Raw genomic sequence first — 144,179 nt, 5'->3', positions numbered from 1 at the left:
CATTGATTTTTTTTCATAGGTTCTATTAAAAACTGACGTCTGACAGTGTAATACTTGTCATGATTATCTCATACAATTTTAGTGACTGTAAAAAGTGTTTGTGATACATTTGCTAGTCAAAATAACCCCTGTCACAAATATTCTACCATATGGTAGAAGATAAAAGTGTTACTGTTTTTTTTTTTTTATTATTATTATTATTATTATTTGTTATGAGTTTATGACGAACCCATTATTACAGGATAACAGAAATCGTTTCATGCTCCAAACCAATATCAAATGTAGATAAAATACAACACGAAAATGTGTTTGTTTTCCAACTAATATCATGACATTTTTAAAATATGAGTTGAAATGGTATTTAGATAACGTTATTTAGGTATTAAAAATAATTTATACATTTATTTAGAAATAGTTTTTTATACATTTCGTTTTTAAAGAATAGTTATATTACTTATATTAAGTATTAAAATTAATCTTGATAAAGCTATTTATTGACATTTATCATTCATAAATTGAAAAAAGTAATAAATTATTCTTGATGTACAAATTATTAAAATAAAATAATTTTTATTTTCTTAATAGTACAATTTTTAAGTAGTTTAGTTTATTTCTTAGTTACTATACTGTTGTCTATTAAAAATCATATTTATATAAACTATTTTATTGTGGTATTGCTGGTGGTAACCACTTGCAGTGCATCTCTTTCCCTTAATAATTTTTTCTAATACCTAGACTACAATATTTTTATGTGAATACTTGTTTAATGCGTTTTAATTTGTACATGGGTTGTTAATGTTATGTAATACCACTTATACCTATAGTGAAAATGTTAGTTATTCGTATTGTTTTTATACGACTAACGGCTGCTAACATATTCTATTATCGTAGAAACACTTGCGCGTAGTTATGATAAAAATTACAATTGACTGACAATATTTACTTAGTTATGTGTCCATGCAAAATCAACGTGTTTACTTTAGTAGCTCGACATGCCGTAACGGTACATAAATGTTTCAGTGTTAAGTTCTCAATTAGTAAAACCTATTTTTTACAGTTTTAATTAAATTGAAAATTTAACAACAACAAAATAAATTATAAGTGGTTATATTTTAATCTAGATAAATTATATTGAGATAATGTAATCTTAAGCCGGGTTATACGATTGTCTATGAGTATTTAACGGACGCATAACATATATTTTTATAAATCTTTAAATGTTCCATATATTTACTGGTATTCGGCTATTAAGTAGTCGGTGATACTAAGTCTCTTAAATAACAAATAGTTTTAAAATATGGTAGTTTAATAAAGAAATTGATATTTTTAATGTCCTCGTATAATATAATTGAATATTTTCAGATAAGTTAAATAATCACTATATTAACTATATACATTACATTATATTATATTTCTTTATTGCGGTTGTGAAATTAAAACGTACCGTGTAATACTATAATAATATATTGTTATATGTTAGGAGATTGTTATTTCTAACGGCAATACCGCGAGTCTTAAATAATTATGTTTTCTTTGTCACATTATAATATAGTACGTTATTTCAAAATGTTGTGTTTGTATACGTTGTGCCGGTAACTGAGTCGCTCGTTTCGAATTCGAGTCTGTTCCGTGTGTAAAGGGCCCCGGGGTTCTCGTAACTATCCTATGGAAAGGAGGTGCGCCCGAGGGGAGCAGCCGATACGGCGGTGGAAGGAAGGGAACTGGGTTTCTGTGATGAGCGAAAAGGGGTGGAAGTGTGGGGGACGCGAATGGGTTGTAATGTGTAGAGAGACGGAGAGAGAGAGAGAGAGAGAGATTTCGCACGCGAATAATAAAATGGTCCAGACGGCGTGCGGGTCCTCCGCTCCGTTATAATGTATATATTATATATATATATATACATGTTACCCACCGACCAGTCTGTGCAGCCCCGCAGACAGGTCTACGGGGCGTACGGCCGATTGTATGTGCGCGGCATGAGAGGGAAAAAAACTTAACCGAAACCCACCCACTCCCATCCCTCGTCGCCATCGTGGTCCATACTACCCTTCACCAATACCACTCCTCTCTCTCCTGTCGCGCGTAACTGCATTCACCCTATTGAATTTCTGTACAGAGGTAAACGAACAAAACGAGAGCTGCGTGCATACAGCATATGTATATATTGTATATATATTGTGTGTTTATGTACCTACTATAAGGTCTCCCCGCTCGGTGGCAGACTGGTGAGCGGGGTATCGATGAAGGGAGCGGTAGTCGTACATATATATAGTATATCGGGCGCGGAAATTCCGAAAAGCGCGTCTGAGCCGTTGATGTCTTTTATGCGCGCCACTTATTATTATCGTCAGGTAAACGTGTGCGCCTATATATAATACACTGTGCAATTATTATTATGCCCTACCTAGATGCATTATATGTCCAGACGGGACACTGATTGAATCGCAGTGTTGTCGTTTTATTATACTTGGTGTAGGTATTATTGTTATTCCGATTTCTGGTGATATCGTTGCTTATAATAATTGTACCTACAATAAGATACGGATAGTATGTTATAGTACTTAGATAATTTTAGGCACGGCGGTCAAATCCAACCCAACGAATTCCTCGATCGAAGAAGGCGTGGTGGCAGCTAATATATAAGCATTTTAAAATACCTCAAAAATATTTGAAAATTGTGAAATGTATTGCATTTTAAAACGTAAAATATTTATTTCTTGAAAAATTTTAGAAAATTTAAAGTTTTTATTTGATACGTTATAGTAATACCTGCACTATGTTTCCAATTTATAAACTTACACGAAAATATTTAATATTAACAGAAAAAAAACTGAATGCATCTGTCCAAAACCAATACTTTTCTTTATTTTAAATGTCCACGTGAGTTAAGCCTTATCCCCCTCCCCATCACAACTAGTACTACGGAAAAATGTTTACACTCTTTTATCACCTATATGAAATATCGGCATATTCGTTGTAGCTTTGACGTGGTATCAGATTTTTCAATTCAATTATCATTTTCAGTTATTATACGCTCTCATTCATACGAATAACTTAACTTGAATTAGCACTATTGCTATTAAATAGTATTGCATTATTTCTATTACATTCCAATTCATTTGGTAATGGAACCAAATTCATAGATCGATTAGATCGCTTAGATAACTTAGAGCAGAGATATTTAAAATATTACACAAATGATAATTGACCTTTTTTTGTTTCATTTTTTTTGCGATCCTTTTATTTTATTTTTTGTGCACCGAATTTGTGTTTATAACTCAATATACTCATAATTTTATAACTTTTTTCAAATATGCACTTGCAAAATACAAAATTGCAAACACATATGATCTGTAAAATGAAAAATTTGTCTATGTTGATAAAGACCAAGTTACCTATCATATTTATAATTCACACGATTATATTTTGTTGTATCTATTACGCGTGGCGATCTCGTAACTTAGTGTCTATGTGAACATATTGTAACAACTATACGTGAAATATGAATATTTGATCAAATATTATATTTCTTAAGTAATACATTTTGTTATTTGTATTAAGCAGTCTGTTGTTATCGACGAAATATCGTTTAAATAATCTATGACGCTCATAACCTTAATATGAATAGCACAATTAGCACTATATATTATAGAAACGAATTACACATCTGTACCATGTACAATCTTATCTTACACCATATATTTTAACGTACTCGTGCATCGAAAATTACATTTTCAAGATAATTCTTAAAATAAACTGTCAAATAAACGTGTATTGTTTGAATTACTGGGGGGCGGTGGCTGTTTGCGTGTTAACGACTGTTAAGTAAATTAATTTAATTAAAAACTGTTCTATTCGCTCAAAAAAGACAAAAATAAGTTTTGTTTTCAATATTATTTGATTATTATAATAATATTATTTCATTTTAGTATAGCAGAATTCGCTAATGATTATAAAATACATTTTGTGTGAACGGGCTCCCAGCCCCTCCCTCTTGCCAGGCCTGGTTTTAAGATGCTTTGGAATAATAGTTAACTGTAAATAATATACTGTAAAAAAAGGACGAACAACATGAATATGTTCGCAAACCACAAATGTGAACCAAAAAAAAATTAAATTCATAATAATGAATTTTGATTTTATAAATAAGACGAGATCCCCTAGTAGACCCACTCCTGCTATATAAGATATGCATGTCAACGCATCAACTATCTACTAATATTGTTTATTCTATACTGTGATAACTAATATTATGTAAAAAAAAATATTATGTAGGTGCTTTTATGTTTATACATGTTGATATTATAAACAAACAATATAGTATACCGTAACTAGATATTTAGATATGTTTTCTCACATAAACTATAAAATAATGTCCTGGGTGTTGGTCCTGCTCGACCAGCCCTGCCCCTAGCATCCTCAAACAATGCGTTTTCAAATAATTTCGACGCACATTTACCGCATTTATGTTTAGTTTTATACAGACAGGCAAAACACATTTCATTCTTTTCGTAAAGGTGTTCCGTTATACATGAAATGCGATAACTCCTCATCATTAAAAGCTTTTACGTTTCTTTAAACTACCCGTATATACCTGTGTTATTTTAGGTGCGTCAAACTACCGACACCGATTCGAGCAGAGTTTAATTTATTATACATTTTTTAGACAAATTTCATTAAAGTAGGTCATTAAAAAAAAAAACTTTTATTAATAGGATTGGTGACACATAACAAACTATAACCATTATTTATTAAAATAATCAATTACAAGTAAACTTTTCACCTACTTTAATGAACTAGTCGCATGTTTAATTTTATGAATTGAATTAATGTTTAGATACATATTTTTTATGCTTAGTCATTATCCTAATTATGTTTTAAAATTGTGTAAGATAAATAAAAAAAAAAAAAAAAAAATGGTTGTTTGAGATATGATTTACCTACCAGATAAACGCTATTGCCATAATTTGGTATTAGATTCATATGTTTGAACAGTCCAGTGCATTGAACTTTATTTTCATTGTGATATGGAACAATGAAAAATATGCTATTCCAAAAATAATTGTATGATTTTCGAGCTCAATAGACTCGGAGCAAAATAATGGCGTAATCGAGTGAAGATTGGATTGTAATCGTAATAATTGAACAAAACCTTTATTATCCGATAACTTCACTACATTTTTAATGTGTATATAAATAGATATGTCATATATATAATCAACCTTCTTACACATATATTACACTATTCTATCCGTAACGTTTTCTTTAGGTATTAATTGTTTAAAGTTGCAAAGTAGTGAAATGAGTATGAATAACGAATAATTGTAGTCTGGATGTAATAGGACACAAAGAAAATAATTTCTGTCAGTAAATAAATGTTAAAACATCAAAAAATATGTTATATATTCGGATATTCCATATTTATCATTCGTTGATGTTTATATATATATATATAATATAAAATGATTTGATTCGAATATTATGAATTATGATGTTACAGAATTATATTTTGTGTAATAATTCCATCATCCTATTGTTCCTACCTTTGTTCATATTTTATAATAATAAGAAAACAATAAAAACAAAACAAAATAAAGTTAAGAATATAATACAATAAATTATTTTAAAAATATGTTTTTATATTGTGTTCTTAGTATTACCGTAGGTAATTATGAATTATCATGTTTTTGTATAAAATGCCGCCAGACCAATTTTGTTTTCTGGTGCATAATAGACACGCATTTGGTACACTTGTTTATGATGATCATCATTGTTTTTAGCTGTATTGCCTGTATTCGTAGTTTAACCGGTAACAACATGTAAAATATTTGTCAATGTACCCGATAAAATAAATAATAACATTTAGTTGTACAACATTTAAATATTTTTTTATTTCAATTTTTAGATAAAATATAAATCCATCATAAATACTATTTGATTAATCGTATGTATGATATAACGTTAAAGTTTTAGGAATTATTAAGCAAATATAGTTACATTTACAACTATAGGTAGGTTCTACTGTAAATCCATTGCCTACATAATTTAAAATGGCAATTGTCGTTAATTTTAGTATGGCATTAATATTATTATAATTATTTACTATTATTTAATTGCTTAATGGAGGGAACTGTCGGTTTTTTTTTTTTTTTTGGTAGAAATACACGAAGAAAATCTAAGTACCAATAGGTGGGCATTTAAAGCTCAAAATATCTAATGAATATATTAATAATATTAGTGTATTAATAATAATTATTTAATTCAATTTGTTTAACCACTATAATGTAGTAATGGGCTAAACTAATTAATATTTGATTTGATGACAGGTTTAGGGAATATTATCTCTATTGATTATTGTGTACTTATTTAATTTTTTGCCAACTTATTACAATATAATTTGTATAAATGTAATTAACTAATTTTTTTTTATTGTAGACACAACACATAAATATTGAAGTATACTATGAAGCGTTATGCAAGGATAGTGTTGAATTTGTCTCAAAACAGTTATTACCTGTATATAATAAGCTAAACAAGTTCATCAATGTGACATTTATTCCTTTTGCTCAAGGAAATGTAAGTTAAAAAAATAAAAACTGGTTCGCTTGATTAGATATTAATTTATTTTTTTCTTTATTGTGTCAGTATTAATTTAAATGTTGCTAAAATAATATAATATTTTTGTTATTATTTCAAGATCACACTAAACACCACTGACAACACTTACAATCTCACATGTAGACGTGATGGAGAGTGTGCTGCTGATAAAGTACATGCTTGTGGTATTAATAAAATCAAAGATAGCGAAAAGTTAATCAAATTTGTGAATTGTTCTTTGACTGAAGGATTCAATAGTCCAAATAAAACTGTACCAATCGAAGTGGTATGCATTTGTATAATAAAAGAATTGGTTTCTAATTCATATTTTCATAATTTAATCAATCTTTTTTATAAGTACTTTAAAACTTAATTGCACTTACTCAGAACATATTTTGTAATACATTGATTTTTTTTTTTTATGTAGTTAATACTACGTGCTAATCAATTATTTCTTATATATTTTTTATAATATCTGATACTTATGTATATCAAAATCGTTCAGTAACGTGTACTTGTTCCTTTTTTTTTTGTACGGTATTAAATACACCATCGTTTACAAGTAATGTTGTTCAATCTTCTCATCAAAATACTTATATATTGAAACAAATGAAACCAATTTGTATAACTGTATTATTACTTATTAGATATTAACTTGACTATTTAAATTATTTTATAGTGTGGCAAAAATAGTAGCATTGATAATAGCATCGTTACTGAAATCACTGAATGCGCCAATAGTAAAGACGCATGGTCTACATGGCTCCAAAATTATAAGAATATGTCTACTAGTGCTAATGTGACAAGTGTACCTAAAATTTTAATCAACAAGGTAAATTTAATTTAAACAATTATTACAATTTCTCCTATTTTTTTCTAATGTGGTTTATTTAATATTAAAGGTTCCTACTGAAGACATAACATCAAATAATTTAATGAAAGTTGTATGTAAACAAATTAATGAAAAAGATTTACCTGCCGATTGCAATACTTTTGTTAGTGGATCAGATAAACTTGCTGTTGGAGTATTACCAATATTAATTGGTGCTTTTTATATCATAAAAATGATCTAAGTCTTAATATATAAGGATTATAATATTTTAAGTTTATATTTTTAACTAACTATTCATCTTATAATCTGTTAGTTTTATAAGTATCTTTTTTATTACCTATTATTACTCATTTATTACATATAGCTTTGCCACACACTTATTTAATTGTAATTAAAAATGTTAGTGTGTATCCATTTGTCTCTTAGACTTACATAGTAGTAATTGATAGAAATATTAGAAATACACCATGATTTGCAACGGACATTTAATTATATAAAAACAACTTTAAACAAAAATATTGTATTTTTTTTTTTTTTTTTAATCTGATTTTCAAATGAAATGTTTTTGAGTGGTAGACGTATTATGTAATAACCCTAATATTTGTAAAGATTTCTAAAAGGATCTAAAATTATTATTAGTTAAATTATTATTCATTTATTATATTTTGAATCATTTTTGTGAAATATTTATTTTTTATGATGTACACACAAATCAATGAATACCAAGTAAATGCCATATTAATTAAAAACTAATATTCCTCATTATCGACCTATTTAAAAAATTTAATGTAAATGAGATAAACTAATAATTTTTAAATTGGTTAGTGATTATAAATTAACAATTTAACTGGGAAATATCTGTTGTAATTATGTTAATTTGAGTATATATGCTATAAATTATAATCTATATTAGGTTTCAAACATTCATAATGATATGATAACGTTTAAATTCATACTATTTGTATGATTATTTTATTAGAACTATATTAGTTTAAATATAATTGCTAATTTATATTTCGACATCAATTAAAAATAATGTAAATCAAATTACAAAAGATATAAGCTACCGTGATTGTCATAATACTCAAGGATAATATCTATAACACTTAAAAAACTATTAACTGTCAATTAGGTTGTATTTATATGTATTAAGGGCGTTTGAATCAAATTAATTAATTATTAGAGACATAAATCTACTAATTATTTTTAAATACTTATCATTTTATTATATTTATATTACCAACTAGAAAACTATTAAATTAAAAACTTCCTTCTGAAATTGAAAAAAAAAAGAATTATTCATTAGAGTTTAGATTGAATTTAAACTATAAATAATAATTAAATAAATATTTTACAGAATTTAAAATTTCTTAAAGTTCTTTCACTATTTGTGTTCCAAAATGTGTATTTTCTTTTGTTATAATCTTCTCCAAAAATTATACATCATGGCTACATGCATATAAAAATAATTACTCAATAATGATGCGCTTTACATAAGTATTTAAGCATATATATATATATATATTGTTTTCTTATGCAATACATCTATAAAATTAAAATCTTAAATAAAATGTTTATAGGAATAAAATTATTGAAATATATAGAACTATTTTTATCGATTAAATAAGCTGATAAAATTACTATACATATAATCATATAGGTACTATAATATGGTCCTAAGCATAACACATTTGTACAGTTGTCTTATCCGATATTAATTACATACAAAATCAGGTTTTATTCAGGGCTTATTCTAAAGTGCACTTGATAATCAATTTTAGCGTGTTTGATTTTTTTATAATTTATTGCTATATTTTTAAGATAATACAACAAATATTAGTTCCTCTAGGTATTAATGTGTTTTTATATTTGAACAAATTAAATTAATAGAAATCATAGGCAAGAGCATTTATTGATGAATATTTTTTTAGTACTACATTAAACCTGTATGGCTAACCTTGATTGTAATTTGTAAATATGTAATGCAAATATTAGAAATGAATTTGTCGTTTTGGGTAATGATTTAAATTTAGTAGATCTTAATATGTAGGTAGTAGATATATATGATTAAACATAATAGATTAGAAGAAACACAACAAGTGCCATTACCTAAATTATATTGCAACATTTATCTGCAGCCCTGCAGGGTCCAATAAGTTAAAAAATATTACTATTTAACTTGCTCGTGTTAGTCATAGCGCTGACTTTGAACAATTAATAAATAAAAGTTGTTATCTGTAAAATTTTAATAAATCAATAAACCGTCAAAGTTTATAAGTAGAAACAGAAAATTAATATTTTTTTATTCATTTTAACATGCCTGGCGCCTGCTCTTCAAAATTGAGATTCAAAACTAACAATATAGATATAGAAATTATGAAATAATGAAAAAATATAAATAAATGATAAATTATGAATTTCGCATCAATGACTCATGTGCTGAAGCCAAAGAACAAGAATGGTTTAATGGGATTTTTATGACAGTTTCATAAAGAAAATCTAATGACCAATAAAGATCAAACTAAAAACAATTTAAAAAAAGAACGTTCTAACATTTTGTTGTGTTATATTAATTAAGTACAAAAAAAGTAAAGTAGACATTAATTGAAATAATATATTTTAAACGCAAAACGTTTATTATTTTATTTTTAGGTTAAATTTTAAATTATTCCATCCAAAGCTAAAAATGTTATCATTTTTTACTATAATATCTGATATATTATACTTCGATTTATAGTTATATTTTGATAGGCTTATTTAAACAAAGTGCGTAGTTGATTAAAATTTTTAGAACAAGCCCTGGTTTTATCTACTATAAATTATAATAGATGTAAACTTTTATTAATTTTATTGATACCCTCAAACAATTTAAATTTTTAAGCGGATCGATGAGTTCATTGATTTTTCTATTTCGATATATACATATACGTAGTAGAAAAAATTGTTTCGATCTCTAACTGTTAGGATGATTTTTTATGACAAATTGGATCTATTTGATACTTTTGGGAAGTTAATATTGAAAATTCCACGTATAAATATAATATATATATATAATATTAAGTGTAGGACATATTATTATTATTATTATTATTTTTTTTTTTATTAACATTTACACACATACATAATAGTTTATATTAAAATCTAGCACAGCAGTGTTGGAGTTATACATATAGTAGGAGCAGCACTTTCAGAAATAGGTGAACATAATATGGTGGGGATAACGCATCCACCCTATATTATTCTCTGCGACAGAAATTTTTGAAATTATTTAAACTATTAAACTAATTTATTTAAAATGAACTATTAAAAATATTGGCAATTATAATTTTAACTGTATAGATTGTTGATACGTTTAATCAATAACTATTGATAATATAAATATATATTATAGTATATCCATAAATAAGTTAGATAATCAAAGTAAAATGTACGACTCTTCTTAATTTTTATTTTCGATTATTTACCCTATTATGCTTATCTATATGTAGTACGGTTACTAAACCGTCGGTTAGTGTGTTTTGTTTATGTCGGCAATATCAGCTTTTAAATTTCAATTTTCAGAGTTCATTCATTGCCACTTGTGAATAAAGTGAATAAATATAAATATTATGTACTATTTGTTTTTTTGGAACTACATCTTATTTTTTTTTTTTTTTGTTTCGTTACGCGTTTTTTTTTGGTGTACTATAGGTTATAGGAAGCGAAGTTGTTCAATATATGTATAAGTAATATTATTACCACAATATTAAATTATACAAGTAACCTATGTAAAAAAAAAAATTAAAACAATCTAAATAATAAAAAAACTACAACAAATGAATCCGTTACTCATTAGTCCGTGACTGACTAATTTAATTACACGGCGGGCAAATCAATCAAAGTGTATAATAACGGGCAGAGTATCATCATCATCGTCATAACCTCAGAATAACGGACCGACTGACTTTTTTTTTATTTATTTCACTTTAATCACTCAGCGTCATAAACAAATTTAAATTACCAAATAATCTTATATGGTTTCCTTCTTAATTTCTTATTCACTTCCTGAATCCTGAGTGTTACCTAACGTTTGTAATCTTTTAAAATCAATATCTTCAACACACGGCCTGCCTGCTTGTAGTAATAGATGAGACCTGTAAACCAATTTTAAGCGCACAGTGTGTATTTATATAAATTACCTTTACCTAATATACAATTTTTTTTTATTACAAATGCAATTTGATAAATTTTTTAATAAAATAAATAGCGGTAGCCCGCTGTCTAAAAAGGTTGAAGACCCTGTTCTTGACTTTTACATGATATATTAAATTAATATATTATGTAAAAGTCAAGATATTAATTATATAGATATTAATATTATTAATATATATATATATATATATACATATATATAGAGTCCACTTTTACACACCTGTATTATAATAGTCTTCTTTTTGCTATTTCAATCAAATTATTAAAACAAAAATAAAAAATAATCGTTTTCACTGTTAATGGTTATAACTTTATTTTAAATTGTCCTAAATGGCTTATTAGTAGGTATATTTAAGGAAACTTCGTAACTACCAAGTTACTTATAGTTTTTCTTTCTTTTTATATAGGTAACCAGTTTTAATACTTTTTTAATAGTTTATATAATATAGAGGTATATAATAATTGTATATATGTGTGTATACTGTATAACTATAATATATTAATATGTCTGTATTGTGTATGTCACGGCTATTATATATTTTTATAGAATACAATTACTAAATTACATACGTAATTGTTTTATACTTTTATAGATAATTTATAATAATTTTTTTGTCATATAAAATTTAACTTTTTCTTTATTATTCCGTTTTAATTTTCAACAATTATAATTATGTTGGTAAGAAATTTGGATGCATTTTTTTACTTATAAAATGTATATTATATACTACGTATACCTATTACCTACATATAACTACTTTTAAACTGAAATTTACACAATAATAAATATGTAAGTATATAAAATAAATATTTGAGTAAAAGAACCACTATGAATACCTATACTTGTGAACCAAAAAATTGTTTTATATTATTCAACACCCAAGACTTTATATTTTATTAATTGAATTCTATATTAAAAATAGGTGTATTTGATTCATGAAATTACAATTATCGTTATAAAGAAAACATTTTATTTATAAAATTATAAATGTATACATCGGGTTTTTAATGTTTTTATTGTATACATTTTTTTCAAAGTGTATCTATTTATTTGACACTATTAAAATAATTTGTTGACATATTGTAGTGTACTTGATAATCATAAGACCGTTAATGGAGAGAAAATATTTTTTTTTCAAATTTTTAGGATTCAATTAGGTGTAAATTTGGGTCCATAATACTCAACCGTAATACATTTTAGCGGATTGTTAGATTAAAAAAAAAAAAAATTATAAGCAGATTCGTTTAAACGATTGATTTCTACTATGAGTGCCTAAATCAAATTCAAGCGTTTTAAATGGCAAAGAAAAAATAGCAAAATCATGGAACGGATTGTGGTTAATCTTGCATTAAATACAGCCGTTCAAAACATAAAAAATAAATAGTTGCAGCTGATATCTACCTTTAAAAATAATTTAGATACAATCAAAGTATGTCACAGACCAGTGACCGCTTTAAAAAATACTCAAATTAATCGTAACCCTTTGGTTTTTTGTTTCAAATGTTACAAATTATTATTATTATTAGCTAATTGTGTATTTTATAGTGTGTAGTCAATTAACGCTTCCAATAATCAGGTTTCACCTATAGTGAAATATTCTTTTATGCACTCATTCAAAAGGAATTTCCAAAAATAAAACGCAGTTGTTATTTGTTCATATCATAAATATTACTAGATAATTTGATAAGTTAAAATTTATAAATTAGTTAAAATTGGAGTTATGAACAATCAGTAAATATGTGGTATTACACTACCTATTACCATGTAATTAAAAATTAAAGTCATATTTAACAATTAATATTATTAACATTATAAATTAAAATAATTGATATTAGGTTTTTAACCTTATTTGTGAAAAGATATAACACTAATACACTCTATATTATGTACCTATAAAAAAAAATGTATTATATAAATATACTATAATATATTAATAAATTGTTTTTGATATAAAAATAGTTGAAGATTTAGAGTCGAAAAAAGCTTACTAAGTGTATTCTGAAGGGTGCATATAAAATATCTATGGGTTAATTAGTTAATTAACACACTCTTCGTAAAAGTAATAAGTTCTTGTTAATTAAGTTTAAAGTTGGTTTTTTTGTATTTTTCAATTAAAACAGTGTATTTTGTACAAATTAATAGTTTCTTATATATTATAGGTATTTATCACTTATTTTTTATATCAAAATTTGTAAATGTGTCATATTCATATTAATAATAATAATAATAATAATAGTCATAACATAGACTAATTATTATAAGTATTTAAATAAATGTATATTTCATATACTAAGTCAATAGTTATCACACATCATATAGCTTATAAGTAGGGTGCGGATTTGTATGTATTTACATATTTGTCGCAAATGATAATATTCGAATGATTCCTTTATAGAAATATGTTATAGGACTATCTAATTATTTTAAGCTATGGTTCATATTACATATTTTTACATATTTGATCTTAATTACATATTTTTACATAATTTACTTATATTACATATTTTTGTTAAATATTCAGTACTATTTACAAAATTAGTACTGTATCGCCCATTTATATTATGTGTTTTTGTCTTCTCCAGTCCGTGTATGTGTGCTAATAATAATCGTGAGTTTTTACTCTCCATAGTCTACACCACGCGATAATAAAACTAAACTAACTTTGCGATACGCAAACTTTTTTTGAATTTAGCCTTATTGATTTAGGGTCTTTTAAATTTGATCCTATAACTTATGTTGACGTAAAAAATATATTGTATCCTAATTGACGTCGATTTACTTTTAACAACCTAAAAAAGTATATGATTGTCAATTGTTTTGTTGACTATTAAGAATGCCATAACTCCAATGAATAATTACTTAATTTGAATATATTCATAATTAATGTTAATAAAATAATAATCTAATGTAATGTTATATAATTTATAATTACGTACCTATACACCTATTTCATAATTTTTTTTCTAGAATAAAAACATTTTTTTTTTTTTACATATTTTGTATTTTTAATTGCATTTTTCGATAAAAATAAATACATATATATGTAAATATTTTTAAATTTATAATACATATAAATCCGCACCATACTTATTAGTCATGTATAATTAATAAAAATGGTAATAGTTGCGTCTGTGCATAATTGAATAATATTATAAATAATAAAAAAAGACGAGCCATAATATAAAGATCAAAAATCTAAAATTTAAAATCAATTAAATCAAATAACTTATTCTGTATTTTTTTTCTGATAAAATACAAAACGCAAAAATTGCGTTTCGTGTTACGTCCGCTCAAAGGCCCAAAACAGATCTTTAATTTGAACTTAGTTGTATAACTTGTATAACTTGTATAATATCGTAATTATTAATTAATATCCTAATTTTATATGCAAATTAAAAATTAAAAGTAATGATTGTAGAGTGTAATTTATTCTTCCAATACAAATTGATTTTTTTTTTTTTTAGTGCTAATGTGTATACTGAATATTCAAAAAAGATGTGAATACCTGATGGCTGATTTGATATGTCACACGTAAATGTAATAATAATTAAATATAAATAATTTATTAGTCTAGGTTTAAGTTTAGTTTTTGTAATTGACTAAACACTTCTAAAAAATAATCTATATTTGCACAGCAATTTTTTTAAATAATTAAAAATATACGAATGGTATTAAAATAATATTGTAATAAATTACATTTTTGTTGTACCTACACATTTTATATGAGTACTAATAAATAATAATAATAATATTTAATAAACAAATATATTATAATAATACGTTTTATTATATAATAATTACGATTTTTTCTCATTTAGTTGAGTAAAGTTAATCATTTTGGGTAGACAATTTCAAACAATTTCAATAAAGTTCAGTCTAATAAATTATAAGTATTTAATAATATATTAAAATGTACAATACCTAACAAGTAATAGTTCTCAGTTTGTATGTATATCATAAGGATGACTTAATTTAAATTATGACATTTTTCAATTGGACATAAAAATTAAAAAAATCTAGGGAACATTCTTTGCTGTATCATAGTATTAGTGCCGAATACTGCAGGGTAATTCTTTTATCAAACACTCATTATTTTCAAATCTATTAAAATTTTGCTAATAATTTTTTTTTACATAATTTCCTGTCAAAATAAAAAAAAAAAAAATTATGTATTACTATTTTTATTGTTATAATTTTTTTGAATGACAGTATACACTTTTAATTTTATACATTGAAATAAAATATTTTTCGGAGTACTTCGATACATCAAAATCGAAATTCAGACGAGTAGTTTTTGTTACAGAATATGAAATTAAAAATATATGATGTCATTCAAAAAAGTAAAAAATTAAAACGATATAAAAAACCATTTTTTTAATGTTGTTTTATTTTGACAGAAAATTATGTAAAAAATATTTAAAAACGATAATATATTTCGCAATATAATAAAAAAGTTACCTAGTAACCTCACAAGTCGCAATATTATAAGTAGATCACAGAAATAGTTTGATGGATATGTTAAGTTTGGATTTAATTATGGATCATTATTAACGATCTAAAACGATCTTGAGTGGAAACTAATTTTCCATTTGTTTAAACTAATTTTATAAATCGCGTGTATATTATACATACCTATTTTAGTTATTGTTATATTATTATATACATTTTCGTAATTTAAAATTTAAACTTTAAATTTTTATAAAAATAAAAATTATGACTATGTAATTTTGATATTTTATAATAATTGCTGTAAGAGCAATAAGTTCATAATTTACAAACCTATTGTAATAAATATATAGTTTTTTTCATTCACAAACATTTTATCATACTTACATCGACAAAAAAATTAAAAAAAGTAATTTCTACGGTTATTCATGTTTGAATTATAACAAAAAAACAAAATTAATTTCGTCGAAAATAGTTTTTTCCCCTTTTTTTGTACTGAAAATTTTATTTTTGTGACAAAACATTTAAACTAATTTAGTTTGATTATCAGAACCGCCCTTATGAAAAAATATATAGTGGTTCTGTAAAACACAAATATAGTTCGTAGTATAATAGAGATAATACTTTATTCAAAATAGTGCATAAAACGATAAATGCATTTTTGTTTTTAATATTTTCGTTAATTTTGAGTTTTTCTGAGTCCAGTATATACTTAATATACTTACTATGTTCCACACCCATCCCAAAATCACTTTTTTTACATTTCGAAAAATCGAATACAAATATACACCCCTCATGCTTTTTAATCATTGTTTGAATATATTATTTAGCTTGTTAGCGGTTCTATGTAAACAAACAACAATACATTAGTTTAAAAAACTCCAGTTGGTTATTTTTTTTATCTCGTGTTTAGTGAAAATGCAGCGTTAGCATGATGTTCGACCGTCAATAATCGGACCCGTGAAGAATTCCAAACGAGGCCAATGTCCAATATTCTAATGTATGAGTAAAAAAAATCCATTGTTCCTATTATTGAACTAGTTGAATGTTAAAAAATAGTAATAATAATAATAGTTATATAGTATGTATATTATAATTTATAAGAAAAACAAAATCGATCCTACAATATAATATATAATATTAAGTTTATATTATGTTGGCTATACGTATATATTAAACGACCGCCGTCATCGAAATTGAATCAGAATTATAGGTACGTTCAATTTCATGTAGTACTTAAACTTAATAATATAAACTGTAAACTGTATAAACTCTCGTTTTTCGGTGTAAAAGAGATTAAAAAAAAACATTTTTTTATTTGATATTTAACTGCAATACCTCAAGTAAATAACATACCTAAAATGAACATGATATGAAACTCAAATTAACTAATTTAAGTAGTATATATGATTTAAATTTATAATTTATTTACAGGATTTCAATTTAAAAGATGGTGAGAGAGAGCAACATTTTCTCTTGGTCAAAAGGATTAAAAATAAAATACAAGATTCTTTATAACTCATATGTTTTGTTTATAGCAATTTATAATTATTAAAAATACATAAAGGTATGACTTTTTTCATAAATGTTTAAATGAACAAATTTAAAAAAAAATTTGGTTATTCAAATCAAAAACAACGATTTTAGTTATAAATACTCAACAATTATTAATCATTAAGACTTGATCATAATTAAAACCTTTTGGTATTACATATATTATTATTTTATAGTTTTCTATGGACAATGATGATATTATAAAACACTGAGTACACCGATAAATACACTTTATATACCTATGTTAATAAATAATAATTGCATATTTTAATTCATTTTAATGAAAAAATAAGGTTTGAACAATATTATGATTTAACACATCGATGAGAAGAAATTAAGATTTTTTGATGAATACTAATTATAATATTTTAAAAAATACATACAATATATTGATAGAATAAATTTTATTATGAATCTATTTTAAATATAAATTTAGTTTGACATTGAAACCTTTATAAACTCGATGATAATGCGCTGATATTAATTACATGTTGGCTAATGGTCGACGTAATAACATATTCTAACACTTCACGCTGTTCACATACCTACAATAAAGACAATAATATTATATAACCGCATGGCCGCGTGTGGGTTATGTTGACTCTAGAAAACAAATTCTTATAGTACGATGATCCACTCGGACAATAACGCATTTATTGCGTGTATAGAATAACTTGCAATATGTACGTAGAAATAAAATGAAAAATCATCAATTTGATAGATAATTATTAATTATACAGCGATTATACTGTCAAAAAATAAACATGAAAATAAAAATGTTCAACGTTCATTTAAAAAAATTAAAATCTTTATAAAATTATGCATATATAACATTTTTCTGTAACAATTTTAAATTAGGTACCTACGTAAAAAGGTATATTTTCAAAAACGTTGATGTACACTGGAACGTCATGACTCGTAATTTATAATTTTTGAGATATTGAGACATTGTGTATTTACTGTTAAAAAATCGTCCTAATTGAAATATCGATAATAAGCGAACCGTCAATACTCACTCATGTCGTCTTATAGGTTAGGTGAGGTTTATTATATTCACATAAAATAATACATCATTATTATCGAGTTATTTTCATTTCCCATTTCGTTATAATTTTCCTTTGACATAGTATAGACAATCAGTCTATGTACTCATACCTATCATGTTATTGTATAATAATAGTAGAGTAGGACGGTACACAATGTGTCTGTGGTACGATTTATTTCTATTTTTTTTTATACACAATCACAGTGTACCTATTACATACACTATATAACATTCAACAACGCATCAGAAATTGTCCAGTAAAATGCTCCGTGTCTGTAAATGTAGACCGGTTTGCTGATTGTCCGGTATCATATTAATATAATGATGCGTAGACTGTGTAGAACGACGTGGTCGAATTGCGTTGTATATATGATCGTCTGCAATAAGCACACTTCGAGCCCGTGTGTATTTGGTTTCGTCGAAGTTTGTCTAGCAAACTCCGCTGCAAAAACCGTCGTCTGCATACGACTCCAGTCGAGGCTTAAGGGCAATGTCACGTTACCGTTGAGGCGGTCTATACATTTTATTGGGCATCCTGTTGCTACAGGACACAAGGATTTTAAGGACGTCAGACGATGCTCCTTTAAAAACAATAATTTAAAATGTTTAAGTGCTTGTGGTGCATAATATATTCTTGTATACAGATACAGTATTGTAAAAATTGGTAAAATTAATATTAATCATTTACACAATTCAAGGTGTGTGTTCTTTAAACGGTTATTTTTTTTGTCGTGTTATTATCTAAGAAATATTATGTATTTACAGTTTTATGACATTGGGTTAGGTCAGGGGTTCTTAACCTTTATTGCATTATAGACCTCTTAAGAATAAAAAGTACATCCGTTCCGAAAAAAAAAAATTTAATTTAATATTCTAATGTTAATTTTAAAAGTATTACTATAATAACGAGTATAAGTCGTAATAGCTACTTACATACTTTCTTATGAAATAAAATATGCACAAACATCAATACAATTATTTAACAAAATCTATTTCAGAGACCACCAAGCAACAATATACAAGGATACGGGACCTCCTAGGGGTTCATGCGGACCATCAGTTAAGAGCCCCCGAGTTAGATTGATGTGCTTTAGTGTTTCAATTCAGTTAACGAAAAACTACAATCAAGTAAATATAACTCTCTAACTAACTAAGACAACATTTTGAGAAGTATACGTATGTTTATTATAGAAACTGAGCTCTGTTATTATCAAGTGAAAAGAAATATGATGAAATGCGAGAAAAATAACGAAAAATTATACACGTTGAAAACAGACAAAATGAAGTTAAACTAAATATCAGATATTTAGAATTCAGAACCATCATTTTCGAGTAAATGGTTATACTTCGGTTATAGATAGGTTAGAATCTGAGCCCTGAGGTCAGGCATTAAAAGAGGAAACATATCATAAAAAGTTAACTAAATAATAATTTATTTTTTTATAAATATTGCTAAAAGATTTTTTAGTTGAAAATTTAAAAATATTAAACATTTATAGGCATAATTTTTTTATAAGCATTTGAAGTTTAAATGTTCACAAAATTCGACAAAATCATAAAAATTTACAAATTACTTTGTAGTGAAAAATGTTGAATTTGTATAGCAAGTTGAACAATTAATAAAAGGTTCTCCACACTGAAACCAAAAAATCGAATAAATATATTACAACAATTATTTAGTCTATAGACATTTAACGTTCAAATTTGGACGAAATTATATACTAAAACGATGATTTCATTTTGTTATAATTTAAAACATTATACGAAGAGGCTTGAAACTTTTACGTATATTACGTAAATAAACAATTTACTATTAAATTTTAAATATATATTTTATACATTATAGTAAAACTGAACATTTTTTATTGTTACTTTTTTTTTATTATTATTATGTGATGAACGAACTGTATTAATGGTTGTATCATTTGTACCGATTTTTGTAGCACTCATTCATGATTAACGATGGTGTTATACCAGGAGTAAAAGTTGAAAAATTAATATAAAGAAATCAACAGATGTACATTGTATTAACTATGTAGAATGAAGATGCATTTGCGAAATATGATTATTTAAAAATACCAATCAGCCGAAATAAACATCTGAACATGTTTATGGGTATGTAAGATACAGCTATATTTTAGTGCCAAGAGAATCGATGTTGATATAATTATTATAATTGAACAAACACAATACATATAAAAAAAATACATAATTTTAAAATCAATACCAATACATTCATAATTCATTGCTCCGCTCAGAATCTATAACTATGTATTTATAGCAATGATTATAATACTATCTATTTTATAATCAATGCTTATAGTTTATCGGTTGCCAGATTAAATACGCTTTAATAATTATAGGTAGGTACCGTAGGTATTGGATATAATAAGTGTACATTGTACAATGTGTATGTAATATTATGTTCGCGTGACATAATAATTATAAAAACTAAAAATAGGGATATGATCCTGTCCATATAAATAATAATACATATATATATATATATATATATATATATATATTTATTTTTTATGATATCGTATTATTAAATTGTATAAAAAAATATATTACTAAAAAGTATTTATATAGTATATTTATACTTAGATTTACAAAATAGTATATACTTAATTCTCATATAGTTACATAATATAATATATTATATAGAGTACAATGAAGACAATAGATCAATGTTGAATTGATAAATCATACTTCGACTCGTATGCATTTCCTGAAACAATTTGGTATCAATTCAATATTTAAATATTTGTAATATTTAGTTGATATTTTGAATGCCGCAAGGTTGTTTACGTGAAAAGGATTTTATCTGTATTATTCATGATGAGAAATTATTTGTATAAGTCCATTCATTTTGTTAGCTAAGGGCCTAAAAAAAATTGTAGTAAAACATATCACCTTGAAATGTTCTATCATATACACCTGCCGGCTTCCAATAGGTTTTTTTAATCATTGACAATAAGGGTATAGCTTTATAGGCTATAAGGAGTAATAGGAACATCGGTTAATTAATTATTGAAAATATCAACAAAACCGTATCAAGGTTTAGGTTATGGTGACTCTTTAGTGCAGAAAACCTTGATAGTGTTATCAACGACATAGGTATATTCACTATTAGTATTATTTTATGTAAGGTACCTACCTATATTTTTTATAATATTTTGATATACTTATATAAGTTAAAAAATAATTCTTTGCACAAGTAAGTATCGTTGGCGAAGGTGGGAAAGGGGCAATTGACTACCCAGATAAGTATGTTCGAGTGGGAAAATTGTTATTCTCCCGCACTAAATTTAACACTTAGTACTTACCTACACTTTTAAATCCGATAATTTTTGATTTTTGGACGCATTATTAAGAATACTATGTGCTAACAATATTATTATTATCGATTTTTTGCGTATTATAATTATATTATATAATTTAATAATATCGAATTATTGACAAATTAAACCTGTTTAATTCAATTCTGAATTTCTGATGAACGAAATAGAGTGGCAACGAGTTCGAATACCCGCCACTAGTCACTACGCAACAATGTGTTGGCAAACTGCTTTAAAGAAAATTTAAAATTTAAATAGTAGTAACTAATCAACCACTTGTTTGAATTTAGATTTTAACGTATCGAAGTACTCTGGAAAATATTCTGCGTCGAACTATAGAATTAAATGTATTTTTTTTAATTCAAAAAGGTATATAAAAACTTAAACAATTATTATTGTAAAATGTATATTACAATATTTTTTCAAAAATTAATTTTGCAATTAAATGTACATATAAATAACATTTTCAAAAAACTTATAACTTTTTGAGATAATAAGCGAAGACACTTAAGTGGATTACCTTGTATTTTATACATTTATATACATAATATATTATTTTTAATTAATTCAAAATAACTTCTATAATTGTTGTAAATTTTAAAAACTTGTCGAATATTTATGTACCTATAGTATTACTATAATAGCAATATTGTAGATACTATATAATTTTACGTATCGAGTATTAATTGCAATACCTACGCAAGCAAATTTAATACTGAATTAGTATGGGTACTATAGTAGTATAGTACTATTCATACTACTATTATACCCACATGAAAATTTTAGTGTAACAAAATAATAAATATTTATAATTTGTATTAAAAATAATGAATTATTCAATATTTGCAATCACGTTACATTTTTGGGTACATTTTTTTAATTCGACACGATAATAAATCTTATAACTGTGACACTGTGTATCTATTATTATATAAATTCATATTTATTATATAATTTATTGATAAATAATGATACGAAATAATTTACATTCTATTTTCAGAAGTATAATATACTAAACAGGTACTATATAATAAAATGTACACTTTTTAGTTTTGTATACAGGATACGTATGTCTAATATTGACAATATTATTGTTCATATAATATTATATATTATAATTTATTTTTAAATTCTTACCAGTATAACGGTTTACAATTATGTGTTTAAACTTGTTTTTTTTTTTATAGTTTTAGTATAATTAACATTTAGAATTTGAATATTATTTAAATTTATATTTTACCAGGCAATACGTTTAAGTTTTCAGATATTTCAACTTCATAAAAACACAAGATAGATATAATAATATAAAAATTTAAGAGTTTTTGACTCATAATAGGTAGATAACAATAAGAGTATAAACGAACAAAAATATCTATTTTACATATCGTGCGAATTGGTATTAGCTCATATATTTGTCATTTACACTTACTCATGTCGATTGCTAATCCCAAACTGTATATGAATAGTATATAATAGTCATAACTCATGATATCATAAAACGCTATGTAGTATGTTGTAGTAGTTGTACTAAAATAATTATTCTTATGGTTTAATCAGTTAAAATATAAAATCTACAATCGTTGAAATAGATTGTACTCGTAAATTGAAAATAATAAATATGATTGCAAAAGAATAACTTACATTATTCGTGTTTTGAATATTGGGAGAACAGGATAATTTTTATTGTATTGAATGCAAAAGAAACAGAGACATAAAAAATATTGTTTAATTATGTATTGTGTGAGTTTACTACCTAGTACCTACTACTATTGTTTACTATAGTTATTGTAAGTTATATTATACATACTTGCATCAGACACTACAACTGCAGTACTGCACTACAGTATAGGCGACCAATCTATAAAAACATTAGTTTTAGAGTAAACTACCAAATTCGTAAAAGTATTATTATTATTACACTGGTCATCACTTATAAATAGAGCCCGGAAGTTCATGCACTAAAAACTATCAAAATATACATGCAAATATGCGCTTAAAATCATTAAAATATGCGTTAACATGCATTTAATTTTTTTTTTACGTTAAGTTTATTTCGTTTTTGCCTTTTTGGTAAAAATAATAATTTAAAAAAAAATAATGGGGAAAAATATGCTCATGCAGTTTTAATATGATATAATATGTTTTAATTACTTCAAGAATTAAAATTTACAACTAGGGTTTTTAATAGGTTTTCAAATACAAACGAACGGCGATTATCAACCCGAATAAGCAATGGCCTTTAATTTTAATCAAGTTTTTATTTTATATTGGCAACGTTTTTATAAAAACATATTTTTCAAAAAATATATTTTGAAATATACTCAAAGTCTGATATTTTCATGAAATATTTATAAAAAAAATAAACAACACAAGTAAAATGTAATAAAATGCAGTAAAATGCAAGTTTATTTTAAAATATACATATATTTTTAAAAAAAAACTTCAAAATATGCACACTAAACACAACAATTTCATTTTTGAATTCGTTAGATTATGATTCAAATTTTTAGCTCATCCTGGATGAGTCATCGAGTAGCTTTTTGATACACTCAGTAAAAATATGCAAATGCATGAACTTCCGGGCCTTACTTATAACACGCATCGCTTAAATACTCAAATCTAATACTGTCAGTCTGGCACTTAAGGGGCCTAAAGGAAATTGTATAGAAAAAAATGTATTTAAAATAGGTACACAACAAATTATGAGATTATAATTTTCAAGTTGACTACTTATTAAGTTATTATTTATTTTACTATAAAATAAATGTATGAATAATATAAATAATACCTAATATTTATTATAGAGCGCAATATTTTATAAACTAATATACAAAATTTTACAATTGATTTTCTTTACAAAAGTAATTTTTTCAGTTAAGGGGATTGGAAGCGGTGATTTTTTTGTCTTTGTCTTACACACTACGTGGAACATAGGAAAAATAGCTATACGCGCCCGACAAAAATTTAGGTACTTCTAGTTGTTCGATTTAATCAGTCAAAGCATCGGTCGAAGCATTTTTTTCAATATATTTAATAATAAAAATTGACAAATTTATAAAATTTAAAATGTAAACTTGTTTACCAATTAAAACATCTTTACATATTTTAAATCGAACAACTAAAAGTACCTTCATTTTTATCAGGTGTATAGCTATGTTCCACGTGTGTTAGACAAAGACAGAAAGTCACCGCTTCCAATCTAATAAAGAAATATAATTTGTAACCGTTTATTTTTAAAATCTTGAGATTTTTTGTACTGCGTATTTAAAGAATATATTTTTGAGTGGGAAGGCTGAAGATACAAACTTTTGTTTTTCAAGTGAAAACCTCTTTTTCTATTATAAAATATTATTTAATAGTTTAATACATAATTATTCTTAACATTTCAACCTCTCATCAAAATCAATAGTCGAGCAATATTATTCTTTGAGTTATTTAATATTGTGTTAGTAAGTAATGGATGATATTAGGTTTGGTTGATATGCGGGCTATGGTGATTTGAAAATTTTGGTTATTAATATAATATATAATATCATTATTGTCTATATCGACATTTATAATTTATAAAAATGGTACAAGTATAATAATTAATTAACACTAGATCAAATTCTATTTTAGAGTCTTGTAAAACCATTTTCTAGAACTTTTATCCTTATTAGTTATTATTAATTGTTTAATAACTGAAAAACCATTCGTTCGGATTTTGAATTAGTTACATTAAATTTTTTTTAAATTATCCACTTAATAATTTAGATACAGTAAAAAAGGGGTTATTATTTGAAAAATAGAAATTTGTATCACCACACCAGGAAACTTCCTATGCAATCAAAAAAATCTCAAAAATTTAAAAATATTCTGATCGTTAAGTATATTTTCAAGAATCAAAATTGGAAGAAATTGTTTATAAAATGAAAAAATAGGGGTACTTTAATTATAGAATTAAATTGTAAGTATCAAATACTAATATGTGTAGTTTGTGAATGGCTCTAATATTTCTATAAGTAAATAAAATTAATATTAAACAAATAATAATAAAAATGATATATTCTTTCTTTCTATACTTTAAATAATATTATTATAATATTATATAAACTATTGTGAAATTAACCGAAATCTAAGTTTAGATCGTATAGTAATAAAATTGAAACTTTTAAGTTATCACTTATTTTTACAGTACCTATTTAGAATATTTATTGTCTACAGTGTTATAACCAATTTTTTTTAAAATATACAAGTATAATGTCTTTTAAATTATTAGTTAGACAATATAAATTAAAAACTTTAATACATTAAATATGTTATGTGGTATTATAATATGTGAGAATTTATTATTTTTTCAAAATTATTTTGCGATTTTTACATTTTGTGAATCGTTATACTTGTCTTGGTTTTGTTATAATTTATCATTTATTAATCAGTTATATGTGTGTCAACTGTTTAGTGAGATAGTGAAGTGTATAATATAATAACTCGGGAAATGTAATAATATAATAGTTTCTGTATAATATTACATAAACTACCCATCCTACCGGCTACAAATAACCGATTTAGTGTTATTGTTATTAATATTATTATTCATTATCGTAAATCGGAAAAGTAATCTCGCGGATTTTTACCTGCAGTTCCGATGTGTAGGTAGCGCTCTGCCGTCTTCGTAATCGCCGCCACTACCGTCAATCATCCGTCGCGTATCCCTCCCTACCCTTTATTCGACCGTCTTCCACTCGCCGGCCGCCAACGGTTTGCCAAAACAATAATAAACATCAGTTCACAACGTGCGTTCGACCGTTTCGTTTGATTTTTCTGGCGTCTTTTGTAATTTCGTTATCGTCTTCACGTTTAGACACTTATAACGGTTTTTTTTTTTCAAAATTTATACTCGTACCGCTGGCCATCGATACGGTATTGATATCGCCGACGGTTTGTTTGTCTTAACTCATAGACCAGCCACTGGATGCTTTCAAATTATTCATATACGTGAACGCTGCACGTGTCCGGAGACCGGAACCCTCACAGCCCACACGGTACGTACGACGTAATAATAATTTTAATAAGTATATAATATCACTAGTTTCGGATTATCCTTTGACTTCTAGATTTATAGGCTGGTTATTCGTATTTTTTTTTAGAATTTAGATTAATTATAAAAAATGTGGGGAACTGACGATCTCAAACAAAAATGTATTTAGGGTAGCGACTGAGCGAGGGATAATACCATGACTCCAGGTGGTAAATTTTTCAGAGATTTAGGGTCAATAACCTACAACTATTTAAATCATTCGACAATCGAGAGACTTGATAATTTTTTATAATAAAATAATTTAATGTAAAAATCAAGTTTATGTTATTTTTAAAACAAGATAGGGAAGCCCACTCTACAAGCGTGCTCAATTTCAGGTTTCTCAATGCATTTAAAACAAAACAATTATAATTCCATGTACAATTCGTTCAAAAATAGAAACTAAAAAAAATACCTATTTATTGTTATGGACTTTGCTTGATACATTCTGATAATAATTTAATATCGTTATAGCTTATTATAATGAATGACATCAAATTCAACTAAGTGGTGCTACTGGTGTAGCTTCTAGAAAATTAGCAATAGAAAACTGTTTAAGGAATAGACAAATATGCGAATAAATCCGAATTTTAACAAGTATAATTTTTTGTTTGTAAGTTCTTGAAAACTTTTTGTATCCAAATGGGTAATTATGGGGTAATTACCGGTAATTGAGTTTTTTACAAGAGGGAAGGTTGATAAGAGAGACATCATAACTTAAGCGTCATCATTTCAAAAACGTATCCGATTTTAAGAATACTTGTTAAAAAATTAAAATCTGGTTTTATAATTTTATTTATCAGATTATCAAATCAGTCGGTAGATATATGTAGTCAAATCAAATCGTGTCTAAATTCTTACGTTGTGCGTATTAGACAAAAACTGAATATCGCTTCTCGGATCCCTTTAAATGTTAATTATTATAAAATTGGTTTCACACTGGATGAATTATCTGTAAAAGTTAATTTTGAATAGGAAATTTTTAAATCAATTTAAACTATAAGGGCCACCCATGTGTTAACCAATTAACCGTATACGCACCCACTTCCAGACGAAACATTTCGGTGGTGTTAAGATTTACTTTTGTTACATAATAAGTTATACCTACTAGAAACGCTTTATTTTCGTATCAGTCATTTTTCAATTCAGTACTTTAATAATTTTTTAAAAAAAAACATTTTTTTTTTCACATCATGAGTACAATATTATTGTTTATGTTCGTATTTTGTATCAAGATTAAATTTCATTTGAAATGATGACAACGTATAAATGTTTTAATATTTCACCTTCTGTTTTATATTTTATACTCGGAAAGTTAGAATCATTATAACTAAGTGGAATGTGGATAACTAGTAAATGTATAAAAAATATTGCAGAAACTGGTATTATACTTATTTATATTAATTAGGTACAATAATAATTACAACATAATTTAGGTTTTTATTTTCTATGACCAATTACTTATTAAATTAATTGAAGTTTAATATGAACTTAATTTTGAGAATTGCAATTAAGTATAATTGTTTAATTTTTAATGTTATATGTTATTAATTTATTATGTTAATGTACCTTAAATAACACACAAAATCGTCCGGTAGTTGTGGCTATAAATATATAATTTATTAAATTTATGTTTATGAAAATGGTTCAATTTAAATTTTATCTTTCTTTTTACTTGTTGATTTTCTTTCAATGACTTATACAATTCATGATAAAATATTAATTATTATTAATGATTTTGAAATTTAACACGATTTCTAGAATCATTTGACATTTTGACATTTCTATAATATATTATATTTTATTTTAGGTACAAAAATATTAGATATTGTTCTTCAAACTAAAAAAAACTATAATTTATTTTGGATTCATTAGGTAGCTGCCATTAGTTATTTTGTGAATGTGAAATATTATCAAGCCACAGTTATACTAAAGCAATGTATTAAATTATTAAGTTATAACTAGTAGATACTATACTGTGTCTAAATATTATCAAATATATACATTTAAATATTTCATAAACACCAAGTATTAAATTATGATATCCTATTAACGATGCATAAAAACTACTTAATAATCATCAAGTAATCGATTTCCAACCACTTTTTAAATAAAACTATTATAGCTTTAATTTTGTAGTATTGTTTTCTTTCTTTCACGAAAACTAGAATACTTTAAACGCTTCTTATTTACTATTTAGGCATAATTTTCATTCATCTAATCTATTCTGTATTTTAATCATAACTCATTTTCAAATGAGACTATTAGTTATTAATTTAAATTTTAAATTTAATAATAATAATTTATAAAATTTGGTAATTTTTACAATTACCATTATATTATAAATACAATTAGACAGTTTTTTTGTGAACTAAAGTTGACAGTTCGAAATAAAATATTGAAATATTATTGCATTCAAAGCAGTTTTCGTTATATTAAAGGATTTATTTTTCAAAGAATAGACGTGTAGATTATTCATGAATGCGTAAGTGTCAAAACGTTGAAATATTTTTGAATGGTTTCATCGAGTGCACAAAATTTATACATTTCTAATATTTTCTACGATAAGCACACGGTTGTTGGTGCATACGTATTGAAAAAAAAATATCTTTTTTAGTATTTTACCGTATTTTATTATCATTTAAATAGTTTTTGTATATTGTACACAATGTTATGTAGTTAAATCGTCTCAGGAGGTAGGTGTTAACTAAACAAGTACATCAACACACGTTGCAAAATAATATACCCTACATATATCCCTATTTAGTTCTAAACCCGCGTATGCTGGGTACGTTGTCATCATATTGTATTACTGTCTCGGCGTCACAGTACCACCACTATATATATATATATACACACTTAATAATATAATATTATTGTACACGCTACACGCACAACGGTGTGAATTTCGTTTAATTTTGTTTTGCTCTCTTATCGATAAAATAAACGTCTCGTTTGTTTCTCAACATTATAATATAGCCGCCCGCGCCATTGTGCTTTAAAAAACATGACGCGGGTATTATTACACACACACACACACAAACACACACACACACGATGTAGTACGCCACCATCGCTATAGATTAATATAATGCGAGAACGAGAGTCGAAGGGACGTTTGGATTTCGTGTATTATAATTCGGGCGGTGGTGTGCTGGTGTAACGCGGGGAACTCTTTTGTGTGTCCGCGACCGTTGTGTGCCCTCTCACTGCGTATAGACGCACGCGATTTCCGACCATCTGCCCCTCTCACTTTCCAACCACCAGGTATTTAATAATAGTAATAATAATACATATTATATTGTGTGTGTGTTCATTGCAAACGGACCAAATGGACAAGAGGCCTATTTTTTTTTTCATTTTACCGCTGCAGATGTTTTTTGGCGCGCTCGAAATCATTCTCGTCAACCGTTTGGCAAAAGTGGTAGCAAATTTCATGTGTACCACACCCCCACTCGAGGCACTACTCTATAACCTTACAGACACCCGTGTATATACTCGTCAATATTTCTGATCTAAAGAATTGTCTGCAAAAGGTCAACGACTTTTATATTTTATTTATACACAGGTACCTATAATATATAATATTATCTATATTTGTTTAAATAATTGTCAACTAAAATATCGTAGCTTATAATTTAACGAATTAATAATCGTATATGCGTACTTACAATAATTGTTAGTTATGTATATATATGTTATCCATTATAAATTTAAAACTTAATAATCTTTAATGTCACGTGTATTATACGTTATAACTACCTATTACTTTATATATTCATGATGCTTACCTATACTGTATATAATATCATGTGAACATACATTATATAAATAATATTTAACTATATTTTTATATATAGCACAATTTAGTTACATTTGATAAAAATGTATTAAAAAAATAAATAATAATCTCAGAAATTATACTTATTATTTTATATATTGAATATTATAATTATGATTTAGTTCATATAATAAATACTGTTTAAAAATTATTTTTAAATAGTTATATAAATCGATAAATACACAATTCTACCTATATCGTAAAATTAAGAAACATTTTTTCTCTGATTTTTTTATCAATCATAAAATAAATTCATTGAACCATTGCACCTAACTATAGATATTGTCCTATATTTTTTTTCAACTCATAATGCATCTCGATTGCCAGTCATTGGGAATTGCTAAAACTGATTTTTAAATAGAAAATATTTAATAGAACCATATTGAATTATTTTTTTTCTGAAGTTTTTTTTAGTTATTTGTATGTTGTTCACTTCCCGTACCTACTGAACGCATTGAGTATCTACCTAAAATTAAATTTAGTTTTTTATGCGTTTGGCATACTTATAGGTATTTAATGTTCCGTAGTATATATACATATATCGAGTAAAATAAATAACATATTTTAATATTATATATTATGTATGATAAATACCTATTAATACGTTCTCAAGACAAAACTATAAATATCGTCATTCGTCATATTATTGATGAATATCCTGTAATAATGTTCAACCGTTTGTTTTGTGTCATACTTTTATTACCTAAATTAATTCCGCTTCTATGGTTACACAATGACAAATACATCATATTATCTTTAAAATAACAATTTTTTATAAGGATTTTTTAACGTGGTCCACATATTCTCAAGGTCTGCACGGTACTCACCACATTTTCAATACAATAGGTGGTCTACATTATTATTATAAAAAATATAGGTACCTATTATTTAAAGAATGAAAAAATGAGATAACATAAAACATTATATTATTGAAAATAGCGTTTGACGTTTGTTTAAGTTTCCGATAAGCACACATCATATCATTAGATTTTCATCTATGAGACTATCGATAAAGTAATTATATTATATGGCAAGGTCCGGTCTACCCACTAAAAAATATATCAAGACAAAGTCCAATATTAAAAAAAAAAACATTGTTGTAGGTTACATATCGGTCATACCAATGTTGGTGTAACACGCGGTTTCCTATAATGATTAAAAAAAAAAAGGGCCAACAATGTGATGCCTTTCATATGGAGTTTACCTAATTATAAACCATACGGCATATTCTTACCGAATGTCGTTCTAAAGAAAACTTAAAAATAAAATCGTGAGTAGCAGTAGCTCATGATTTCTAATTATCATTATCTAAAATAAAACATGTTTTCGGGATGATAGGATGTTGAATTTAATGTTATAGGTCAAACTGTTTAGTTAATATATTTATTATTAATGTGATCGTTGTGAATACTAAAAAAATGGAATATGTATATGAATATCAGTTTTTACACTTTGTAACTGTTTGTAAATTTGTAATGATTCTACGCACAGTGTTTTTTATTAATGTCTCTATAATTAACAACTGCAATAGAGATCCGTGTAGAAATCTATAAATGTTAAAACAATAGCACGTACACGAGAGTCAACCAAATATTATATCGTTATCGAATAATTTTTCGGACAATTAACAATCAACTTCATTAATCCTTTAATAATGAAAGGATTATAATTTGTCTGTTTTGGAAATATCAGTACAAATATCTCGACAAATAAGTATTTAATATCGAACGTTTAAATAGATAAGTAAAATATACAATGATGTCATGTATATATTCGTTTCTTTGTTTTTTGTTTTTGGTATCGCTGATATCCCGTTGAATCGAAATAAAATACATCTGCGGTGATTTGGTTTGTATTTCAACAGTTAAAAGTGTAGCAATGGTTTACGGTAATAATATATCTGTTCATACTTCATGGGAAGTGTATTCAAATGTTACGAAAGAATCACAGTACCATGATAAAAAAAAATTTGTACCTGCCTAATTATTTACTCATTTTTACTTAACGGTCCACTAGTATACGCGTGTCAAATGACAGGGAAAGACTATAAGCGCCTGGATGCGTTTAAAATAGTAGATACCTATTTAGGCAACTGTGCAAAATCAACTGAAATCCATGCACCTACTTATTTTTTTTAGCAATAAAATAATAATTCAGCATTTTAACGTTTAAAATTATTCTGCAATCTGTTGCGTTTTTACTTTATGAGAACATTGTATTGCAGACTTCTACGTTTCGTTTATTTTAGATCATTAGTATAATATTCTATTGCGTGGTTACTACTTAATCATGATTAAATTAATTATTCTAATGAAGAATCGTGTTAAATTAGTTTTAATGATATAATATAATTTTAACGTTTTGACAATACATATTCAAATAAATATACAAAAAAAAAAGGAATGTATACATAAAAACCAATTTAATTCGATGTTTGAAAGAGTTATTTATCGTTAATCGTCATACTTAGTGTAAGTGCGATTTTCTTTTGTCCTTTGTAATCATTTTTAAAAATAAGATTAAAATAATATATCTCGGTTATTGGAAGATGTTCGTTAGGATAGGTTTCACTGTATATACTGGTATTAATGATAATTATAATCATCATTACTCAAATAGTGTACAGTCGAGTTATATTAAATGTATTTAATAGATTTTAACTGATGTGTTGACAATGTAATTTTAATATACTATCTATTTGTTAAACATATATTTAGTTATTAATTTAAACGGTTTAACGTTTTTATAGTCTATATTTCTATAAATGCAAAAAATTGTTATAGTATTTTAAAGTTTGGTTGTTTATAAATTTATATATTTTATTTAGATAGGTGTCCAGTATAATTAGTGTATTAAAATAGCTTTGGAATTGTTTGCTTTACTTAACTGGGGCAACGCTATTTATTTCGACTACTTTTATACAAAGAACAGCGTTAAAAACTTCAACAACATCGTCTATTGTGTAATCAAAATAAAATCATGTAAATAAAATAATAAAATTTTTAAGTGAGCTTAAAAAAATGGTTTTGATGAACGGTGATAATTTAGAAGAATGCTTATATACTTACATAACAGTGGGTACCTTTTAATAAAAAAAACTATGTTTATTGATATAGATATAATTCAAATAAACATTTTCTTTTCGTAATTTATCCAAATTTATAACATACAATTGGAATTGAGCCACATCGGTGGCCAAATACTCCGTGTAAAGTTCCAGCAGGTTATTTTTAGTGAACTGTCCGACTGAAACTAGTGGAAGTGTACTACTTGTTAAAATTAGAACTATTTAAATATTCGTGAATATACTTTTCAATCATAAAGTTTGCACTCAATAACTAATCGGGTGTCTGGTTTATTGCCAAATTAATGGGCGTATCAATTAATTATGTATTATGTACGAGCAAATTTATATTGAATATACATTCAAATTTAAATACAGTTGGTGTACTATAATTACTATTTTTTGGTATAGCTGGACGGTTTGTTATCAGCTACATTAAGTAAAAAATGTATGACTTGGTATAACTTTTAAATTATAATCAGACGATATGACTGACCGTAAACAAAAACAAAGTAGACATATTTAAAAAATTATGATTTATCACGCTAGGAATAATTTTCTATTTCGTTGGGAAAGTTTCCATTATAGTTTTTAATAATTTATTCTGTACCATTAAACTTAAATAAATAAATTTAAAATTGATAAAACATAACGCTGTGTTTTATAAGAATAAGGATAATAAGTTAATAACCCTGTCTATATATATATGGTCATATTTTTGCTATTTGTAAAATCAAAAAAATTCGATTGACCATCAAAGAATACATAAACTTCTTGGGTTATGATGTCGTACGCGATCTATACCAATAATCCTGAGATCGAAAAACATATAATTTTATCCATATACTTTTATATCTAATTTATAAGCATGTACGTTATATGATCGTCCTACTTTTGCCTGTAGGACCCAATTAATACTATAAGATAACATTAATTATTTATATATAAATACATAGGTGGTTATTTTGTGTAGTGGGGATGGTAACTTACCTGTATTGGAAGGCATATGCCACATTAAATGAACCCTATAGTTTACACATAAAATAAAGTCATAGCTTAGCCAAACATACAAATACCTACCTCTATATGATCACATACTCAGTAGTCTATTTAAACTATTTGGCTTTTGGTACTTCTATATACGAGATATTAAAGTATATAGTATATAGTTAAAAGGCAGTCGTGATTGGTTAGTGGCGATTCTTCATCAATTCATAGGCGCAGTAATTTTAATTTAAGGGAAAAAAATATCAAGTATGTGAATTCATCAATTATTCTAGTGATTATAGAAATAAAGTAAATATAATATATACTATCTCCGTGTACTTCGTTGCCCGTACAAAATGCATCCGTGTTAAATTTAGTTGCTTATTAATAATAACTGAGATACTAAAATTTGGCGTAACGCTTGTGAATAAATAATATTCTTAATTTTCTTATTTAGTATTTAGATGATATTTCCGACATGTCAACTTTACTTAGCTGTCCCACCCAGCGTTATTTTTTTTTTGACTATTTAACAGTAATTTTACATTTATTTTAATTTTTAATTTTATCGAACGACCCAATTTTGATTTCCTTTTCATTCTTAACATTAGCCTTTTCTTAACCAAAAACAAATAACTCATAAAATTTCAATAATGTGAATTTAAAACAAAAAAAAAAAAATTTGTACCTTTATACTTCATCAACTGTTTACTAAAATACTAATTTCAATTGATAACCAATAATTGGTAACATGAATGATAAACAAATATCTTTATGTGCGTATTTGTCGATTATTAAAAAAATAAATAACTCGATTTTTCATAAATTTATAGAATCATAAATAGGCTTAAAACTTGCTCCGTGATGTACTCTTTCATAAAAAAAAAATCAAGATAATCTGATGAGTAGTTTTAGAGAACATGCGTGACAAAGATTTCCATTTTCACATATTTTTTATTCATAGATAAAAATGCGATGATTCGATATGATTTTCGGGTAGATCGCGTACTGCTTCAAAACGAGTGTGGTAGATTATGTACGATAGGCATGTAAAAACACGTGGGCCTGGTTCTTTTTTATGCACCCTTGACTACCAGGATCATTGGAAAATGAAGAGAGAAAAAAATTAAACACAATTTTTATTTTGTCTTGGGTGAGAGATATATTATATTTTGGTATACATATGATGTATAATGTACTTTCTTAACGATAATTGTTATACATTTGTAAAACATGTTTTCTTTTTTTTATAAGTTTTCGGTACGACTAGCATAGTATTTTATTTAAAATGTTTGGCCTAGTAGACATACTTGGTGCGTATAACATCACAACCATTTTTTTGACGACAAATATATTGGTAGGCCCGAGTCAATTGATTTTACTTTGTTGACACATAATTTATAGGAAAATAAATAATAATATATAGTTAAATAATCGAATTTATAGTAAAATGATGTACCTGGCTGAAAATATTGTTATCTTAAAAATTAAACATAATTATTTTATTTCAGGGCTACGAGTTGTGTTATTTTCAAAAGATATTCTTTCCACCCTGCAGTGTGATTCGGAATTTTATTGAACGCTGTCTTTACGTAATGGTGCGTTACGGTAACATGACTGAAAATATTATTTTACAATAGAGATCAAAGTCTTGAAATACAGAACACACAATATGATGACAATTGGAATTTTAAGTGAGTATAATACATACATTTATCGTTTGTATTTTCTAAAATACGGTCTTTGCGCACGTGACGAACAATAATTTTAGTGATCTGGTGATCATAATAAAAATAAGTTTTAACACTTAAAAAAAAAATAATACTGATAAAACACAGACTTTTGTGTATTATTGTTATTCTTGTCGTATTATATCCTCATTACTGCGCACTCTGGTGTATAATTATTATTTTGAATTTGAAAGTAATAATATCATCACGACATTAAAAAAACGATCGATGAATATCGGTATAACTCTTTTGATAAAAGAGATTTTTTAAAAATTTAAATGAATATTAAACAAAAAAGCTGTTTATACGGAAACAAATAAATAAATACTAAATATTTTTAATATTAATTTAATGTTCATAAATAGTATAATAGGTAATGAGATATAATACAAGTTAAATGTAGTAATGAAGTATAGTTGTACATTCGCAAACTGACCTTGGTCCTTGGTAATACGTTTTAATACAATTTGTGATCTTAACATAATGTCTTTTTGAAATTATTATAAAATTGTTGTTATTTAAAAAAACCTTAGGTTTAGGTTGTAGGTAGTCAAGGTTTTCGAGATATTTTTGATAAAACTATATAGTGTTATTAGTAATGTTTATCTTTAAATATTTTAAATATTATTAATCACAATTAAAAATTAATTAGAATTATAAAGAAAAAATATAATACATGTGTATAAATATCGTTAATACCTATATATTTATTAAAATAACCGCGAAAATAGTTAACATTCGTTTTTTAAATAGCAGTTATTAAGCTGGTAAAATATAAATTGTATTGACTTCTGTAATGTATAAAATTATATGAATAGAAAAAAAAAATTAAAAATTCGTTATTGTTATACATTCTCTTTTGAGTATCTATAAAATTATGGTAAAAGATCTGTCAACTCTTAGTTTATGATACTTATATAGTATCTATAAAGAGAATACCACTTGCTTGTAATGTTTACTGCAATTGTATATGTATTACCTATATTACTAAGTACTTTTATAGGTAAGGCTGTAAAAGTGGATCTATATAGATTTTATAATAATAACTTAAAGACTGTACAATATAAGTGCTTTGACAACAAATTCGATTAGAAAGTGCAATTTAGTTTTTTTTTCATTTTCATAACATTATATATTCGAATATTTCCATCGCTTTGCCGTATTTTCTCCACTTTCTTTTGCATCACACTCCCCGCTGGACGAGGACATGGTTCATAGAATCTATGTTGTTTATCAATAGGGAACATGATAATAACAATAATAATAATAATAGCAGCTGCAGCATTATAACAGTTCGACAATGGCCGAGAATAGATTTCCTTATTTCCTGATGATTTTCATGAATTATAGTGTAACGCCCGAGTTTTCTTTCGTCTATGCTAAATCATGGGTAGGCCTATAGCTGTGCGCGTCACCGTAAACTAACCATTGCAATTGAAAGCCAAAAAAATATGCCATGTTAATTGAATATAATCAACCGAAACCTTTTATTATCCATCAGTTTAAATGTTTAAATTTAAAAATATTTTATGTACAAATGTATAGGTATCTGTATAATCAGCGTATCAAATAATGGTATAAATATGTTTAGGTCATAGTAGTTAATAAATGTGATCTTAATACATATTCAGCAGTAAATTAAAGATTTATTTTCAAAATGGGGTATTGTAGAATACACGTTATTTAAGTAAAAACTATTATGATCTGACTGCCTGATAAAGTGGTAAACAACTAGTGTTTAAAAATTTAATTTGAGTTGTCTATAAAAATTAAAATTTTTAAATAATAACAATTATTATAAAATGTTTATAATTTAAATTGAACTGTTTTTAAGTTGTTTTTTTTTACATTAAGGGGAAGCCACATTTTTATTTGTATTTTGTTGTCCCCGGCTTACAGCGAGTGACATCGCAAATGCGTATTTACTTTCAGCTGATTTACTTGCAGTTAACATTTAATTTCAATTTACTTATTTTCGAAGTTAAAGTCTTCTCTGATAGGATTTTTTTCCAGATATTTATTCAATTTAAAAGCTAATTTATAAATTCTAAGTTTGCTAACTATAAAATACCCTATACAATATCGTATAATCCTGTAGCATTAATATTCACTTTTTATATTTACAACATGTTTCAATGTTAAAAAACATAATTTAATAAAATATAGATAGACGCTAAAATGTTAAAAAGTGATTTGAAATGTAACACGAGCCAGATAAAAAGGGCACGTGGGTCGAATGTGGCCCACAGACCATATATTGCCCATCCCTAACTATATTAACATTTGTTGATAATCATTCATCGGTATCCCAAACCTTCGTTAAAATAATAATAATAAATTAGGTATGATAACGTAATATAGCTAAATTATATCACTATTTACTCGTTATTTATGTATTTGCCACATTTCTTAAATTATTTTGAGTAATTATTTGTGCATAATGGTTGGTACCAAAAATGAATTTCTGTGACTTTATATATACGTGATATTTATTATTTTTTGCTAACCGATAAGGATAACTAATTAATTCTTATAGATTAATTCTGTTACGCATTATAGATTTATAGTTTTAATTGTGTTTCGAATAATCAAATTGCTGTGTTATAAAGATATACTCATATTTTTGCCAGTGTACTTGTGGATATGAAATAAAAATTATGATCTGACTTATGTGTTATAACTTATAAACGTATATCTATGAATTATATATCATATTTATTGTATAGTCTATATAGTGTGTATGTATAGAATAGGTTATAAAATAGTTAAATTATTCAATTTATATTTTGCACAATATACGCACCTACGTCATAATATGCGCTGTATATCGTTTGTCTTTCGAATTAATTACACAATTCATTTATCAGAACTTGGGCTGATGTGTAATTTTACATATTATGTGTAGTTCCAACTGTAAATTAATAAATTTATACAATATCTATTGTGAGTCAATTCTTCAAAAAAAAAATGTATCAATAGTAATATAAAGTGCATAGTTGTAGTAATTTTACTTTTGAATAATAATGTAAAAATATACTCAGTATTATGTTTATTATATAGTATTATGTATAAAACCGTGTATCAAATTACTTTTTTAAATATTTTTTTTTGACCTAGTGACAATTGTTAGCAACTATATTTAAAAAATTTTCTTATCGGAAAATATTTAATTTATAGTAAATTATTAATAGCCAGTTCATTATAAATATAATTATTAAGTATAAACTACAGAATATAATATGTAGATATCATATATACTAATAAAACAAATGTGTACCTTATACATTTTGATGAAAAAATACATTATCTATACTAATATGTACCTATCATATCATAATAATATGTCTTAATCATATTTTAACTGTTAATCGAAGATACAAATGGTGTGGTTTTGGGTTTTTTGTTTTATATTTATATATATATAGGTCTAATAATGAAATAATGAGCAACTGAATTCCGAATACTGTCGATGGTCGTGAATATGTCGTTTTATTTTTGAATGAACTGTACATCGTATATGTGTAGACGAGTAAAAAATAACATTTATATACGTGTCTTCCACTGCCGTGGAACTTACGGATGTCCTTCACAGTCCACCAACTACCGATGACACAAATCGATTGTCGTTTTCTTCTCTGTAGAGTAAAAAAAAAAAAAAGTATAATAACAAACTTGTATATTATAGTTCCCACTCTGCAGTACGCTCATTTCGAGTTATTACCCAGTGAACCGTGTAAGGAAAAACGATTACCGCACTCGGTAGCGGTTGGCATGGTCGATGACCAAAAACGGTTTTCCATACTTATAACGTGCCTCATCTGCCGCTACGCCGACCGTACTCGATTCGAAAAATCATCCGCTCATAATGCGGACGAACCCGTTGATCTCGTGAAATCGCAAATTCGACACGAACGGTCTATCGTCATCATCGCCATCGTCATTATTTTTCTTTGGAAAATTGTTTAAGACTATTATTTTATTTTATTTTTTTGTTTCTCCAGAGCGTCACGCGAATTGACTAATAATAACACCAAAGATTGTATACAACAATATAATATATTACCCTATATAATATAACATTATTATAGCTATAGGTTTGTATATCATCTATAATCACCGTGACCGATTAATAACGTGATATATTTAATACATTCGAATTGTCTGCTGACTTTTCTTCTTTATCAATAAAATAATATATTACTTATAATATTATGCTTATTCAAGTATCTCTTTTTATTATATCGAGAATTGTTATGCATACAGTTATGATATGTTTATATTTTGACGTATTGTAATGTTATGACCAGTACACAATATAATAATTAATAATTAATAATAATATGTGTAACGATGACTTTCCCGCGCGCAACAAGTGGTATGCACCTATGCGCAAAAGTAACCGGTCCACGCTATACAGTGAACTCATCGACGTGCGTGTGTCTACAAAAATAAACAAACACTATAGTTTATATTTTGTCCACTTATATTATAATATTATGTAAAAATTTATCAACTGACAATCTCGGCAATGACTGTGCATGACTGCAGTCCTATCGGCTGCATTAATTATGTCAGCAAGTAAAAGACAATAGTGTGTAGTATACCATGTCACGTTCAATTCGTGAATGACTAATGTGCTAATTCCACCTCTTCCCTCCCCCCTTAACACCTTCAATGTAATAATTTTTATATTTTATTTTTCTACGTGTTTTGAACATGCCACACAACTGATCTATATATAATAAATCGTCCACTGTCCAACTTTTCATCCTTGTTGATATTTTGAAAGGTATTCAAATCACAGCTGTAATTTGTTCTATAGTCGCTGTGACAAGCCAGCAACATAGCAATGAGAAAATCAAAAATGAAATAAATAAATGCAATAGACAACTATATCCGGTCAATTTTAAACAATTCTTAACATTTTTTTGAAAAAATATAACATAACATAATATATGCACAATTTATCATAGTATAAAAATGTATTTGTTATGATAGATATATACTAATTTTTTATTTTATTTTTATCTAAATACTGTACCTATTAAATTATAATATATTTACATATTTATATAAAATGAGTTTCATGTGGTATTAGAAGAAAATCGGCATTAATACACGCGTCCGAATATACTGTTAAACTCGTGATTTTTTTTGCTGTTGATTTTTTATTGTTATTGTGATAATTTAGATGTAATGATGGTCTTTTACCAAATTTGAGTTTATTACTTTAATAATTGTATGTAAAACGTTCCAAGTAAAAAAAATAATATAAACTAGATGAAGCGGAACAAATCTGTAGGCTTTTTTAGTTTCGAAAAAAAATAGTCAAACTACCTATAGTAGTAGTATATTAACATTGTGTTATAGGTAGTATAGTTTTTTTTTTTAATATTAACGGACTAATGTATTATTATTATTAAAAGCGTTTTAATTATTCAAATAGTATTCGAACCTTGTGATTTACAAACTATCAGATATATGTACTTGTCTTACGAAGAGGATACTTAGTTAAATAATATGCAATTTGATATAACGCTCGAGTATTGTATTACAAATCCGAATCCAATGACCAATATTCAATGACACATTTATATAAAAAAGAATAATAATAATTATATTTATATAAATGTATATGTTTATATTTGATGATATTTTTATTATAATCTATGTATCGATAATTATATAACTATAAGATTCACCTTCGATATGCTATCCTCAATGTTATTTAAATTATGATTAGTTACTGCTCCACTTTGTATGTATCTTAATGATTTGAGCAGTGTGGTATAATTATTATCTAATATTATTACTATCAAAAAGCCGGATTACACGATGCACAGAATATTTCAGAATAGTGGTATTTTTTTAAAGTAATCATCGCATCATAAAATGATCTATTATGTACTGTTTAAAAAAAAAAAATTAATGTTGACTATAATTTTTCCTGACACGTAATGAAAATCGTGTTTCTATATGTTTTACATTAGATTTACGAGTGACTCTATCCGGTAGATTGAGTAATCTTTTTGTATCTTAATTAAAAAGTTATGTTTTTACAGTTATCATGATATTGACAATGGAATAGAGTGAACGCGATTATTTTAGATAGAATATTGATTACTGTTTTACTCTTAATCGAAATATATATGTATATTGGTATATATAAATACGAATTAACCTTTTCCCCCTTTTTATGAGCTCCCTCACTAACCACGAAGCCCTATTTGTTTGTATAGGGTAACAAAACTTTATTTTACGTTATAATATTATGTTTACTGTTAACTGTTGGATTAATTAATGTTTTAATACAAATTTATATTATTTCATATGTAGGTAAACCAAGCTTGTTAAACCACGTATATCCACTTAATATTGAATTTTTTATTCTCATGGTAATAAATCATTATCGAAGGTTATTTTTAAATTATTAGTTCAGTGGTATAATGAGGAGTGTTATACTATAGTTCAGTTTTGAATATTAATTGGTTTTTACTTTTTGATTGCTGGAATGAGGTGTTAATTCACACCAATTAAATTTAAAAATACGCGTTTACTGTCTCGTGTATAAATCGTTATTACGGTAGGTCAATATAACAATTTACCTGTAAAGCGGTGTCGTATAAGTAATTAAAAAAAAATAGTTTAACTGTCCCTAATCATTACAACAGTAATCAGTATAATTTTATAGTTTAAAATTCATATTATATATTTAAAACAATGCATAGAAAGAGCTTATTGAAAAAATTACAATAATTATAGATATTTACTCTAAGGTCATTACGCCTACCTAACCGGTGCTCCTACTATATATTACAACTGTTGAAGAATAATAAGAGCACGACACAAAAAAAAAAAATGAAAATTGGACTATTATATAAAGTCACTGGTATTTAATGTAGTTAGGGAAAACGCCATAATTCGACCGATACCTTGATATTCTTACACTTCGAATTATTTATACGAGAAGAAAAAGCCACAATAACTGGTCAAAATCACCTTGGAACTTACCAGTTGCAGCGCACAACAATAATACGCATCGATACTGTCGGTGTCGAGTGACCACAATACAAAGTAAATTCGAACAGGAAATCGAATGCATTTCGTAAAGGGTAACGATGGGAAAATGAATAGCTCTGGCTTTATTGGGATCTGAAACCTTTAGATAACATACATTAATATTAAAATTACAGGTTGTAAACTATATAGGCACACGTGGTTAATAAAATACGTATTAATGTGTACGATTTTACAGGGTCATTCGTAATGTAGGTATATATTTCTTCTCGTAGCCCCAATAACAGTAATAATAAATAACAATATACAAAATGTGTCAGATTCCCGCAATTGTTCGATTCGTATTTTAATTTATCCATAACGTGCTCGTTGTTTAGTGTTAACTATATTACCTGTTTATTTAACTTTTTACATTTTATGTTTATTTAGTAAATATTAAACAGTTGATTTTTTTACCATCGTCGGCATTAGCTGGGGATTAAATCACTATTATAGCTAAAATATCCTACTTTAACATTTCTTGTTACGTAAACTCTTGGAAATAAGCCTACGATGACATCATATAATAATATGATGCCCATCGATGTTTGCTATGGTTTCGTTTTGGTAACCATAGTGACTTTAGTTAGTCACCTAAACCGGTGGAAAAAAATAATTATGTGTTTTATTTCAAAACTTGTACTACAAATTATAATCATATTGGCGTTGGGTGTGGTATACGTTTTTTTAAAATAAATTATACAAAATTACTATATTCAACGAAATACTAAACATCAAATTATTAATTAATGAACATTGTCTGCTAAAATGGTTGACAAAGTCTTTAGGTTTTTTCGAGTATAAGGTACTTTTGAGTTTATCTCACGAAGATTAAAAGGATTATTTTAAAGACGACTTTTAATCCTCGAAGTTTATCCGAGTAAAACTGATGGATATATTGATGGATTGATATCCATATTAATGCGGATATTGTATTATACGTACCTATAAATTGACATTTTCTTCTGTCTTTAAGATACAATTTGAAAAATTCCGTGAACATTATTGTTATAGCGTTTAAAGTAAATAAACGAATATACACCAATAATTGGATTGTAATGATACACCTGCTATAATGGACATATAGGTTATAACATGTATAATAATACTAAATACATTAATTCGATATCATTTTAATCTTTAATCGAAATGTTTAGGATTAATGTTTGATAATCATTCGAACTGTATTATTTTCTTATAAATTTTCGACTTATGGGGATGGCTTTTTTTTATTGATATTATATAACATAATTGAGTGACCGGATTTATAGTCACTAAAGATTAGTAAATGATTAATTTTATATGAATTCGTACATAATTATTGTTATTGAATGTGAATATACATCAATACGATACGACACTAAAAGTTAAATTTTAAGACAAATACATGTAGAACTACGATCGGACCATAATAATAGGTATGTTTACTACTAATTGTGTTTTACTAATGAAATCATTGATCATTAATTATGCATTTGTGTACCTATTAAACGTATTTTGATGAATAAATCAACGTCCATCGGACAGTGTTACCAATATTAAATAATGCGTATTGTTGCATTGTATGTCGTGTTAAAAGTCAATAGACATAATATTATTATTATTTAAATTAATAATATTCACTTGGCGAGGAAAAACGTGATTATTTGACGGTTTGGTACCACCAACGAGTAATTCGCCGTTATTGCGATTTGCGTTGAATGGCAACAACGATATCTTGAAATAATAATTTCGCTTGTATACCTATACGGTTACGGTGTTGTGACTTGCGGCTGTTATCGGCGACCCGAATTCGTTTCGTATTTTTGTCCGCGTGTTTTACACACGACGTACAAATCGCAATAATTATTAGTACCTAACGGCGACGTTCATTATATGTTTCAGCGATCATTGTTTTTGGCGTGTCCGTCATCGTCACGGATGGGACGAAATGCGTCAAATCGAAAGACGCGAAAGGGTGGTACGTCAACTGTGCCTATCAAGAACTTACATCAGTACCCAACGACGAATTGGAAGACGTCGAGGTTTGTGCGAACGAGACGTTAATGCGAATAAATTTAATAGTTGAAATTTGACAGGCCCACAGTAAATAACTAACGAATGTGTCCCGCGTAAAAAAAAATGGATTTCTTGTCGATTCTCCGCGCTCTGTAGCCCAATTGGATTTTACGCAAATATCTCAGTTTGTAAAATGTAATTATTTATTCGTTATTGACGTTTGGTAGGACTTGGCGGTCTGTTGAATTTCAGTTTTAGTACTTATTGGTCCGGACACCCGCCCGTGCGCTTAAAATTGTAGCGAAAAATCGAGCCAACAGATAAAATAAGAAAAATGCATTATTGCCGCGGTCTTGCGAGTTACCGCCCCGCCTGTAAATAGATCACACACCGTCGATGTCGTAATAAATAATAATATAATAGTTCGTTATTTTTTTTTTCTCACGATAAACTGATTGCTTGAAGTTCGGACCGCGTACGCGTTTATGGTCTGTGTGTTTAAGTGTGTATATAACGTCGGACACGCCATTTTGTCCATTATACATATTGTGCATTTCGTTAATGCGTATATTATATTCATCGATTCAGGAATTTGAAAATATACTCGCACGCGCCTTTCTTGGCGTGGCGATTTTAAGTAAAAAAAAAAAAAAGTACTCACGCCAAAAAGCTGTATTATATAATGCACAAAATACTTTCCTCGTGACCTACAAAACAATAGGAAGATAATTAGACGCGTTCGTAAAATTAGTCGGTATTCATAAATCTGTGTTTGTTTTTTCTACTTCAAGGAGTGTCCAGCAGGAAATCGTCGATGATTCATCGAGTATAAAACGTCACTCTTGGACTTGCACCTTATAATATTTGACGAAATATTTTGAAAAAAAAAATAGCACGACACCATGTATGGTAGTATACACTGAACACACAGCGTACTTGCATACTATATATTATAATATTATAGAGAAATCCACCAAATTACTTATACCCATAGGTCATCGGGGGGGGGGGGCAAAGTATTTCAATAAACCCTCCAAAAATCGAATGTAATATGTTATACTCGTGTATAGAAAGAGGATGTGGGGTCCGATTTAATATTGATTTCACCACTGTTGCGCAAAAGAAACGTCCCCTATAGCTTTGATATACTCTGATTTATCCTAGAGCGAAATATACGCCTCTTCGCAATTATACCTCGTCCTTACGTTACGACTTGTCATACGTTGAACGCATCATTATTCCCCCTCCCCTTCGAAAAAAAAAGATCTAAAAAACTGTATTTACACGTTTTTAACGCAAATCTCTCACGTTTTTGATGTTTTGGATTGTTTATATCATACAGACGTTTAACCTGGAGCACAACTACATCGGCAAGTTGCTCAACAACAGTTTCGCCCCGTACCCGAACATCAAGCATCTGAGACTGGCGTTCAACCAGGTGCACACCATCGATCCCGTGGCGCTGGCGTCGCTCAGCGAGCTGGACTATCTGGACCTGACGCAAAACGCCGTCAAGGCGGTGCCGGCCGGACTGCCCAAATCGCTGACCCACCTTAACCTGAACGCGAACCCGGTGGAGGACGTGCGGCAGCTGGTGTCCGCCGTCGGACTGCGAACGCTGCAGCTCAGGGGCTGCGACCTGAAAGCGTACCCGGCGCTGGGCATCATGCCCAACCTGGTCACCCTGGACGTGTCCGAGAACGGCGAGATCGCCGACCTGGACCCGGCCCAGCTGGCGGTCACGTGCCGCCTGGCCCGGCTCAACGTGACGGGCGCCACCAGGCTGTTCCGGCCCGGCCAGCAGGGCGCCCACTGCCGGTGCCGGCGCGTCGTCCAGTGGACCGAAACGCACAAGGTGGCCGTGTACGGTCTGGGCCACCCGGTCCAGTGCCCGGAACCGGTGGACGGGGACGGCGAGGCCGACGAGCGCGACGACCCGAACAGCGACGCGTGCGCCCGGACCCCGGAACAGGCGCTGGCCGTGTTCAAGGAGTGCATGGCCGAGTGGGAACACCGCAACACGCCGTACTGGGCCATCGGCTCGGGCCTGGCCATCGCCGTGGCCCTGATGGTCGCGCTGTGCGTGTGCTTGCGCCGCCGCCGGAGGAGACGCCGCCGCGGCACCGGCGCCGACAACGTGAAGGGCGGCCCCCAATCGCCGCCGTCGTCCGACGTCAAGGCGGCCAACATCGACTCGGCCGGCAACAACAAGACCGAACCGGCCGCGCTCCTGTCGTCGGCCGCGTGAAATCGCCGTCGTCGTGGTCGTCTCCGTCCGATTTCTGCGCGTTTTAAATTTTTTATTTCCTTTTCCTCCCCCCCCCTTTTTTTAACAAATTCACCAGCATCGCAACGGCTACCGTATGAGATAATACGTCGGACGCGTTGTACGTAAAAAAATGTCGTCAGCGCGTGTCGTAATGTAAGCGTTCGTGTATAAGTAACGAACGTCGCGATTTATGTATACATAAATGTTGAAATTTTATTATTTTTTTTTCTCGTTTTGATTTATATGTGTTTCGTAGTAATTATCACGTCTCTTACGTTTCGAACGATCGAAAGGGTATATCGCGTATGAGATATGATATTATATAGGTATGATATACGATTAATAATATTATGTTAATATACATACGTAAACAAGCGCGCGCGTAAGTGTGTGTAAGGATATCAACACTCCGCACGATGTGACGTTGTGTGCACGACGCATATGTTATGTATTGCCCATTTTTAATAATAATAATCAGCGTAATTGAAAAAACTATTAATGATCTCTGAGATTTTTCACATTCAGATATACAGCCGCGGGTAGCACCTCACAAGTCCCATCGCGACGACCGTGTAATTTTTTTTCTCTAAACGTTTTCTTATATTTTAATATTATGTGTAGTATAGCTGGTAGGTACGCGCGACGTGTGCACCACATCATAGGTGTATAGCTGCTATGTAGTAGGATTAGGACGGCATAGGTATATACCAAGTATACCGCGGTATACTCGTATATTATGATGTATACAATGTAATTTTTCGCGACGGTTAGCGTTATTCCGTAACGGAAAATGTGGTGGTTCTTGCTTAAGCCTCGAAGAGTATATAAATATACAGATATTTTCCTCCCCATTTATACATTTATACACACACATACATATATAAAGAGAGAGCGAGAGAGTGTTCCATAGAACCATTTCGGTGCGATCGAATTTTCCGACCGACAATACACGAGGACTATTCGCGACGTTTCCGCTCCACCTGTATTATGATAACCGCACGATATATACCCATCATTTACTATTAAACTGTAAATTTACTATCAATCATTAATTAGTAATTAGTATATTATATATATATAAAAGTTAGTCACTAGACATAATATTATCTGTTTTTTTTTTCAATTCATAATAATAATTACTGTGTATAATAATGATACAATTTTTAGCTTTACAATAATAATAAATTATATTATAATGAGTTCATGATTCGTGCATAAAAACAACAAATAAATATTTTAAAAAATTCAGTATTTATTAGTTTGGGTTAAGAAGACACATGATATTATTATTATATTGTTTTTAATGTGTATATTTTATTGTTTTGATTTTATTCCACGTGAACAAAGCATAATGGTATTTATTTTTTATTTTTTGTTATGTGTTTTATAATAATTAAATTTTGATGCTTTATTATTAAATAACATTATATTTTTTCATGCGACATACCTTTAAACCCGGATTTCCATGATTTATATTTTGTCAGTTTCCGCGTAAACGCTATAAGTGTAATACACCCGAAAAGTAAAACAATACGTTCCTTAGTTTCGGCTGTATAGGATTACGAAGACCTACCTAGTTAGTAGGTACCTCCTGTAGATAAAGTGGTAAGCCTATTGCAGGTTGTGCACACACACCGTTGCCCTGTATATTTAGTGTAGTAATAACACTATTTTTCTTTAATAATATTTTCGATGGACTTTAACCCGTGATTGCATAATATATGTTATTACATTGTTTAAATCTGTTAGAAGTGTACATTAGAGAAATAGGTTATCATTAAGTAGTTGCCTCATTAAATCCAAAACCATAAATAAATTGTTCGTGCAGTACCTATATAATTGAAAACACATGTGGCATATAACACACTAGCCTGCTGTAAAAGATTTGTAGGTATAATTCCCTTGTAATTAACTGCTGATATCAAGTTGTTAACTTTTTCTCTAATGCTTTCTTATTCATTGTCCATTTTAATTTAATATAGTCTTGTACGATATTTAATTATTTTAATAAAGTATATTAGAATAATCATATTTTTACTATTTCAGTTTTAAAATAGTATTTTCTCAGGATTTCAAGGGCAGGTTACAGGCGTTTTATTTTATAGTTAATAAATTCCAATATTATGCTATAATTTAATATTTAATCGACACGTTTGTATTGATTATTATTGTTATTGTTGATTTTTAATTAGTTTTTAGTTTTTTTCTTATTCATTGACGAATAAAATTAAATTTTTCTTTGTATTATGTATTAAATTTCCTATTTTACTAACTACACATTGAGTTGAGACATTTAATATTAATAATTGTTTTTATTTTAGTATTATTTATAAGCATGAGTTAGAATTTTATTTGTAATTGACAATATAAATGCAATATCGATTGTAATTTAACTTATAAAACCTCAACAACTAGTTTCAAAAATAATTATAATTATTTTCACACTATTAGGTTTTAGTAGATACTATCATGTGTCTTTTAAATTTTGATTCTAAATTAATATTTTTGAATAATAATATTAATAAAATTAATATTTAATTCGCTAATCACTTACTTATATTGAATAGCTATTTAATGACAATTGGTAGTATAGTGATTTAGTTAATTCTTAAAAAAGGTGGTAATGTAGGGACAAAAACTATTAAGGAATAATAATTTAATGTTAATCAAATTTTAATTTCAGTTTATTTTATATTTTAAAGATTTACTCTTAAAAAATATGTTCTATGCCGTTAGTACTAAGAACTTGTGAATATTTAACAAATACACTTAAATTTATACTATAATTACATAATATATGTATTTATACACGCATAAATTAAATTATATATCATATACTCGCATGGCATAAGTTCGGGCTGTTTATAAGCTATGGATATCAAATTTTAGATGACATTTATTTATATTATACCACTGTAAAAATTAAAAAAATTGCGGCTGATAACTTTATATTTGTATACATTATATAGCTGTCTAAAGTTAATCCTCATTTGACATAACTTCAGACGTACATTTATTTATCTCAAGTGTTATTCTTATGGTAAGAAAAATTTAGAAATGTTAAGGGTAGTTTTGACATTATAGAATGTTTTAAAAAAACATTTCTTATAAATACTGATAATATTTAGTGAATTACTAGTCAGTAACGATAGTGCTTGTTTTGCTAAGTTATTAACGATTTTTTTTTTTTTTGTCCATTTTAAATAATGTAATATATATTTATATTATATTATTATTAGTGTATAATAATGTCATGAAAATGGCAATGATGAAATATTCATATATTATCTAATCGACACGAATGTAAAATAAAAAACAATCGTTATATCTATATTAGTACTTACAATATGAAATCAATATTATGAGTTATGACACATGTTTGTTTTTAATTTCAATAAAATTAAATACATTTTTACGTTTAAAAAAATATACAAAAAACATATGTGATTTATTTTTATAAAAATAGGTAACAATAATGATAGTACCATACAAACAGATTATATAATATAAATATTATAAAATGTTATGATAAAATTATCTTCTTCAATCTATTATACTTTAACTATATCTGCGAACGCCTAACACTATATTAAAACTTCTACGCACTCGGTTGCAGCCAAACCGTCAAAGGTAAATTCAAACAGTGATAATAATACAATCTGAACCTATCGTCGACGTATAAAATAAAATGATAATTTAGATAATGATGACGGTCTTGGCGATCATTTTCGTCGCGTCTTATAGTTATAGTTATAAGTAATAATATTATTTGTAATGCACGATCAGGAAATACTGACAATGCAGAGTACATGTTTACGCTTAGAACACTGCCTAATTTATTATTACGGATTATAATTATTTCATAAAATGTCAGATTTCTAGTCCCGAATGATATTTCCTAGTAATTCTTGACAATATCAGCTGATTTTCATTATATTTAACATGTTATGTATTTACTTTTTTAATACATTTAAAAACTTGTTGTTTAAACATTTTTAAAAATAATGAATAGCTTAGTATAATACTAATAATGTATTGTATTTTTTTTTTAAATAAACTGTTTTATCTGAATCGATGTTTAATATAACTTTTATTAACCGTTATATATTAACAAAACAAAATATAATTTTATTCACTACGTACAAAATTGATACTATACGCCTCATACCTACTAATGATAAATGAAATAATGACTAATGATGATAGTCGATAACTTAAAGAAAGGTTGATATAAAATACAACAAATAAAATTAGATCAAATGCAGTTATTGCTAAAGAAGTCGAAGATTAATCAGATAAAAAAATGTGTTATTAATTTATTATTATTATAGTTTATTATTTCCTATTATTTGATAGATAATATAAATTATTCACAGCTACAATACATAGTCCTATAGAATAGCCTTCAATTATAATTGACAATAATATACTAGGCATATAATATGGACAATCAGGTAATTATAACGGCGAAATAGCATTTCGTTTAGCAATAATACATTTTATCTAAATATTTATTCAAAATTTCTATTCTTTACGGTTATTTATTTCCAAATAACATTTTTTTTTTTTCAAAGATATTGTTCTACGTAAATTTCTCCGTTTTCTGTTGTCCTAGCTTTTCCTATAATTTAATTTTTATTTTAACCGATTTTTTTGAAGGTATTAGAAATTTTTACCTTTAAAAATTATTTAAGTACTAATAAGATATGCTTTTGTTCAGAAATCGCTCTATTAAGTGGAAGATTGGAGTATTTTTATTGCTTCAAAAGTTGATGACAGACACAAAAAGAAAAACAAACATTCTTCATTGTTAAATTAATGTTACATTCAACGCCCTACTCAGGATCTAATACAAGTCCTGTTCATTATTTACAATCACCTAAGAAATTTATACAGAAAGCTATATATGTTGTTAAAAAAACAAATTTATGTTTTAATAATTTTAATATAAAAACGAATAATATGTAATTATTATTTATAGATACATTATGATGTTTCAAGAATTAATTATTAATATTTTTTTGTAGTCATTATTAATGTTATAACGTTTATATTTAGCAAACAAATATATACATAATTTATTAATACTTAAAAATTAGTAGCCACAAATTATTCATCCATTTATTGTTTATTTGTTTTCAAGCCATTTCATTCGTGTTTAACTAAATTTGTTAAATTAGTCGTAAAAATAGGATCATATAATTTTTCTCTAAAAATTAGCTGATGGTTAAAAATATTGAATATTTTAATTGTTATTGAAAACAAAAATGCGATAATGTATAATAATAATTGTCAAGCAGCATCGTAGTGTGCTCAACACAGGTAAGTGGTTTTTGAATAATGATTAATAGCAATTAACAGAATGTAATGGTGGAAATATTGTATTGATAAATTGATATAGAGCTCTTTCAAATGAGGACGTTCATTATTATAAATTCCATAACGGCACTCATCAGAAGTTTATTTAGGCATATTTAATGGATGCGGTTGGTCTAGATAATTTTTCTAATTCAGTGATGTGGCCCGTGGAGACCTTCGTTACTCCAAACCCCTCAACAAAATAAAAGCTCTAAATTGTTAAAAATAGATTTAGGTACATAATTTCGATCATTAAAATTTAGGATTACTAATCTAAATACAATATTCTAGTTTTCATAATTTATTATTAAAATAAAGTTATTTTATAATATTAATTCAATATAACTTTTTTTATAACCCCCATGCAATTAATTCTTGTGTACGAAACGTACATTGTAATTAACACTTATAGCTAGTTAATAATTTTGTAGATTACCCCATGATAAAGTAATTAGTAAATTGAATAATTGATCAATAATTTACTCATAATTTCAATTATATTTTTCGTGTTCCAGGATCCAAATGGGGGAGTTTAAGGATTCCCATTTATCGTAGGTATAATTAATTTGGTAGCATATTTCATTAAATGCATGCAGCGCACACGCTACCGATAGTATATTGTGCACTTTAGTAACGTAAATGCTTCAAATCTTATTTGATTCAGATATCCTCACGAAAAAAATACAATGCTTCTTTGTTATAAATTAGTAATATAGTGTTAAATACTTGACGGTGATTAATTGTTCTTTTTAAAATTATTGTCAATCGTCTACTAGGTAATCACTAATCAGTGTTAACTTGTATGTGTGTCGAGTACGTTGCACTATTATAGGTATTTTACAGCTCAGACCATGCATATACCATCGGCCATTATCACCGATTGGTGGATATATATGTGTTTAGTCATCGCAGTGACGACCGTCTATTATTTTTGTGTTTCGACATTTATTACATGAGAAAAACTAAATGTTCTTTACATTAAACCAATTCCGTTGTTTGGTAACATTTCAAATCAGGCTTTGGACAAATACCATGCATTGGAATTTTACAATAAAATCTATCACAAGTTCACTGGTCACAGATACGGAGGACTGTTCCAGATGAGAACGCCTTATTTAATGATCCGCGATGCAGAACTGTTCAACGACGTGTTAATAAAAAACTTCTCGTCCTTCACTGATCGTGGTGTCTACTCGGATACAAAGGTAAATCCACTGTCGGGAAACATATTATTCATGGAAAATCCTCGATGGAAAATAATGCGAAACAAACTAACCCCAGCATTCACGCCGGGAAAACTTAAATTTATGCATGATCAGATGAAAGAGTGTAGTAATATATTAATGAAAAATATTGATAAATGTTTAACGGAAGATAACAACGAAATAGAAATAAGAGACGTTATAGAAAAGTATTCGGCCGATGCCATCGGCACTTGCATTTTCGGGTTCAAGTTAGACGTCATATGATGATGAATCCGCGTTTCATAAATACGTAAAATTGTTATTTTTACCATCACTAAAAACGCTTTTTGGACAGCTGTGTTTGATGATCACGCCTGCACTTTTAAGTGTTGTAAGATTGAAAGATTTCCCAACGGAGGTAGCTGACTTTTTTCGCACAGCGATAACAGAGACTATAACGTATAGAGAAGAAAATAAAATAATCAAAAATGATTTCGTTCAAGTTTTAATGAAAGCAAGAAATGATTTAGTTTTGAATACAAATTTACCTAATCACGGTGAAATATTATTACAATTAAAATGCATTTATTCATAATATGTTTAGTGTATAATAAATAATTTTGATTTTGCTTATGTATGTCGAGTAACAATAACCGTCGAATTAAGAAAGCAATCATTAGTGTCACCTGACATATATTTAAAATATTAAAACTAAAAATAAAAATTTATTGGTACATACAATTTAAGAATTCTTTTAAGAAAAATTTACTGAACTACAAATTATTGCAAATGCTTTTGGTATGTTTGTCGCTGGGTTCAATACAGCTGTATGTACTCTAAGTTATTGTTTACATGAACTAGCGTTAAATAAATCTATTCAAGATAGAATACGTCAAGAAATTCAACTGAAACTTTCCATAAATGACGGACAAATTAACAACAGGTTTTCGATGGATCTTCATTACTTAGATATGGTTATAGCAGGTAATTTCTTATAATATTCAGTGGCGTATTTACAACTTAGTATTTTTTTGGGGAGGGGGGATTTATTACATTATATATTTATTATATACATAAATATTCAATATGGTCAAATTATAAAATAAAATCAAAATTTCTATTCTTATTTGCTAAATCGTAAATCCCCTGGGAATGGGAACCACCAGCACCTCCCTTCAGTCCCTCCCCAAAAATACGCTATTGATAATACTATTATACAAATAATTCGAATTTATTATGGAATAGTACCTATTGTTTTTTTTTAAACTGTATCTCTAGGCTATAACTATTTAATTTACTGGTTTAGAGTTATTATTTTTATCCTCAACTTATGCGCATTATTCGTATTATTTTCATTTAATTAAAATAAATATTCACATTTGGTACTATTTGGAAAATAATCAAATAATTCATATGATTTTTTTAAAATTTTATTGTAGAAATTAAAATAAAAATTCAATATATTTGGTTGATAATTATTGAATTGCAGTAAATAATACTTTTTAAATAACAAAGAACTTTTAAACCGAATTTTCAATTTGTTTCTTAAATTAAGAAATAATCAAAATAACACATTATATTATTTAATTATTACATTTTTTAGAAACATTACGGATGTATCCTCCAATTATTGCAGTATTCAGAAACATATCGAGTATCAAACGATTCATTAATAATTGAAAATGGTCAAAAAATAGTAATTCCTGTTTATGCATTGCATCATGATAGTAAGTATTATTACGGACCCTAAAAAGTTTATTCCTGAAAGATTTTCAGAAGAAGAGAAAGCTAAACGGCCAACCGGTATTTACCTTCCATTCGGTGATGGGCCTCGAATGTGCATAGGTATATTTTTTTCGATGGAAAGTTCAAATGCAATAAATGTAAATAATTTTTAATTTTCTAGGAAAACGTTTTGCGGAGATGCAAATAAAATTAGCAATTGTTAAAATTTTAACTAAATATGAGGTATTTCCATGTGAAAAAACAGAAATTCCTCTAAAATATTCTAATAACGTTTTTACATAAGTGATAACGTATTAACTTGTTTGCCAATATTCATATAGCTAAATATCCCAAGCATGAACTAAGATCTTACTCGTTTACACACACATTTGTCGCAAAAACGAACGGCATTAATACTTAATTTGTTATACATAGTCGTTTAGACCATTTTTAAAGGAGTTTAATATAGGCAATTTTTCTACAAGCGATCGTTTTGCTCGCATGTGACTAGTTATTAATTCACGTGTTTGGCTCATAGTCGTTGGCCATTGATTTTTGATTATATCACAGATTCACAAATACATACATATACATTTCGACGAAGCATTCAAGTATGGGCGGTTAAGTCAATGGTAGTAGGTACTGCGGTGTTAAAGTACTGTTAATAATATAACGTTTTAATAATAATATTTATTTATGAGAATATAAATACTTGAAAGAGTCAAACCATAAAATAATAGTAATATAATTATGTCTAAAAATCGGGTATATAATATAAATGATATGAAAAATATCGAAAACAATTATAATTTTAATTTCTGCATTATATTTTTTCTATGCCGCCGTCAGTAGTTTGATTAAAAAAAAATTACGATCGGGGAGAATAGCAACGACGATTATCCGTTACACAAAATGATAATAATTCTCTTTCGATCGTATCTGTGTGTTTTGTTAGGTTATGTTCGCATGTTGCATCGCTTACTCGCTTATCGTTATCACATATTAATGTTCATTATGTTATAGACATTTCGCGATTTCTCATTTCAAATTTTTTTTTCTTTACTCTTCTCGTTTCTATGGCTTACGAGTTTATCATTAATTTATAAATTATTAAAAATTGGTCAGAGATTTTATCGCCCTCATAATGTTGCGTTTGCATCATTACGATCTGCAGACAAATTTCAGCTTAAAATATTTGTCCAAGACATCATTGCAAGATGTTCAATACTCCGATCGATTTATTATACCCCGCGTTGAAGAGGTAATTAAATTGAATGAAATATATATATATATATTGCTGATCGTTATAAACATCAAACGTCATTAATTTATTACAGTATTTGAACCGTTTTATGCAATCCACAAGAAAACGAAGATTTCTGGATAAAGAACTAATTGTCAATGCCTTGCGATCAGAGTATCCAGAGTATAATAGAAAACCGTGGGGCGTTATGTCGAATTTGACTGCTAGAGGTTTGTGGCTTGTTAATTTTAACCTCTTATCTCCTTGTAATTGTTGCGTTTCCTTCAGCGTTAGTTGTACTCGATAATATAAAAGACGGCAAACTAGTAGAAGAATTATCATCGGAAGACTCAACCATTGACATAATGTCTTCTGGAGACGAACATATTGACATTACAAATGATTTGGATCCTCCAGAAAATCCAAAACATTATATCACCGATGTAAACAGTTCAGCTTCTGAATTAGCTCAAGAGTATGTATTATGTTTATTTTATTTTGATATGCCAGATTGAATACCAATTGATTAATTTATTGATTCACTTAAATGAAATGGACCAATCTTGGGCCCCTAAATTATGAGCTTATTACTTATTTATGTATTAAATAATTGTTCATGCAATTTAGAATCATTATTATAAATAATTGTTTGTAAGAAATATTTATAATACTTGAAATATGATTTTAGAGTTGGATCAAATTCTTTTGCCTGTGATATAACTACTAATGGTGATAGCAATAAGCCAGCCACTGGTCCTAGTGAATTTGAGAACATGGTATTTACTATTTAATTTGACAAGTATTAAAATTTATAATTAAGAATATTAATTGATATATCATTTATAGCCTGGTTGGGTAATAGACAAAATGCCAATGAAAAGTGTAAAAAGAAAAAATAATTTAGACAAAACTGTCGAAGGAATGCCAACACCTTTGAAAAAAGTTTGCCAACAATTAGGTACAACAGAAGAAGTAACTTTAACGTTTGATGATTTAGCTGGTTGTGATTCCGTGTTGTTGGTAATAAACATAATCTATCATAATAAATCCCACTTTGTTTTATTAATTTTATCATATTACTTGTGTTTAGGAAATATGTCAACTAATTATGCATATCAAGCACCCAGAAGTTTATAAGACATTAGGTGTATCTCCACCAAAAGGATTTTTGTTGCATGGCCCACCTGGATGTGGTAAAACACTCTTAGCACAGGCAGTAGCAGGAGTATGTAAATTCATATATTGTTTTTTATTAATATTGTTTAGTATTAACTATCTTTAACATTTTAGGAGCTAAAGATTCCATTAATAAGTATTGCTGCTCCACAACTAGTTGTCGGTATAAGTGGAGAGTCAGAAAAACGAGTGAGAAAATTGTTTGAAACTGCTGTTAAATCGGCACCTTGTGTTCTGTTCATTGATGAAGTAGACTCAATTTCTCCACATAGAGAAACCACTTCACGTGATATGGAACGTAGAATTGTTGCTCAATTACTATCATCGTTAGACAGTGAGAATACTAATTTATAAAAAAATTGTAATGATTTAAACAAATTGTATATGAATTTGGTTTTAGATTTAAAAGATGATGACAAAGTAATTGTGATTGGCGCTACAAATCGTCCTGACAGTTTAGATCCAGCATTGAGACGAGCTGGCCGGTTTGATCGTGAAGTCTGCCTCGGTATTCCTGATAGACAATCTCGCAGAGCAATGTTAGATCTTATGTGCAAAAATTTACGAATTGATCCAACTGTCAATTTGGATAAATTAAGTGAGTTAACACCAGGTTATGTTGGTGCTGATTTGAAATCTCTAACAAGAGAAGCAGCCACTGTAGCAGCTAATAGGTAAATATCTCTATTTCATACTTATTAATTTCATAGTCACAAATATTTACTGTATTGTATAATTTCTAATTCTTTGATTAGTTAATGTAAAGTCTTGTAAATCTCAACTTTATTTTGTATATTTATATATTGAAAAGTAAAATGAATATTTTGTATTGTGCCATAACTAATTATTCTTAATTATTATAACCATTCAGTTTTTAGTTAATGTTCAAATATTATTTTGGTTCTCACATTAACAATGTCAAAAAAAGTCTAACCTTCATTTGTTGTGTCTGTTGTACTGATGCATAACAAATAGCAAATTTGATGTCCAGAATAATTAATTTTATCATGCTTTAGCATTAGAGTGTATTGACCTATTATCAAATTTTAAGAGGACGCCATACCCGCATGTAGTCTCTATCTTACTAACGTACATCATAACAAATTTGCATTCAGCAGAACACATTTTGTGATATTAGCTTTATTATTAGAGTAAATTTATTAAATTTAAAGACAAGAATATTATCTAGAAAATTACATATGCTTTTATTGATATTATCATTTTAAAATTGTAATATTTTACATAACTATAACTTACTTTAATATGATAATATCAATAAAAGCATATGTCATTGTCTAAATAATATTTTTACCTTTAAATTTGATAATAGGTAAATTTACTCTAATATTAAAGCTAACATCACAAAATGTATTCTGCTGAACAAAAATTTGTATGATGTACATTAGTAAGATAGACAACACATGCGGGTATGGCATCCTTTTATGGTAAATGTTTTATCTAAGTTATATGTACATTTGTACATTTTTACTATAACTTACTTCATAATTAAAATATTTATAAAAGCTTATGAAGAACCTAGATAATATTTTTCACTTCAAATTTCATATTAGGTTAATTTAACCAGTGGAATATGACAATTCAACAATAATACAATAATACAATATAATTATTATTGTGTGATTAAATTAACTGTTCTTTATATTAAATGTACTATAAAGGGTTAAATTGCATTTATTTTGTTATTATTTAATATAAATACATTTTATAGTAAATTATATAAATTAATACTTTTAGTTTAGTAATTATAAATCTAGTAGAATGTAACTAAGCAAATAATCTTGATTCCTGTAATTTTTGGATTGTTAATTTGTGTAGATGATTGAGTAAAGAATAATTTAAAAGTAGTAAATATTTTATATCCCAAAAGACTATAATTTAGTTTGAATACTACGCAATATTTTCATTCAATAAATTTCCTTTTTTTAGATTTGCATTATATTTTTAATCAATTTAAACCACAAAATCATTATAAAGTAAATGTTTTCAAAAATTTTAAATTTATTTTTATTTTTTTTATAATAATTTATTTATTCAAGTATATTTTATTCAATGTATTTTAATAGAACTATTGAAGCCATAAAAAAGAAATTGCAAGTAATATCTGATAATGATAAGCCTGATGAGACTGAGCAGTTACTGTCTTCAAACAAAAACAAAATCAAAGATACATTAAAATTGCTTCGTTCAGATAATTTTATTCCAATAAATGAAGTGAGTGAAATTCAAATTGAATTAAATGATTTCAAAGAAGCTCTGAAGAAAGTGGTTCCTTCGTCCAAAAGAGAAGGATTTGTTACAGTACCCAATGTTACATGGGATGATATTGGTTCTTTAAAAAAAATAAGAGAAGAACTTCACATGGCTATGTTGGTCAGTATATATGGATATTATCATTATTTAATATTTTTTATTTTTACAGATTTGTAGTATAAAAAATGTATTTAATTGTTTTAGGCTCCAGTAACTCACGCTAAAGAATTCACTGCATTGGGTTTAGATGTTCCTACTGGAGTTTTATTATGTGGACCTCCTGGCTGTGGTAAAACATTGTTAGCAAAAGCTGTAGCAAATGAAGCTGGTATTAATTTTATATCCATTAAAGGCCCCGAATTATTGAATATGGTAAATATTATATATTGGCTTAATTTAACATGGTTTAATCAGCTTTATTATTATTTATTATAATCCATAGTATGTTGGTGAAAGTGAACGAGGAGTACGTCAGTGTTTCCAAAGAGCACGTAATTCACAGCCTTGCGTCATATTTTTTGACGAAATTGATGCACTTTGTCCTAAAAGAAGTGATATGGATGTATGTATAATTGACATTAGGTTTGTTTATAAATATCTTAAAAAATAATTTATTTTGTTTAGGCAAATGGTCGTTCTGGTCAACGCGTTGTCAATCAGCTATTAACTGAAATGGATGGTTTTGAAGGCGGTAGAAGTGGTGGTGTTTTTGTTATGGGTGCAACAAATCGGCCAGATATGATAGACCCTGCTGTTCTTAGACCAGGGCGTTTAGATAAAGTATTATATGTTGGATTGCCAGATGCAGAAGGCCGTGTGGACATATTAAAAGCAGTCACTAAAGTATGAAGAACTTAGATTAGTTAAACAATTTTAATACTAAACACTTGTTGTATTTTTAGAATCGTAAAAGACCAGTGTTGGCTGATGACGTTGATTTAGAAGCGATTGGTAAAAATGAAAAATGTTCTTACTTTACTGGAGCTGATTTAGCTGCACTTGTACGAGAGGCAGGTATTATATGTCTGCAGGAGTATATAAGTTCAAATGATGTTAATAAACAATTGGCAATCCAAAGCAAGCACTTTGATGAAGCAATGATGAAAACGAGGCCTTCAGTATCTGCTGAGGTATTAAATTATATTAGATTGTATTATATTACCCATTTAGTATTGTACACTGGTTTTTGTATAGAACTCAAAGTAGGTTTTTGTAACTACAGGAAAAAATAGTTCTTCATACTAAGTGAAATAAAAAATTAAATCATGTGTATAAAACTATATAAATTAATGTGACATAAAAACTTAAAGATTAAAAAATGTGCCTTCATAATCATTTAAATAATATAATAATAATAATTTAACTGAAAAAATATAAAAAGTTGAGTGTAGCATAATAAATTAATTGTTCTTCTTTAATAAATCTTTTATAAACAATTTATAAATTAATTTCTGTAGTACTTATATTTCATAAGTCATGACTAGAGTGCGGTTTTCTATGCAATTGCATACTTTTTTCATTTTAATATTTTTGGATTTTTGTCAGTTATCTCCATGAATCATCATAATTTGAAACTAATGGTGAAATTTTTTTTTTGTATATTTAAAGGTTATTGTATATTTTGGTAAAATTCAAAATTTATCGTATTTTGAATCGAAAATTTTAAAAACTGTATAAAATAATATTTTGTTAAGTAAAAAAATTAAAACTAAATTTCGAGAACGTTCAGCTCTAAGATCTTAATTAAGACCCGACAATGCTAAGTTGCTTCAAATATGACCCTATAACTTCGGTTGACATCAAACGTTTGTTCTCAGTTTTTAAAAATATATTAACTGATAAACGACACAGCTTCACAGAAGAAAAACTTGAAATGCATATGATTATTCATTTTAATAATAAATACAATTTTAAAAATAAATTAAGTTCAGAAAATTCCCAAATTTTTTTTATTAAGTATTTAAGTAAATAATTGTTATAAGTTTTATTGTAAATTTTAAATAGATAAAAAATTCTTACATATCTTTTACATATTTTCATGATTTTGACTGCATATTATATGGCATATTTCGATAGTTTTAAGTGCATAAAAATCTGCGCTCTAATCATGATTATGGGCTAAGATTAATAGTTAACATAAAATAATATTAAAATCTAGTATAATATGCATTTAATTCTTTTAAAATTTGTAAAGGCTGTTTTAAATTTTTTATTAAATTAGCAAGAAATAAAATGTATAAAATCTAAAAGTTAAAATTATTTATTTAATAAGACTTTGGCATCACGTGTTATTGGCACATAGTTAAATTTGAAAAATACTCTTTAATTTAAAATTAAATCTCTATTATTATATTTAATATTTTATAGATAAAACTTAAAGATCTTAATACTTTTTTTTATTCTATACATTTTGTATTTTTTTAATTACTTTTTTAGTTTTTGGCTTTTGGCTAATGAAAATTTTACAGACTGGTCAATATCATTATTAAGTTTATTGACGTTCAGTAGCAAGTTTTATCCCCACAGTGGGAAAGAGGAATTGAGATTTAAAAATTTCAAATTTGGCTGGTTGTGTTTTGTATCCAAATTGAAAATGTTATCTTATAATAACAAAATGACTTATACCTTTATAGCTATGATAAGTTAATAATATTTTATATTTAGAGTGATTCACTGAACATTTTAAGATAAATAATGCTTCTAGATTTTGAATGTCTCAAACTATAATGATATTATAAATATTTTTAGAATAAAAATGTGATAATAGATAAAAAGTGCAACATTTTTAATACAATTAATAGCAACATAATTTTTACTAATGAATTTCTTACTTAATTTTTTTTATCAAAAATTTTTAGAGATTCAACTTATAATTTACATTGTTTAATAAAATCATGTTTACTCATTATATTATCTTTATAATATTATAATTAATATATTTTCTTATAAATGAATATAATTTTAAATTTGTATTAATAATACATTTTAATTCAGCTACACAGTTCAAGATAATACATTTATAAAAATTAAAATGTTTTATTTTTTTTCAGGATCAGGCACATTATGAATTGTTGAAATTAGAATATGCTGCACCAAGAAGTTGAAGTATAAAATATTATTTTACACATAAAATTAAATTCAATGATACTTGTTATGATGAGTATTTGTTCCTGTTAATTTTTATTGTTTTATAAATCATTGTTGAAATGTCTTTTACTGTTGAATTGTTATCTTATGAGTCATAAGATTTTGTGACCTCACAATTTGTCTTTGCCATAGGCCCCACAAATCATAAAGGCCATACTTTCAATAGGTAAATCTTCTTGTATTATTTTTTAATAATATTCTGTACATTAAGATTTATTTTGTTTATTTTTTTTTTTTTTTGCTCATTGTCTCTTTTATTCTTTACACTTAATTACAAAGAAAAAATGTATACAAGATTGTGTAATATATTCTTTTTATAATATTTTAGTTTTTGGCAAGCCATTAAATTGTTTATCCAATGACATTACAACATGAAACATTTTAACCGTTATATTTATGGTATATTATATCATCTTTGTCTTGTGTTTCTATCTTTATTATAAAAGCAATCAGAGATTTACGCCATTTGCACTCTACAGTTTTTTTTATCATTTTAAATCATACTTCTGCTTTATACCTTCTACTGGTTTCCGCTATCGACATTTGACATTATTATAATACTGCAAACCTCAAATTTCTGTAATATTGTCTTGCCCTTATCATCCGTACGCTTAAGAAAGTTTTATCAAACACACAGCAGATGCTTCCTTCACCGAGTGACTGCACCTGTGTGGTCTGGAAAACAAGTATTATAATTAAATTAAATTGATAAAAACCGAATATTTTATAATATTATGGTAGGTAGGTTACCGATTTACATTATTTTCTTCTAACGCTCCTTTTTGCTGAATGTTTTTCATTTTCCGAGTAATATCTATCTGCATGCTACAACAATGTTTATCGCGGTGCAGGAAGAACCTGTGGAAATGTAGAATAATGCAAATGTCTTTTGTTCAGTCAACGGTACCAGGTGTTATACAATGAGTTTTTTAAACGTAAATCGCATCACTCAATTTTGGTGAATACATTAAATTTGAACTTTTTGAAGATGCCAATATTAGTTTTGAAAAAAATGGTAAATGGACTAACAGAGCTAAAATCTTAAATCGAACGTTATTATTATGATATAATATATTTATCATAACGATGTATTGCAGATACCTATTCGAAACGCGGACAATAGAATTCCCGATAAATTCCAACCTACCTTTCCGAATAATTTATTTCGAAAAAAACATTGTTTTTAACCAATATATTATAGCTAGTATAATATTATATAAGAAAAAAATATGATTGATTAATTTTATCTGCTTTTGTAGCATTTTAACAATTAACGTTTAAGACTTATCATAAACATATACGTATATGATTTAAGAGACTTATTGTATATTATCGTATAATATTTATTATATTATCTATACCTATTCAGTTCTAAACTTGCGCATTATTATATTATTCTTAAATGTTTTGTTTTAAAAATTCTTGTAAAATCTGTGCATTTTTTCTGCAGTACTATTGGTTTGAAAATCTCGCGTGTATGATATCTTTTCGAAATATTTAAATAAATAATATTGTCTACATATTATTATAGGCTCTAGTCTCTAATGCTATATCCTATATAATTTCATAATGTAATTATGTAAAGTCTGGCAATATACCTTTATAATAAATAACAATATACTTATTAAACATAGGTTTAAGTGACAATAGGTAGCACGGAGAGGATTTAATATGACAACTCTGTATGTATTTATACAGATAGGTGTAGGTTCCTATTGATTGCATATTATGTATAATTGACAATATTGTGTATACGGCATATACCTATTTAATAAAATAATACGATAATTTTACAATATATTATAATTTAACTGCTCCACGTCATAGGGCCATTTGGTAGGAATAACAGCAACGATGACCATCTCGGAACAGTTGGCGCCGGCGGCGAAGCTTCAAAATATATGAAGACGAATATATATCGATTCTTATATTCCCAATATAGAAATAACAATATGTATATAATAATGCGGCTGTTGCGGTGACTGGTGAGTAGATAAATAATATAATGTGCAATGCACGCGTACAGACAATATATATATTTTATTATTATTGTTATTTGTCATCTCTCTCCGTACACGGTTTGTCGTTGAAATGTACAAAGGAAATGGGAAATAGAAATAGACACATCCGTACGGCGTAAATCATATATATATATGTATAATATGTACGTACTATATGGTTGCGGTGTGTATTGGCGGGGCCGAGCGCGAGGGCGACAAGCCGACAAACAAGTCGAATCGCACGTACAAGTCCGCCTCCTGCTGCCGCCGCCGTACCGGATGCATCGTAATGAAAATTTTAAAAGCGCTCGGGGATGTCGCGCGCGTGCGTGTGTGTGTGCGTAAACATCATATTTTCTTATGTGTATCTGTAATGCACGTGTATGTGTTGTCCATTATATATATATATATATTATATGTCTGCAGTTATGTATGTGTGTGCCGTGGCGACAGTGCATTGTGGTTTTTAAAAACGTTTGTCCGTCATCCATGTCCGGTTTTGTGCCTGCGCGCGCGCGTATGTGTGCGTGTTGTGTAGTATATGGAAAACAAATGGACCGAAAACACCGGAAACAGGAAAAAAGGGTCAAGACGCATACGCGGATAATTCGATTTTATACCCTTATACCCTCGCGTTTACCACACACACACACACACCTTATTCTATAGTTCTATACTAGAGTGTTTCTTGGTCTATAGTAGGATGGTGATATATTTTTTTTTTGGGAGGGGGTAGAGAGGTCTTAAGTCTTAGGGTAGCGCACGAGCGTGCACATAAATTTCAAACGACCGAAAAAGCCTTTCGCCCGCTTGTCACTATATATGTACAGTATACGTATATATGTATACTCCACGGCACATCATCCTTCGCGAAGTACTGTTGCTATTGCTGCTGCCGCGTGTACCGCCGACCACTAGCTCTTTTCGGTCGACGAAACAAAACAAAACCCGCGTAGGATATTATGTACTTATCTTTTTATATACCTATACACTTCAATAGTAAATAAAAATTACGACCGTCTAAAAGAACAATAAATACGGATACACTGATCAGAATTAACCGGTCACTCGGAAAAATAAACTGTTCTATACAAATAATCTGCTGAGATACCTCTGTTGCAGCGCGCCACGTAATAGACTCACGCGAAAACAGTTTTCTGCCTTCCTGGTTTATAAACATAATATATAGTGGTACGGAAATTGTCGAATCGTAAAATTCGTTAATATATATTGCAAATCATATTGTAGTATATTCTAATGTGCTATATCATTATATTATATAGTATATAACATTAGGTATGCACCTATTATCCTATTATAAAGTTTCATAATCAAATCATTTTTTTTTGGGGAGGGGGGAGGGGGCTAATACACATTTCGATGATTGATAGTTCGCAAGTACAGGAACCTTTACAACTTTTTTCTGTTTGAGTTTGGTTCATACAAAGCTATAAAAAAACGAGCAATTTGGTTTTAGGTTTGGTATACGTTTCTTATAAAATACAAAAGGTTGGTTCAGGTTTTTAAGTTAAAAATGTTTGCTTTGGTTAATTCCAACGATACTTATTTTGTACATGATTGTAAACATAATGGAAAATCAAAACGATAAAAACCCTAACGGTTTTAATATTTTCAATGAGCTTGTAAGTTTTAGGTATTGTTTTTAATCCATTTCTTGAGCATTATACAAAAATATTTAACTCTATCACTTTAACTCTGACTGACGTGAACATAAAGACTAGATGAATATTAAAACGTACCTACACATTTAATCAGTACAAGATTGTGATAGTTGATTATGCAATCTGCGATAATATATATCACGGTATAATTTGGGTACATTATAGTTATAAGCTATAGATCATAAAAATATACGAATATAATACAATTTAAAAATAATAATGCAATTAATTATTGCGGTTTTACGTAAATGGGCCCGTGTGAAATCTAAACAGTTGTTTAGTGGCAAGGAGGTGCATGATGTTGCATTGACGACGGAATTTTGAATTAAAATATGCACGCTGTGAGGGGAACCGGCAAACGCCCGTGCGCTCTAATATAAAATTATATAATCGTCGAGGCCTGAGGGTAGGTGCCTAAATATATGTATAAGTCAATTAAGTATTCCCGTGCGAAACGCGCGGTTTGACGATTTCGGACGACGAAGAGCGAAATTTTTCAAACATTCCACCGTCTGCATCTCACCCCCCTCGTAGTGCGCCTGATCACATTTCATCTCGACTAACTCTACCCGAGGTTTGTGTTTGGCTATTCAAATTAATTTCGTTCCCACAAGAATAAATATAATCCTTTTAATTAATTATATAAATTATATTATCGTCAAAACCGGTGGTTGTTGGTGTTTTTTACGTATAAATCGTATTATATATTTTTTTTCTGGCACAGCCCGTATTTAAATATTCATGTTTGCATCTGGGGTAGCACTGCATTATAATAATATTTTCAAAGTTTTTGGTTCATTCGGATTATTAAAATATTATCTCATTATTGTCTTTACTTTTTTCTCGTAATACAGCTTTCTGGGTATTTCTTTTTTTTAATTTAAATACATTTACTATATAAAAGCGGTTATTTACTTTAATTTTTTTCTCGTATAAGCTCGTTTTTGTTTCAAAAATGAGTTATCCGCATAACTGCAAACAGGGAATTAAATCAACGGAGACTTGAGCCCTATCATTTTTTTTAACGGAAAACTGACGTTGTTACTAGACAGCCTTGACTCACCCCCCACAATCAATCAGTATAATAATGCAATTTGATGTCTTACGAAAACTTTTCTAGAAATTCTATGCATTCTATTAAATTAATAATTATAATATTAAATACTGATTCTTCTGCACGTTGGAGATTGTAAAAATCTATAAATTATGATATTATACATGAATATGTATTTTTTATGTCTTTATTTATCATCTTCTTAGTTATATGTAGTCGTTTATGGCTAAACATAAACCTACACTAAATTATATTTCAAGTTTCTGCAACATCATATTGATTTCATCTATATTTTCAATCTTTGTATGACAGAAAATTATTATTTACATAATACGTATGTATAGTTTTTTTTTTACCTTTGTATGAACTTGTTTAAAAATTAACATACGCAATATAGAGATGAGACTATGAGAGCTTAGTCAATTTTACCGTCCATTTTTTTCGACAAAATTTCATTATTATTATCTCTGTATGACACTGGTATGTAGGTATCTAATAAATATAGTATCAAAGTTGCTCAAAAAACAGTCAATTCAACGGTATAAAAACAAATTTTAAATTTATGTAAATAGAAATTATATTATTATAAATAGAATTGAATTACAAAAATGTTTATTTTAATAATATATTTTAAATTATATTGAATTAACGAGGGCTTAGAGTTGTATTATTACCAATAACCACGTATAAGGTATAACTACTGCAGTATATAATATAAAGTTAATAAGTTATTTATACATTAAACATATATGATATATTACTGTGGTTCCCAATTGGTGGTTCGCGGACCCCCAGCAGTCTGCGTGTTGATGTTGGGGGTTCGTGGTTATGTAGTACTGAAATGATATTTTAATTTTATTTTAGTGGAATTATTAAATACGTAGTGGTTTAAAATTCCATGTATTATAAATAAATAGATAGATAGATAAACTCAATTATCGCGAAAAAGGTCGACAATTAATGATATTATTAAACAAATTTGAAAAGTAATCACAAATAAAAGGGATCCCCCGTCCAATTTAAGTTTTAGCTAGTGGTCCGTGGCTCAATGCTAATTGGGAACCACTGGTATATTATATGGTTTCAAAAATACATTTTAGTTACGAAATTATGTAATTAATAAAATTAACGCGAAAAACAATTTAATATATTTTACACAAATTTACCGAAAGTTGTTTACCACATCTCTATCATAGATGTAATCGACGCAGGATATAGGTAGTCAAAATAAATTATATACTGTGTTGGTGGATTAGGGTGTGAGTGCCTAGGTCCGGCCCTTTTTCCGTGTATAATGGTTATCCAGTTATCCTGTCAATAATAACGAAGTATGCAATGCCACTGTACGTTATGTACATAGGTATAACCAGAATCAGATCTATGTACAATGTACATATTATTATCTACAGACTCCTCAATAGCACCTATTTTACTTAAGTATACCGCTAAGAAAAACCCTACTACGGGTATGTATTGTACTGACAACTGACGTATTTGCTAGAAATATGTTGATGTAAACGTCCATATATTATGTTTATAGGTGCTTATATATTTATTATGTATTCATAGTTTATTATTTTATATGTGTATAATGTATAGTACATCTTATGGACTTTCAAGTTATTCCATATTCTCTAGGCGTGTTAAAACATAAGTAATATAATTTATAAATACTTATATAACTGTAAACTGTAGTAAAAATGCACACTGCACAATTTAGATAAAAATACTAACTATTTCATGTACATCGTGTGAAGTGTAACGTTCTAACATCTAACATACATGACACATGGTATGCCATGGTACGCGTACAGTAGGGATACTTCGTATAAGAATTAATAATATTAATATTATATTATAAACAATAACAGCTGATATTTTAACGTAGCACTAAACAGAGATGGTGTTACTGGTACAAATAGGTTGTACTAAGTGGAAAAGGCATTGACCTTGTTTGGTATGCCACATCATGACATAAAATAGTTGATGTATATATCATAATATTATGTATACATTCGTACAGGTACACTGCTACTAGCACTGTTAATTGAGAGAAATGTAATAATATTTGATTTTAAAATACTCAATTAATAATTTTACACGATAATGGTTAACATTTAAATTTAAGTCTTAATAAAATTCAGTAGGTATATTATTGTTATTATATCATATATGTAGGAAAAAATTGCAAAAATTGGTTTGGAGGTGCAGGGATTTGAACCCTGGACTTTCAGCATGCGAAGCAGACACTCTACCACTGAGTTACACCCCCAGACATAGTTTTCTTCGAAAATGACCACATTTAGGTATTCTTTAGATTCACTATTTAGTTAATGCCTGAAAGCTAATGCATTATATAGCATATTATAAAGCATAATGTATAAAACTATTATTCATTTCTAATTACTACGTGGGCACCGATTTTAAAATTAATATTTCCCATAGGAATTGCGATGTAATGTACTTAATCAATTATCAATGTCGAGATAATTAACTATGATTATTTATTCTATTATTAGCGACCGCTTAGTGTATTAACATTTAACGATTTAATAGTACCTATATTGACTATTATAAATTATAATAGTTAGGTATAACTGGTATAAGAACTAATAACTAAAACTATATATCTTATCTAACTAAAATATAATTTACTGGTTGCTCCTTTTAATCCGCTAAATGTACCGCTTACTCATCTAATCAATTCTAATATCTCTAAAAAATTCTTTCTTTACTTTCTGTTTCTCTGCCATTTTGCATCCTGATTCTGTTTGAGTTATAATTCATGTTATTTTATTTATCCAGGTCTCAGGAAGCTGACTTTATAATTTAATCTTAAATTGTATATAGTTTTGTAATGGATTGTTAGTTTGTAATTTTCAAGCTTAATAGTTAATTTTAAAAGCTATAAAAAAATAAAAATTTAAAAACAATATATTTATAATTTACATTTAATATCATCTATATAATATACTCTGTCTAGTCTTTAGTGCGAAAACACGCCACAGCCTGACGAAAATCGGTTATGCGCATTCTCACTTGACAGTACCCGATTGGAACCGATTTCCGATAATAAATAGTGTGGGCATGCGCAGAACAGCAGAACGGACTGTGTTCTCTTGCTGGACAAGGTATATTATTCTATAGGTAACTATCTAGCTAACTAGGTAGTTACTGTAGTGTGCTGATCACACTCATTGTCTCAACCTATCCAGACCCCAGTGCAGTATTATATAATATGTAGGTCAATATAGGTTATATACCTACGATAATTTTATAGGTTGTACTCTATAACCTATTGAAATTTTAAAATTGTACCATTATGTTCAAACATGAGATTCAACTGATTCAAGTTATATTTTTTTAATGTATTATCTACCTTTACATATTTATAGGTAATTATGATGTATATAACTATTATTTATAAGTTATAATTATAAAACTTACTTACTTACTTACTTTTCGTATAATGATTAACAACGTAAAATTATAATATTATATACTATTTTTTAACATTCAGTGACGGACGATAGCCAATGACTGCAGATGTGCGCTCTATATTATAGTAGGTCCATGTAGATTTTATTTATATGTCGTAGTGACGTGGTTATAATGGATTTGGATGATTTGGTACCATAAAAAATAATCTTGTCTTTGAGGGTATAGGTACCTATAGCTTTAGAAGTTTCTAGTCAAATATAGAACATTGCGTGCTTTAGTTCAAATATAATAAATAATAATAATATTATACTATATTTTAGTAATAACCTTCAGTCGTCAGGTCAGACCTTAGAGTCAAAAACCTAATATCAGTATGATTCAAAAGTGTCATTTGTGGTGTACCTACATTGACATCCTTATTTTTTTCTGGGTAGACATATATATATATAAATATATCTATAGCAAATAAAAACGTATAGAACGTCTGTGATACATGAGCGTATATAACACAAGGGGCGACGGTCGTTTTGGGAATTAAGTGACTTGTATAGAGCCAAAGCTTTCTTCTCTTTTAAAGTGATTCAGTATCAAAACTGATTGCTCGTTGTTCGAGAGATGGGCTTATTTTGCTTGTTTTATATATGCAAAACATTGCAAGTACCCGTAAAAGTAGGTTCTGAATATACGATTATAATATATATATATATATATATATATAATATACATCATTATAAGCTAGAATACAGCAACATTGATGAAAAATGGTTTCAGATAGCTAATAACTGAACCCGCATATTCTATTATAGAACAAACTAAAGAAAAATTAAAAAAATTGAGCAATTTATTACGAGTTTACAACGTTTGAAACCAAATACCCAGAGAGCTTTATTATAGGTTATTGTAGGTGTAGATATCGTTGCAGGATATCGCAGTATTTTTATTTTTTTTTTCATTACATTTTTTGTTCTTTGTTAAAACACTTTAATATTTAATACATGGGTTTTTTTTTGTTACAGAAAAATCAAAAAGATAATATATAGTCACAATTTATACAAGCCACATAATAGATTAATTTTACATTGCATGTTGGTTTATAATATAAAAACCAATTAAATAATATAACAAGTTGTTATTAACAGCAGTGGCGGATCCAGGATTTAATTTTTTTTTTGGGGGGGGGACATAGTCCAAAACGCAAATCTTAAATTTTTCAGTAATTAACAAATACATACAAATATGTGTATTTAACTTATGCCAATGGGGGGAGGGGCAGGCCCTTCGGGCCCCCCTTAAATCCGCCATTGATTAACAACGTTTATTTATGTAAATAAATACGATTTGCATTATTCTTCTTACTATAAGTACCTACCTATGGATTTATATTTAAACTCATGTTTGGTTAGGTATTATATTCTACACTACGGACTATAATATTATTCACAGCAAAACTGCTTCCACAACGAAAGTATCTAAATTGAACTCTGTCCTAGAACTGCGACAGGTTATTAACCGCGTGGATCTTGTTGCGATATTTGCAATTTTGGCCAAAATTTGGTTCTGAGTGAAGTTGATTTCGATCCAACTAGACGTCATGTGTAATAAATTAACGTTCGGCATTGAACACCATCGTCTTCTTGGCGGACAAATGAAATCTTAGCTCAGCACATCCGGTTAGGCTGGCTTTTGTTATTTGGTTTCGTAAAAACTCGGAAAACAAGAAATAATTGTTAGTTGTGATGTCTATAAAACTCGTGATATTGACGATATTGCTTAATATTTTCTATTTTATTAGTAACTTTATAATTTATAAGTTATAACAGTTAAGTTTTTGTAGATATTGTAATTTAATTTGTTCGGAGTGATTTTTTTCATTGAAAACTATTATAGGTACTTTTAAAAATGGACCATTAGCGTATAAAAACCAATTTAAGTTTAACTGTTAAAGTAGATGACACCGGCGTCAGGCCACTATAGATATTTTTAAAAGCTGGTCAAAGTTTTTAATTCCTCGGAGAGGCCTTCTCGAAAAACCTAAAATTATGCTACCGAGGTAAGTAGGAAGGTAGATATATAGGTTATCTTGGTATAGTAAGTTTTATTAGCCATCCACGTCAATTTTGAATTTTTTCATAAAAATATGTAATATCATGGGTTATATCAGCTTAATATAAAAACTAACTGTTATTGTTTATTGTTGATTATGATTTTTTAATATTTTAGATTTGCCGCCCATCCCCATTTTAAAATCCTGGCCACGCCATTGTAATATTATAATATTTTATAAAAGAAAAATTGTTTTGAGATAATAAATGTAAATTAGTTTGACGGTGAACTCGGTGAAGTGAGTGATTTTTTAAGCTATTTGGGCCAGTCAGTATTTTTCTCCTGTCGCTATTTAAAACTAAAATTAATTATAACACTACTATTTTTTTTTTTATAGTACCTAAGTAGTAATAATATTGATTAAATATATTTAATTAATAGTAATAGGTACAAACATTTGCTATTTAAATACATTTCATTTTCAATTAGTGTTAAATAATTATTGATATTGATATTTATTAATTGTTAGTTTTGAATTAACATCATTGCTAATTCGTTGTAAATGTATAAATGTTAAAAAATTAATAAAATTACATATTAAGTTAAGCTTAAATAAAGCAAAATCAACAAATGTCTCTATCTGGGGGTGTAACTCAGTGGTAGAGTGTCTGCTTCGCATGCTGAAAGTCCTGGGTTCAAATCCCAGCACCTCCAACCTAATTTTTTTGCATCTTTTTCCGACATTTTACCCATTAACTTGCGATATATTTAGCAAAATTTGCAATAATGTATTATTAATATTAAAATGATTGCTTTATTTTTCTTCAGATAAAAAATTATATAGGATCTGTGCATTACTTACATAATAATATCATGATAAATGGTATGTCAAACTCATTAACGCCTGTATTTAAGGGGTTTTATATAGGCAATTTAATCAACAATTGAAAATTTTTTAATTAATAACTTCATCCACAGGTGCGAATTAATTTCATTCGTTTATTTTATGTGGGGGTCATCATAACTAAAACAAAAATCCAAATGTGAAGAATTTAATAGAGAAAGAAAATAGAAAATCTGTAGCCTGTTGTATATTATTTATTATTTTTGTTATAGAATTGCTTTAAAAACGAAACAAGGTTTTTTTTTATTATCATATTCTATTTATATAACACGTTTCACATTCTATCGACTTGTTTTATTTTAAAATCACAACGACAATAATAATAATTCGATCGAGTCGGATAAACCATTAATTATCGCATTCGGAAAGCAATTGTTTTGATCCGATCAGTATTGCAATAATAACTGGCTATACACGGATTATAATATTATACAAATGCAACGTATAATAAATATAATAATATAAAACTAAACTTATACATCGAATAAAAAAGAAAATTTGAAACTAGTTTCCCGAACATATTTAATAACATCAATTCGAATTTTATATAACATATTCTAAAAATTATCGTCGCACATTATTTATGATACGTATTATACCTTACATTGTCTAAGCTATTTGTATTATCATATAAGCATAAACAAAATTACAACTGATAATATCCTGTGCACTATAAATACGCTTAAACTTTTCTTACTAAAAGGCCGTTTTTAACATCCTATAATATCATAGGTTCGTATTGTATTAATATGCCTATAGTTAAATATGTATACGTCAATTGTAATACAACTGTTCGTCAACGGTCGATCGATCGATGTATAATATGATATCATATTATCATCGCATGAGTGGTTCTTAATTTGTATACGAATGTCCGATGTGTGACGATTGTCATAATAATCATATGTAATTTCACGATTTATTTATAGGTTCGGGCGATGGACAGGACGCAATATAATTTGAGCGTTTATTTCGCTTTGCACGGAGAACAAGCACATCGTGTATTACCGTATATACTTTTGAAAGAAATGTATAGTTTTCAATAAAGAAGAATTTTCGCGCGTGGAGTTTGGTTAAAAATAACTACGTTGTACATGTGTGCTAGTGATTAGAGACGTACATTGAACAATTATAATACGCGTATTCCCGACATTCAACTCGACAGCCAATATCCGTTGGGCAAAACGATTTACAATTCGTACCTATATATTTATGTTTAGTGGCGGCGCTCGAGTGCTGATGTACACGATGGCTTTCTCCTGAAAACGAGCGCGTTTCCGTCGCGATAATTCTAAAAAACAAAGATAGCGTTATAAACTCGGAATACACATAAGCGCTACCGTCGCACGCGGATCTAGTAAACGTATATCGTACAGGTATAATGCGCTTATACGAGTCGAGTATCCCGACAAACCTTCGGAGGCGTGACGTCTGCCTGTTATTAATATAGGTATATAACGCGTGTCGCATCTACACGTCATTAAGCCAATTCGTAAGCGTGTGAGGACTCGTCGTAGATCCCCATAGATCAATGGGCTGGCGGGCGGTCGGGCGGGGCCGGGCGAGCCTCTCTGCAGCCGTTTAATTAGAATACACGCGCGTGGTCTGATTTATCGGGTGTCCGACGATGGCCGCCGCAGACCATTGCACGCGCCGTGTGAATCGCCGACCGACGTGCCTAATGAGTGCGCTTTACACCGTCATCGCCGTCGTCTCCGCCGCAACAGCATCGTCACTTCCGTCCGAGACAGACATTCTTATGGTAATGTACGTTATTATGCGACCACGACGGCGGCAGCGGCGGCGGTGGTGGTGTACGATTAATTATTTAGAGCGAAACAAAAAAATGTAAAAACCACCACCGCCATTACCGCGGCCGCCAACACTTTATTTTTTCACCGTATATCAGACGATAACTGCTGCACCGCAACTTCGTCGCGGGGAAATAATGTACTCAAACACACACACACACACACACACACACACACACACACACGTGTATATACATAGCTAAAATAACTTTGTAGTATATCATTGTGTGCGTGCGGTGGTTTTGTCACCTCTTTTATATACTTATAGATAATATATATCTATACTGAATTATATAGTCTGATATACGACGATTATTATATGTATATGTAGCCAATGTGACTGACGATGACACGTCTATAGTGGTTCTCATACAAACTTACCGACGATAAGTATATATAGTTTAGGCATATACACCTATATAGTATAGATTGTTTATTATATATAAGTGGTGATGAACCTCATTTTTTTGGGTCGAGAGCCAATAAACCTTTCGAATCAAGATATTGACAATTTTTTACGTGTTCAAAGGAAGTTGTATTGTCTAAGGATAAAAATAAAGTTCCAGATTTCTAATATTATTTCAATAAGTAGCTAAGGAACACATTTGTTTGTAATTTTTAAAATGTATATAATTTGTTTCTTTGAATTTCTTATAACCGAAATTTTATAAATACTTACTACTTAGCATAATTTTTAATAATTTCAATTTTTCACGCGCCATTGAAATTTGCCACCTTTGGCACCCTTGTTAGTTGTTATGTACGGTAATTCGTGCTTTATGCGTTTGTAGGGCAGTTTACCATTTATACGTTTTAAATATTTACATTTTACAAAAAATTTTATAATTCATAAATAAAACTCATTGGGTAGTTAGCTATAATTATATAATTAATGAATACACTAACTGATTTTTTGCAAGTATTAGTACATGATATAATATATTTAAAAAAAATAGTTTTTTTTCACATTTAACAAGTTATTTTTTGCTCGTCAATTGTTCGAAATTTAATAGTTATACCAGTTACATTTTAATTTACATTTAAAATTGTTTACAATAATAATAGCGCACCCCGATTTTAAGTCTGTAAAAAGGTCATTGAAACCAATTTGTGGGTTCTTAAAATAAATCGTTTTAACGCTGCAAACGGTTGCTGTTCTGACAACATATTGTCGTCGTTCTTACAAATAAAAATGTTATCGTATAACGGCCGATTTGTAAGCTACATAATGTGATATACGTAGGTACTACGACCCATAGGCCGTTTTCGATTAAAACTTGAAAGTAACTAAATGCATCATGCAGCGCGAGTGTTTTTATTTACCAGGATCAGGACTCGCAAAAGAGATAAAACTTTGCGTTATTTTTTTTCTCGACACTACAAAATCGATTTGAACACTAATACCAGCAACAACGTCAGTTGTATGTATGTATGTATGTATATATATATAGCGAGACTGCAGCAGCGGTATAAAAGCACAGCATATACAGTTGTTTGTAGTGTATACAGTCGTACACACGATAACCCGCCGAGAGGGGACACAAACGTCGTTATCAGCAGAGTACAAACATGAGCTTTTTGCTCGCCCTTATATGCGCGCACACATCCGTCAGCGGAATACAACACAATGCGAAAATGTTGCCTTCATGGTGTATTCGTTTTCGCCGAATAAAGAACGAGGCGGAGGCGGTTAGTGAGCGGAGGATTGAGTGACGGGGAGAGACAGAGAGAGAGAGAGAGAGAGAGAGAGAGAGAGAGAGAGTTAAGAATGAATTGTCGCGACTGTTACGTTCCCCCCGTCATCCGCTCCCGTATACATTATATACTGTATATTATGCGTATATACGAAGAACTCGACGTTTTGCTCAAATGTCAATTTGTGACTTGAGAGAGAATAATATGATATAACATTTACCGATTTACCCGACACAAAAACCCTAAACATAACAATGATATTACATTGCGCCGGAGACCGTTTGTTCGAAACGATCGGTATATATGTATACGCGTCTTGCTATTCCTATATATACGATATCATATGATGTACGCAATTCAACAGACTGTGAATCAATTGCAGTTCGGTTTAGCCGCGCGGCGACGGTTGAGCTCTGAAATCCTAGATTGACAGAGCCCGCGGCCAATCGTTTTTAACGAGAGAGCTCGCGAAGATATCGATTTTCGTTTAGCATGATTTTTTTGTCGACAGTAAATCGTCGTGTCAGCCATTGGCGGAAATCGAGAGAGGCTTAGGGTGGATTTGATTAAAAGTATTCCGAGTTCGTCTGAAAACGAAATGAAAAAAAAAATTATTGTAATATTTTCCTCTATAGATTTCGATCAAAATATCCGTTTATAGATTTGTACGACATTACAAGGTATGTAGAATATTTCCCTAGTAAAAGTGACAAACAAAAGTTCTTCATTTGAACGGCTGCCATTGTTTTTAAAGGACATTTTTAGAACTCGCTTCTGTTGCATATAGATCCTTTGAAATCGATGAATTCAATTAATCATGATATGACCCACTCGAAAGAAAATGATTCTGAGCGAAGGAAAAGACAAGAAAATGATTTAAACTTAAAAACGCTTATGACTTACAAAATAAACTTGTGCATATCATTGTGTTTTTGATATTTTTGAATTATCACAGCTGTATAAGAATAACTTTATTGAAGATTGCATTGTAACAAATTACAAGCATTAGATATTGTTCAATTGAACATCTCATACGTCTTTACGTATAAAACAATTTGAAAATTATCGATATTACAGGAATACTTCTTAATTCTCAAACACAAATAAACTCGATAGTTTTATAGTATTGTGTTATCCGTTACAATAAAATATCGTGACAATTTTTTCTCCGCCCATGAGCTGTGACGATGTCGGCCTGCGCGTAACCTCGATTTTCGTCCGCGCGGTCCTTCGTCGAGACGAGAACATATGATTTATATGGTCGCAGTGATTTAACAATATGATAAACGTACGTTTTGCAACCGTCTTTATTCGGGCGTGGGTAATGAATGCGAACGTTACAATATCTGGTAGTCGACTCGTCGGCGGTCGGTTCGCCGAAAAGGAATACCTACCTACCTACCTACCTACCTATATATATATATATATACCTCCTGAAAGTATAAAATTATATATAACACAAGTATTGTATGGGGTCGGTTATCGATCGGATTGCGTTTCCAAATTGTTTCGCTTCTCTCCTCGTCTCCGCGGTCAACGGTTATTGTCGCAAGATGGACCATTTTTTTTATTATTATTATCATCGTTACTATGTGTTCTCTGCGGCCCGCGCGCCGTGCTGCATATTATATGTATTATTACGACGACGCTTCTCTCTCAAGCCAATATAACGGCTGTAACAGTCGTCCGTCGCGTCCGAACGTTAATTGCCGATCGGCGAACATCGATAACGGTGTATAATATACAATATCCTAGGTACCTTTATACATACCTCCCATAATAGTATGTTCTATATATAGGTATATACATACGTTCGTGTTCCTACAACAAACGACCGTATTTTTTTCTACATTTTTGTGCCGTGTCTTACAAAACGGTCGCTCAATAAAAATCGCACGCCGCAGTAATAATGCCAACGGTGATAAAAAAAAAATACGTCTTCTAAAAAATCGGTACGATATATTTTTTTGTTGTTGTTGTTCTGTTCTGTTATCTGCGATCGATTTTCGATTTGACTCGGCGACGGAGACGACGACGGCGCTATTAGCTGCCGTCCAGCCGACGCGTGATCGCGCATCGCTTATGCCGCACATACTGCTCGTACACAGTACAGTACACGTACACGCTGTACGAGGCTTTTCCCATACACTGGCATTATATAGGAGGTAATATCATTATTATTATTACGTTATATATAAAATACAATATGATTATGTATAATTGTATGTGACGGCGCAATCGTGCAGGGAAAGAATAACAAACGTCGAGCTTCTGCGGCGACTTATACTATACGTATAGGTATACTTGAAATACACAAAAATATTACAATATGGGGCACGCACGTCTAAAACGAACTGTCGTCTGCGCGTCTAAACTGTGATTATACATTTTCTATTCCGATAGACTATTGTGCTCAGTTTTTAAATAAAACACATGTCATACGAATAAATAAACAACTTTAAATAGACATCAAAGTTATTGAAAAAGCACCAACGAAAATTACAAAATTCAGTGCGCGGCGCTTATTGTGCAAACTAATGTACGAATATACCTATACGTAATTTAAATAATTTGATATGTTCATTATATCATGTGAACAGAAGGCGGAAACCGAATTCCACCGCCTAAGAAAGAAAAAGACAAAATATAAAGCAGTCGTACGCAATGCGCTAACAACGTAACAGCGATAATTATGATTCGTAATGAAATGTTAGCGTCGGTGACGGAAATGTCGAATTTTTATCACGGGTCAATCTCAACTTTTGGACACGACACGACGCGACAATTAGTTACGAGTTATTTGGGGAAAAACATGTTTGTACTTTACGACGTTGAAGAAGTGGCGGTGTATTGTCGGGACGAGCCCGGGCTCACTTTGAAATGTAAATATTAAAATGTATATTTAATTAGGATTCGTTAAATTTTTATGACTTTAAAATAAATCATAATCGATCATTACATTTTCAATTGAGAGTGAACTCATACTTTTAAAAATACAAAATTATCCTAATATGATGTATAGGTTTATAAATATTTGAAATACGTCAGCAACTATCTCGATGATTGTCTGATCTCCGTCAAACGTAGATGGTTTCTATTATTCGGCCCCGTTGTACGTGGACACAATAATTGTTCATAGCAATAAGCCAATAAAGCTACGTAGGTATTTAGTCAATTTTGTTGTGTGTTCTGTGACTTATTTATTTATATGATTAAAAAATAATTTATAAACACTCGAATAAACAATAAAGCTCCGTATTGTACTCAATAATATTCACGTTTCATTAGTTGTAAACTAATCTTTAAATGTAAACGTCAGGCAGTACTAGTGTACTACGCAACAGTATAATTATTTTTTGAATCGTATCTCGAGTACCCACTTATATCCAATAATTTTCAAGTTGTTTGGTGGTTCTGTCTAAAAAGAATTATTTATAGCTAATGCTATAAAAAATGAATAACTAATAACTCGTTATTGCACAATTAAATTGAATAGCTAGTAAACGACAGAATAGGTATCTTTAAATAATTTTGTTTCCTTATGTATAGTTAAAATATTTGAAGTATTTATATTATTTATTTAAATTAGGTGCGAAATTCATTGGTATAGTATATATTTAAAATATTAAGTCTTACAATAATTAATAATAAGACTTTTGAAAAATTCTTTATAGTTGTATTAAAAATTATGAACAATTTAAAACGTATTTAAACAATGAAATAAATTTAAATTTGAATTAATATTTATCTAAGTACTGTAGATTATTAGTACATAATTCGGCACATTGTCATACTCAGTTAATAATATAAAAGAATGATGCAAAGAGTAAAAAAAAATGTAAATCATTTTATCCGACTATATGAGTACCTACCGCCATATTACTATTGACTTCGGTAATAGCCTATATATAATACTATATTTAATCGTGCTTCTAATCTACCTTTTCTACTCGATTACTCAAACAGGAAATTATATTTAGTGATTCAATTTCATGACAACGATGACAATAGATTGCTTCCGAAAAACTAGTTATCATTTATAAAATAATAGCTCTAAATTAACGAGTACTTGTTTCGTTTTCACAAATAGTGGTTAGTAGTAAATGGCATGACAACCCACCACTTCGCGTATCCAAGAATTTTTCAAGAAGGGGTTCAAATTTTTTGAATATGCAAAGTATTATACAATCAGTGGTTTGCACCTTAAGAATTTAAATTCTGTCAATCATGAGAGGGGTCCAGAACCGACCCTCACTCTGGTACGCCCTTACCACCACGTGGTAACATTGTCACATTGGTATTGGTGGTAAAAGTGCAACATACTTTTTATGTTAAAATATGCTCTGTATTGATTGAAATTTTAGCCATCTACCACGGCTAATTCTATTTACCTATCTCTATGTTTTCTCATTGGCGTAATTAGAGTAACGAAAAAAAATTATATTTTTAATGTACCATCTTATAATTGATAGAGACTAGTGAATTTAAAAATTTAACACAGGATATGGGATTTAAACTGACCACCCCTAGTTATATAAATGACGCCTTACCAATTGAGCTATACATGACCGTACATTTTTCTGCTAAAATACGGTTTGGATTAAATATTTTTTACCTGTTTATTTTCGGATATAATGTTTTCTAATAAAATACTTTTCTGATAAAATACAGTTCGGATTAAATATTTTTCCGCTAAAATACGATTCGGCTAAAATATTTTCTACCTATTAATTTTCGACTGTAATATTTTCGGATATAATCATATAGCCCTCCAAATAATATAATCATATAGTGATTTCGAATTTTTAAAGTTTTTGATAAACATCAAAATGAAAACATATCGTATAATGTTAGAAGTAAATATTAATTTTATTTATTGTCCTATAGAAACACTTAAATATTTGCAACATATAAATATAATTGTTTAATTTTGTCGGTTAAACTAAAGTTACACTAACAGTTTATACTTTGCAATCGGTCGTACTAATTTTATCTGTTTCTGTGTTTAATTTAATTTCTGTTACACAATGGACGGTGAAGGTGATAGAGGAACGCCCTCGACGAGTAGCGACGACCTAATGGTGGTAGCTACTTCTTCGACGGGATTGCTGGGCGAGTTTTTGAACCAGATACGTGCGGAAATAGAGCTTCACTCTCAGGACTTGTCTCCGTCTGATTCTTCCAGCGACAGCGAAGAAATCGAATACTGGTACCTGCCCCGGTTCGACGCTGCGAGTGAGCTAAGAGTGGTGAGCACGAGGTACTTTGGCCAGGAGAGTGAGAGTGATCTGGTGACGGTGGTCATGATTTACGAACCAATGGAGAGCCTGGACGAACAGCCGCCGACGACATCGTACCGAGCGGAACACCTGACAGCAGAGCCGCTGACGTCGGACGAAGAGGAGGAGACGTTGGTCGTGTCAACTGCGATGGACGAGGCCGCGGGTAGCGACTCGGTGGTCGATCCGGTACCCGAACCGCCCGAACCGTTGTCCAAAAAGCGAAGATCTTGGTTGTCGGCACTGGGAAGAGCGGTTGTGAGTTTCGGGAGAAAGTTGTGTTGTCGCGGAAGAAGACGCCGACTGGCTACTGACGCGTCTTCGGAGTGAGACATCGCGCGCCGCACGTACTACCACCGTCCATAGTTTATTTCGAAATGACTATTTTATAGTGTTTCGTGTGTTGTAGTATCTACAAAAATATCACTTTGTTGACATATCGTTAATGTAATAAATTGTTTATTTAATTAGAATAATTACGATTGGCCTGTATAGAGTGTAATTATTATTATTAATGTCTTTGGACTCGTTTCGCAGTTCATTATATGGCGTGTAAAAATACGCAAAGGTTTGGCCGATGTGTGTTTTCACCGTAGACCACAGATATATATATATATTCTATTATATCTGTCGTATAATTGTCGTAGACAATAATATATAAGTATAAACTTACTTAGTGTGTCCGATCTTTTTACTCTATGGTTTGATCGATGCCCCGCTGTTTCGGGCATCGACGCGTACGACGCCGTTAACGTGCTTTTTGACTTTTGTACGTCGTCTGCCGTCTTAATTCGGCTTTCGCTCGTTATGCCGTAGGCTCTTCGGGCTTCGCGTAAGACATTACGCTCTCGCTAATGGTGTTCGAAATTCTTGCAGTATTGTTATACTGCACCCTTTTAACCTTTAATCGGTTATGATTAAAAAGTACGTTCGTTACTTTATTTCCGTTCCGTCGTGCTCGACGTGCTGCTCTACCGTCGTTACGTATTAATCACGCGGTCCATGCTTATTGCTTGCTCCTACGGTGATCGCCATTTTTATGTGCTTTTACGGTCATCGTGCTCAACAGTGTTAATCTCTTAACTTGTATGTTGTATTGCTCACATTTGCTGTCGAGCTCTAGTATTTTATATTCACGCGGCTCTATTACCACCCGTTTCGGCAATCGTGAATAATATATCGCAGCAGAACGTTCAGTCCACGTGGTTCCACCTCCGGACTTCAGCAGGTCAGCCTACATTCATCGTCATCTGCAGTTCCGGTGTTTAGAGTGGTGGTCCCCGTCTCCCCTTTATATATATTTATATGCGCATATTGTTTACGTCCCGTTAGCGCAAACACTTATAGTTGTATTATAAATACATAGATAGAACATTCACCTCTGTCACTGGAATATATAGGTTATACATAAAGGGATAACCGGCGGATGTGTGATTGAGATACATCAGTAAAAACGTAACAATACAGTGTTTCTATGTGTATGGTACGGTAGTATTATAAGATTAAACTTGTGTATATATGTTTTTTTTTTTTTTTAATATGATAAATTATAGTAATTACCACGTGTTGTTAGTATTATTTTTTCCAAGTTTATCTTAAATTATCGTAGAAAAAAAAAATACAAAAATAATGACTAACATATTTTTTAGCCATTTAATAAACACATGTATGAAATAAATTGATTATTTAATTTGATGAAAAATTATAAAAATTAAATAAGTTGATTCCATTGGTCCCGCTCGACATACAGAAATAATAATACTATGATTTCCACGAATTTGAATAATATAATAAATTTGTATAACTAATCGGCTAATCATAAATTCATAATAAAAATGAATATATGTGTAATCTTACAGTGGTGTATCGTGTTTCGTGATGTCGTTTAGTAGGCTTATACTTTATAAAATATATACGTTCTAAAGTCTAAATTGTGTTTTTATTTTTGGAATTTATTTTTTTAATCCTATCAACGGATTTCTATACCGACTGCAGGTAAGCGATTCATAAAACAAAAATTAAAAAAAATTAAATGAACGAATTATTTTTGTTTAGTGAACGTTCCGAACACTGTAATGTGATCTAACAAAAAGATTTTCGTATAGCCCATATCATTGGTGAAAAAACACGGGATGCAGGTAAAAATATTATATAAAATACCCGTCAAGAAAATTAAATATTACAGTTTTCTTAATATTGATATTCTAATAAAGTCCAAACAGGGCCGGAGTTAGGAAATATGTATGAGGGTGCGGGGGTATAAATATATGAATTTCCGACTACATTTTAAAATCTAAAATAAAATCCGCATGTGTTATCTTCTGTCGACTATCTCACATAAATTAGATGGTATAATTATTAAACCTGCGTTTAAAAGATTGTTGACTTATCTTTGTAACTCGTTTTGTTCACAGAAGTCCGATCTATATGGTGGTGAATTTACCGGGTCTTCAGTTGATGTGAAGGATATCGGTATATCTCCTATGTCAATAGCTCCTATAAGTCCACGTCATGTTGCGTGCGAAACGATCGACATATTATCTTGGCAATAATTTTTTTTAGTTTTATTTGCTGTCTTTTTCCAATTCCGAGTTAATATCAAACTAATTCTTTGCTATTTCCTATTTGTTAAACTGTTTAGGTTACGCATGTTTATGTTTTCGTTATTTTATATGAGTGAGTTCTGTGATATTTCTAAATTTTTGTTGGTTTCAGCTAGTAGTTTTGTGTGAGCTAGATTTTCATTCATGTTTTCATGTACTTGTTCTACGTAATGTGTTAATTCATCAAAACCGTTTCGTCTAGTATGCATTTCGTCATTTTTAATATGTTGCTATTTCTTATGTATTGTTTTACCTGTCTCTTAATACTTAATAGTTTTGAGGTCAGGTATTATTGTAAATATTATTGCGTTACGTAAAGTTAAAGGTTGAGCGTTAGGGTTTATATTGTACCCGGGGTCCAATGATTATCCTTGATGTGAAATATTCCTGTAAACAATCGGTTTGGTTTGTAAATTTGTAATACATTTTTGCCGTGTTATTTGCTGTTTTATTGTTTATATCATCGTAGTTTTTTATAATAATTACATTTTTACTATGTTTATCCGAAAAATACGTGAGATCGTCATCTGTGAGTTGGTAACCTGATCTACACCTCGGTATTCCAATGTCATTTAAGATTTCTAGCGTTGTCAAATATATTTCTTCATTTTTTAAACAAAATTTTAATGCATTTTCCCCACAATCTCCATGTGCGGGTATTTGTTCCACTATTTCTAGATGAGATACTTATTTGGTTATTTGAGTTATCAAGCTAGAATCTATTGGCTTTTCGTGACTATTCCCCATACCATGCGATTTAATTATTATATCTATTTGTGATGTATCACCTGTTTCCAGAGATATTGCTGTTGAATTATACTCTAATGTATAAGTTCTTATCGCGATATTTGTATTTTGAAACATAAATTGAATTATATTTTACATTAAAGTCCAGTCTTTTTTTTCTAACCCCGAACAAGCTTTGGGTAGTGCTAAATTATTTATTGACTGATTTAAGCAAAAGTGTTTCAAATTTTGCAGTGTGCTGAAAATGTCTTCGTGAAGGCGGGTTGATCGTTAAATTCGTGTTTCGTTATTAAATATAAAACTCATTGTTTATTTTTCTTTAAAAATGCTATTTCTGTATGTTTTTTATTCTGTGCTTTTATATACGTCTATATAATATATATATAATTTATATACGTCTATATTTTCGAATATTTCTTTAAATTATTATGCAATCTTTGCACTCATTTTAAAGTCTTTATTGACCAAATGTGCTATGGCATTATTTATTTGATCAGTAAGACATATTATTTATAAATTATAATTTCGCGGTATCTACATTTGGTATTATATGTCTCTGAATTTTTTAATAGAAATCGTTGAAAATTTGTTATGTGGTTATTTTGAAGGTTATTATTTATATCTTGAAAAGTATTTAATAGTTTAGCTCTCTGTTCTATTTTAAATTTTACTTCGGTTCCTTTATAATTAAACGTCATTAAATTATTTTTTGTGTCTAGAATTGTGTTAATATTTTTGATTATGTCTAATCCTATTATTACGGGTGTGCATAGATTGTCAAATATAATGATTTTATGACTTATAGTTCCTATTTTTATCTGAGCCATAGTTATTCCTAAAATGCTTAATTGAAAAATTGTTTGCTGTTTCAAGGTAGAATTCGCTTTCGGAGATAAATTTATTAAATTTAATAGTATTTTTGTTAGTTTTGTTATGTAGTAATTGCTCATTAATTTTTCCTATTATTTATATTTTTATTTTTTATTTATTATTATCTTTTATCAATACTTAAAATTTAATTTAAATAAACAAGAGGGTCCACTATAGTTTTATTTATAATTTTGTCGTATACATCATGCAATGACTTGACGTATAGAATAGGTATCTCGATATCCGATTCCCAAACCGTCAAACAAGTAGTATCGATACTTGCAGTAAGCGCTTACTCAACAATCCTTTGGTGACCACTATAACGAGTAATACACAAAGGATAATTTAATAAGACCTCGCAAGGTTTACACGTTATAACTCTAAGGTTGCTTTACTCTCAAACAACTGACCACGATAACGAGTACTGGATGTTTGAGAGTGAGATCTCTTTAACCTGGACAAAATCGTAATATTTCTCAACTGACCTGCACGATAACGAGTACTGGAAGAGAAATGAAGTATTATAGTGTCTTGCTATTTTTACTTAAGTGTTTCCTCGCCACAAACGCTTTGATGCGTACCTCAATATGAGAATAAAAACAAATAGTTATTAACCGAAATAAAATAAATATATAAATAGCACAATGAAACAATAATTAAAAAAATATTAAAATAAACAGTTGTTAGCCGTGACACACCACGACTGCCCGATCGCTCCGTTCTTGTCGTCGCCGTCGTCAATTTCATTATTAATTTTTGTTGAATCGGCATTTATTGACTTCCGCTCCGTTTATAAAATAATATTTCGTTATATATATATATAAAACATTACAACACTTTTTAAAATTTTAGTTGATACTCTATCAATACCCGCTGCTGTATCTTTGTTGAAATTATTTATAATCTCCAGTACAATAAATTGACACGGTTTTGTTATGTCAATATATAATGTGTTTAGCAGCATTTTAATATAAATTATCTAATAATTTATTCTATTAATAAAAGTCTTAATAATAATAGTTATTCAACAATTTCATATAATTATTAAATATAAATTAAAATAGTTAGTATATATTATACATTATAGTATGTGTTATCGTTTTTTTTAATCTTTATTTTCATCTAGATAAACAATTTTATATTTTTATTTACATAATTTTTAGATTTTTTGCGTAGGTAACGCTGTATTCATAACACTGCAAAATTCCATTTGGAATAATACCAGACAGGTTAATATGTTATTGGTCACTTAACGATCATAGCAGCAGTAGAAACCAAAGTGATGTCAATTAGGCAAGGCTAGGATTTTTATGCTAATAAAAATAATGAAATATGATGAATCAACTTTTTTTAAATATGCAAAAATATGCACTTTAATACATACAAAAATATAGGTATAATAAAATAATTTATTAATTGGTATAAATCAGTGATGATAATAATATAATATAATATTATTATAATCAACAATCATATACAATATAATGGACATAAATAATTTATTGATATTTTTTTATTAAATTTATATTATTTAACGTTCAAGTGAAAATATATGTATTACGCGTACACTCAACGACCACGTATTTTTTTTAAATTGTTGAAAATAAATGATCGGCAATTGGATTATCATAATATAATGATGACGTAGTTGAGGCGCATTTTAATAAAGAAATTTATCCTAGTGTAAATTAAAGTTTAAATTTCCCTCGTCCGATTTGCAATTTATTATATTACTTATTGCTTGAAGTGTGTTTTAATTTTGAATAGGTATCTTTTATTTTACTAATTCAAAAAAATTAGTAAGTACTAGTTGATCATAATAATTTTTGTAAAATATAATTATTAGATTTAGTCCATACATTTTATTAGTTTTGTTATTTATAGTAACGAACTAATATCTATTGTAAATGTACCTAATAATGCGAGTGCAACAAGCTGTTGCATTGCGGACGAACACCTATTTCTGTTGAAGAGACAAAGATACAAGAATAGCCCTGACACACAAATAAAATCATAATTGTTTATTCATAACATGTTATAATTTATAAATTATAATAGTACATGTAGGTATAGATATCCTTCGATTATAGCCAAGTATAATATTATCACGATTATTAAGTTTATAAATAATTTATTAGAACTATTTTCGATGTTAAATCTATTATTTATGTACTTTAAATAGGTAAATATATCGTGTTTAATGTTGCAGGCCACGGAACATTCCATAGGTATATACATTATTATAGTGCCGAAAACAATAAGGGCTTAGAGGAGAGGAGTGGTTAATTGACTATTCGGACTGAGACAAATTGTTATTATCCTTTATCGACGACGTATTTGGCATGTAAAGTGGAAAGTAAATGTGCTCTTGTATAGGAAAAAAAAAAAAACAAAAAAAGTGTTAATGGCGTGGAATTTTACATTGTCGATAACCCGTTTGTATCGACGACAACGACCACGACGGCTACAGCGGTTGGACAATAAATATTACTCTAAATAGGTAATCGTTCTCATACAATACACATCACATCATATATTATAGGTGTTCGAGTGTAATATTACGCGTGTAGTGTGTACACATCGAACAAACCATCTCCACGAGAGAACCATACGAAACAGCATCTTTAGCGCTGAAGTCTGATTAAGGCGAACGTTTATAATTGTCAATATTATAATGTAAATATAATGTATATTTTAGGTATAAATCACCTAGTAAGAAAATCACTATTATTGCTAAGAAATTGTATATTGGTAAATCTCACAGTACATTTTAATATTCACATACATTCGTATAATACACGAACTTTGTTTACCTAACCAACGCTGTTAAACCATTATCATATGATGTATAATACATTATTATTACACGTGAGTTCGCCTACTGGAGCACGTCATTCGCCGTAATTTTAAGTCACTCGAGCTCGAACGCCGTTCCCTCTGTTCATCAATCTATGCCGCAATATACGAAACAATAACACTGCGCGAGTAGTGTAGGTATTGTGCGTAGCGATAGTAAGTATATTTGTGTATGGACATTTATGTAGATTCGAATATTTTATTTCCGTTTCTTCAACTTCGGCAACTATTTTACGTATATGTGTAATAGAATAGCATTCGCATTGTATAGATTGTAACGTTTTGTGTGTGTTGAAAACAATAGCACGCAACAGTTCTTACATAATGTACTTACGCACGGGAATAAAAAAAAAAAAAAAACAATGATGATATTACGCTATAATACGTTTAATACGTCACAAGTTCCTGATAACACGATCGAAACTTTAAAAGTAAGAGAAGGGGAGTTAAGCCTTTAGTCAGTATATACATATATCACATTATTGTCCGATATAATATAGGTGTATAACGGCATAATATTATGGCATATACTGTCATATAAATAATAGATTTTTAGCGAGCGATTTGTTGGTTTTACGACAAATAAATTCTATAATTTTGTATCTGTTATTATTTTTGTTTGTTTTGATTTAACGCCGAAGGTGAGTATAGTCCTTCGAGTATTTATACATGCACCGATTGGCGACGTTTAATTCGGATATACTTTGGACTGAAGTCTTCGGTTATGGCGAAGTCATATATGACATTAATATTGAACGCATTAGCTGGGGATGGGCGTTGCAGGGGATTTTATAGCACGACACTCTAGGATTGTAGAAATAATATCTATAATAATATGGTCGTATGTATTATGCGCTTAAAAATGAGATTATGATTTCGTCACATATTTATTAATTTTCATATTATTATAACAATATACGCACACATAATCCACATGCGTATTCACCTATTTCATATATTATTGTATTGCGTATTTCTTTTTAACTATTATAAAACATAATCAAGTATTACACACACATATATATATATATTATAGGTACATTACATAATAATATTTATATTTTTACTTTACTCATTGAACCCCATTGCAGTTTATCGTTTTGAGTAATCAGATATACTTGAGGACACGCGGACGCGAATCGAACACGGATAATGAATTAGGCGTATAGAAATATCGGTATTGAGGCGTGTGTTTTGTACACATTATATTAATTTATTATCAAGTGTTATCTGTGCGCGCGAGTATTTCTGAATTCCACAAATTTCTTCCGCCGCGTATGTCCATCTCCGATTTTCCTACACATAAATGGGATCAAATTTCACTTAGGCACTATAACGAGTTGCTTTTAACATTTGATTTTTTAGTACATACCTATTATACGTTCATTATTATAGATGTGAATCTTCATTTTACGTATACACGTATAGGTATAAAAAATATATAATTATATCCTATCAACAATTATTTATGGGATGTAGTTTTATTTTCAATCGTTTAGCTGCAGTAGAATGTAGAAATATTATTATTCGTATGTCATGGGTGTTAATATGGGATTATATATTTAGGTATATAGAAAAAAAAAATAATATTTCCATATTTTTAAATGATAAGTTCTTGTTAAGCATACATCTATATTAAAATGCTGTACGGTTACTGTGCACACGTCCAGAAATGTACAACCTTACTTGTATAAAATGTATTAATGGATTGACTGAAAAAATCACAGTGATTAGTTACATAAATTATAATACGTATTTATATTTTTAATACTCTTAATGTATACATATATATTTATATAGTTATTAATATAAAATGTCCATAGTGTCCCATACCTATATAGTTAAAAAATATATTGGCTACGTCTGAGAAAACCCGTGTAAATAATATGCGCGTTATCGTGCTTTTCGAAATTGGAGTTTTTTTTTTTTATTTACTTAACAATACTTTCATTTGTAATTCGAAAGTCTGACAGTTTTCTTTTAAATAACAAAAAAAAATATATTCAACGTATGAAATATAAATTTTTCGATCTCGTTGAAGTCGTGTTTACATTATAACAGTATACACGTAATTATATAGCATTAGTTACTATAGAGAAACGACAAAAGCCAAAAATGTTTTAACACTTTATGTCACAAATAAATTATAAACGGTACATATGATAATAACAACATTCACAGTAATACTACCGACGAAAGAAGTATAAGTACCTACGGTAAACTTGTGTTAACCATTAGTTTGGTCATGTTTGAATTGGGTTACTAGATGGAGATTAACTTTTTTCAAATTAAATTCTACACAAATGTGTCTGACCCTAAGCCCGCAGTGATTGCTTAGAAAACCTATGCTCTCGATTGCGGGAGAGGAAAACCGCACCTTTCCAGTTAATTGGAACACTGTCAAAAATACAAAACCACACGGATTGGCACCAAATTACCAGGGTAGTCTTTTATATTTTTGGCATCGTTTCCGATTGGATTTTGGATTTGCACACGGAGCTAACACATTATATCATTATATACCGTCTAGTGTGGTTTCGATTAAAACCCATATATACGGTTAACCGTATATAAGGTATACCGTCTCGAGACCGAATGTCGTTGTGTCGCATTTATACATAACAATAGACATTATATAGTATTTTATACATAGAAATAAATAATAATACATTATGAAAACATAATATTATACCTGTATATATTTTATAATATGTATGTATTTCGCGTATATAGTGACCGGATGTATTTAAAGATACAGTATTCGTCGTGTTGCAGTTATATACCTATTTATACCGTGTGTACTGTGTACTTATTATGTGTTATATATATATAGAAACGGAACTGCAGCACGGAGGGTCACTCAGCACTCAACAATATATTATAATATACAAATATTGAAATACCCAATCGAGAGAATGAGAGATTTGCCGATGTTTGTGTCGACATTTGAATGGGAAAGTCCGTCGTAAAATGTGTTATTTTTACCCTTCGAAGAGATCCAGTGTATGAAAAAATAAAGAATAAAAAGTAAAAAAAAAAATGACCAATGGACACACACGAGGTCCAACAATAACATATTGTCCGGCGATTAAGGTCGCTTTTAGAGTGGGTTTTTACGAGGGCAAAAATTGTCCACAATCCCCTATTCCCCGTCCGCATCCCCGTCCGTGTTTATTCGAACCCGTAAAAAGGCGAAATGCTTGACCATTTTTACACACAATAAGGCGTCCCCGAATTTATTTTTATCGTCTACAAAAAGCTGCTTTTTATTACGGCCTTATATATTTATATTTACTCGTATTATATCGGAATATCGTTTCGTTTCGGACTCTCGGATATTATTATTTATTTTTCATTTTTTTTTTTTCAAGCCATTATATTATACTACATCCAGTGATTTAAAAAATAAAAGTGACCGTTTTCTTTTTAATATCGAAACTGTTTCAATCACTCTATAATATATAATATATATTATATACATAGTGCACACCACTCCCTTCTTTAGACCATATACAGTTATTTTACCATGTGTTCTCTTTTTTATCAATTGCCGGCTGATATATATTTTAAAGTTTTTATAGGAGGGTCAATCGTAAATCATACAAATGTTTTCACTCCAGGATTCATATTGAAAACATTATTCTGCACTTCGACGACATTAACCCATCTGACGATTCCAAATGCTAACACGACGACGACGAACACACACGAACCAATAGACACGCGCTGCACTGCAGTCACAAAAGGAACACAAAAATTGGAACGGTTGATGCGAGAACCATAAACATAATCACCATCACACTGGAGTCGTCTAAACGTATAGTTTTCGTTTTTAATGAATTTATTTTGTCGTAGGAAATAATAAAATCTCGACCGGAATAATTTAAAAAAAATAATTTCTTCAATCACACACAGCCCCGCTGTCTCCTCACAAAGCTGTTAACGGTTTTTATGGAGCTAAATGGACTTATTACGAACTCTGTTTTCCCGGCGGTGTTTATTATCGCCAGTCGTATATTATTAAACATTTTATACCTACTTCCATCGAATTACATTGATTGGTAGACGACAGGATGGTCTAAAATGCATATAAAATTACATAAATTATATAATACAGTACCCATTATGTAATGCGATTAAAACAATATAGTCATGATTCATCGCTATCTTTAAATTTAAATATAACCGCTTTTCATTGTCATTCGTACTAGTAGGTGTACACGACTACTCACATAGGTTATATACGAGTATTAGACAGTTATTGAATGTTACTGTTTTAAACGTCGATTTTCATAGAAAATTCGTGTCAAATGCGTTAGGTTATTTCATGGCCTATCGGGAGTTTTGCATAGTATGTTATGTATAAATGTTATGTAAAATATAATAATAATAACAACAATGTACACCGTTATATAATTTATAAGTTTTAACCACTCAAATAACCGCGTACCTAACAATTTAAATTGAATATAGTGATCGAGAGAGAGAGAGAGAGAGAGAGAAAAAGGATACTGTACACGTAATATGAAGAACTAAGTTTAGCGGTGTGCTTAAAACTTTTTCGACTTTTACATTGTCTAAGCATTTACGGGCGCATAGCTCGGACTATTGTGTTTGAAGATGTTTCGTGCAAACTATATATTATTATTAAGTGTTTTTAGTGCGAAAACAAGACTTCTGTTGTTGCTATCAGTTTTATATATATTTCGTATATGTATTATACACACACACACACACACACACAGGAATACGAGAATAGGAAGAGGAAAAAAATCGTTTGCGAAAAAGAAAGAAAACAATATGAACACAATGTCTTTGTTAAACATCTGCAGCACCGTCTGGAAATACGCGCGCGTTCTCGAGAACCCGTTTGAATATTTCCATAGTTATTATTGTTTGTGACAAAAAACTCGGTGCACGGGCTACCGGGTTAAGATTTATCGTTTTCGGCTACCGAAATATACCCGCTTGAATATTTCTATTTAGCATCACTACAGGTGTATACTATAATCGCATAATATATAATATAGATAATGACGTAGTAAAATATTGTGGCGAACGCGAAAAGAGCGGAAAAAAAGGTAACACAATAATTGCCAACTCCGGACAATGGGATCGCGCGAACTCGTGTACACACATACCTACCATATATACACACATATACGGCGATCATATTTTAAGCTTCCAGAGGTGCCGCTCAGTCATATATACATTATTATTATTATTATTATGCAGCACCACAGGCGCATATATTTGTGTGTGGTGTTTTTAAATGACGTCTGGCGGCGGTTTGCACGGTGGCGGCGTCCGTGGGGGGGGTAGGGGTCGACTATATCTGACGTAAATATATAATTCACGACTTTGCACGACGTTATTGTTATCACAGTGTGTGTGTGTGTGTGTGTGAATAAAAAAAAATGCGATGCGAAAAAAAATTTTATATTGTACACCTACGTATATATATATATGTGTGTGTGTGTAGTAGTAGTGTTAGTAGTACACGCGACGACATAGGTATAACGTATATATATATAAAATTGAAAAATATATAACCGGGACACCTCGTTGTCGCGCGCGAAGATTAGATCCGAACACACGTTTCCGTGAATTTATTATTCCATTGTGTCAAAAATCCTCAAAAGCCTCCGCTCGCGACACCGGCACATAATATAATATCGCGGGTCACGCGGGGCGGCTTCACCACTAGCCGGCGGTGCGGCGTCGGGTTCCTTCCTCGTTCGTGCGCGCGTCCGATACGTCGTCGTGGATTTTTCATTATTATTTTTTTTTTTTTATAGGTAAGCATTATATTATTTCTTTCTATTCCGCACACACCCGTTCGGTGCTCCCGTCAAGAGAGAATTCGACCGAAACATTGGTGGTTTTTTATTTTTTACATAAACACCTATTATATACACAGATATACGCGGCGACGAGGCGTTATGCGCGCGCACGACAACCGCAATTTCCCGTCGCGTATCGGCCGGTTAACGCGTGTACAATGTGGTACGACGCATACACTGCACATTGTATTATGTATATTGAAATTCCTTTCGGACGGTTTATTAGCGTAATTAAAACAAATTATCGCCGATAAATGTACGTTAAGCTACAAAGAAACGACGAACAATAAACGAACGATAAGAAGTTCGCGTTTTTTTTTTTTTTTTTTTTTTATTGCGAGTAGATACAATACTATTATGTAGAGGCATCGCGTATATTATTAGTATAAAATATGTGCATACAGGTGCGCGACGACTTCTTTGTCGATAACGTTTTTGCAAGCGTATTATAACAATATGTTATATCGAGTCGAGTTGTCGACACGACTACACACGCTTGTACATATTTAACATTTTGATAAACTTTATCTGCAATGTAATACAAATATATATACCATAGTAAAGTAATGATTACATTACGTAGGCAGGTAGGCACCTACCAGTGGTTTAATTAATCAGAATTAATATTTAATTTAACCATTTATCATTCCACTTTTTATTTTCGTAAATTTTTTTCATAATATATTTGAATGAAAGTATTCATTTTGAGATTAAAATTAACATTGCGCGGTTTAAATAACGATTTATTTAAGCACAATGAAATATATTCATTTAATCATCTGGAAATTACGTTATATAATATTATGTGGTGTACATTTTGAATGTATAAATCTATACTTAAGTCAAAATATCAGTGAAACGTTTATTTGAATCAACATAAAGGTTAACATTTTCAACATTATATTTTTATTCCAGGGGGGTAGGCAAATGCCCCGTTTAATGTTTCGATTATAAATTTATAACCAATAAATTTTAATGTCTGTAAAATTACTCTTAAAATGTACATGGTGTATAAATATTATCAATTTTAAGTAACCGAAGTATTTAAAAGTGTTGTCGAACCATTCATTACAAAGTTCAAAAAGCGTATTGAACTCAATACGGTTCATTCTTATATAATATGATGTATTGATGTTTAATGACTAATTTGAAGAATGACGATAAAGTGAGTATCAGAGTTGCTAAAGTTGTATCATTGAGGTATTAAAAACATTCAGAATTTATCGTCCGGCGATTATCGGAAAAATAAAAAAAAGTGTTTTGAGAGTTAAGTGCTAGCAGAATATACTTACAAAAAAAAAAAAAAAAACACTATTAACGTTGAAATGTTTTATTAAGTTCGAGTTCAGTAATGGATTTTGTCCATTGAATTTAAAACGTATCCGATTAAACAAGCGTCAGCGTAAAATTGTCGACTTTTTTCTTTTGCTTTTTTTAATTGCAAAAAAAAGGAGCATTTTATGCCTCCGCTTATTCGAGCATAAAACATTCAAAAGACCTTAAATTTTCGCCCCTTCCTCTTTTTTAGTTCAAAATGTGTTCGACGGGGCAAAAAAAAACTGTCAACTTTTAATTCGGTATCGGTGTTTTATAATCTTAACGACCTTTTAATACAAACTTGAATAAAAGTTTTCACAGAATGAAATTTGTGAATAATGTATAAAAAAGTAACTAACAATAAATATGGTAATAATAAATGTATATTAAATGACTGTACCTTTTTATCATTATTTTGGTTCTTAAATAAACAGGCACATTAACATACTGTATGTATAGTTACCTAGTATACATTTTATCCTTAATTATATAAATTATAATAATTATGTTACGTGACTACTTAAGACCATAAATGTTTTAAACTTAATATAAATATATTCTGAAACGATTGATTCTATAATGTATTTAAATGCGTTTAAATCAATAATTTAATATTATTTATTTATACTTGAACTTTACTTATAATATTTTATTTATACAACAGAAATCACGTTTTATGTACTATACTAACATAATAATATTATTGTGTTTTCAATTATTTAATTTAAAATTGTATTTTTTTTTTTTTTTTTATTAAACGATCTAAAATATATTTAAATATAATACTAATGGCTTTAGTAATCGAAGCAGAAATTATATAATTTTAAGACAAAAAAATAAAAATATTATGTTTTGATTGAAATAATGGCTATACTTTCATCAACAAAATGTAAGCGTACTAAGTATATTTTTTATCGCTTCTTCTTATTATTTATTTTATATTATATATTCTAACTGTATATATATATATATACGATGAAGTTATTACTTTACATTCTGATTATATAATATTAACTCAATTTTTTTTATTTACCGTTGTTTATTTACTTTTATTTAGAATTATTAACGATTAGTTAAACTGTATATAAATTACATATTCATTTTTAAATGACAGATGGTCGAAGACTCGATGAAATTCAGCTGGTCAACAACGTATAAGCGAAGGACGTTGGATCGGTCTATAATTTATATATGGACAGGTGTGATCAAAAGTTGAAATATTATTTAACAAAAGGGGGCTAGACGATCCGATTGTAAATTGTTCCGAATTGAATTAATTAATTTGAAAAAATCGGCATTCAAATATTAAAAATATATTATCAAAACAGTTAGGTATTATAACTATTGTATGGCTTCGTGTATAGAAATGTTTTACAAGGGTGGTTATGTGTCTATAAAAAATATTCGATATACGAATGTCTATTTTATTAAACATTAATTAAATTAATATTTTTCAGTTATGTCGAATTAAACAATTTCGGTTGCTCCCCACTGATAGTATCTGCAGGTTGGTCAATCGGTGTAAGTAATGAACTTTATATCCTATACATTATTTATAGTTTACACATTTATATATTTAATATCATGACAGCTGTCTGGACACAAGAACATTATAGAAGACGGTCCTTCAGCAGACGCTGAATGATGATACCATTGTTTAACCGAGACTTTGCAACTAGGAAATACCTATCCATATATATATATATATATATATATACATAAGTTTGACAGAAATTCAGTCACCTTTTTTCTATATATTATGTGATCTTCTTGTATGAAACCATATAAATAGTTATAAAACAACGTGAGTTATTTAAACGATTTATGCAGTTATTGTAAGGTTACAAATTAAAACAATTTATGTCGATAAAATACACAACAGCATGTACAATATATTTAAAATAAATATATTTTGAATTTAGGTTTGTAAATTTTTAGATTTTTTGGTTCTAGTATAGCAGCTATTGTATAACATTTTTAACCCCTAACTGTAAAAATTCAACGCTTTTTAAATTTTTAACCGCAAGCATATTTGTAAAATGTTTGTGATTTGAACGACTTTTGTCAAAATTCTATAACTTTAAAAGCCTATAAAAACACACATGGTCGTAAAATAAATATCGCTCCGCTGAGAATGTAAATGGGGGAACGTAGGTGATCGTTTTGCAGTACATTATATGTAGAATGTACTCATTTGTTATCACCTATCAGTGTCGCCGTTTGATTTATCGCTGGAACAACTTGTCCACAACGTTGGATTCTGTGCTCCAAAGTCAAGACGACGAAGATACTGTGACGATAATAATATTATATTTATGGGGCATGGTGTGGCGTATTGTGTTTGACCACAGTCACTGTATGATACTGCGGTCAATCGCACCGTCCGGCGTTGTTAGCTCTCGGATGGTCACCCATCCGGATTCTTAGCGACTAAGTCATGTCCCACATATACGTACACGTGTTACACAAACCAACCAACCAACCTACCGTACCGTACTCCACCGTAACAAAATATCCTACGACCGCTGGCCATTAGTTGTTGACGTTTAAGTAATAGAAAACATTAATATTATATATAGTTTGTTCTTTTGTTTGACTCGTTGTTATAGACGATAGAGCTGCTTCGGTACGTTATGCATAATGAAATCGCACATTGGTACATCAATAAATAAGCTATACGAACAATCGATATTTAATTTTAAAAACTAATTATTTTTGAATAATAATTGCTTTATTCGCTCGTCGTTTTAAATATTTTATCGCGATGACAAAACTTCGAACATACTATATATATAAATTATACATAGGTAAATCGCGACCTATAATCTATAGTGACTACCGTGCTTTTTAGGTTATAGAAATTACTAAATTTGACGTAATCCGTTTTTAATCTTTCTTATTTTATGAGCCCATTAATAGATTGTCTACATAAATAAATTAAAAATAATTCCTAATTGTAAGATATAGTATTATTTTTTAGTATTAATTACATCACTTATATACATTAATTTTCATTATTTAAAATAAAAATTAATTTTTCTATGTGCATTGCATAATCTATATACAATACTAACTAATACGCATATTATTAAATACAACATTTTTGTGATAAATGATAATACCGTGTAATAATAGATAAGTGGGTTTATTAGAGTAGTCATACTATAGAACGATAACAAAATAAATAAAAAAGGAAAAAAAAAACAAACTGTTATTATTATAAATTATTATATAAACAAAATTATGTGTTTATAACAGAAAGTTTTCGACAGAAACCTTTTTTGTTATGTACGTGTTTATTATTTTTCACAGCTCATTATAACTGTACAGTTTAGTAATCTTTTAAAATTTAAGATTTTTTGATCCAATATCAAATTTTAGTGTTACTATTTTCGTGTAGAATTAAATCGTTAAAAATCTATATTAGACGGTATTAGACTTGGTCTCTGCTGTGTTCGAATCCACGATTTTGTTTGCGATTTATTATAGACATGCACAGTTTTTCGTTGTCAGCTATATGTTAGTACAGTATGTAATAAATAGTGTACCTACATGTGAAGCAGCGACTCAAGTTTCATGTATTTTGTATATTGTTTAAGACTGCACTGCAATAAACGATTTTATCGGCATAATATTATGGGCGTTAAAGCGTTGTCGTCGTTTGCGCTCGGCCGGCACGCAATTTAATATTTATTGAAAAATAACAACTGGCGTGTATATACATATTTGCGCGTGGTAAACCCGGCCGAAATAAATGAGCATAAAATAAAAATATATATAATCACCGATGTAAGAATAATGTCGGTCCTTAAAAAGTACAAATTATAAGCTCTGCGCCTCCGTGCGCAATAAACGCTTCGATACGCATTAAAAGAGAATCGAGCCGCGCCGTGAAACCTGTATGTATGTTATAGTATAGATGTATATGGTGTACACTCGTAAAATATTATAATATTTTAACGACAGTCACGCATGTCAAGTTATTAGCCTCGTAAACGCGCTGGTGTATATAACATATTACACAGTATTTGTACGGTATATCTACGTACGAGTGGTGTAACATGTACGCGCGTACGGTCGCAATATTCGCAATCGTTTTCATTCGTTATCATCAAATACGCACCATTCGTAAAAGGAAATCATTCCGTCAAATAAAACATGCGGCCGGTACTATAGCTGCCGGTTTAGCGGTGATCCGGTGAATCGTACTTATTGGTCGTGGGCCGGAAGGAAGAAGTGTTTTTGAACTAGGGCAGAGCATTTTATAATTTTTTTATTCATTTACTTCAACTAGATGGGTCTATAGACTCTAAAATTTTTTTTAAACGGCGGGGTTTGCACTAATATATTATTTATATTCTTTTCGTTATGTATTACAGGAAGTTTTCCAGAATTTTAGCTGCAGTATATTTGATACTAATAATAAGGTTACAGATCGAGTTCGAGAATGCTATAGATTTCCATTGCATTGAAAGTATATATAAGTACACGAAATTATTTTTTCGATACACTGTTGTTTTGCTCGAAATAGGTCTTCTGTTGACTGTTCTAGTCAATCGCTAACCCCTTTCGATTAGTTGAATCTAAATAAGATCTGACACTGATTGCAAGCCCCCGCCCATCGATTGTTACTTCTTATACATTATATCTATATAATTTTTCAATTTATTGTGACTGCATCGTATTGGGGGCGGATGCAGTTATTATACTTACACGGATAACGTCGTGTCTTATAGACTGTCCGAAGTTTACGTGTCGAAAGTGCAGTGTTTGGAAATAATTACTTTTGATATTATCGTGTAGTGTGCTACACGATGACTACCATTACACAACAAAAACAAAGTACGCTGTAATTATCGTTATCGTTTATTTAAACGTAAGGTGCGTTGTATAGTGGGTATTATTTTGGTTTCTGTTAGAAATTAAAATCTCGCGAGTAATTGTTAAACGTACCAGTGTTCGCGAAAACGTTACTTGCGCATTAACGTTTTGAGACATGAGTATTTCGTTGTACTATGTAAACATTTCTAAAGTGTCTATGTATAACGGTATCTTATATATTTCAATTGCGGACAAATGGAAATATTTTATCACTACGTGAAAACTCAGCGTTCAGAGACTAGGCACGATTTGCGTCGTTTACGGTGAAAAAAAATTGTGGCGTCACTCTCGCCAAACGCCTACTGCCGAAACAAGGCAGCAGTGGCTTATTTATACGTACGCTATACTTATATGACGCGTATAGTATAGCCGAAAACGGTTTATATTTCAATAACAGTTCACTACAAACCGAGTGCAATAATACACATCCGATCCGCCGAGTCCGGGTATCGGAAACCGGTAGACCAGACGGCGCGCGCAACGCGATAATATTCGTGCGGTGTACGCGGAGATTGCACGCTGCTGAAAAATTCGCGCGTGAGTCACGTCGGCGAGAGCGGTTTGACGGGCGGCTCGCATTCAAAGGGTATATATATATATATATATATCCGTATATTATAATACACGCGCGCAACGCGTATTTATTATTATTATTGCTATGATTATTATGATTGTTATTGTTATTGCTGTATATACGATGCAATTGTGCGGGGGAGGGGGTCGCGTGCAAGACGTCGTCGTCGTCGTTTTTAATAACAACGTGTGCAGCTTTTATATTACATATACATACACGAGCCGTATATAATAATAATAATAACAATAATAATATGATAATATTTTCCGATAGCCTTTTTGTCGGGCCACTTGTTTTCCGTTTGCGCGCGCGTTGTACGTGTTATTGTTATTATCACACTCGCATACACACATTATATACGTATATATATATATATATACAATACATGCAATACAGTTGTAGTTGTAGTAGTATAGTGACGACTGCCACGACGACGTTTGTCGCCGCGCACCCTTTTTACACGTTTCACGCGAGTCTCTTGCAGCTGTTGCCGCGTGTTAAAAAAAAAAATTCAACTTGAAAATTCAACGCGCGACGGACGGGCGAAAGGGGTTGAAAAGTGTAAACTGTGCCTCTCGCTCTCCTCCGGTCCCCGGACAGTGTAATATTAAACGCTATATTGCGTCTCGTCATAAGTCACGCGGACCGAATACGCGCAGCAGTACACGCATATATTTACTATATATATATATATATATATAGAACGTGTATAGTTCTTCCCCCGTTGCTGCTGGACGCTCCGACAGTTGTTACTCTGCGACAAAAAGGGTTGTTTTTAAAGTTTGTGCGAGACGATCGCTTCTTAATGTATATATATCATGCGCGTATATGAAATAACAAAATGTTTGGATGTCAAAAGCGAATAATACGAGTGTAGATTACACGTCATACTTCTTTAAAACGAATCCAATTTTAACTTGCTATTTTGATTTTTCCCGGATAAAACGTTTTTGGGAAAATTTAAGGTACGTTTTCAATGCTAAAAGAATATTATAGTTTGTTTTTATCTGTTGATATATGACATATAAATCTTTATTTATTAAAAATATCTTCATGGCCGTGAATTCATAGTTAATTTTAATGGCATTATAAAAAAAAAAAAAAAATGAAAATAGTAGCAAAAAATTATGAACATTTTTTTTTCATGTAAAGGGCTAGATAATTCAAAAGAAAAGAAGGAGGGGTGGAAAATCATTACTAAAAGAAGCGGAAGGATGACATCCCTCAGTGTATCTTTCATATACAGACTATAGTTGTTATTTGTTATTACAATAACCATTTATAGCTAAAACATATGATTTATATGTATAAGTTAACATTATTAATTATTAAAATAAACGAATCTATTAAATTTTTGATTATTACAGCGTACGAATTAAAAATGCATTGATTCATTATCAAAACTATAGCTAATACTTTTACGAATTAATTTCAAAATATGATTAATTTTACTTAACAAAGTCCATGCATTTAATACGTACTTTTTTTTGTAGAAAAAAGTGGCTTGAATTTGAAAAAGTGACGGCGAAATGGCCACAACGTAAGGGTTACTGCGTTTTTTCGACGATTCTGGATGGAGAATTCACTTCATTTACTGAATAAAAAAAACCCACGTATACACACGATTTGATATTACTATATACAAACGCAGAATATATTATATTATAAGCAGGTCACGTTACGAAACATTACACTGCAGCAGACGTATATTAATTTAAAACTATAAAATAACAGTTAAACGACGAGTACCAAGCGAAATAAACATCTGCGGCTTTATTCACGATTTTTGGAAGACGATTTCTACTGTGGAACGCTTCTTATATTAAATTGAATAGATCTCTCCTCTGTATTACTGTGCTGCTCGTTTAAAACACACACACATACACACACAGTGAAACGGACAATATTGTGCTGCAGATATAGAGGTATTATGTATACAGTTAGACTAGTTTTAACAACGCGGCGGCTTGTGCATATACCATACGTGAATATAATATATTGTACAAGAGATGGCTTCTCCGAATATATAAAACTAACTTCAGGATTTTATCGGATTATAAAGGCGAAACAATTGTGCCGTTAAAAAAACTCGAGTATACACGAGGTCCGTTTATCGGAGGAGTTTGGATCTCTGCCACCGTCCGGCGCAGAGATTTATTCTCATTATAATATATTATTATTGTACACTATAATAACGCGTTGGGGATGATCGTAGCGTACTACATGGTCGACTCGACAGGGATAGCACTGCCAAGCATCGGGGATTTATTATACTTACGTTCATTACATTTGAAGTACCTAGCGCAATTGGCGACGGTAAATTTCTTATAGGCACGACATTTATATATGTATATGAATAGGCGCGTGCATAATACAAGCAACAATAATGCAGCAGCCCGCGATAGTGTAATGCTGGAAAACGCAATCGCAAAATAAAACGCAAACAATTATATGCGTGTGTATATATATATATATATATATATGGGTGTGTGTGTGGGTGTTTAATGTGTGTCGTTAGTTCGTGTAGTAAACAGTTATTATCGGCCGGAGAAGACGTAATATATTATATTATATCCATTATAGGTTTGAAAATGTATCCCGTTAATGACGAGTTTTACAATCTCGAATCAACACGTGGATTATAAATAGGTAATTACCGACAAAACATGTTTTCTATTACGATAACCAAACTTGGCATTTGGTCGAAAAAGGTAGGTACGAATTAAGAAAAAACAACCAACGAATAAGGTGAAATAAAGTATAGCCACACGCTTATAATATTCTCACATGATTTAATGATTAAATAACGAAAGCATCAGATGTGGGTATCGGTGCTGTAAAAAGAAGGTGGAAATGTTTAGTCAAGTGCTTCAAAAGTTGACTCATAAGTTACCTTCTGATCTATTGCTTTCAGGTCTCTTATAATTACACCGATTCACCGGGTCTCGGGTATCCTTAGAGGTTTTTTTCTACGAGTAAATTTTTTTTATTAGTTGTCTATTTGCTTTCCAAACGTATCAAAACCTCAAAACTACACTACTTCTCTAGCTTATAATATAGACTTTCTATGTACCTATTAATAATAATTCTATAAGTTCACTGAAACTATAATACTTACTTTTCAATAATTAATACTCATAAGTTACAAGTGAGTAGAAAAACATATCTATATTGGTCAACAGAGTAATTAAGAATTTTCCTTGGGCGGGGGTAGAGAGGGCAGATTAAAATTTGTTTTAGAAGGATACCTACATAAGGGTTAACACTGTTAACAGGTAATGCGAATCAAAATATTCGAAATCTGTGTTTAATATTATTATAATATACTATAATGAGTAATAATAGGTAATATTTATCAATTAATAATGATAAAAGTGTTTGGAAAAATAAACGAGCCCGCGACGCTACATTTCTTGTCGTATGGAAAATTTTCGGTCGCGGTGTGTGACAACATTCCAAACAAGTTGATTTGTAATTACAAAGTTAAAGAAGACGGGTGCACAACACAATTCTAAACAACAAAAAAATGGCCTCCTCGATTGATGAAAATAACGCGACCAGAGCATTCTTAGACAACGCCTTCTAGGAACTGAAAACAATCCTTGACCAGATTATAGCCGAACGATGCGGACGAGGCCGCTGAAAGCGCGACCTGCGTTGTCACGGAGAATTTGTTGTTGTCTGTGTGCGAACCGCCGTCCGGAGTCGCACTGCAGGACGTCGACGTCTCCTGTACGGTAACACCTGCAGTCGACGAAGACGGGCCGATAGGGACGCGAAACTCGCGGTGGACTGCAGCGTCCTGCAGCCGGCTAAGGATCCCGAGGCGAAGAACAGTTTTTGCCCAGTATTCGCTCTTTATGCTGTATTATCCATGCGGACTGAAAATATATATGAAAGCTCGCACTTACTATTCATAACATAAATATTTGTCTATAATGAGAGTTATTGATATTTTGACCCACGAAATCCATTTCTAGATATACTTTATAATATATGAACGAACACTGTGCAGTTACAAAATGTCGAAAGAGTACTGGCATGTAATGTTTAAGTGAGTTAGAAAAAAAAATCAATTACAAGATTAATCTATTTACGTCGAAGTACAAGATATGAGATGTATTTCATTGACATTTCTGTCACATTGAGTACGTTTTTAAACAGACTGAGTGAATGAAATTTGCCAATATTTTACTAATTTGTCGATCTACACATACCTCGGAAAATGCATAATAGCTATTGTCTAGAATCTAGATTATCTAGATAAGTGATGAACCATTTACCAAATAAGTATTCTATATATTGATTACAATTAATATTTTTCAGCGGCAACTTGCATCACAATATATACGTCTACATTTTTTAGACTGCAAGAAAAGCCTATTGGGGTATATTTTCATTCAGTAATTATATTAGGCCAGTTTTAATTATGGCAAGTGTTAACACATTTTTTTTAAATGTCAATGATACTATGATAAAATGATAAAATAAACTTTTATCGCACGGCGTTATGATTAGGCTATTTAGGTACATTACAGTTGTGTGTCTATTTTACTGATAATAATTAATAGTTTCTACATGTATAGTATTTATTTTTTCACGCATTTTAAAAATAAATCTATAATGTAAACTGTACAAAATAAATTGTTACACCGCAAAACGTATTTCAATTTTAAATTAAAACTAATTTAAAAGAAATGCGTTTGCGCTAAAATATTAATTAATCTCACCATTATCTTTGAATTTATTACAATATAGCACTTATGTCTGTATATATAATTATATAATTTACACACTGTATTAATTCAAAGCACCGACCGTAGCACTCAAATTATGAATTACGATTTCGTATTCGAGTTTTGGATACTCACTGGGCATAAAATATATATATGGGTGTTTAAACGTCAGAATAAAAATGTTTGACTAACATTTACATGATCATAATCGTTATTATTTCAGTTAGTATGAATTAGCCGGTAAAACACATTTCCGTACGGTTTATATCTGTGAACGGAATCGTTAAAAGTTATGGACATTGTATATTTTTTACTAAAAAATGTTGTGCGATGTCACTGGATTTCTATAAGGTTGCGTATTTGACTTGATACTATAGCTTTTAATATTGTATACATCACTAAATATTTTTAATTTGATAAAACTTGTACATGTTGTTTAGTTCAAGAATATTATGAGTAAGATTAAGATGTATTTAATTTATTTTACAATTAAATATGTATATACGAATTTTTAAAAATAAATATATGATGATTAAAAAATATAATAAAAATCGCATAGCGCATTGTCACAAATAAATATAATATAATAATATTATAATAAGTAAAAACCGTAGTTCGAACTTATTGAGACTTTCTGTATTGAAATACATTGAAGTGTCACAGCACCAAGAGGCGCTATCAATATAATATATAAATATAAAATAATTTCAATTTTTATTGAAACTTTATACACTGGTAGGTATAGCATCTAATATACATTCAAATATACTTAATTTAAAGAAAAACGTATACCTACGAAATTACGGAAAAATACGACAAGCTACAAGCTAATAATAATATCCCCACTTGATGTAGGGCGGAGGATAAAATATTTTATTATTTATATTTTTTGACATATAAAATATTTTGTTTAATAATAATAATATTAATTAAGTATAATTAATATTCATATTATTATATTATATTTATTTGTGACAATGCGCTATATTTATTTTTGAAAATTCGTATATACGTAATATGTACCCTTTTCCGCCGTGTAGGAATTAACATACGTACCTGGTTTTTACCGTGTAAGAACTTACATATGTACCTTTTTCTATTGCGTAGCAACTGACATTCGCCCTAAAACATTGCGTTTTACCGGCGTTAGCGTAGCCACACAGGTATTAAGCAGTCTACATAAACTAATTTTTAAAAACAGATACCCGTTTCATTTAATATAAATTTATAAATTATATTTCTATGATATAACTAGAATTATTTGTCTATTTAGATAGTTTTGTTCAAATAAAAAACAGCTTATTTACAAATTGAAAATATTAGAATAAAAAACGAATTAAAAAATTTATTTTACTATTAAAATAATTAATATTAAACGACGAATCACATGAAATTTTTAAATTAAAAATTAGAAAGGTTATAAAAAAAGACGTTATCGATGTTATATGGGATTTAGTTGATTCAGTTTCATAATATCCCTGCAGGAATATAGTCTTTACTTTTTCTGTGTGTAATGATTATGCGTATTGTAAAATATCGTCGAATGTATGTTTTTGTATAAAAAATTGTCAAAGAAAGGTCATACAATGACAACAGTATATTATTAAATAAATGTACAACACATACGAACGTTCAGTACACCAAAGAGGATGCCTTGGGGTGATTGCGTATCGTAACTACGAATGATGTTGAATTAATCGTGAACATTTTGTTGGCAGGAAAAAAAAATTAATACAATAAATAACATAAACTTATATTATATATAAAAAGTTTTGATATTTTGATATTTTATATTAAAAATATTATTTTTCATTTCGTTATTGATGTCATATCGGTTAAAATTGTAAGTTTTTACTACAGAAGTTGATTTTTTGCGTAGGTATTTTTGAATATTATATCAATATATATAGTTCACTAACCGGTAGCTACGTTCTACAAAAAAATGATTTATGTATAGTAAAGTATAAGTGTATTACGAGAAAAAAAAATACGGATTCGGTTAAAAAATCATCTTTACACAACGTATACATAATGCGGTGTGGAAGGTTTACGTAGGTCTACGATTTATACAGTACATATTATAAACAAGATGTCATTGATAAAAGTGCATCATTTTGCAAGACATTATAATAGTAATATATTATTATTTGTTCTAAAACGAAGGAAAAGTCATCGATTAAACAAATAAACATTTTTTTTTTTTTATGCATTTTATACATTATAATATTTTTTTTGCAAAACCATGAACGTCAACGTATACCAATTACCTGTATATATATAGCCTATAGACGCCACGACTAGACGATATCGCAATGACATATACACGTATACACGTATACATGTATGCTGCGGTGTACATCTTGTTTTTGCTTTTATGGACAGTAAACATGTACATATATATATATATATATATTATACATATATAAATGCATTATGCATTAGACGTCTGATGGTATACCTATATAATAAGTATAACGACGTTTTCATAACGACCGTTCGGAAATTGCAGCAACGACTATAATGTGATTATACAGCTCAAACAAAAATATATACACGCGCGCACACACTCTTTCACATACACGATATATACATATACACATATACACATATAGACATCAACATGGTATAATGAAATTACACAAACTCAATCAATCCGATCGTTTTCCTCTCTTCGCGACAGAGCTTCGTCCATCACGGCCTTATATTGTATACTATACGTACACGCACACACACATACATACGTACCATACGTACGCACACATAATATAGAGCTTTCTTTTTGAAGTACCTACTGCATACTTACATGCAAGTGCGTATAATATGTATATGTATATGTTTATGTATAAACACGCGTGTGCCTATACCCCGGTTCTATAATAACGTATACAATATATACACGCGCGCACTTTATGTACCGACCGATAGGAAAGATATTTTTACATTGTTATACACCTACTCTCTCTATCTATCTCTTGAATTTTTTTTATTTTCGTCGACCCGAGTTCTTTAGCTGGAGGCTGCTTTATATCCCGTCTCGTCGGACCGGACGTCAAACGCGCACGGGAACGACATCATTAAAAAAAAAAAAAAAAAAATATATATACATTATTATATATGTCGCATGTCACTACTACAAAGGTATAACAGCGAAAACCATTACGTCATTATTTCGCACATACATATTATTATACAGCCATCGGCGGCCCACACCCGTTTCCCGAGCCCCACAGCCGCGACGACCGGAGGAAATTATGCTCTTGTACACCGAATGCAAAACACCCTATTTTTTTTTTTTTACTTTATACTTCACTGCTATTACGCGAAATGAGTATACACCGATATTATGCGTGTTGCTACCGCGCACAATATAGCGTTATTGTAGTGATGGTGCTCCTTTGTCCGCCGATAACAATGTGTTTTTGATAGGAGCTTGTCGTCGTCGTCGTCGTCGACGTCGCGCATAGATGTTATTCCGACAACAATAACTACGCGCGTATCTCCGGACGTTTCCCTTTGGCGAAATAATTGCGACTTGTAATAATTCGTGAATTTATTAGTCGCAAAAGAATATAATAAAAGCTTATATATATATATACATTTGCATTATATACTTAAACTTATGCATGCGGCCTTTCTGGACATCGCTGTGCTGTCGTGCTAGTATTTTTTTAAATAAAATCTTTTAGAATGCACTGTTATAGATTAAACTACTATCCATGTCCAGTCTTCAATTGATTTGGCGTTCGTGAATCTTTTGATGTATAATCTATATTTTATCGTCCCAGACGGACTTTCAAGAATAAAATAGGTACTTCTTTATCCATTTAGTTATTATCGTTTAAATTAAAAAAATCTAGGTAATTTTCTTTATTTCAATATGAAAATACATTTTACAAAGGTATTTATTTGTTTTTCGACTATCAAAGACGATGTCCGTCAACATTTTTAATATCTAAATTGGTTTTTCAAGTTACGAGTGTGTGTCAAGTACTCAAGTACACGGACGTTAAGTAAATATTTACTTTTGTGAGCATATTATAGTGAGTTCATAATTAAAAAATACCGGAGTGATATATTGTTGATTATTTGAAAACGTCGAGGTTCGAGGGTTGAAGGATATAATTATAAGAATGATTATTATTAATTTTTTCAGCTAATTAAGTGAAAACCTCATCGTCGTATTTGAAAATAAATATACATATAATAATTATTATATTACAATTACTATACTTAATTACATTTAATATGATTTAATATGATTATGTTAATAATTCAAAGGATGGAAGTAAACTTTGGTTTAACATTGTAGTGTACGTAATATACGCATAAAATATAAATAAGAAAAATGAATCTAATTATGAGAGTAAAGAGAGAGTTACTTATGTCTATATATTTAGGATACTTTTTCATTTCCGTGTACAATTTGAGGAAAACCAAAAAAAACATTATACATTATACATATTACATTGCTTATCCTTTTTACTCACAGACAAAAATGTATGATATAAAAATAATAATAATAATAATAATTTTTACATTGTGAAAAAGAATTTTAAATTTTTTAATGTCTAAAAATAGTTCAAAAAGAATCGAATTGTTTTTAAAATGTTATCATTCCAATAAAATGATTTTGTCAACAATTGGTTTTACGTAGATATCATTGTTTTTCATAATTTTCTTTTGTTTTTCTCTATTATTTTTGATAAAACTATACTTTTATTGATTTATGATTTCTCACAAATTTAATAGATAACATTTTTTACTAAAAATTTCTTTAAGCGTTAAAGATCGAATATTTTTTATACTTTAAAAGGTGTCTTCAGATACGTTTAGGATCTGATATAATTTAAGTTCGAAAAATAATCATTACATCGCATTAGTCAACTTATAAACTCATAAATCTTAAAATACACGATCGATACGTCATCGCCACATAAATTAATGAAAAGTTTCAACATCATATGTGTTGTACATTTTTTTTATGAATTGCATAATGTCTGTATAATTATAAAAAATATACAATAAGTTGATATATTGAACACTTTTTCTGTAATTCGGTGCGATGTGAGGAGAGCGATGGCGAATTTGTAAGCACGTTTTGAGAGATTTAAACGCGTACATACGCGAACACGAAGTCATCTCCGTATTTTAATAACTTTATTAATTTCTGCTAGTAAGTAGAGTATTGACCAATATCAGCTCTATAGGAATTCGAGCACAATCTAATCGTCCAATCGTCACGTGTCTTCAAAACATATTTTTATGAACACCAGCGCCACTGACGGACCCACGCGTTTCCCGTTCCCCACATCCCGTTCGCCATCTGCAAACCGAACCTAACAACGCATACAACACAATGTCATATAGTCTCTCGCACGCATCCCGTGTCGTCGTCGTGATATTGCATCACGCGATACCGTAAAGCGTGTGCAGTAACAGTGTAACGCGCGGCGCGTACTCGATTCGGGCGAAACACTCGCGAACAGAGCAGCATAATAATATACGTATAGTATTATAGGTTTATGTCGCGCAGCAGTATAAGAGTAGTTGCGAAATCTTTCTGATATATCGTCTCGGCTCGTGCGACGATTCGTCGCGACCGATTATACCGCCGCCGCCGCCGCCGTCGACGTGTGCGCACACAATATAAACAAACGGACGCACACTCGCACGGGCGATTATTGCCCATTACGAGGCCCGGCAGTGCGCATGTATACGTACATAATATCGTCGCCGAACCTACTTAATACGATACGTGTGTGCGTGATAAACGGCCAACAATATATCCGCCGTACGTATATGCGTAGCGATATTATTATTAATATTATAATATATTACAGTCGCGGTGGTGTGCGTTTGGCAACGTGTGTGCAACAAACTCTGGCTCGGGACGTGTTTACATTTCCCACAAGACCGACTTGTGACTCGCGGTGGACGGGGTGGGTCACGGCGGCGAGGGCACGAATTTTGGGTCGGGGAGGGGGCGACGAGGTAGAGGGGCACGCGTGGCTAATCCTCCGGCACACACACACACACACACACACACACACACCGCGCGTCGATAATCCGTTACGGCCGCCGGCTCGCACGCCGGTCGGTGTCACTAAACACATATAATATTTATATTTTATAATATAAATATATATATGTGATAATACGTACGTACACGTCGTATACGGTATTGCGGTGACAACGGCGCAGCGTCGCGAATATAATAATATATATATTTATATATATATACCGTCGCAATAATAATATCGTTCCTCGTGCACGACGAAATGTAAACGGCAAACGGTCAAAACACATTTAATATATTATTATTTGTTGTGTACCGTATATGAATTATTGCGATATTATGTCTGCGGCGTACTACTGTGACACGTGAGTTATGTCGTGTGCGTGACGCGATTCCCGTGTACACGCCGAATAGGTTTTGTCATCGCGACGAGTTGCCGACCGAGGGCCGTGCACTGGCTGCAGTCGCCGAAGGGTTTCGCCGAGCCGCGCGGACGCTGCGCCGATAACACCGGGACACGCGATATCGCGGTTTTCTCTGCGAACACTGCAGCAACACGTATAATACAGTTCGTAATGCGCTGCGGTGATGCCGACGATCACCATAGTTTTACCGGTCATTGCTGTCACGGTATACCAGACATTGCCTATAGATGCGCAGGAATGATGAGGACGATATTTTAAAACGTATAGGCTAACAACAATGTTATGTGGTATAGTTATTTTAAAACGTTTTTGAGTTTTTATAAAAGCGGTGTGTCGGTGACTGATAGATCTCGAACGGCGGAATGCGAGACGTAATATTTGGACGTTAAATCAATCAAGCCACTTACAGTTATACACCGCGTACGATTTAACGTTTATTAAAATAAAAGGTTAATATAATAGATATGTTTCGCTTTTATTTAGAGCGAATGATAAAACGAGACTATACTGCGATCCGCGTACACGCAGATGTAGTTGGTCGAAAGATTGTTATTATTGTATGTTTAGTAAGGTAATAAAAAATAGTGATGCAAGGTGACGGGACTCTGTGATAATATAAAATTAATGTAAGATGACTCGTGCGTCTGGGAATTGGTATATTATATATAGTATAAAATGTATAAAATATGTAATATGTTATATGCAAAGCTGGGCAAGTTAATGGTTTTTTTTTTAACTCGGTCAAGTTAAGTTAATATACATCAATGAGAAAAAGTTAAAAGTTAAAAGTTAATACAATTTTTGGTTAACTCAGTTGAGTTAAAAGTTAATACACATTTTTTTTAAGTTTTTATGAAGTTAAAAAAAAGTTATTTTTTTTTTATTCGTTAGCGTACTTTATTTCTTATCAACACACAACTAAATTATAGACTATAATGCATATACTTCATACAACATACAGTATTTCTATATAGTATGTGTTTTATTTAATTTTTTTTCGTTTCGTTTTTTAAATAAATTCACGATAAAATATTTTTTGACATGAAAACGACTGAAATAGTGAATGTAAAAAAAAAAAATTATTTAACTTGATTTATTTCTTAAAATGAAAAAAAAATTCGTTAATTTCACGTTCGTTAAAAAATAAATTTAGTGAGTTAATAGTTAAGTTAATAAGTTAAAATTAACTTAACTTTTAACTTATTAACTCGTTAATGCCCGGCCTTTGTTATATGTATAATATTATAAAGATAAAATATAAATACGTACTGTTATTGTGTTTTAATCTCTCTCATATTATCAACTAATGTTTTAAGTTTTTGTGTTATTATTCTATTGCTGAGATGATCTCAATGAGATGTCTGATATCGATTCTTAATTTAAAGTAAAATTTAATTTCGAAAACAAGATGTCGAATCAGTTTGGCAATCTTGGTTCCCAAATCAAAACTCGTATACGAGTTACTCATTTAATTGTACGGTAATATTTGACGAATGCATAATATTAATTCGTACAATGTTATTTAATATCTATCATAATATTATAATAATAAATAATGATTATTAAAATACATTTTTATAAATTTTTATAATATTATTTAAGTACAATTCACCGTGAAATCTTTTCGGATTTTTGGTTATTTGGTTTCAGTCATTTCCCTCTTGTAGGATAACTAGAATCGTTAATTTTTAATAGGATATTATTATATGTACATTCATAAACGGGTTTCGATATTATTATGTTTTTCGAGAAGAGATTAAATCTACTACTAAATCGTTTTACCCGTCAACACGTTTAACCGTACGCCGGAGACAGCAATTATTAATGTATACGCGTAATATATATGACAGATCGATAAAAATATATTGTAAATAGGTAGTATGCATTTTCTACAGACTTTTAGTTATTACTTATTAGCTATTACATTTCATTATTATTATAAGTTATTACAGTTATGCACATAGACATCAATATAATATATTTGTATATAAATGTATATAATAAATACAGCTATATAGTTATATAATACACAGCTATATGCATAATGTATTCAAGCCTGTGCATTAACGAGTTAATAAGTTAAAGTTTGATTTTTTAACTATAAGAGTAATATTGTTTTTCATTAAGTTTATTTTATACATAAAATCTAGATAAAATAACAAAGTAGTTTTAAATTGAATTCCGGTTAAGTTTAATAGTTACTTATATTTATAACTTATAAGGTTATAACTGTTACTTATTTATGTTGACACTGTTGACAAATTATTAATGCTACAGCTGTCTACTGTAGGCAACTTCATGTACCTACAACAAAATTAACTATTAACTTTTACCGGTTTAAATATGTTTTTTTAAAACACTTAAATTAGTTTAAATTATTCATCGACTTGGGCTCCAGTATATACGGTTATTATAACATACATTCTAGCTTATTATGATCTTCTCCCCGAGTTTGGGATTTTAATATAAAGTTATATTTGAGAGAAAACAAAATATGCCTAGCTCATTATATATTTTTGACATGAATACATAAAATGAAATCAGGATTGTCCAATTTATTAGATGGCACTGTATTCACATACAAAAAACTATATCGGAACGTGTAATACTTTGTGGTGTATATTATTTTTTCAAAATTTACAGTTAAATTCAAAGTCTGGTTACACATTTTCGACCCAGATGCTTAAACTATAATGATGTTCAAATACAAAAATAAAACTAACTACAACAGTACTCGTAAAATTATAACGGCAAAATCTTAACAACTTAACAAGTGATCTTGCGTTGCGCTCTTCAGTGTACTTGATTATCAAATGGAATGCACGTTTCACCAATAATTCTATGAAATATTATTTTGTCATGATAGATTATACAAATTAATATATTATGACGTGCACTGTTATGACACTCAACTGCATATATGATCGTACTCATAATAATACACTAAAAAATTATAAAAGTCAATAACGAGATTAGTTTAGGAAACCGGTAAATGTTGATTGAAAACTTAGCCGCATAAATTAGTAAATTACTACTATTATTATTATTATTATTATTATTATTATTATATTTGTAATTCTTACGATAAATTTATATTATGTTCACATCTGTTGTCGGATTACACGTTTTTATCAAATGCAATTGTATTGTGTATAAACAAAATCTATAGCTGTTATTATTATTGAGTGAATTCGATATTAATGGATGTTGTGAGCGATTTCCAATATTGTTATACCACTGCGGTGGATAGTAATAATATAATCGCATTGGGGTAAAACTCCATAAACAATGTCAATGATAATGTAATTTTGCGAGTTCGTGAAAGTGAAATTACTCATACGTCAATTTATAAAAAGCGGTCGAGTTTAATAAACAGTTAAATATTATTAATGTCACTGGTATTATGATACACTTACTGTCCAAACAAATCAAGGCATGAATTATTGTATACTTTCCAGTTTCGCTTCGTTTATTATTTCTAATTTCGACGAACAAAATAAATGACTATAACACACACCATTTGCGGAGTTATTATTTCAATGAAATAATCGTGTTATCTGCAATGTGGACGTGGCCGCATCGGCGGTCGAAAAAAAAAACAATAAATACTACTACGTGTTTTAATATTTTGATAGTTTTGGCGGTTTATCGAACTTACACCACCGCTATAGTTTGTAAATTAAATAGTGCTACGCTTGTATGAAAATTGAATATGTTGCTCGACTATCGCCGGATTTCGGCCCCGGTAAAACGGGCTGTATCGTTATATTACATTAGACGGCCGAAAATCGAGTTTGGAGTAGTCGATTTTTTTTCGGCGGACCACGATAATGGCGCGTTTGCCGCGTTCTCTCCATTACAATAATAATATTATAATACTATATAATCGCGCCGTGATATATACGGACGGATACGGCAGGCGCTGCACAAAGGCGCGTATATAATAATTCGATATATCCGCAGTCATTGTTGCGCACAACCTTTGCCGTACCCGCGGCTAGTAGTATACACGGCCGATTTTCCGAGAAAACGTGAAAACGGTTTTGGCCGCCCATAATAATTAAACACGGGTACCTACGCGACCGGAAACTCGGATATGCCTAACCCATATACGGCGTATTATATATAATATATAGGTAACGCGTGTAGTGTATAGTCGATTAATCGAAACTAAATCCTGTGCGCCGTATAGGAGGTACCTATCGCCGTCTGTCGGTTCGTCGGCGGCGCAATATATATATATATATATATATATATATTTGTATATACCGAGAACATCACTATATAATATACACCGGTGGTCGGGAGTTAATTAAAAGCTTCTCGGTGGATTTGATACGCGCATATATATATATATATGTACATTATTGTATACGTTCGTTTATATACGAGTGCGCACATTATATACTACATAATATACCTAAGGACTTGACTCTCGCGGGCGGAGAGGTCTGGTGAATCAAAGGGTCGCCCATGTCCCGTCTGTCGTGCCCTCTCCTCCTCGTCGTCGTCTATATATTTGTCTACACCCTCTCCGCGCAGCAGTCGGTCCTTTGGCAGAGCGCGCGCGCGCGTATACGCAGTCTGTGTGCGTTCATAAGTCCTTCAGACTGACAAACAAGCCGTGTATATTTGCATCTAAACTCTTGTTTACACACGTTAACGGTACGTCGATCAAAGATACGCGAGCAAACCTCCCTACTCCGACTCGACACACACACACACACACACACACACATGTATATATAATATGTACGGTGTATATTCCAACGTAAATATACGCCGCTTATATACGTATTATTATGTGCGCGGGCGCGCTCGGAGAACTTCGACGAGATTAAAATATTAAATCGGCGGCGACGGCGGTGGTGACGTCGGCCAAAGGGGACGGAGACTGCGCTTATATACATAATAATTTATGAAATGTAAACGCCGACTTACCGTGTGAAAACGTGCATTGTGCCGTGTATTTTATATTATTATTATTATTATAACATTGTCGGCGGAAACGGTGTTGCAGCAGGAAAGGCCTCCTATACACCTATACACCCGCGTCGTCATCACCATGGAGACCTATGACAATACCGTCTTGATGGCTAAGAGATGAGGAAGGAGAGTAGAATATATATATGTATATATATATATGCGCACGGAGACGGGCGGGGAAAAAAATAAAAACGGTTGTCGACGATTTCGGACAAGTGATTTCTCGTGTTTTCCTGCAGTCTCGGCGGGCTCCTGTGTATTTTATTGTGTCGCGACGGCACATTTACTATGCGTCACCCGCTTTCCGTCGAGTTATCGGGCGTAAGACGTTTTGAATTAAACAGCAGCGATCTGCTCCCATCCGCGAACCCTCTCGTTGCCGCGGTGTTGGGAGTTCCTGTTGTCCACGCCTACCCCGCGTCCCCACCATAAGCTTACCGTAAGCTCGTAGAGTCACATAATAATAAAGATTCTCTCTTCTGCGCACCGTATTCAATGTGTAAATATATTATGCACGATAATCATATTGAAACGAGATTAAATTAATAACAAGAGTATCTAGGTATGTCGGCAGATTCTTAAAATAAAAAATAATTTGCAGAGTTATATTTCACTTTAATGTTTTGATGTTACAGCAGATATAATGTATAGGTATAATTAAAGTCAGCTAACAACTTACAAAAGTTTTTAACTGCACGTAGAATATGAAAAGTTTAATGGTAACTTTTATTGCCATTTCGTAGTTCACAATAAGGAACTGTATAAGGAAAGTATACAAATAATTGTTCGAATAACAGAGAAATTTTTTTTGATATTAAAGATTTAGAAGCGATGATAAAGTGACAATGAGAGGTAGTTAAAATGATTAAAGAATTCTCAACCTTAAGAAAATAAATACACTATAGTTAAATTATTAAAATAGGGTGTAAACACAATTTTTACGAGAAAACTTGTTGTAGCAATTATTTAATGAAGGTACTTACATAAAAAAAACTGAAACTAATACAAATTTGAACAAACTTTATACAACGTTTTTAAAAGTCCGACCATTTATTTAAAAAATTTAAAATATTAAAAAAAAAAAATAATAAACATACTGTTGTACTAAGTTTAGCCGTATCTGTATTTTATAATAATTATATTAGTGGTTGAACTCGATTTTATTGCGAACTAAAATAGATATTTCACAAAGATTGAACGACCATTGAGCAGTAATCACAAATGTTTTATGAAATAAAATTTGATGACTGAATCATAAAAAATATACTTTATTAATGAAAAAAATCCTTGATAAAGTAGTGTGTCATGAATAAACTATAAAATGAGAAAGATAGATTTTTACGATCTACTAAAAAAAAAAAAATGACTCATGTATCTGATTTTATTTCAATGAAAATCAACTTGTATACAGTACAGTGTAACAAATACATGCCATACTACAGTTACCAAAGCATCAATTACGATACGTTTAAAAACGTATATGTACTTCAATTTAAATCAAACATGACAAAATAATAAATGTAAAAAACATAATTTAACGAGATCGATGAAAAAACGTATTGTTAAAAATAATATACAACATACAACCTATTTATTCGATAAACTAATACCAAAGTTTAAAATCGAGTTGTAACCATACAATAGGGTATATGTAATATATTATGTATGCATAATGTAATAAAATATACGTACGTAAAGTGATATTTATCTATTCCTTCAAAATATAATAATAATAATAATAATTTTTATCGGACCAGAAGACAGTTAGAATATATTTAAAATAATAATTAATAATTATATAAAACAAATAATACATAATTAGTAGTATTTGGCCTAATTTACCACTGAGAATTGAAATATATTAGTATTAGTGAAATTGGAGTTCTAATTAATTATTAAATTACTTATTATTTAAACAATCGTAAAACCAATTAGGAAAAAAAAAACTAATGATAACAAAATTATACACATTACAAATAATTAGTATATTGTATATGGTAAGAAGACTAGAGTTATATATAAAAAAAAATGTATAATAATATGCTAAATAGCTAAATTGTAGAAATAAAAAAATAGATAAAAATAATAAAAATAAAATAAAATGTTGTCTTGCGAATTATTAGCCATATTTTGATTACTGTTAGTATTTTGTACATAACTTACAGTTTATAATTTTCGAAAGGAATTTTATTTTGAAGGTTTAGTCCTACTTTAGCAAAATATCTACTGAATTTTAGAGTTTTATTTGTTTGGATAATTTTTATTTTTATATGAAATTTACAATTCATACCTCTAGGGCACAATAAGTAAATGTAATACAGGAATGTCTATACTTATAAATTATCAAACAAACTATAGTTCACAATAAGTTATAAATAAAACGTGAATATTTACATGTATTTTATGATATTGGACTTTCACATTACCCCCATAACTGCGGGTCGTATGTCCAGTTGAGATAATTAAATTATTTTTTTTGGCGAGTAATATTTATGAGCTCTGCTTAGAATTCTGTTAAATTTAGCTTGTATGTAAAATATAACAAGGCATATATACATACACAGAAATGTATGATTTTTACTTATTTTTTAATTTGTTTACTGATATGTTCATAATACTATAGGTGAAACTGGTACAAGGATATACTTTTGTCCAAAAAAAATAACGAAAAATATTAAACAGCATCAAACAATAAAAATGTTAAATTAAACCGTGCAAGTGTGTTCGCTTAAATCGTTTTTGAAATGTATACACATAATGATATTACGTGCGACGAGCGACGGCTCGAAAGTTCTAATATATACGGAAATTTCGTAATTTGTGAACTCACGTCGTATATGCGAATTTACGATTACGGGTTTTCGGCGGTGGCGTGGTAGGTATATATATATACAATATTATACATACACATATATATATATATATAATTTATGATTTGTATCGGTAAAAATCATCGTAAAACGTGCCGGTTTTCTTTTTTTTTCCACGTTCATTTTTCATTTGCTTGGAATCATTGCCGGGCATTTTATCACAACCGACCGTGAAGCAATTCCGTTTTTATTTCTTTTCGTGCTTATATAGGAAAAATATATCATTTTTATTGCCTCCCAGGCATCTAATATTCGCGCCATGGCGTAACATTTTAATGTACATTAAATTTGTTTTCCGCATAAACATATCGGTTGTATATATATCGCTATGTGGCCGCCGTCCGGGCAACAATATTCCGCCGCCGCGTCGCCGGTTTACGACCGAATATCGCAGGTACATTTTTTTAGCACGCTACATTTCTAAAGAATTATTCTCTACCGTAGATCGGTTAACACACAATCACAATATTAATAAATACAAATATCCATTTCTGTTAGGTTATCATAGCGACGGTCCATATCGAGCAACGGTAGTGATTGTTGATGACGATCAACAAGTTTGGACAAAAGTCCGCGTCACTTTGTACAGCGTACACTGATAACAATATTATAACGACGTTACCACGTGATGAATTTGTCTTTTAACTTTGTCTTTTATAGGATATAAAATAATATGGCATATACGGTTTTTGTGCTTAGGATAGGACATATGGCGGGCAGTGACATAAGCAGCGGTGTAGCCGGGGGTTTTCTACGCGTATTGTATTCTCCCTCATTTTGAACTTACACGGAATATGATAATATTATTACAGTTATGTTTAGGAGGGATGTTGGAGAAACGTTTTCCCATTAAAAACATGTTGTAAGTAGGTACATGCTAATTGCACACGCGTAACATTTTATTAATATTTTGAATGTGCAAAGGGGGAGGTTAGAGAACGCCGTACGTGAGAAAATCTTAAAAAATAGTAACAATACTAGTGTTTATAGGTACTTAGAAGTTCCACGTGATAAAACGTTGTCATTTCACTCGTCTTGAATTTTTAAGCAACGAAATTATGTTATAAAATTCATTATTTATTTAAATACTCCGCTTTCTCACATTTTCGATCACACGATCGCACCGCACTCGTTGGTGCAATAATTGCGTACAATACGTTACAACACTCGCAAAATGCATCTCTCTCGCGCAGACATTATACAATTTTTCTTTTTAAGCGCCCGGCGTGTACGCATTATGTAATATGTTTATATGTATACTTTGCACGGTCGACATTTGATAGGATTATCAGCAAAAACCTTAGTACGAACGCACTAACACACACATGCAGCGCTGTGGGGTGACGAGATGACTGCATTCTCCCCGGCGGGACCGTCATAATATATATAATATTATAATAGTGCGTATATATATATATATATAGCTAGAGGAAACCAAAACGCACACACACCTGGAGATAATCGGGTCGCGTGTCGAATGGTCCGCGCAAAAGCCGATCGCTCGCGCGCGCGCCAGAGAGGCGTTTGTTTGTAATCACAATATTTTCGCCAGGCCTTTTATGTATACAACAATAATAATAATAATATAATGGCCGTCGCCACAGCGATTCCCACGAATTCAGGTTGTAAAAACGTTGATCCCTTTTGCCTCCACCGCCGCCGCCGCGAGCAAAAGTCACATAATCAATCATCATTACCCCCGCCGCGGTCATCGTCGTCCGCCGCACACCGCCCTTGTAGTGACTCTTCTTTCCCGCAATGTCACACCACACTAATAACCCGCCGCAGTCGATCATCCCTCCGTTTTTTTCTCCGTCTCTCTCTCCCTCGCGCTCACGTATACGCGTGTCCAAAAGCCGTTTTACACCATTATAAAAATATATCGAATGCTTGTATAATATGCGCGATGCAGTGTGTAACTTCCGACTGCGGCTAAATGCGGTGACTTAAACCTACACGCGGTGCGTCAGTATATATATGATATATAGACGTTGTATCATACAACTCGTCGTGGTGTTTAATAATTATAATCGATATATATATATATAGTTGACGTATACAGGTATATATTATATACGTATCTATATCGATGATCGAATACTCGATACACGATTGCAGTACTCATGATATACAGACGCATACAGTTGTCTATGAAAGAAAAGAAAGAATATACCGATCCATCGCGCTGTACAGTTTACGAATACCGCATATTTCTGCAAACCGTTAGACTTTTGATCAGCTAATATTATTTAGTGAGTGATACGTGTTTTATTTTTCTGTTAATACTCTTTTGCATTGTAATTATACGCATGAATTACAGAGACTTTGAATTTCAAGTAGCCTTTGGAACTCAAGTACATTTCACGGTATATACGTAAAAATTGAAGTTATTAAATTATTCCTTAATACTGCGACGAATGCGTGTAATACGAAACGTCTAAACACTGCCGTTTACGCGAAAAAAAACATAATAAACGATACCGTGTATTTATATATTATCACGGTCGAAGAGTGCACTCCGTAAGTATAACATAGAGATACCTTCTCATTGGATGCTCCGTGATCGATACTTTTGTGCCGGTTTCATCGTTCGTCTTTTACTTAGGTTCGTGTATTCAAAGGATGTTTGTAAAGACTATAGAAGGGTTAAAATTCAGTGCTTATTATACGTGTGTACGAGTTCTGCGATCGGAGACCCGAGTTTCTCAGAAGACATTATACGGTACCTCAAAGGGAGCACGTGCCGTTAACGCCGCATTCACATCAGAGGGCGTCTTATTATAAGTGATTCAATGAACGGCGTTCACTCAATAATAATAATAATAATAATAATAATATGTATTTTGCACGCCCGACGACAAAACTTTCTAGGTGGCGTGACGAATACGAAGACAAATACCGAAAAAGCCAAACAAACCGGCGTTTAAATGCTTCTACGTAATACATCAATACATCGTCATAATACATAAATGTACAAACTATATACACATAATATATAGTATACCGCGGCTGTGTTTATAGTTCCACGCTCGACTCGTATACGAGCATTGCAACTGGGGACGACTAGATGAACACACACACGCACACACATATATAATAACGGACTCTTGAGCAGTTGGTCGTAGGTATATTCCGCTAGCTGTTATTATATTATATCGTGTCGTCATCGTCGTCTTTACACGGTCAGCGATAATAAAACTACGCTCGCCAAATCCCCTTGAGCTCATATGCACCTATATATATATATATATATATATATATATATATATATCCATTATATCGTAATGTACGACGTCGTACATACAACATGCAGTTTCGGACGGTTTTGAATAACAAAAACGAATTTGTTTATCGACGGCAACAAAGGCATGACCATATACGCGTATACACACCCATATAGTGCAGTGTGTATGTCTCCGGAACATCTGCCGGTTTGCTATGGGTGACATTATTCGAGATCACGTACTAGAGTCGAATTTTTTCTTTTGTCCACCCCTTCCCGCGTCCAAATTGCTGTAAACATTTTTCGTAACACCCGGAAGACAAATTCCGGAGTTATTATATTCATTATAAAATATAATACGGCCCGTATTGTATTATTACTGTGTTGTACTATTATTATAATCATCCGATGGCGCGATGGATTTGTAAAAACCGTCCTGTCGAGAGAGGGCCGCGATGGCGTATTAGTATAATGAACGATGTGCGCGACGATCGTATATATATATATATATATTATTACCGCGCCCGTACAAGGCAGTAATATTATTATTATTATATAGATCGATTGCGTCAATCTGCCACCCAAAACGATCGCGCGCAAAGTGGTTGAAATTTAATTAAACGGGTCGGCGTACATATTATATACATACTGCACCCCAGTGCATGTATAATATTTTAAATATATAACGTACGTATGTATAATGTACAGTGTGCGGCCTTTTAATATTTCTGGTTAGTATTTATCGAATTATTAAAAGCGCACTTTCCGCTCCCTCTTTTATATGCTGTTATGTATATTATATTATACATATATATATATATATATTTCGACGGGACGTCGTCGCGGTACCCACAACTACACGTTCGCATTTATATATTATACATACGATAAATATATGCATTATACTTATCACTCAATGCACATATCTCTCTCACTCTATACGTTTATATATATGTATGTGTGTGTGTGTGTGTGGAGAGAGACATTGACGTTTTTGGCTTTTGCCGACAGCCATTACCATATGATGGGGTTTTATAATAGGTATGTATATGACATACTGTGCACAATCCCGCCTTTATATTATATACATACTGTTATAATAATGACCACTGTGGTTGGTACCTATATACATTAAGTATATTATAACAATACAATATTAATACACAAGTATGTATTGTATATACATTATACATATATATGTGCATGCATATTATTGTCATTGTCATGGGTAATTTTTATCGAATCGTTTTTCTCCGTGACGGGATAATAGACCGAGCACAACAACACTCTGCTATTATTATAATGTAATCATATATTGGGATTTATTTGGCTAATTTAATATTGCGCAAATCGATATCACGCGGCTGCCATATATAATGTCACACACGTACCGCACGATGTGCTTATAATGGGTTTTGTCTAAATCAAGAATATTCTACGCCATACGTTTATGTATTTGTATGATAAAATAATTAGTAACAAATAAATTAGTAGTATATATTTGAAAATTTAAAAACTTGCGTTTTTTATATATAAAATAATCACGGCAAACTTTGTTATGAAAATATAAAAATAAATAATTCAATACGATTTTAAAATTTTAAAAATCAAAACCGATTAATTTATAATTTTTATTATTTATATACCTACAGATAAAAAGTTCTCAACCACATACATATAATATTAAAACTATATCGTTACTTCATGTTTCATTGCTGTTCGTCACAATAGCTTCGAACCGCGGGGAGAGGTAATAATGATATTGACTTGTATGGTACACTGACAATGGATATAGCAGTGTAATTAACATTAAATTCTTATTGCCATACTATTTGGACAGATCTATTTCGAGTATAGATGTTTGAGAATTGTACAATTTATTGTCTTATGTACAATTCGGACATGTCTTATAGCTAGGCATATAGTGTATACAATAGTGCATGTCCATCGTGAACGATCTGTTTTATGTATCACGGAAAGTACTTCGATTTGCTAGAATAATTGATGATATATTAATCAACGGGGCCCAAATAATGTTTTCATAATCGTATAACAAATCAACTGGCAAGTATAGTATATAAACTTTTAGTTCGATCCTTGTATAGGTCATGCGAAACGGCGAATGCACTATACATAATAATATGTGGTTGTAGTAAAATCGGAAGCAAACTTTTGGCCATTTAACCTATACGTGAAACGATAGGGCGGTCTTCGAAGTCGGTATAATGGTAATCTCTCTCTCTCTCTCTATATATATATATATATATATATATAAATATAAGTGTGTTGTGTGTGTGTGTGTGTGTGTAGAGAGAAGGGAAAATAGAAAAGTTAGGTCATGAATAAAACGTCGAATTCCGGTTGCCCGTCGCTTCCGGCCAATACATTTTATAAAGGTTAGGCATTATCTTGTCCCATTTAAATAAATGGTTCTGGCGAAAGCGGAAATTAACTCTTTGTCACCTCGCCGCCGTGTCCGAATGCACATGGGGAAGTGAAATGAGAGAAAAACCGAGCAAAAAAAAAAGAGATCATTTTCTTCGATCGTAACCCGAAGGATTTAGTGTATAATGTATATATATATATATATATATACATTATTATTATTATTATTTTTTGCTTAAGGTATCTTTATATATTTAATCTAATCCAGATCCAGAAACATTAAGGGTAATAAATGAAGATAGTTAAACGCACTTTAAATCGGCCGATTTATATTCTTGCCGCAGTTCATTATCACGAGGTATTTTTATATATTGTTTTAAGATGGAAAAAACAGCCCCAGAAACGACAAGCCAGTAAACACGACCCGACAAATAAATGTGGTCGTTTACCATAGGTATAAAATGGGTTCCAAAAAAAAAAAAAAAAAAATGTTCACGCCATGGCATAATTACGCGGTAACACGTTCTAGTTCATTTTCATTCGACCTTAATAACACATTTATATAAGTATCATACATAAACTTACTTTTTAACTATCATCCTGTCTTTGAATTTGCATTTATAGTATACGATCGTATTGTCCTAAAACCGTTCGGATGTAGGACACATCTTCATCAGGCTGCTGCAATGGCGTTGACGTATTTCCTATTTTAAATTATTCATCCATTACATATATGTTTAATAAATTGAAAAATAAAATGTTTGTATAGAAATAGAATAGGTATATATTAATATATTATAACCCTGCGTATATAAAATAATTACATATTTAATATTTTATCATATTTAGTATTAAATGAGTATGAATATGTTTTGTACATAATATAAGTACCCAAAAGAAGGCAAACAGAAATATTAATTTCCAACTGAGTTTTATTCATATATTATTGGAAAAATATAATGAGTTGGAGTGTAATATTATATCGATAAGTTTTTATGAATTTTCATCAACGCATCAGTTTGCATGACATAATATTATATTATATACAATAAAGCATATGCATCTTCCATTTTCGATCTTTAAAGATATACAGTTAAATGAAACGCTATTGTTATGCTCTTCAATAAATTGTCACAAGAATTTTTAAACCATCCATTAGACTTGTATAATAAACACTATAAACAATATATTAATACAAACTTTACTCTGTTTAAAAATGTTTAGGTTTTTTGGTAAATCATAAGCCGTTTTTACTCGTTTTCATTTTATGAAATCTTAAATAAATATTTTCGTTTGATATTTTACAGTTGCTTTTTTCAGATATACCTGCAGTTCCATTGGCCACACGCATAGTACCCGTGACCATTAAAGATGATATGTATTTGAAACTTAATGCGATCAATAATCTAAATTCAATGTCTTATGTCTTTATTTACTGCTGTATTAAAAATGTAATACATATAGTATAGGTATTAAAAACGTATATAATTTATACCATCGTATATCTGCTGTGAAATAATTGAGCGATATATACACAGGAAATAGAGTAATGGCCGCGCGCCGAGTGGTACTGATAATTGACAAAGTGATAAAAATATCTGAAGTTCACTTATTTGATTCCGTACGTTATTATGATATTACAGTAACGAGCGGGTTATCAAAAGTCGTGCGCATACAAATGTATCTATATTATATTGTTTGATTTATTAAGGAAATACATTGATTCTGTGTTTATGTACACAAGTTTATTTACGTAATACCATTGATTATAGATAACTATTTATAAATGGTATATAAAAACAACGAACATTAATTAAAAATCATACCATAAGTTTAAAGATTCATTGATAATCGGGATGTACAAGTCTGGATGAAAAAGGAAAAAATAATTATGATTGAAAAATCGAAAATTGCGAAATACACTGAATATTGAATAATGTTTTACGTTTTATTACATAACTACACGTCGACTGTCATTATCTATAAATTAATAATGTGTTTCCTTCAATTTAAATTCTGTGCATAAATTATAATTATTACTACTAAAAATCTGATTGTCGCAAGCCGTATGGGTAGCTAATAGATAATAGATTGCTATTGTAGAGTCACTGTTACCGGGTACAATTGACAACTCAATACCTTAAAAACAATCGTACAGAGCGATACGCTCAAAAAAAAAAAAAACTACAGGCATTGGTAAATCGAATTTAAACAACAAAAAAATGTCGCGTTGTAAGTATTTGTAATTCATTGTTGTCCGCGAATTAATAAAAAAAATATAATAACAAACGGAGTCGTAATGACTGTATAGTGATTACGGCGTATTAGCGTCTATAGATATTATATGGTGTATAGCGTTGGCCAGTTCGTCAGTTCGCCATCGGTCTCCCACAGACGCGGACACGCGGAGTAGGACTTGACAGATACACATTATACAATATATTATTATATGTATATGATGGGCGCCGACAATAACACATCATTACGTATAACATAAATATATAAATTATACGACCCTTATTCTCGTCCGAGGACGGTCAGCGCCGCGTTTAAATATATATATATATATACTACTGAGGATCACCGCCATCGCCACCGCCGCTGTATACAACACACACACACTCGGCGTGCGCGCGTGCTGTGTGTGTGTGTGTATACAAACAGGACAAAACTTGTACGCGACGTGTCCGCCGTCCGAGCGCGTCGATTGCTGCGCGCACAGTGCGCTCGGGTCCGCGCGTTTTATTGTATCGCATCGGATATACACAGTTAATTTAAACGGGATTAAAACTCGATTATTTCGTATATGCGCGGAGGTGGAACGGGGTAAACACCGGGGGCCATTGTCTCGTTTTCCAACGGCTGAACAATATCGTATGACTTCTCTCTCTCTCTCTCTCTCTCTCACACACACACTCTCTGTCTCTCTCTCCGTTCTGTACCGCCGCCCCGACGTGTGTCCATATAATAATGTTCTTCGACCCGTAAAAGCGCACAGAGACAGTTGTCACGAGTGCCAGCGCGTGTGTGCGTAAAAAGCATTCCCTCGCCCCCCACTCGTATACAATATAATATATTATTATATATAAAATCGCGTACATCCCGAATTGCACGCGCACAGACACACGCGCACAGTGTGTTTTAATGAATTGACACGTAGGCGCGCGGTGGTGACGAGCAAAAGGCACTCGGAACGTTTTTACACGCAGCGGCAGCAACAGCCGGCGGTAACTGGTAATAATATCACTACGATATTATATGTATACGGTGCATGTGATGTATATATATATATATATATAAATATTACATACGTGTACATCACGATTGACAGGTTTCATCGGCGAAACGTACACGTCTAATTTCGAAACCACCCGTGCCCGTTCTTTTAGTTTTTATCCCGACTAGAGCACTCACGTCTCTCGGGACACGCGCCCGCACCCTCGCCGACGATACGTTATTATATTATTATTATTACGTAACTGATTGGAAAAAGTATTCTGAAAGCCCGTCAAACTGTCAGTCAACTGTATGTATATATATATATATATTATACGGCGTATACCGACGTATGTGGTGGTGGGCAATCGGCGTTATTTGCCAAACAGAACAATATCGTCGCTATATGGGCTCTGCGAGCGCGGCGTCCGTTGTGTATTATTGCGCGGAGCGGCAGCCGCCGAGTCGTATAATATTTGATCTGTATATGTTAATACGAATATATTTTATGTGCATTACAGCTGTAGAACAACATAAGTCCACCACTCAGACGTTGAAAATCGACCGATTCCCGAGCGTCGAGTTCCACCTCGTCCGTACCACATGGTCACTGTATAAATTCACGTCGCACTATACGTCCGCGAATACGGGCTTTTACTGATTTTTATTAACGCGAATTCAGCACGTTGAGCGCGTGAAGACAGTGTCCCGCGATGAATATGTATATCTACTGCAGGATAGAATGCACAAACGATCATGCGGATACGATTAGGAAGTTTAAAACATGTATAATATGCGTAGATACTCATGAATCGATTTGATTTTTCCATCGGCGATATTAAACCAAAGTGTTGAAAATTCAATCGTTATCGTTGTTTATTATAATAATTTTAATCGCGACGTCACAACGTATTTGTGTATAATTTCGTATAAACATAGTATGTTATTACGAGTAAATGTATTATAAACATATCCGTCTTCAGCACTCCCATATTATACCTGTTTGTATTTCGACTATCGTCACTTATTCCCCAATGGTTTTTAAATCATCCCTTATTTTACTTTTGATGAGTGGTACCACAAGTCCTACAAACGGTTGTTACGGGTTTCGACTTTAAATTTAAAGATGGGGTAACACTTCCAAAAGTAAATTGGTAATAATATTAAAAATTTAAAAACCGTTGAGGTACAAACGACGATACTCAGAATAACATCAAGTATAAACGATTTATATGAGCTCAGTAAAGAGTAAATCGAAAACAATTTTAGAACTAACGATTTACATACGATGGTACCTGAGGTACAGCCTGATACAAGCGGGGTACGAAGATATACAAATGATTTAGAGCAGACCTTTAAGGGGGAGGTGCTGGGGACATGAACCTCATAGAAAATGATGCCCACTCGAAATAAATCGCGCATTCGACGGTCTAGCGATGTAATAATTGTATCATTCATGTATAAATGATGTGAATTGCATAGAGCATAATGGCAATGACATAATGACTATATACGCGTCTATTATGATGAAAATTAAATAAAATTTACGCCGTCGTTTGTTCCGGTGGTTTGAATAAAACGAAAGTGCACCTTTTTATACTCTCTGTAAATTTATACGAAATTATACGATTATTAACACGTTTCAGATCATGTATTTCACCCTAAAACGTACGAACTGCTATAATATTTATAAACACGTATATAAAGAGCTCATCCGTAATATTATACAGACGGTCCTTCGGTCGATTGAGGTGTATTGCAAGGACACGATAGCAGATAATCACGTGATCAGACCTTTTTTCTCGAGGTCGTACCAACGATATCCGAATGATCGTAGACGTATACACTATACGTACAGTGTGTACATCTATCTATAATAATACTACACCGAATATACATTTGTGAGCTAATTATTGAAGCGATCGCTAATTGCTAAACGTATATACTTCTAAGACACTGTGATTATTATTTGTTAACAGAAATAGGTAATAGCAAATTCTTTTAGCCCTGAAAATTGTATAAATACGAACTATGTTGTCAATAAATACTGTTAACGGTGATTAATATTGTGATTATGATTAATATTAACTGAAGTATATGCACGAAAAAATATCGGTCGATGACCAATGTGAATGAATGCTAATAGTGGACAATAACAGACAAATACTGAAATCAGAAAATTTCGTAGATTAACAATGCCGTTTTTATTTGACGGAAAACACAATAAAATATATTTAATAAGCAGCAGACGAGAAGTGGAACTTATAGGATTGAGAAGCAACGATGGATCGGCAAATGAAATTCGATAAAGATAAATAATAAAATTAAAATATTTGTAAAATAACAAAAACCATTATAAAAATATGTCGAAAATATAAACAGCCGTTACAACATTTTAAATTTCCCTTTTACGTGTCACGCGTTTTATTTCATAAATTGTTGTAGATAATTATAATTGTAGGTACACAACGCGCGGTTATTAATTATTTTTGAAGATAAATAAGTTTTGTCCGTGCACATTATAAATTATAATATAATATAATACAGATAATCGTGAGTTCATATAAATCTCGTTGTCTTGTATTCTTGTGTGTTATCGATCTACGGACACCGCCGTCGATAATATGTAGGTATGTGATGTGTAATATAGTATATTACATATATATATTAGAACGTTAAATTTGCATGTTATTACAACGCGGACGCTTTTCCGCCGCCGTCGACGTATTATTATTATTATTATTATTATTATTATTGTTATTAACGCCTCTCACAGAAAAAAAACACACTAAAATCGTTCCGAGAAATAGTTTTTTTCTCGTTCCGCTCAGCATTTGTGGTGGAACGATACGCGGTCTCTCCGCGGTGACGCCATGCGCGGTATTATTATTATTATTATTACATTTCGGTATATAAATATATTATTATTATGGAAACGCGCGCCTATACAATATAATACGTAAAATACGAGCGGAAATAAAATACGAGTTGAACCCATTCGAACGGTTCCACGACACGACGTTACACATATTATGTTATAATGTGTATAATGTAAAATATATACCTGTATAAAATGTTCCTAACGCGGATATATATAATATTCACACGAACCGTATATATATATATGTGAGTGTGAGTGTGTGTATAAGTAGGTAAATATTAGTATATATATACTTGTTTAGTTACGCGTATACATTCGGTTGCCCGAGGTTTGTTCGCATGTTTTATTTTTATATTTTTTTTTTCCCATTCGTTATTATGATAATATTATTATATTGTACCTTGGTGGCGGGGTAATTTATGATTATGAAAAAGAAAGAAAAAAAAGAATCATTCACGTCGTGTTTGGACAATATTATTTAGAACAGGTCGCGCAGCTAAGTAGCTTTTATTCGAATATATATATATATATATATAATGTTTATATACCTATATGTATAGATATGCGAGTTCATTCCGTTCTAACTGCCGCGTGACACGCACTTGCAATCCGGTGTGTTTCTAATTATTACGAACACTAGCTGCGCATATGTATATAATACATTAATATATATATATATATATATAAGTACGTGCTATCCCCGGCGACATTTACAGCACCTTGTACACACCATTTAAATATTATATTGTGTATATATAATATATATTATATAACGGCTTAAGTACGTGGTGTGTCTACTGTATATAATATAATAAATATATAATATTTGTGTGATATTTAGTCAGTCTTAATGGGACCTACAAAGAAAAAATATACAATTTCATTATTTCATGCTCGGCAGACATTATTTTCCACTTATTTGTTTTTTTTTTTTTTTTTTTTTAGCCCGGTAGGGACTATATTATGGTCTACATCAACATAAAACAAATGGAAATTATTATTAATGTGTGACGATATAATATTTTAGGTTGTCACAGCCTGCCGCCGCAGTTCATGTTTTCGAATCGACGAAATTATTTTCCTTAATGATTTATTCCGAAACCATTACAGTACAGCTGACTAACACCGATATCTAGCTGTGAAACATACAATAATATTATGGACAATATAAATATTACACTATAATAATGATTTATACGCAACAAACGATTTATCAAAGACGATAAAATTATCATAATAAATCAGTAAGTACCTACACCTTATTGTTAATCGAGCTATATTGCAGTCTTCTATGAATATTTTTAATATTTTTTCGGACAAATTGTGGTAGCAAACGTCCACCGTGAATATATAGTTCTATAAATCTACTGAACGCCCATTAGAAATTATAATTATAATTATGTTGACATCGCACAAAACATTCATGACGTATTATAATAGAAGAGAAAGTACAAGTCGTGCGTCGGTCGATTAACAATTGAATTCTCAACGATCCCCGCCAAAAAAAAAAAAAAAAACGATGTGGGGATTTCATATAATTGATTTATATACGAGATTTCATTGGTCGTTATAACTTGTTGAAATTCCTGACAGTTGATGTATTTCGTCGCGGGGGGGGGGGGAAACCAAGAAATAAACAATGATTAATGGCAAAAAAATGTTTATACCGTAAAAACATTTGTTATTAGTTTTTATAAGTGGGCGACCGACGACGGTTGAATGGGAAATAACTTTTGTTTGTTGTTCTGCTAAATGTATACGCGTAAACCGCCGCCGAGGAAAACACATTATCGAATGATTTTTAAAACAGAGTTTTGAATAATCTGACGATATTGAAGCAGTCAACGGACAAAAGTGTCCATTGTTCTCTCGCTTCATTACGATTATGTGGATTTCTGTCGGCTCTACACCAGAACCGCAGTGAACACGAAAAGAAGATAATCGATTATTATTGTTGTCATATTCTATTCAAAATGAATACATTATATCACATAGTTTGCTACGTGACGTGATCGGAGTTATCATAATATCAATGACGACACTATAATGAAACTGCCACCGATGAATTTTAGAAAAATCTGCCGAGCACAATGAAAATATTAAAAAAATACATCATGTACATAGGCTAGTCCGCTGAAACATAAATACGTAACAATAATGTACTATGCGTCATCGATTCAGACGTGTCGTGTATAATCACGTGTCGTCGTCTCGTCACGTAGTTTTGCAAATCGTTCCGCGTGATTATCGTATAGCGTGCGTGTACGACAAACGCAGTGACACGACGACGGCGACGACTGAGGCGCTCGCGCGATAGTCGTCGCCGTCGTCGTCGTAGTCGTTCGCGAAGCTTATCGGCAACACAAACTCCCGAGGCGGGGGAACAAAACTAATTGAAACCGACTATTATTTAACGAAACTCTAAATGGCTTAAAAGGTATTAGGCCGGGACACAATGGGGTAACAGTTGTAAATGAGCCAGATATATATGCTCGGCGGCGGGATTGGGGGTGTGACCCGTGAGGGTCGAGGAGTCGAGCAGCGTCCCCGGGGGTCATGCATATAAATACCGCGTGTGTGAGTGTGTATAACTAAAACCCTCCCCGTTCGAGTGCACACGAGCTCGTACTTGTGTGCGTGTGTGTGCATGTCACCCTCGCCGTTTAAATTGAAAGGTTTATATCTAGCTTGTGTATAATAGTGTATACGCGCCAAATGCCCTCTTATAAACCCCGTCGCGGCCTATTCGTCTCGCGCGATCCTGTGGGACTTCTGTGTATGCCGCGCAGTAAAAATAGTTATACATATACATATTATGGTGTATACACGTCGTGATAATAATATGTGTATATTATACAATACTGCAGTGGGTATATAACTATAGATTTTTTTCATTCGGTCGGGGTGCGGGTGTTTTGAATGTAAAAACATTCTCACCCTTCGCGGCCGCAGCCGTACAACGAAAATTTGTTATTCGGCGTTTATGCGTATCTACATCTCTACACGTATGGAGTGTGCACTATAGGTGCCTATTTATACGCACAATATTACGAGGCAGTTTTGATATCAGTCTTATCATATTTATACACATAACGTTGACACATTACACGCCGTATAGTTATTAATTCTTACTTTGATCGCATTATCGTAAGGATCCGAAAAAATATACTCAAAGGTGATTTGTAAATTAAAGAGTTCACGACGATCGCGGAAGGCGGGTGTGAAGAGCGTAATTTGCTGCGACGCGTGTAAAAACTACTAAAAAAGCAGACAAAAGCATTTCGCTTAAAAAAAAAAAAAAATCCTACGAACGCGTCTATGTATCGCACTATGTCGCGTTATCGGATTATGTTTTTTATATTTATGTAATTCTTTTTCAAAACGAACGGCCGAGACGCACAACACGGTGATATATATTTTACAATATAATTTACGGAGACACATATTCTATTACAATACGGTCGGCAGTCGTCGCCTAACCAATTAGTATAAAACAGCTGCAGCACCAGAAGAGTATAATATAATGAAATAAACGTAATACAATAAAATGTACTTATAATAGCGAACAAACCTTATTATCGCATATACTGTATATATATATATAGTATACGTTGTATGTATACACCGTCGGTCGGTCGGATTGGGCGCGTTACATCATTATAATAATATGCGATACAGTCGGCGGTGTATATACTACACCGGAAAAGCACTCGGTCGACGTGTAAACGCGAAAACGTATTCCCCGCGGGGTTGCGGCGTTATTTTCTAGAAAAGTCGATTTCTGCGCGCACACACGTATGTTATTTAATAGGCTGCAGGTACACTACACAGCGTATATAGAGTTATAAGAGCATATATATATATATATGGGTACGGCTTCGGTTTCAAAGATTCGACGTGTTGTATACACGTACAAGCTCGCGATCGTTGTTCTCTGTATATATATATATATATATATAGCGTTTTATTTTATACCCGCGGTGTTTGGTGTTCGGAAAATCGAACTGATTTTTCTCGGTAGGGTAAAAATAAAATAAAAAAAAAAACGAAAAACGAAAAAATACGACACGAGAATAGCGTGTTTTCCCGGAACTACCGCCACCGCCATCACTCTGTGTATAATAATAAAATATGTACACGGCAGACGCGCTTTCGAGAGGTTTATTGTTGTCGCGAAGAAACGACGACTATATATATATATAATATATAATATACACCGCGACGCTATTCAATGTCGCTTGTATACACGTTTACGTCATTGATTTTTTCTCGTAGTCTTTTCTTTCACTCTGCGCTACTGTTTCGCGTTATTCTTTTTTTCCCGTCGTCTTCTCGCCTTTTCATTCCCGCCAAACGTTATTCGCACGCCGACTACAACGACGACGACGTCTCTCGTCCAAACTCGCGCGCGTTCACATGCGCACGAGCTTGCTTCGGACTACAGAGCATAATATAATATATATACCTAAGCACACGCACACGCACACACGTATATATATATATATGTATATATGTATATACACGTGACAATATACCGCTGTAAGTTCCCGTGCTCGGCAGACCGGATAATGTTAAATCGTTATTTAGATAGTGTGTCAAAATGTTGCACGGCGAGTCTCCGCGCGTGGTGCATAAATCCGACGGCTTTGGGATCCGTTTTCTACGGCTAGTATGGTATAGGATCGGTCTTACAATAAGTATATACATATATATATATATATATATATATATATATACACCGACGCATACCCGCGGAAAAGAGCAGCGGCGGCGGTGGTAGGATTACTAGCGTGCGCGCGCGCGCCGATGGTGGGGCGGTGAATATATTGTCGGATCTACCCTTTGAATGGGTTTTGAGCTCTGAGGATTTGGACTACTGATTGACCGAAATTACTCGTTCGACTGTGTATTTTCATTGTAAAAGCGGAATTCGGTTGCGCAATCACCGTATAACTGAAACGATTCAAATTTAAAAACACTTAAACAGAGCACGATGGGGTTGTTTTTTTTATTATTGTTTATTCAACTGTCGTTCAGAAATCATACTTTGGTCGGATATGCATTTGACTTACAATACATTTATCATATTTCTACCACTGTTTTATATGCTGATACATATTATATTGTATTTATATAATATTGATTGATAATATATAGGAACACTGTATATTTATATTTATTATATACTTAATAATAAGTTGTATAACGATACAACTTATTATTGCCACTTCTAGTAAACTTTTTTCTATCTATAAGTAATTTTTTTTTTCTTCTTCCTTATCTATCATAACATATTTAAGAAAAATAATTATATGGTCTAACTAATTAATTATTGAAAGATCACACTTCGTTATTCTATATTTGCGAAAATGAAATAGTTAGAAATAGTTATTTTGTGAATGGTACAATGAAGAACACATAACGGTATGTTAGATTTTAAAATTTTGATATATTTAGTATACACACACGCGCGCGCGCGCGTATACAATAAGTAGTAATCTTATTATAAGATTTTGAGGTGTCGTTAGTGAAGTGCTTCCACCATACGCCAGTCATATGAACATTTCCTTTTCTACCATCATATACAAATTTGCTTATGGTTTTAGTTAACAAATTGTAAATATCTATGTGGAAAAAAAAAGAAAGTTTTATCACTTATAGGCTTTAGCTACAACTGCTGTAATTCATATTATATACTGTCGGAATCTCAAAAATGCAAAGTATTTCATATAATTACAAAATCAATGATTTGTTATAACACGTGACAATTCGTATCGTGTGTAGAATCGTAATTCCTACCAGTCGCTAGTCAAATCCAAAATCAAGTTATTATGTAAAGAACTACTATAATAGTATAGAAGAGAGTGAAAGGATAGAATTCTTCTAGGGTGTTTTATATTACTGTCGAAATGTATTAGTATTGTTTTAAGAACTTAATAAAGATTTAAATTCAAAATCTTCTCCGAACAAAAACAAATTAGTAAAATAGGATTACACTTGTGGTTATACACAGAAATATGGAAATAATACTTAAAGATTCTATTGATTATTTTAAAACACAGATGGATTTATACACAAACTGTATACAACTAAACATTTAGTAGGTAACATAATTGAATATTAACTAGCTGTATTCAGTTGTTAACTACAACATAAATTATTGTGTTCTCTAGAGACCTTATAGTGGTTTTTCGGAAGTAATATGAGGTTTACAGATTTTAACTAAAAATGTATATCCCCAGGTTCCAAGAAAAATTAGACTACTAAAATTACCATATTATCCGTTTTTTCGTTGTGGGTGTGGTACGAAACGTCGACATGGTAAAATTCCAATAATCGATATGTCAATAAGTTCAAAACATCTATACCTAAGCATCTTAAAATATAGGTCATCGTTTTAATTTCTATAAATCAAATTGTAGATAATTATAATTTTTTCAATAGTTTAATAAAAATTAAAAGTATTGTTAAAAAAAAAATCACACATTTAGATTTTTATTTTCTACAAAATTATATGTTTTGCAATTCAATAATTGCATATTGTGTAATGATAAAATAAAATAAAAATTCATAAATAGGTAGAAAATTACTTGTAACTTTGACCATGATGATCATTTTGATTTTATTGTTGTGATTAAAAGAACATTTTCTTCTCATTTAAATGGTTTATATTTTTAGATTTTAATTTTAATTATTTTAATATACGATTATTTTACCACGAAAAATCGATCAAAATATATTTTAATTTGTCAATATTATTTTGGCAATGATAAACTTTGGTTTTTCGGTGTTAATGTAATCGACATTTCAATCTGCCGATATTTTAATATGTCGGCGTTTCCGTCGGATTCCCGTATATTTGTAATAATATATACGTCATAAATATGAATGTGACTCTTCGAGTCTCTCTGAGTAGCCTGCAGTCGTGCACGGGTTGTCCCGAGAAAAGCGATAGCGCGGACACCGCGGTGATGAAATGCTGCAGGTTAGTTTCGTGCTGTCGGCAAATCAATCAGCCAAAGGCCAAAACTCGGCGGTACAGTGAGTGGGGGGAGATCCGCACGTGCGTACGCGAGTGCGGTCGTGAGTGTGAGCGCGTGTGTTATTGAACGCGCGGCAGTCTTCGCGGCGGAAAAGAACCACCACTATCGCGCGAAGTTTTCATTGTTTTCACGTGTGACGATCTGTAGTGAAGGGGCGTATACACAGCATGCACGCCCGCACACGTAAAATACGATTTTGCGAGTTCCCAGACCCGCGATGATAAAATAATATATATTTCGGCCTTTTGTCTCCCCGCGTGCCGGCAGGAGTTATAAATATAGTGGAAACGGACGATTTTAATGACTGCCGATAAATCGCACACTCGTACCTACATAATACAATGATACGAGTACTGCCGCCTAAGGAACTGGAGATAAAGTTGCCGCGGCGATATTCCGCGGGAGAAACGATAATAATAGATATTATGTGTATAAAGAATGACTACGCGTCGCGCGTTGTGGTGCGGAGCAATTTCACGCGTGTATTAATCCGCGAATGAACCTGTATGTATTTAATACAAATTTGAACACCAAAACCGACCGGATAATTTTCTTTGTAAAAGAAGATAACGATACAGCTATATTTCCACACGACATATTATTGTGTATTATTTACAGTATACTTATGTATAAACACAAACCTGCGGCTGTAAATAAAAAGGGCACGCGACATTGTATCCAACCGAAGACCGGGAAAGAGGACTATTATTGTTTGTAAAACAAATTAACTAGCCAACTACATAGGTGTGAGTATAACGTGTATGCATACTGTCTTGAGATATATATGGAGTGTGATGTTGTGGAAAATATAACACGGTGGCGACGACACCGACTTCAGTATTCGTTTTCAACTATTCTCGGGAGACGAGATTTTCTTTTCCAGATACTTATATATATTTTATTTGTATAGTTCGTTTTATCTTATACGAAGCAGTAAAAAGAAAAACGTTACATACTCACATTACAACGAGCTGTGCTTCAAACGTCCCGTCGACGCATTGTCATTTGTCATCCGCAAGTGTCCAAGTGAAAAAAAAACTAAATCATACATATTAATAACTTATAGTACCAACAATGGATGTGATAATTATACTTAATATTATGCATTTTGATTTCGATGATTTATACGATATCGCATTCATAACCGAAACAGTGTATGGTATAGCCTTATAGGTAATACTACTACTCCGAATGAATGTAAAGTAAAAAAAAAAAAAAATTTTATGTATCTATATATTTATCTATACTATAGATTCTATAGAATAAGTCAAGGCTCGAGATGTGGATGTAAGTGGAGTTTGCGATAACGAAGACAAAGTTGAAAAAACGTGATGAATATAAGTGGCCCGTTTTTTTTTTTTTTTTTTACAAAGAAAACAAGTAATGAACGCGTATTCCGGGCAATAAATATTCAATATTTATTTTTTCCGCAAGTCGCCACAATCGATCTGGGGAGCTTAAAAATAGTCGTCAGGGTTTATTTATAGTTGTCTGTGAAAGCTCCTAGGAATGTGTGCAAACTTATTTGAACTCATCTACGAGGGAAGCTGTTTTTACTCCAGGGTTTTCCAGTGATTCGGAAATAAACATTTGATTGAATAATGCGTTTTTATGGACTTCTTAATTTGCGTATTTTTAAGAATAAAAATATTTGTTATAAGAACCAAATATCATGGATATAATGTTGAAGATTTCGTTTGTATTCCTGAATGTATTGAGTGTAATTATTTATTGAATTTGTCTATGTTTGGTCGGTTCGAAACTTTTTTCTTTGTTATGGTCGTTCGCGGTGGCTCTGATGATGTTTGTAACATTTTTGTTTATAAAAAAGGTTAGGTTTTTAAATGGTATGGTACCTATTGGTTTTAATAGCTCTTGTAGGTCGCTTTTTAGATTTGCAAGAGAAAAAAAATGAAATGTAAATCGCTGCATATAGATCCGAACATAACTAAATATGCACTACGTAATTAGTCATATTACCAAATAATTTTTGCAAGTCTCGTACCACGTGATTTCTACTAGAGTACGTGTGAAATTTGAGCACGATAAGTATATACACTCGTCGAGAGACAAACACGCGTACAGCGATGCTCATCTTTATACATATTATACTATACAAAATACGTATGTTATATCTTTTTTACATAATATCATATTATTAATAACGCTATACACGTACAGACGCATTTATATCATATCGTTTCAGCCGTACTCGGCATAACCATATTATATACGCGTATATATATATATATAAATAAGTTTATGACAATACACATTTTATTTTCCATCGCAACTTTTGCACGACGCGATTTCAAAGAAGTGCGCACTGTCAATTACCGCAGATATACACACACACTACGTTCGTTCACACGCGCGCACACAGATACTCGCGTATCGTAAATTATGGTTCCGGACACGGGAATATCCTCCGTTCTAATTGAGTCTAATGGACAAACCCCCAAATACGGTCCGCCGGGACCGGATGACACATTCAACACGTTTCTTCGGGCCGGCGGGCGGCGGGGAAGCTGTCTCAGTGTTGGCGGTTAGATTTTTTTTTTTCCCATCCCTCCGACCCGCGCCTCCGACCGTCACGCCGCCCTACCACCCTCCGCCCGTCGCCGACACCACCGCAAGTCCGCGTCCGCTCGGCCTTTGAGTTTTTTCGCTGTCCAACAATACA

General features: G+C 30.5%; 3 protein-coding genes, 2 non-coding genes and 1 pseudogene across 5 annotated transcripts in view; 5 read left to right on the top strand and 1 right to left on the bottom strand.

Annotated features, from left to right (window-relative positions):
* The window catches only part of LOC113552969 (GILT-like protein 1), a 16,732-nt gene extending 8,789 nt beyond the window's left edge, over window positions 1–7,943 (top strand). Inside the window, exons 2-5 of the mRNA XM_026956035.1 lie at window positions 6,436–6,576; window positions 6,698–6,883; window positions 7,277–7,429; window positions 7,500–7,943. Coding sequence (XP_026811836.1) covers window positions 6,436–6,576; window positions 6,698–6,883; window positions 7,277–7,429; window positions 7,500–7,670 — 651 coding nt within the window. The 3' untranslated portion in view covers window positions 7,671–7,943. The remainder of the gene's footprint in view (window positions 1–6,435; window positions 6,577–6,697; window positions 6,884–7,276; window positions 7,430–7,499) is intronic.
* An 18,823-nt stretch (window positions 7,944–26,766) lies between these two features.
* Window positions 26,767–50,068, top strand: LOC113555027. Its single transcript, XM_026959306.1, has 4 exons — window positions 26,767–27,031; window positions 36,470–36,652; window positions 45,629–45,768; window positions 47,085–50,068. The coding sequence occupies exons 2-4, from the start codon at window positions 36,631–36,633 to the stop codon at window positions 47,988–47,990; spliced, it is 1,068 nt and encodes a 355-aa protein (XP_026815107.1). The 5' UTR covers window positions 26,767–27,031; window positions 36,470–36,630; the 3' UTR covers window positions 47,991–50,068.
* Window positions 50,069–54,220: 4,152 nt separating this feature from the next.
* Window positions 54,221–56,581, top strand: LOC113555026 (annotated as a pseudogene).
* Window positions 56,582–57,310: 729 nt separating this feature from the next.
* On the top strand, window positions 57,311–64,404 carry LOC113555025 (nuclear valosin-containing protein-like). Its single transcript, XM_026959305.1, has 14 exons — window positions 57,311–57,539; window positions 57,616–57,751; window positions 57,810–57,996; window positions 58,210–58,297; window positions 58,368–58,541; window positions 58,612–58,746; window positions 58,812–59,031; window positions 59,098–59,371; window positions 60,782–61,088; window positions 61,173–61,340; window positions 61,411–61,530; window positions 61,593–61,811; window positions 61,871–62,098; window positions 64,019–64,404. Exons 1-14 carry the CDS (start codon window positions 57,423–57,425, stop codon window positions 64,070–64,072), a joined length of 2,427 nt encoding a protein of 808 aa, XP_026815106.1. The 5' UTR covers window positions 57,311–57,422; the 3' UTR covers window positions 64,073–64,404.
* Window positions 64,405–71,051: 6,647 nt separating this feature from the next.
* Trnaa-cgc lies at window positions 71,052–71,123 on the bottom strand. Its single transcript has one exon. It is a non-coding gene; the product is annotated as a tRNA-Ala (tRNA).
* Window positions 71,124–74,977: 3,854 nt separating this feature from the next.
* Window positions 74,978–75,049, top strand: Trnaa-cgc. Its single transcript has one exon. It is a non-coding gene; the product is annotated as a tRNA-Ala (tRNA).
* The last annotated feature ends 69,130 nt before the right edge of the window (window positions 75,050–144,179 follow it).

Source organism: Rhopalosiphum maidis, chromosome 2 (genome assembly GCF_003676215.2).
Source record: "Rhopalosiphum maidis isolate BTI-1 chromosome 2, ASM367621v3, whole genome shotgun sequence".
NCBI classification, from domain to species: domain Eukaryota; kingdom Metazoa; phylum Arthropoda; class Insecta; order Hemiptera; family Aphididae; genus Rhopalosiphum; species Rhopalosiphum maidis.
Note: the sequence above shows the minus strand (reverse complement) of the source record. Positions and strands in the feature narration are given on the sequence as shown.

Coding starts and splice junctions, on each gene's coding strand:
- LOC113555027 (XM_026959306.1), top strand. CDS start 36,631: ATGATGACAATTGGAATTTTAA. Junction 36,653..45,628: donor GATGACAATTGGAATTTTAA/GTGAGTATAATA, acceptor TATATGTTTCAG/CGATCATTGTTTTTGGCGTG. Junction 45,769..47,084: donor ACGAATTGGAAGACGTCGAG/GTTTGTGCGAAC, acceptor TATATCATACAG/ACGTTTAACCTGGAGCACAA.
- LOC113555025 (XM_026959305.1), top strand. CDS start 57,423: ATGTTGCGTTTGCATCATTACGATCTGCAGACAAATTTCAGCTTAAAA. Junction 57,540..57,615: donor TTATACCCCGCGTTGAAGAG/GTAATTAAATTG, acceptor AATTTATTACAG/TATTTGAACCGTTTTATGCA. Junction 61,341..61,410: donor GCCCCGAATTATTGAATATG/GTAAATATTATA, acceptor TATAATCCATAG/TATGTTGGTGAAAGTGAACG.